This window comes from Salvelinus sp. IW2-2015, linkage group LG22 (assembly GCF_002910315.2).
Source record: "Salvelinus sp. IW2-2015 linkage group LG22, ASM291031v2, whole genome shotgun sequence".
In the NCBI taxonomy this organism is placed as follows: Eukaryota; Metazoa; Chordata; class Actinopteri; order Salmoniformes; family Salmonidae; genus Salvelinus; species Salvelinus sp. IW2-2015.
Genome location: NC_036862.1, coordinates 14,191,420 through 14,326,611, shown reverse-complemented (window position 1 = coordinate 14,326,611; position 135,192 = coordinate 14,191,420). Strand labels below are relative to the sequence as shown.

Genomic DNA, 135,192 nt, shown 5'->3' with positions numbered 1-135,192 from the left:
GTGTGGAGGGACGAGGGGTGCTGCCTTTTCTATAAGCATGAGAGATTTATGTATATATAGTGTCCTGCAGATAAGTGGACTACAACATAACTAGCCATAGAGAAACAAACACGTTCTTGAATGAAGGCTTTCTGTATAGCAATGTCTGTGTGGCAATCCTGTATGTCGTAACTGTGGTTGTCAATAGTTCCTTTGGAGGTGGGTTTGATGTGGAGGTTTCAATAATCAGTCTTACAAACACTAGCTGGAACAAGTCAGAGGAAAGAAATTCAGGTACACATATTAAACTTTTTATTTTTTCCAGGAGCAGGGTTGAAGCACAAGGATGAGGTGCGACTAGACGAAAGCATCCAGCAGGCTTTGGGACAGAAGAAACAGTCGAAAGTAGATTTTATATGTCCCCATGCAACCAAAATACCCTGTGTCCGTTGGCTGCCACTGAATGTGTGCTTTATACTCTCACACCTAGAAGAATGAACCTCTTATTTGGTGGGGGTGTGCTGCCAATCATAGGTGTCCATACTTTGGAACGAACACACAAGTCGTCAGTTAACGCTGTGTATTGTTCCACATTCGGGAACATTGGGATATATTCATTTGCAATATTTGCAAGGTAGAGATATAAGTTGTGGTGTGTCAATAAGGGATTTCTCCTTTTCAGAGAATTAACTGATTTAGTCTCACATTAAACCTAGAGGTGTTTGTTGTCTCAAGTTATTTTATCACTTTTATTTCACTCACCCTTTTATTATTATCCTTTTAACCCTTTTTTTGTGTCAGCCCATCTTTAATCTCATCCTGTCTTTGGTTGGTTTTCAGGGCTCAAGCAGTCACAGCCTGTATTCGGCTACGTTTAAGAGTCTTTCCTGGTCAGGTCATGTGGTCTGGAAAAACTGATGGCCCTACGCTTAACCTCTGCAGCCATGGTTGATGCTAGCGCTCTGCTAGCTTTCTCTGAGGAGGCCCGTGGTTGCTCTATGGTAATGCTCGCAGGCACAGTGTCTGGAAAGTGATCCACAATCTATCAGCAGGCGATCACATAGCAGGGGGGATATCAGTGCCATCTCAGGCATGTTCCAACTCCTGGGTTGGGCTGCATTCTCCCCGTTATACTATACTGTATTTTGGGTAACGTTACGATACCACAAATCAAAATAGGACCATAGTAAATATCAGAGAATCAAGGATGAAGACATTAATATAGACCGTCAGACTGCCCATCAGGAGAGTGACTCTGTTCATCTTGTGTTTTTGTAGTTGTTTTTTGTTTTCTCCAAGTTTCCCTCCCTCCATGTCACCCAAACTAGATGTAGCAGCACTATCTAGCATTCCCTGTCAACACAAATCAAAGAATATGACTCTGAGATGCAGAGTTTCCCGAACCTGAAATATCTAGGCACGTTGAAACACAAACTGCGACTCAGATTCTATTCAGATGACATAGGCCTGGTCTTGAATAAAACACAAACTTCTTCTGCTCCAAACTTTTTGACACTTTTTAAGAACAAGGCATAACACTGTCTGACTTGGCCCCCACCACCATATGCTAAAAATTATCATACAAGTTTCTCTTTGTATCCATTTTTAAACATTAAGGAGAAGAATTGAGCCTTTGTATGAGGGAGGTTGTGTGTTTATACAACAGCGCCAGCACCAGGAACAAGAGAAAGACCCCATTGCTGCCGGTGGAAAGGGGGAAAGACTCAGAGTCTGGGGGCTGGGGACTAGAGGTGGAAGAGAAGGAGAAAGGAGCCCTTTGAGTGACAGTAATTTAGGAACCTGGGCTTTTTATGATTTCCCTGCTTTAAGGAAAACATGCAGAGTTCTAGGTACAGCACTTGGGACCAAATCAAAGGGGTCTTTTTCCTCGTCAGATTTTGTGTGTGAGGGTTATACATATCCTGTCTATGTGTGTGCTTGTGCGTGCGCTCGGCGTGCGTGTGTTTACGTGCATGTGTCTGCCGATGCACGTGTGATGTGCGTGTACTCAAAGAGATTGAACACTTTGTCAAAGAGACTAGTGGAAGCATGAAAAACTCAAGACTGGGTCCTCTGGATACATCAAAATGTAAGCACATACTGTACCACAGTTCTTTGCGTCATGAGAGGTTCACACAAACTGCTTGTAAAATTGTAATAAATCTGAGTGTTTTTATCCTAGCATAATCATGTTGTGTCCCTCACTAAAGTGAAAATGTTTGACCCATGTCCAAGCACTCAGCTGCACTGAAGAATAATACTTTTCTTTCCATTATCTTGCAGACAACAGAAATGTGTCTTTTGCTCACAACCCAATTTGTATTTTGCTTACAGCTCAACATATGTAGAAGAGGAGATATGTTTTTCAAGTCCAGAATATTCATGGCTACTGACAGTGCAAATAGGATTTACAGTACACAAACCCTGTATAATCTCACAGCAGGCTGTCACCACCTCAAACGATGCCTATAAAATGTTCAAATTCCACCGGCAACAAATTATCGCGCAGGGGAACAATGTGTAACGTTCCCTTAATGGCTCCATTGATTGATTATTGTTTTCATCCACGTCGAAGCGGTGCAAGAAATGAATAGGAGCCCCCAAGACCCTCTAGCTTCGTGCACACAGTGCTCAGGGAGGCTTGAGGTTTGGAGGTTTCAAAACCACAGTGACCCTTTTTCTCCCTCCGCTTAATTTCTGGAGTTTTTCCCTCGAAACGAGACACTGGATAAATTATGTTTAGTATGAAGGCCCCCTTGTTCACTCAAAATAAGAAAGAAAGACACCCTGGTCTGGTAACAGAACTTCCAGAACTTCCAAATAAATTCCCCTGAAGCATGTACTTTTGGGCACACTAGTTGGCTGCAGTCGGACTAGTGGCTGGCGGATTTGAGATGGAGAGGACTAGTGGTGGAGAAGAGAGACGGGGAGCCTGTCTCATTTCTCCATGATGGATGAGACTATTAGCTGTCCCAAGTAAGCCCAGGTTTATCCTTACACCTCACAACCAGCGCCTTGTGGCGACACATGTGTTGATTGTGGCAGGAGAAACGAATGGAGGATGAATGCAGTGGTTCTAGAGGTTTGGACAATGCAAAATGGTTGCCTTTTATACTAAGACATATGACATATGACAAACATACCCAACTAAACAGATTCTGTATTATACTACAGTGCCTTCAGAAAGTATTCACACCACTTGACTTTTTCCACATTTTGTTGTGTTACAGCTTGAATTTAAAATTGATTATGTTTCGATTTTTTATTACATTTTTTTATTTTATTTTTTATGTTACCCCCTTTTTCTCCCCAATTTCGTGGTATCCAATTGTTAGTAATTACTATCTTGTCTCATCGCTACAACTCCCGTACGAGCTCGGGAGAGACAAAGGTCGAAAGCCATGCGTCCTCCGAAACACAACCCAACCTGGAAGCCGGCCGCACCAATGTGTCGGAGGAAACACCGTGCACCTGGCGACCTTGGTTAGCGCCCACTGCGCCCGGCCTGCCACAGGAGTCGCTGGTGCGCGATGGGACAAGGATATCCCTACCGGCCAAACCCTCCCTAACCCGGACGACGCTAGGCCAATTGTGCGTCGCCCCACGGACCTCCCGGTCGCGGCCGGCTGCGACAGAGATGTTTAGATATTTTTATCACTAGCCAACACACATACCTCATAATGTCAAAGTGGATTTGTGTTTTTCAAAATTGTTGCAAATTCATGAAAAATAAAAAGCTGAAATGTCTTGAGTCAGTAGGTATTCAACCCCTTTGTTATGGCAAGCCTGAATAAGTTCAGGAGTAACAATTTCCTTAACAAGTCACATAATAAGTTTCATGGACTCTGTGTGCAATAATTGTCACACCCTGATCTGTTTCACCTGTCTTGTGCTTGTCTCCACCCCCCACCAGGTGTCTCCCATTTGTTCCCGTTATTCCCTGTGCATTTATACTGGTGTCTTCTGTCTGTCTGTTGTCAGTCAACCAGCGTGTTTTTCCGTGCTCCTGATTTTCCTACGTTTTTCTAGTCCTCCCGGTTCTGACCCTTTGCCTGCCCTGACACTGTACCCGCCCACCTGCCTGACCATTCWGCCTGCCCTGACCTCGAGCCTGCCTGCCGCCCTGTACCTTCTGGACTCTGACCTGGTTTATGAACTTCTGCCTGTCCTCGACCTGCCTCTTGCCTGCCCCTTTTCAATAAATATCAGCGACTCAAACCATCTCCCTCRGGTGTCTGGATCTGGGTCTCGCCCTGTGTCATTATAGTAGAAACTGGCCCTGACTGACCCAGCAGACTCGGACCGGCTCCGTCACGCTATCTCCCTACAGGGAGCCACCATTGGAAAACATGAGGAGCTACTTCAGAACCTTGTGGAAGGGCTCCATTCGCTGGCGGAACGCCATGACCAGCGTTTCAAGACGTTACTGGAGCAATTCCGTGGACTATCTCACAGGCAGCATGCCACAACGGAGACCTCCCAGATGCTCAGTAATCCCCCTACCAGTGGTGGTTTTGCACAGCCTACCCCGGCTTCCGAGAACCTTGCTTACCTCCTTCGGAGCGTTATGCTGGGGATCCTGGAACCTGCAGGGCGTTTCTTTTCCCATGCTTCCTCATTTTTTACGCTAATGTCTGGAAAGGCGCTCTCCTGGGCTACGGCAGTTTGGGAGCAACAATCCGCCATTTGCCTTCATCTGGAAGATTTCATGGCAGAGGTGAGGAAGGTGTTCGATTCTTCGGTATCCGGGAGAGAGGCAGCCTGAAAACTACTTGGATTACGCCAAGACTCCTGTAGTGTGGCAGACTACGCAGTAGATTTTCGCACGCTGGCCGACGAGAGTGCCTGAAATCAGGAGTCCCTGTTCGATACCTTCCTTCATGTACTGTTGGAGGAGATAAAAGACGAGCTCGCAGCTCGGGAGTTACCTTTGGACCTCGATTCCCTCACTGCCTTAACCATTAGGATTGATGGGCGTCTACGGGAACGCAGGAGGGAGAGGAGGTCTGGTCTCGGTCACACTCGCCCATCCGCTGCTGCTTGCTCATCTCCGAAGAGGTCCAGAAGTCCCTGACGTCTGTACTTCCGAGAGGAGCCGAAGCCACTCGAGATCCCTCTGGAATCATCGGAGACAGGAGCCATTGCAAACTGGGCAGAGCTAGATTAGTGCCTAAGGAACGTTCACGTAGGCTGAGCTCCAACAATTGTCTGTATTGTGGTGCTGCGGGGCATTACATAGCCATCTACCCAGTAAAAGACCCGGCTCATCAGAAGGTACGAGTACGCTGGTGGGCCAGACTGGGAGTTTTCTTACTCCCATTACTCGTATTCCTTTTCATGTTATCCTGTTGTGGGGTGACCGGTCTAAATCTCTCCGGGTGCTCATTGACTCTGGGGCTGATGAGAGTTTTATGGACACTACTCTGGTATAGCTAGGTATCTCCACACAACTCCTCCATTCCCATGGATGCCAGAGCACTGGACGGACGCTCCATTGGCAGAGTCACACACAGCACAGTTCCCATTAACCTGCGGGTATCAGGCAATCACAGTCCAAACAGCTTCTCCTCTTTGAATATCCCCACATCCCTGTTGTTTTGGGATTTTCATGGTTCCAGAGGCACAAGCCCATTATTGACTGGACCACTGGTTCTATCCTGGGTTGGAGCCCGTTCTGCCACTCACAATGCCTTAAGGTGGCGCAGCCTCCCCCGGGACGTCCTCCTATGGGTTTTATTTGTATTTTTTATTTAACCTTTATTTAACTAGGCAAGTCAGTTAAGAACAAATTCTTATTTAAAATGACGGCCTAGGAACAGTGGGTTAACTGCCTTGTTCAGGAGCAGAGCGACATTCCTCTGCCGTTCCCGCAGAGTACCAGGACCTCCTGGAGGTTTCCAGCAAGGCTGGTGCTGCCTCCCATCCTCCACATCATCCCTACGATTGACCTCCTCCCAGGCACCACACCACCTCGAGGCCGGCTATATTCCCTGTCTGGCCCTGAGWCCAAGGCCATGGAGGAGTACATTGAGGACTCTCTGGCTGCTGGGAGCATTTGCCCTTCTCCCTCCCCTGCCGGCGCATTGTTATTCTTTATGGAAAAGAAGGTTGAGACCCTGCGTCCATGTATTCACTACCGGGGCTTCAGTGACATCACTGTTAAGAATCATTACACCCTACCACTCCTCTCCTCTGCTTTCGAACGTCTCCAGGGGGCAACCATATTTTCCAAGTTGGACCTTCAGAATGCCTACCACCTAGTTCGGATACGCGAAGGAGACAAGTGGAAGACGGCCTTCAACACTGCCAGTGGACACTATGAGTACCTGGTCATGCCATTTGTGCTCACCATCGCTCCCGCTGTTTTCCAGGCCCTGGTCGACAATGTGCTCCGTGACATGTTGAATCGTTTTGTGTTTGTCTACCTCGACGACATCCTTGTTTTCTCCCATTCTGCCCAAGAACACGTCCTTTAGCGCCTCCTGGAGAACCAGTTGTTCGTGAAAGCAGAGAAGTGCGAGTTTCACCGATCTACTATCTCCTTTCTGGGATACGTCATCGCTGAGGGGAATGTTCAGATGGATCCTGAAAAGGTGAGAGCAGTGGTGGATTGGCCCCAACCCACATCCAACCCTCATCCATCCGGACCCGTCCCATCAGTTTGTGGTTGAGGTCGACGCTTCCGACGTTGGAGTCGGGGCCGTCCTGTCCCAGCGGTCTGTCCAGGACCAAACGCTTCATCCCTGTGCCTTCCTATCCCATCGTCTCAACTCTGCGGAGAGAAACTATGATGTAGGGAATCCGGAACTTCTGACTGTCAAGATTGCSCTGGAGGAGTGGAGGCACTGGCTGTAAGGGGCGGAACACACATTTTTGGTGTGGACTGACCATAAAAATGTTGAATATCTCGGTGAAGCCGGATGCCCTCTCTCGCCAGTACAGTTCCTGCTGCCACACCCTCTGACACCATCCTTCCTACCTCATGTCTTGCGGCTTCAGTTGTCTGGGGTATTGAGACCCCGGGGGGTTCGGGCCAATCTCAGGTCCTGGAATGGGCCCATTCCTCCAGGCTTACCTGTCACCCTGGCTCCCGTCGAACCCTGGCCTTCCTCCGACAACGCTTCTGGTGGCCCACTATGGTTCCTGACGTCTCAGCCTTCGTCGCCGCATGCACGGTGTGTGCTCAGAATAAGACTCTGCAGCAAGCTCCGTCTGGCCTCCTTCAGCCACTCCCTGTTCCTCATCGCCCCTGGTCCCATGTTTCCCTGGATTTTGTCATACAGGCGTGTTTTCTAACTCAGTTGCGGGAGAGGAAGCGAACCACTCAGGGATTTCACCATGAGGCCAATGGTGACTTTAAAGCAGGAGTTTAATGGCTTTGATAGGAGAAAACTAAGTATGGATAAACAACATTGTAGTTACAACAAAATACTAACCTAATTGACAGAGTGAAAAGAAGGAAGCCTGTACAGAATAAAAATATTCCAAAACATGCATCCTGTTTGCAACAATACGCTAAAGTAATATTGCAAAAAATATTGCAAAGCAATTAACTTTTTGTCCTGAATACAAAGTGTTATGTTTGGGGCAAATCCAATGCAACACATTAGTTATCGCTGCCAAAGGTGATTCTCGCATGTATTGACTCAGGGGTCTGAATACTTATGTAAATGAGATATTTCTGTATTTCATCATTTCATTTAATTTTCTAGAAACATGTTTTCACTTGTAGGGTATTGTGTGTAGATCGGTGAGAGAGAAAAACTTGATTTAATCCATGTTGAATTCAGGCTGTAAGGGGTATGAATAACTTTCGGAATACTTTCTGAAGGCACTGTATATATTCATTAAAATAATCTATGCTGCCCATGTGCCATTCAGTCACGCACACATATGCATGTTGATACTCTTACTGTGTTACTCTGTAATATGATAGTTGATTCTCAAATAATTATCAAGGTTTAAGATATGGATTGGAAACAGCCCACTTTCCTCTGCGGGAGATGTTGGTGGCAGGTGCCCCCTACCCCCATTGATAGTGTAAGGACCTGAGAGTCTAGTCCAGTATAGAAACACGTGAGCACAATACATGGGTCCCTATGCCATTTGACTCTGTAACCAAGCCCTTCCTCATGCACATGTACATACAAACCTCCCCCTCACACAATGCGTGTGCACTCAAATACACACACACAAGCACACACACACACACAGTTTATTAATAGAACTTGCTGGTAATCCTTAAGGGGCAGAAGTGAGAGGGGGTGTGAGAAGGGGTTTCAAAGATAGATGCCGTCCCACCCGCTGCTTGTCCTCCAGCCGATCTCTCCCTCTGTCCTCTACCCCTTTACCCCCTTGCCACACTGTTGCCCTTTTCCTCCAGTTGGAGATGGTGCTAGGCCACAGTTGTCAACAACCACGAGAGATTACACTGTTGGTTACACTGATACAGTATCTTTCTCTATGCTATTGTACCTCTTCTGTAAGACTCAGGGAGACTCAGGGAGACTCTGAGGACCTTCAGGATCTGTGAGAACACTGATTGCATTGATTGCCATGGCCTAGTCCTCCAGACTTTTACACAAATAGGAAGGGAGTGGGGGCAAATTATGTAATTCAATCGCCACGTGATTGGCTTGTTGGCCTGTCTGTCAACCTTTCACTATACAGAAACTCTCAGATATAGCTGAAGTCACCTGATGTCCTTTTATCTCCCTAGACATCAAAGTGAGGATTGAAGAAGGAGTATTGGACATACACAAATAGTAGAGTGGCCTTGTTTTCCCATGTACGCTGCCAGGTTGTGATGTATAAATAGGTGGGCTGTGTCAGCGTGTGTGACCAGGGCGTTGAGGGGGGCGGCTGTGTGTGTGACATGGGGGAGGGGCTGGGGAGTTGTGGCTAGGGTCTGGGGGCTGGCGGTGCTCTCTTATGTGCTGAGAACCGAGAAGCCGCCCCGGGAAGGTGGTGACGGGTGGCCAGAAGGGCACGGATTCAGAGTATTTGGGTGTTAATTGAGCTTATTGGTCCGCTATTCACAGCCTTGACGTGACGGTGATTTAAGAGACTTGTGTGAGAGAGAGTGGGATAGAACAGGCTGTCTGATGATCGCGGCTCCTCAGAGGTGACTTGAGCACAGCAAGGCTGGGAGGGCGAAGAAACGTAGCCTCTATTTTGTTAGCGACAAGATAAGGAAAGAACTTACTTACCGTTTCATCCACTCTGATAGTACACCGAGTGTACAAAACATTAGGAACACTTGCTCATTCCATGACATAGATTGACCAGGTGAATCCAGGTGAAAGCTATGTTTCCATATTGATGTCACCTGTTAAATCACCTTCAGTCAGTGTAGATGAAGGGGTGATAGGTTAAAGGATTGTTATGCCTTGAGACAATTGAGACATGGATTGAATGGGCAAGATATTTAACTGCCTTTGAATGGGGTATAGTAGTTAGTAGGTGCCAGGTGCAGTGGTTTGAGTGTGTCAAGAACTGCAATGCTGCTGGTTTTTTAAGCCTCAACAGTTTCCCAGTGCATCAAGAATGATCCACCACCCAAAGGACATCCAGCCAACTTGACACAACTGGGAAAGGGAAAGGGGATACCTAGTCAGTTGTACAACTGAATGCATTCAACTGAAATGTGTCTTCCGCATTTAACCGAACCCCTCTGAATCAAAGAGGTGCGGGGTTTCCTTAATCGACATCCACGTCATCGGCGCCCAGGGAACAGTGGGTTAACTGACTTGCTCAGGGTTTTTACCTTGTCAGCTCGGCGTTACTGGCCCAACGCTCCTACCCACCAGGCTACCTGCCGCCCTGTGGGAAGCATTGGAGTCAACATGGCCAGCGTCCCTGTGGAATGCTTCCGACACCTTGTAGAGTCCATGCCCCCATCGAATTGAGGCTGTTCTGAGGGCAAAATGGGGTGCAACTCAATATTAGGAAGGTGTTCCTAATGTTTTGTACACTCATTGTATGTTTTACTCCTTTTCTCTAAAACTCAGATTCATTCTAAAACACAAAAGAGAGAAAGGTATTTAGAGGAGATATTAGAAACTAGAAGCTCATTTCAGATGTATTGTTTTTACTATGTCTGGGGGTTTTCCAGCAGCGCGTGACAGGTTTTGTAAAGAGGGATAGCAAATGCTAGTTTTACATTGATTTAGGAATATTGCTTATTACTTTAATAGCTACACCTGACCTTCTTGGCTACATTTCCTTCCACTCCAAATGTAGTCCTTCCACCTCAGCCTTAACACAGGAGTAGTTTACTCCTGCACTCTGACCCATAGTGAAATCTAACCAAGCCTAGCATTCACTGTAACGGAGAATGCCTGCTGAGAATTCATATTCCAGGAACGCAGAATATAACATATTCTCCAGTTATACGACCTTGGCAAACAGGCATAGTTTTTCTGTTACCCGTCCACAGAAATGGGAATAATCCAAGTTTGCGAGTTGCAACAACAAACTACCCAATATAATTTGCAAGCCCCCCATCGAAGAGTTATCTTTACACTCTTCCAAAGCCTTTCTAACCCCACTTTACCGCCTTACAACCACCCAGTCACTCAAAACAACCCCGTTCCCCTTTCACTAGGCCTGCGACCACACAGTAGTATTGCTTTCCATTGCATTTCTCCCCCAGGACCAGTGAAAGTAGACATGTGTATGCCCAGAAAGTTCAGCTTTTAAAAACAAGAGGGGAAAGGTTAACTCTCACAAATTGAGCTATTCAACATCAGGCTTCCCTTTCCTACCTCTCTTTATTACATATATCTGTCACAGACGACGCACACACACGTACACAGGCAAACACACACAAATGAATGAATGCATGGACACACACAATTAGACATGTATTGCATAACTCCGCGAACACACACACACACACAAACACACATTCTCTCTCTTCCTTTCACTTTGGACATGGTTAACGGATAGATGAGAGTCAGGGGTTGTGGATTAGAACCCCTGTTTTTAGAGAGATTATATTAAATCTCCTTTAGTTTTCTCTACAGTATCTGATATCACACGTATCTTGACATAATAATGTGGTTGGATGCTTTGTTTGGACCCTTTGAATGAATCCCTCTTAAAGGACTGAGACTCCCGTTTATTTTTGAAATCGTTCAAAAATATTTGCTTTGCTTGGCACCTCACATTCTAACCATTCTTCTGAGGAGCCTGTCTGTGCTGCCTGGGTCCCTTGARTTGGAAAAGTGCTGGGTTTTGCCTACCTCATTAAGTGCCTTGTTCCCTCCCCGCTCGATCGAGGGATATGAGAGAAGAGGACAAGGAATAGAAATCCATGCGCTCATTTTGTCTCCCTGCCACCACCAGAGCTGTAAAGAACATTATCTTTCCACATCACTGAGAGATGGAGAACACAGATGGGTTGTGATGATGAAAGAATTCATTCCTTTCAATTCTCTTACAATTCTCTTAACCAGTTAAAGAATAGCAGGACAATAACAGTCCAATACTGTTCATGAGAGTTCAAAATATTCATAGTGCAGTAGAGCGGTAGAGCGTAACAGTGGGTTCGTCACTTTTGCACTCACCCACTGCAGTAAATTAAATAACCTATTTCCTGCTACTGAAATGGTTCTGAAACTAACTGAGCGCAATGCCCAAACATTCAGTGAACACTCTACCCCACCCAAACCTACAAGGGATGGTCCCTCATTCTATACGGTGAGACTAGGGTATCAGAGCAGTAGAGGATTGGGACTGAATGAGCAAAGAGTTAATTGCACGATTAAAAAGCATTTTGCAACACCCGCAATAACATCTGCTGAATATGTGTATGTGACCAATAAAATGTGACTTGATTTGATCCGACCTCCAACCATATGCCATTGTGCTCCCTATCAAGAGCAGTATGGCTGTCCAGATGTAGATCTTTAAGGGAGAGGTGTCTCTTATTACACCCATAACAACCTCAGACAGCCAGTGTCTCTGGGAGAGTAATGTCAACCCAAGCTGTGCCAAGCTCTCCCATTGTTCTCCACAGTGTGTTTATGGCTTGGTGTCTGATATATGATAACCAATAAGTAAGAGAGTAGTAATTACAAGGCCCACATGTTGGATCATCTGATTACTGTATGTAATACAAGATGGCGGGTTTGTTTGAAGGCTAGTTACTATAAAGACATACAAAAACCTGGCAATGGCAAGCTTTGTTTTATTGCAGGTTGAGAGAAGGAGTGTGTGTGTGTGTGTGGTGTGGTGTGTGTGTGGTGTGTGTGTGTGTGTGTGTGTGTGTTGTGTGTTTGTGTGTGTGTGTGTGTGTGGTGTGTGTGTGTGTGTGTGTGTGTGTGTGTGTGTGTGTGTGTTGTGTGTGGGGTGGTTGTGTGTGTTGTGTGTGTTGTGTGTGGTGTGTGTGTGTGTGTGTGTGGAGGGAGAGTATGGATTAGAATTAACCTCAACATTTGTACTTTCTTCCAAAAGTGGGAAATCAATTCTCGGATTAGCCACCTCTCTCATGTATCCTTCCTGATAGGTCATTCCAGTCACTGTGCCTTTAATGGTTCCATTGACCTTTCAAATGGACTCACAATCTGTTACACCTTGAGAAGCTATATCTAGAGAATATATTTTTGCTAAGCCTTTTTGACTCTTAGGCCCCTCACTTTGCCTCATGGCTTTGAAACCTGGGCCTTTTAGAAGCTAACACTAATGCTAGCTCTTAAACTGACTGAAAGAACTGTGAAGATCTACTAGATTTACCAAAGCATCATGCTGACGTGGAGCAAGATAACATCTCTGTGTCTGGAATGCACTTCCTCTCTGGCTAGATGAGTATCAAGCCCCAATTTGAATTGAAGGCAAGTGGTGACAGCATATTACCAACTGCCAAATCTCATGCATCACCACATAACACTAGGGTTAGTGGTTTTATTGCCTACCTTCACCACCATTTGTCAAAAAGAAAACAGGGAAAGTTATTGGTCAACATGTCTTAAAGCCTTTCTTCTCTCTCTCTCTCTCTCTCTCTCTCTTCTCTCTCTCTCTCTCTCTCTCTCTCTCTCTCTCTCTCTCTCTCTCTCTCTCTCTCTCTCTCTCTCTCTCTCTCTCTCTCTCTCTCTCTCCTCTCTCTCCTCTCTCTCTCTCTCTCTCTCTTCTCTCTCTCTCTCCTCTCAATTCAATTCAATTTATTTTCAATCTAAGGGGCTTTATTGGCATGGTAAACAAAATATTTACATTGCCTAAGCAAGTGAAATAGATATTAAACAAAAAGTAAATAAACAAAAGAAAAATTAACAGTAAAACATTACAATTACAAAAGTTCCAAAAATAAATGAAGAGACATTTCAAATGTCATATTATGTCTATATACAGTGTTGTAATGATGTGCAAATAGTTAAAAGACAAAAGGGAAAATAAATAAACATAAATATAGGTTGTATTTACAAGGGTGTTTGTTCTTCACTGGTTGCCCTTTTTCTTGTGGCAACAGGTCACAAATCTTGCTGCTGTGATGGCACACTATGAGATTTCACCCAAATATACAGTGGGAGAACAAGTATTTGATACACTGCCGATTTTTGCAGGTTTTCCTACTTACAAAGCATGTAGAGGTCTGTAATTTTTATCATAGGTACACTTCAACTGTGAGAGACGGAATCTAAACAAAAAATCCAGAAAATCACATTGTATGATTTTTAAATAATTAATTTGCATTTTATTGCATGACATAAGTATTTGATCACCTACCAACCAGTAAGAATTCCGGCTCTCACAGACCTGTTAGGTTTTCTTTAAGAAGCCCTCCTTGTTCTCCACTCATTACCTGTATTAACTGCACCTGTTTGAACTCGTTACCTGTATAAAAGACCACCTGTCCACACACAATCAAACAGATTCCAACCTCTCCACAATGGCCAAGACCAGAGAGCTGTGTAAGGACATCAGGGATAAAATTGTAGACCTGCACAAGGCTGATGGGCTACAGGACAATAGGCAAGCAGCTTGGTGAGAAGAGAAACAACTGTTGGCGCAATTATTAGAAAATGGAAGAAGTTCAAGATGACGGTCAATCACCCTCGGTCTGGGGCTCCATGCAAGATTTCACCTCGTGGGGCATCAATGATCATGAGGAAGGTGAGGGATCAGCCCAGAAGTACACGGCAGGACCTGGTCAATGACCTGAAGAGAGCTGGGACCACAGTCTCAAAGAAAACCATTAGTAACACACTACGCCGTCATGGATTAAAATCCTGCAGCGCACGCAAGGTCCCCCTGCTTAAGCCAGTGCATGTCCAGGCCTGTCTGAAGTTGCCAATGACCATCTGGATGATCCGAGGAGGAATGGGAGAAGGTCATGTGGTCTGATGAGACAAAAATAGAGCTTTTTGGTCTAACTCCACTCGCCGTGTTTGGAGGAAGAAGAATATGAGTACAACCCCAAGAACACCATCCCAACCGTGAAGCATGGAGTGGGAAACATCATTCTTTGGGGATGCTTTTCTGCAAAGGGGACAGGACGACTGCACCGTATTGAGGGGAGGATGGATGGGCCATGTATCGCGAGACTTGGCCAACAACCTCCTTCCCTCAGTAAGAGCATTGAAGATGGTCGTGGCTGGGTCTTCCAGCATGACAACGACACGAAGCACACAGCCATGGCAACTAAGGAGTGGCTCCGTAAGAAGCATCTCAAGGTCCTGGAGGTGCCTAGCCAGCTCCAGACCTGAACCCAATAGAAAACCTTTGGAGGGAGCTGAAAGTCCGTATTGCCCAGCGACAGCCCCGAAACCTGAATGATCTGGAGAAGATCTGTAGGGAGTGGGCCAAAATCCCTGCTGCAGTGTGTGCAAACCTAGTCAAGAACTACAGGAAACGTATGATCTCTGTAATTGCAAACAAAGGTTTCTGTACCAAAAATTAAGTTCTGCTTTTCTGATGTATCAAATACTTATGTCATGCAATAAAATGCAAATTAATTACTTAAAATCATACAATGTGATTTTCTGGATTTTTGTTTTAGATTCCGTCTCTCATAGTTGAAGTGTACCTATGATAATAATTACAGACCTCTACATGCTTTGTATGTAGGAAAACCTGCAAAATCGGCAGTGTATCAAATACTTGTTCTCCCCACTGTATATGGTAGTTTGTCAAAATTGGATTTGTTTTCAAATTATTTGTGGGTCTGTGTAATCTGAGGGAAATATGTGTCTCTAATATGGTCATACGTTTGGCAGGAGGTTAGGAAATGCAGCTCAGTTTCCACCTCATTTTGTGGGCAGTGTGCACATAGCCTGTCTTATCTTGAGAGCCGGGTCTGTCTTCGGTGGCCTTTCTCAATAGCAAGGCTATGCTCACTGAGTCTGTACATAGTCAAAGATTTCCTTAATTTTGGGTCAGTCACATTGGTCCAGTATTCTGCCACTGTGTACTCTCTGTTTATGGTCAAATAGCATTCTAGTTTGCTCTGTTTGTAAATTCTTTCCAATGTGTCAAGTAATTATCTTTTTGTTTTCTCATGATTTGGTTGGGCCTAATTGTGTTCCTGTTCTGGGGTACTGTGGGGTCTGTTTGTGTTTGTGAACAGAGCCCCAGGACCGGCTCTTCTCCAGGTTTATTTGTCTGTGTGTAATGGCTTTGTTATGGAAGGTTTGGGAATTGCTTCCTTTTAGGTGGTTGTAGAATTTAACGTCTCTTCTATGGATTTTGATAATTAGCGGATATTGGCCTAATTCTGCTCTGCATGCATTATTTGATGTTTTACATTGTACACAGAGGATATTTTTGCAGAATTCTGCATGCAGAGTCTCAATTTGCTGTTTGTCCCATTTTGTGAATTCTTGGTTGGTGAGCTGACCCCAGACCTCACAACCATAAAGGCCAATCGGTTCTATAACTGATTCAAGTATCTTTAGCCAGATCCTAATTGGTATGTGAAATTGTATGTTCCTTTTGGTGGCATAGAAGGCCCTTCTTGCTTTGTCTCTCAGATCATTCACAGCTTCTCTCTCTCTCTCGCTCTCTCTCTCTCTCTCTCTCTCTCTCTCTCTCTCTCAAGTGAAATAGATAATAAACAAAAGTGAGATAAACAAAAAATGAACAGTAAACATTACACTCACAAAAAGTTCCAAAGGAATAGAGACGTTTCAAATGACATATTATGGCTATATACAGTGTTGTAACAATGAGCAAATAGTTAAAGTCACTCTCTCTCTATTGCAGTAAGAGGAGTTCAAAGCCAATCCAGGCTTAGACATTGCCTCTGATGCAGAATAAGCACTGCTGCAATTGGCCAACAATGAAAATACATTAATCCACATCTGAAATGACTCCTTGGGGAGATCTCTTTCAGTTATCTGTGACTGATTTCAGGAAACCTTTTCATAAACTCAAGTGTTGGTGAAGCTGCCTATTTCAATATTTTATGCATTTTATAGATATCTTTAATTTACCTTTGAAAGCTCAAACAGATTTAGCATCATGTGTCGGAGGTGCACCTAGTTCATGGGCCTAATGTGCACCTAGTTTTTGAACATGTCTGATATAATTACCAAGACCATGATTTATTAGGCTGTATGTCACTGTCATATTATAAACTGTTGGATCATACTGTCTCTTTGATATTTTCTGGTCACTCTTTGGCCTTTCCTAAGATAGCCTCATCAATGGGATTTTGTGCATGAGTAGAGTCAGCTATATCACATAGTGAATGAAAAGATCAAACACTTCTTTGAGATGTCAAGGGGGCAATTGTAGCCTACCATTCAGCCACTAGATGGTAACAATAGTCTTTTTCCTAGGCACAAACACTGGCCACGTAACATAATATACATCATTGTGATACTGTATGATAAATAGTGACCATTTCACTACTCACTTAAACCATTGCAAAAGCAGATGTGTAGCCTATCATAAGATGCCTTATAAACTATTTGGACAGAATGGGCCATAGCCTATTGTCATGATCACTCGGTTAAATGATAAGATTCAAGTTTATCCAAACCTCACTCACCACTTTCAAATGTCCAAATAAAGAAATGTGGATTTAATATAGTCGTGCGTGCGCTTAAAGACGCTTCTCAGGTCAGTGGTGGGCGGTGCGAGATGGAAGCGTCGCGTCATGGAAGTGCCCACCCTCGCATTGGGTAAGAGCCGCAAATAGAAGAGAAAGTTCAGTGTTCTCAAACGATGGATGGAGAGCGGTTGTCTGAGGTAGAGTGAAATATATGTACTGCTGCAAACAGCTGCACGGATTTAGCTTTAAAAATTCAAAACTAAGAAGTCCAGGATTAACACGTTCTCTAATGAACGTTATTTGAGCTCACCAGCGTTATTTTCTCATTGCATTGCAAACTTAATTTTCTAGATTGAACTCTGCCGTCTCTGCCGAGTCTTACCTTCTAAGGACATTTAAACATCTAATACCGTGGAAGCTTTATTTTTATTTTTTTATATAATAGAGTAATGTGTACCTACTGGAATTATTTTTGATAAATTTGACCTGCATTTGCGTTGTATAGCAGCAGGAAATGCATTTGTAACAACGGATTTACAACGCTTGTTTTGGCGGCTGTGCTTACAATGGTAAAATAATATGGACATATCCGCATGAATTTACATTTTTGGTCTGAACAAATACAACTTGTTCTTACACTAAACATATGACTGAAAAGAAGCATGGAGGGGTCTCCTTTGAAGATACTGATTTCTCTCTGGTGTCAGTTGGTGGTTGCTGGCTACAGTGTGGAGCTAGGAACCTACGACCTGGAACGAGGCAGACCAGCCAAATGCGAACCCATAGTAATCCCCATGTGCCAGGGCATTGGCTACAACATGACCAGAATGCCCAATTTTATGGACCATGACAACCAAAAGGAGGCTGCCATCAAGCTGAATGAGTTTGCACCTCTAGTGGAGTATGGCTGTGATGTGCACCTTCGTTTCTTCCTCTGCTCTCTCTACACCCCCATGTGCACTGATAAAGTGTCTACCTCCATCCCAGCCTGCAGGCCCATGTGTGAGCAGGCCAGGCAGAAGTGCTCACCCATTATGGAGAAGTTCCARTATGCATGGCCTGACTCGCTGGATTGCTCCAAGCTCCCGACCAGGAACGACCCCAACGCGCTGTGCATGGAGGCTCCAGAGAATGACACCAAGACAGAGATCAAGAAGGGAGAGGGCATGCTTCCTGTTCCCCCTCGGCCAAGGCAACCGGGTAGCGGTAACGGGCGCTCCACGGGCAGTCTGGGGTCCTGCGAGAACCCAGAGAAGTTCCAGTACGTGGAGAAGAGCCAGTCGTGTGCCCCCCGCTGCTCCTCGGCAGTGGACGTGTTCTGGTCCAGAAGGGACAAGGACTTTGCCTTCATCTGGATGACGGTGTGGTCAACGCTCTGTTTCGTCTCCACGTCCTTCACCGTTCTCACCTTCCTCCTGGACCCCCACCGCTTCCAGTACCCTGAACGGCCCATCATCTTCCTCTCCATGTGCTACAACATCTACTCTGTGGCCTTCATTATCCGCTCGGTGGCCGGGGCCGAGAACATCGCCTGCGACCGGGAGAATGGCGAGCTTTACATCATCCAGGAGGGGCTGGAGTCCACAGGCTGCACCATCGTCTTCCTCATCCTCTACTACTTCGGTATGGCCTCGTCCATCTGGTGGGTCATCCTTACCCTCACCTGGTTCCTGGCCGCTGGTAAGAAGTGGGGCCACGAGGCCATTGAGTCCCACAGCAACTACTTCCACATGGCCGCGTGGGGCATCCCGGCTCTGAAGACCATCATCATCCTCACCATGAGGAAGGTAGCAGGGGATGAGCTGACGGGTCTGTGCTACGTGGGCAGCATGGACTCTGGAGCGCTCACCGGCTTTGTGCTCATCCCTCTGTCCTGCTACCTGGTCATTGGCACGTCCTTCGTCCTCACCGGCTTTGTGGCGCTCTTCCACATCCGCAAGGTGATGAAAACCGAAGGCACCAACACGGAGAAGCTGGAGAAGCTGATGGTGAAAATCGGCATCTACTCCATCCTGTACACGGTGCCCGCCACCTGCGTCATRATRTGCTACWTCTACGAGAGGCTRAACATGGACTACTGGAAGTTCAMYGGMCTYGAGGMCAAGTGCGTGTCGTTCCCCGGGCGCCGGAACGAGGACTGCTCCRTGGAMGCGTCGGTGCCCACRGTGGTGGTGTTCATGCTGAAGATCTTCATGTCTRTGGTGGTGGGCATCACCAGTGGTGTGTGGGTGTGGAGCTCCAAGACCCTGCAGACCTGGCAGGGCCTGTGCAGCAGGAAGCTGGCATCAGACAGGACTAGCAGGAAGCCCTGTGGCAGCGTGAGCTGCAGCAGCACACACTGTCATTACAAAGCCCCTGCCGTGGTGCTCCACATGGCCAAGACAGACCCTTACTCAGACAGCCCCACACATGTCTGACACTGACAGACAGTACATTACCAGTATGCAGTTCATTCAATGCTCTGTCTAAACGCATGGAGCTACTGGGGTGACATTGTTGTATATGGAATAAGATTGAGAGGAATGAGAGAAGTTATAATTCAACTGTCAATTGCTGCTTTTCTGTGCATAGGGAGAAAGCACAGGCTACAGTATGGAAGTAGACACAGCTTTCCTTATTTCAGTATTGATGCATTTCAGTATTGCTCTCTATAGACACACCAGATCTGTGGACTGTATTACACAGAGATGCTCAACTGCAATGCAGAAAAGGGCTTGCATGGACATTTTAAAGGAGAGGCATTGTTGTCCCCTGAACTGGGTATAAATAACTTCATAAATATGTTTAAATGTTAAACAGTCTATTTATTGTATATATATTTATTTGAAGTTTACTTTGTTTTCTCACAAGTTTGATTGGAGTGAACATGCATCTATTAGGCTAAAGATTAAACTCTTGAGAATCAAGGAAAATAAAGTGCCTCTTATCAAGTTCTTAAGAATAATAACATGTGGTATACATTTTCAAACTGCCTTTTAATTGTATGTTCTTGGTCATGGTTTATTTACTATTATTAAGTTCAGTGTGAATACTATATATGTTTCAATATGGCTTCGCTTCATTATATTGATTGAGGAAATTATATTTAGTGGAGACTTGAGAGGGAAATGCATTGCAAAACGTATTGCATCTTACGTTCTCTTTGATAATAATTTGGTTCTATAATAAATAAATAAATAAAATTCTCACAAAATGAGAACTTTGTTAGATTATCTATGCCTATAGATATTCATGATTTGTTCATTTCATTATCCCAGGACGACCAGAATAAATCAGATGTGCTAGACTGTTGTAGGGTTCATTCTCTTTTAAGTGAAGTAGACTGTAGTAGGGTTCATTCTCTTTTGGGTGTAGTAGACTGTAGTAGAGTTCATTCTCTTTTAGGTGAAGTAGACTGTAGTAGGGTTCATTCTCTTTTGGGTGAAATAGACTGTAGTAGGGTTCATTCTCTTTTAGGTGAAGTAGACTGTAGTAGGGTTCATTCTCTTTTGGGTGAAGTAGACTGTAGTAGGGTTCCTTCTCTTTTGGGTGAAGTAGACTGTAGTAGGGTTCATTCTCTTTGGGTGAAGTAGACTGTAGTAGGGTTCATTCTTTTTTAGGTGAAGTAGACTGTAGTAGGGTTCATTCTCTTTTGGGTGAAGTAGACTGTAGTAGGGTTCATTCTCTTTTAGGCGAAGTAGACTGTAGTAAGGGTTCATTCTCTTTTGGGTGAAGTAGACTGTAGTAGGGTTCATTCTCTTTTAGGTGAAGTAGACTGTAGTAGGGTTCATTCTCTTTTGGGTGAAGTAGACTGTAGTAGGGTTCATTCTCTTTTAGGTGAAGTAGACGTAGTAGGGTTCATTCTCTTTGGGTGAATAGACTGTAGTAGGTTCATTCTCTTTTGGTGAAGTAGACTGTAGTAGGGTTCATTCTCTTTGGGTGAGTAGACTGTAGTAGGGTTCTTCTCTTTTGGGTGAAGTAGACTGTAGTAGGGTTCATTCTCTTTGGTGAGTAGACTGTAGTAGGTTCATTCTTTTTAGGTGAAGTAGACTGTAGTAGGGTTCATTCTCTTTTGGGTGAAGTAGACTGTAGTAGGGTTCATTCTCTTTTAGGTGAAGTAGACTGTAGTAGGGTTCATTCTCTTTTGGGTGAAGTAGACTGTAGTAGGGTTCATTCTCTTTTAGGTGAAGTAGACTGTAGTAGGGTTCATTCTCTTTGGGTGAAGTAGACTGTAGTAGGGTTCATTCTCTTTTGGGTGAAGTAGACTGTAGTAGGGTTCATTCTCTTTTGGTGAAGTAGACTGTAGTAGGGTCATTCTCTTTGGGTGAAGTAGACTGTAGTAGGGTTCATTCTCTTTTAGGTGAAGTAGACTGTAGTAGGGTTTCATTCTCTTTTGGTGAAGTAGACTGTAGTAGGGTTCATTCTCTTTTAGGTGAAGTAGACTGTAGTAGGGTTCATTCTCTTTTGGGTGAAGTAGACTGTAGTAGGGTTCATTCTATTTTGGGTGAAGTAGACTGTAGTAGGGTTCATTATTTTGCAAATTAAAGGTGGCCTGATTCCTATGGTAATGTCAACATGCAAAAATCAACTGTAATCCTTTGGAGCATTTTTCTTAATATACAATATAAGGATAAATACAACAGTTTATATTCCTTACTTTTGTAGCCTAATACACCCATCTCTTCTCACTACAATGTTGTATCCTCTTTGAATACATTGATCACAGGACAATAAGGCCAACATTTGTTATTTATTTTCCTGTCGACCATTTGGTCCTTAATTACCTCTCTTGCTTTGGCGCAATTTTCTACAGTGAGAATCGCTCGCCAACTGCATGGGCTGCGTATACTTTAGGCTACATCCTGGAAGCAACATCGACACACTATTCCGCAAAGAGAATTGGAGATGAATAGAGTGACAATCCATGGTAAGTAGTCTCAARGTTCGGGTCATCATCTTTAAAAGGATACTTCGGGATTTTGGCAATGAAGCCCTTTATCTACTTCCCTAGAGTCAGATGAACTCATAGATACCATTATGTCTCGGCATCCAGTATGAAGGACATTTGAGGCAGTTTTGTGAGCCAATGCTAACTAGCGTTAGCGCAATGACTGGAAGTCTATGGTATCTACTAGCATGCTAGCAGTTACCATAGACATCCAGCCATTGCGTGTGTGCTAACGCTTGTTAGAAACTTCCTTCAAACTGCAGGCAGAGACATACAAATGGTAGGCGTATCCAAGAGTTAATTTTACTCTGGGGAATTAGATACAGGGCTTCATTGCAAAAAATCCCGAAGTACCCCTTTAAAATGCGGGAGCTGTTCACAGAAAAATATATTTAATTAATGGGTTTGCTAATCCTTTCCCCGAACCACTATTGTGCCCTCTCAGTCTACTCCGCTCTGTTTGATCCCCATGCAAATACACGACACTTTGATCCAGGAGGAGGAATTTGAAGTAGGCCAACTAGATCTCAGCACTCGTCCAGCACTTTAGATCTAAATTGGGCAGAAGATTTGTATTTGACCAAAAAGTTTCACAAATTTCATACTACATCCTACATATTGGTCATTGGTTGCATGGTTTTGTCTCTGAATTTGGGACATCAAAGCCTTATTCTGGCAGCAACTGTTCAGTAGGCCTATAGATTACACACACACAATTAGGGTGTCAATGTCAATTATAAGCACACACGAATATAAGAGACCAGCTTTTTCACTGTAAGGCTTGCTGGGATGTATGGTGTTTGACAGTAAATGTAATTGTTTATTATGTTTGTGTAATTGTGTTCTGTGTCAGGCAACATATGGGGTGATGGCATGGAAAGATGTGAGGATCAGGAGTTACATTTACATCATCAGACTGCTGCTCACTTTAACYTTTAGATTTTGTCAAGCTTTGTAGACGGTTGTGTTGTTTTGGGGTTTTCATTTAACCTTTGTTAGATACCATCAACTTCAAGATTATAAAAACTTAACAACTGCATTCAAATTCAGAAGATTGTGGCATGTCAAAACTAAAGGAATTTACTCATCACAATCGTTGCAGATCAGAGTGGTATATATTGTAATGTATTAGTGTGTGTGTGTGTGTGTGTGTGTGTGTGTGTGTGTGTGTGTGTGTGTGTGTGTGTGTGTGTGTGTGTGTGTGGTATGTGTGTGTGTGTGTGTGTGTGTGGTGTGTGTGTGTGTGTGTGTGTGTGTGTGTGTGTGTGTGGTGTTGTGTGTGGTGTGTGTGTGTGTGTGTGGTGTTATGTGTGTGTGTGTGTGTGTGTGTTCGCAAATGTAAGGAGGGAGATGGGGGTTAACCTCTGTGTTTTCCTTGCTTGGCCATTATAGACATTGTCCATTGCTTAGCAGAGAGAGCTGAAGTCTGACATTGCCAACCACATTTAACTATTAAAAGTGAGTGTGAGTTTTCTTTGGAACATGTCGCTGGGACACAGTAACTGGAGTTAAATCCACATGCATCTGTTCGCGTACGGTTGAACGAGCTGCTGGCTTCCACTCTGGTTTACGCTCTGTGACATGACCCAGTGAGGTGAAACACTTGCTCTTAAAAACATCTAAGAAAGCCAGTCCCACCTGTGTTTTCTGTGATTAGAGAGGAACTGCAGTGTGCGGAGGACAAGGGTTGAGTAAGGAAATATGGAGGAACTTGATTTATTTTTGTGGCTGGACAGAGAAAACGAATCCCCAAAGACAACATACAGTGATTGCAGTAACAGGGAGCTTTTGCAAACTTTGTTGTTTATAAACCTTGTTCAATGGGGCTTGTTCCAGGATTGAATGCTGTCTGTATATTTTAGTGCCAGTAGTTTGGGAATTTTCTAGCTGTTCTGTTCTATCTCCAGAGGAAAAACTTGTTCAGACTCACAACACTACTGAACTTCTATGTAGATGGAAGGGAGGGGGAAGGGAGTATGGGGCTGGGCCCAGAATAGCTAAAACAGAGTTTGTTTGGGCTGTGTGTCCTGTGGGGCACCATACCTGTGGCCAACAGTGTAAAGCTGAATTTAAATACAAACCAGGTGGTAGAAAGTCAGTTGATGAAAAATTCAAGATTCATCCGAGGAATCAGGTAAAAAATCATCCGACGTGCCGACTGCTTCGAACTCTACTTCATATATAGAGAAAAACACACACCTCTGGTAACACCTGCCCTTCACACACACTCCTGAGGTCAGCCCTCTAGAACCTGTGCCAGCCAATCAGCACGACCATGGAAAGAATCCCCACACCCTTTTTTTAACAGAAATGCTCAATTTCAAGAGTGAGTAATCTTGGTTTTGGTCGAAAGATTTTGCTTGGCCAAGGCACTGTTTTTTTCAACCACAAGGCTCAGGGGGTTAACCTTGAGGAGGTATCCTTCTCTAACTACAGTCTGTGAGACAGAATGGACTCAGTGTCTGTCTGTCTCTGCACCTATCTGAAAAAGCTAGAGGGGACTTCAACATACTTTATCTTGTCTTTGTCTCTAGCTACTCTCTCCGGATCCCTACAGTGTATTGACTCAGACTGGAGAAGCATGACATAGGAGTCTGTATCTGGTTTGTTTTTGTGTGGGAGGAGGTTGATTTATCACACAGTGGAGTATTACATTAACTGTTTAGGCTGGGTGAATTGGATTTATTTTCGAGGTGGGTTTATTAAAAGTTAAGGGACTACTGAGCTGACATTGTCTATGTGATTGTCTGGGCGGTCGGTGTGAATAGAAATCCGGCTGTCTGGTCATGCGTCTGATTAGAGAGGTGATCGTTATGGCACTGAGGCCCCTCCCTCCTGGCCCTAAACCTGCCTACCCCTCGGGGGGTGCGGGGGAGAAAGCATCCTTCATTACCCTGCTGCTGTCCCTCCTCTGCCCTCCCCCACTCCCTCTCAGTACTATCCCTTTCCTGGGCGGTTTTGATGTGTAAATGAGTGCATTGAAAACCTGCAGGCCCCAAAGAGATGCTTTCCATGAAAATGCTTCAGTCTGAGAGCAGCAGCAGAGTTCACACAGCTCAGACCCTTCACTACCGGCCTCCTACTGGGCTCCCTGTCTGAGAGCAGCAGCAGAGTTCACACAGCTCAGACCCTTCACTACTGGCCTCCCACTGGGCTGCCAGTTCAACACCGTCTCTCTGGCTCTCTCTTACCAGCACACACACACATTCACTAACCAGCACACACACAGTTATAACTATTTAATACACATACAAAAACATAAACATTTTCAGATATACAGTACATACAACCAACAAAAACCAAGCCTAAACTTCTGATAAAGAGACTAGTGTGAAAGAATAACCTTATTATAGCCTGGGTTGAAAAAAGAGCAGAATTTGAGAGAAAGGTCCATTGCTGAAAATTGCGATAATATTTACCATGTAAATTAAATTAAATCCGAGGAAAACCCAAAGATTTAGAGCATTCATTATCTGCTGTATATTTTTCAATGCCTTGGAATTTCATAAACATTTCAGACAATCATGAGCTATTTAGTAAGCAGCAATGATGGGGCTCCTGAGTGGCGCAGCGGTCCAAGGCTCTGCATCTCAGTGCTAGAGGCATCACTACAGACCCTGGTTCGATTCTAGGCTGTATCACAACTGGCCGTGATTGGGAGTCCCATCGGACGGTGCACAATTGACCCAGCATCGTTAGGGTTTGGCTGGGCTAGGCCATCATCGTAAATAAAAATGTGTTCTTAACTGACTTGCCTAGTTAAATAAAGGATATTGAAATGAATATTGTTGTGACACAGAGCTAATATCTCTGTTATAACAGATGGTTACCCAAACCATCTATGTCTTTAAAACATGATGTTGTTTGTCCAACTACACGATAGGTATGAACAATCATAACTCATAATGTAATGTCTTTATCTCTGTTATTTGCTGGCTTGCCAGTGATGTATCATATCATGTGCCTTTTCACATCTGAAAGCCCTGATATCTTCACATTACAAGAAGCCTCAGTCTCAACCGTCATCTCTGATCCTCATCCCTGTCATCCCAACCATCAACACTTGAGACATGCATACCAATGGTACAATCACATTTGGTGTCAATATGAGAAATTGTAAGCTCTCTTCCTGTAAGCTCTTTGTACTGATCCTTACCGGATCAGTACAAAGAGCTTACAGGAACATTTACCACAGATAGCAGTTCAGTTGGATTTGGAACAGACAACTCCATTATTGTAATTAGTTGGAATTTCATATTTAAAAAAAAAAATCTGTGATCAGTAAATCAGACAGAACTCTAAACGCATCTCATCCCTTTTTCTCCTGCCTCTGGACTGGTGGATGAGTTAGAGAACAAAGGGAGGTTCCGCCTCTCTTGCTGTGTAGGCGCTAATAAGCTAACAGCATCGCCGGGATCATAATCGGCTTTGCCTTCTTCTCAGATACATTGATTTAATTTCATGTTTATTTAATTTCAGTGTTGCTTATACTCATCCTCTTTTTAGATTTAAACTCATCCTTTGATATGACCCGGGGTGCAGTGACTCTGGGTGGAGGCTAGCAATGGCAAGCATTTGTTTGAGGGTTAAAGAATAATGTTGCCCCTTTCATTGTGTTGTCGTGTTGCGCCATCGATCAGAGGCTTGGGATTATGTAGGTCAGGCATTTGAGAGAGAGAGAGCACCCCTTTGGTAGCTGCCATTTTGAATCGGTTGCTAGGCAGCACCCCTTTAATCGCCAGTACTATAGAGTCTCTTTTGAGAGGAGATAAAGAGAGTAGAAACTACAAAAGACAACAAAATCAACAACAGCAACAAAGAACACAAACCCATGCTGCATTACGACCTGCTTTATAGAAACACTGAAAGGAGAAGGGAAGTGTAAAGGCTAGGATGTGAGTCTGTCTTCACCCTGCATGCCTCTCTCCACTACCCTGCTTCGTATGTCTGCCTGCACTTTACACCTCTCTCTGTTTGTCCCCATTACTTTCAAATGCGAGAACACAACCCTGTCTGTCACACTAACAGACCCTTACCTCCTAATCCCAGGAAACAACATGACACATCGTTTCAAAATGGCAGGTGTGTGAGGCTGGCAGGTGTGTGAGGTGGGTGAAGAGGATGAGAGCTGCTTGCATCTCTGTTGGCTGGCGAGTGTGGCTGTCACACTGTTACCCTGTCCCAAAATATACTCATGTCACGCTCAGCCATCAAAAGCTCCCCACACGGGTCTGTGTTCCTCTTAGAAAGCCAGCCCAGCACAGCCTTCCTCCTCTCCCCAGGGTAAAATCTTCCAAGTTCCTCTGCCTTTGAATTCACTCCACACTTCACTCCACACTTTGATTAGATTTTTTTTTATCTCTGAGTGCTGTTTCATATTTATGCACTCCAAGGAACATTATTTCAGTCAGAGCCTTTTCAGTACCACCAGAAAAACTACCTGATAACTTAGGTCAGCAGCATACCACCCTGCATCCCACTGCTGGCTTGCTTTTGAAGCTAAGCAGGGTTGGTCCTGGATGGGAGACCAGATGCTGCTGGAAGTGGTCTTGGAGGGCCAGTAGGAGGCACCCTTTCCTCTGGTGAAATTGTTGTTGTTTTATTCCCCAGGGCAGTGATTGGGGACATTGCCCTGAGTAGGGTGCTGTCTTTTGTTTTGGATAGGACGTTAAACGGGTGTCCTGACTCTCTGTGGTCACTAAAGATCCCATGGCACTTATCGTAGGGGTGTTAACCCCGGTGTCCTGGCTAAATTCTGTACCATACTGTACCATCATGGCCACCTAATCATCCCCAGTTTACAATTGGCTGATTCATCTCCTCTCCCCTGTAACTATTCCCCAGGTCGTTGCTGTAAATGAGAATGTGTTCTCAGTCAACTTACCTGGTAAAATATGGGTAAAATAAATAAACATTATTGGCTAAGATGGCTTAGCAGTTCAGACGTCATTTCTGTTTCGTATTGTCGTGTCCTGTATATATATATATTTACACCTTTCTTCGCATATCTTTTATATATTTTATTATCCAAGAACTCAACTACAAAAGCTTTCCTGCAAAAGCTTTCCTGCAACCCGCTTCACCKATTACAAAAAAGTATTATTTACCTCAAATCTGAAAATCCACCGTGGAAGCTAGCCAGGGGCTAATTCAGAAGCTAGCCAGAAAGCTAACCAGAAGCTATCCGATAGCTAGCCAGAAGCTAATCTGTAGCTGCCCAGAAAATTTAAGTCGGACTCTGGCTGCTACGTTGGTGTCTCAGACTGCCCACGTTTTGTGGTCATCAGCTATTCCTTTAGCTCGATAATCTACCGGCACTTTTGTGCAACGCGACTCGGACCGGAGCATTCGGGACTTTTTTTTCTCTCAGTTTCCCCGGATTTCAGCCGAGGCTCTGGACATTTGCAGCTAGCTAGCTGCAAACGTGTGACTATTGTGTACGTCGATCCCGGAGCAAACTCAAATCATTCCGGAGCTAGCCAGCTGAGGAGTTCCATCAGCCATTCCTGGGTACAGTCACCTATCCGGACCCGTTTTTTTTTTTGTTTGTTGTGCTGCAGATACGGAGCCCCGCCGGGCCTTCACGACTGACTGCCGACGTTATCTGCCCGAGGAGAGTATCCAACTGGCACCTCCGTCCCGACGTTACCTGAACGCTCATCTGGGGCCCACTAACCGTTAGCTGTCTTACCGGCTGCTATCTGAATAAGTATATCGGACAATTATTATTATATATTATTTTTTTTTTTTTTTGCCCAATTTGGATTGATCCCCTCTACCACACGGAACCCCACTAACCTACCGACGGAAACGCACGAAGGTATCTACAAATAGACTTCCATACTATGCTATCTCGCTACCGATAGCCATCTACCCGGCCAGCTGTCTGGATCGCCGTGGACCCAACCAACTCTACTCACTGGACCTTATTGATCACTCGATTAAGCATGCCTCTCCTTAATGTAAATATGCCTTGTCCATTGCTGTTCTGGTTAGTGTTTATTGGCTTATTTCACTGTAGAGCCTCTAGCCCTGCTCACTATACCATATCCAACCTCACAGTTCCACCACCCACATATGCGATGACATCACCTGGTTTCAATGATGTTTCTAGAGACAATATCTCTCTCATCATCACTCAACTAGGTTTACCTCCACTGTATTCACATCTACCATACCTTTGTCTGTACATTACCTTTAAGCTATTTATCGCCCCCAGAAACTTCCTTTTACTCTTGCTCTAAAGTTCTAGACGACAATTCTCATAGCTTTTAGCCGTACCCTTATCACTCCTACCTCTCTGTCTCTCTGGTGATGTAGAGGTGAATCCAGGCCCTGCAGTACCTAGCTCCACTCCTATTCCCCAGGCGCTCTCTTTGATGACTTCTGTAACCGTATAGCCTTGGCTTCATGCATGTTAACATTAGAAGCCTCCTCCCTAAGTTTGTTTTGTTCACTGCTTTAGCACACTCTGCCAACCTGGTGTTTTAGCCGTGTCTGAATCCTGGCTTAGAAAGACCACCAAAAATTCTGACATTTTTCATCCCCAACTACAAGATTTTCAGAAAGATAGAACGGCCAAAGGGGGCGGTGTTGCAATCTATTGCAAAGATTGCCTGCAGAGTTCTGTTTTACTATCCAGTCTGTTCCCAAACAATTTGAACTTCTACTTTTAAAAATCCACCTCTCTAAAAACAAGTCTCTCACCGTTGCCGCCTGCTATAGACCACCCTCTGCCCCCAGCTGTGCTCTGGACACTATATGTGAACTGATTGCCCCCATCTATCTTCAGAGCTCGTGCTGCTAGGCGACCTAAATTTTAACATGCTTAACACCCCAGCCACCCTACAATCTAAGCTTTGATGCCCTCAATCTCACACAAATTATCAATGAACCTACCAGGTACCCCCAATTCCGTAAACACGGGTACCCTCATAGATATCTCTAACAAACTGCCCTCCAAATACACCTCTGCTGTTTCAACCAGATCTCAGCGATCACTGCCTCATTGCCTGATCCTAATGGGTCAGCGGTCAAACGACCTCCACTCATACACTGTCAAACGCTCCCTGAAACACTTCAGCGAGCAGGCCTTTCTAATCGACCTGGCCGAGGGATCCTGGAAGGATATTGATCTCATCCCTGCAGTAGAGGATGCCTGGACATTTTTTTAAATGCCTCCTCACCATCTTGAATAAGCATGCCATTCAAGAAATTTAGAACCAGGAACAGATATAGCCCTTGGTTCTCTACTGACCTGACTGCCCTTAACCAACAGAGAAAACATCCTATGGCGTTCTGCATTAGCATCGAACAGCCCCCGTGATATGCAACTTTTCAGGGAAGCTAGAAACCAGTATACACAGGCAGTTAGAAAAGCCAAGGCTAGCTTTTTCAAGCAGAAATTTGCTTCCTGCAACACAAATTCAAAAAAGTTCTGGGACACTGTAAAGTCCATGGAGAATAAGAACACCTCCTCCCAGCTTCCAACTGCTCTGAAGATAGGAAACACTGTCACCACCGACAAATCCACTATAATTGAGAATTTCAATAAGCATTTTTCTACGGCTGGCCATGCTTTCCACCTGGCTACCCCTACCCCGGACAACAGCACTGCCCTCCCCTCTGCTACTCGCCCAAGCCTTCCCCATTTCTCTTTCTCCCAAATACAGTCAGCTGATGTTCTAAAAGAGCTGCAAAATCTGGACCCTTACAAATCAGCCGGGCTAGATAATCTGGACCCTTTCTTTCTAAAACTATCTGCTGAAATGTTGCCACCCTATTACTAGCCTTTTCAACCTCTCTTTCGTGTCGTCTGAGATTCCAAAGATGGAAAGCAGCTGCGGTTATCCCCCTCTTCAAAGGGGGGGACACTCTTGACCCTAACAGCTACAGACCTATATCTATCCTACCCTGCCTTTCTAAGGTCTTCGAAAGCCAAGTCAACAAACAGATTACCGACCATTTCGAATCCCACCATACCTTCTCCGCTATGCAATCTGGTTTCCAGCTAGGTCGATGGGTGCACCTCAGCCACGCTCAAGGTCATAAACGATATCTTAACCGCCATCGATAGGAAACAATACTGTGCAGCCGTATATCATGACCTGGCCAAGGCTTTTGACTCTGTCAATCACCACATCCTCATCGGCAGACTCGACAGCCTTGGTTTCTCTAATGATTGCCTCGCCTGGTTACACAACTACTTCTCTGATCGAGTTCAGTTGTCAAATCGGAGGGTCTGTTGTCCGGGCCTCTGGCAGTCTCATGGGGGTGCCACAGGGTTCAATTCTTGGACCGACTCTCTTCTCTGTATCACTCAATGATGTCGCTCTTGCTGCTGGTGATTCTCTGATCCACCTCTACGCAGACGACACTATTTCTGTATACTTCTGGCCCTTCTTTGACACCGTGTTAACAACCCTCCAGGCGAGCTTCAATGCCATACAACTCTCCTTCCGTGGCCTCCAATTGCTCTTAATACAAGTAAAACTAAATGCATGCTCTTCAACCGATCGCTGCCTGCACCTGCCCGCCTGTCCAACATCACTACTCTGGACGGCTCTGACTAGAATATGTTGACAACTACAAATACCTAGGTGTCTGGTTAGCCTGTAACTCTCCTTCCAGACTCACATCAAACATCTCCAATCCAAAGTTAAATCTAGAATTGGCTTCCTATTCCGCAACAAGCATCCTTCACTCATGGCTGCCAAACATACCCTTGTATAAACTGACCATCTATCCAATCCTCCGCTTCGTGATGTCATTTACACAATAGTGCCCCTCAAACCCATACTACTCAATAAATTGGATGCAGTCTATCACAGTGGCATTCGGTTTTGTCACCAAAGCCCCAATATACTACCCACCACTGCGACCTGTACACTCTCGTTGGCTGGCCCTCCGTCTTCATACTCGTCGCCAAACCCACTGGTTCCAGGTCATCTAACAAGACCCTGCTAGGTAAAGTCCCCCCTTACTCAGCCTGCTGGTGTCACCATAGCAACACCTACCTGTAGCAACGCGCCTCCAGCAGGTTTTATCCTCTCTGGTCACCCCCAAAAACCCATTCTTCCTTTTGGCCTGCCTCTTCCTTCACGTTCTCTGCTGCCAATGACTGGAACGAACTACAAAAATCTCTGACACTGGAAACACTTTCTCCTCACTAGCTTTATAAGCACCAGCTGTCAGAGCAGCTCATAGATTACTGCACCTGTACATAGCCCATCTAATACTTAGCCCAAACAAACTACCTCTTTACCTACTGTATTTATTTTTATTTATTTTGCTCCATGCACCCCATTATTCTGTCTCTACTTTGCGCTTTTCTTCCACTGCAAACCAACCATTCCATAGTGTTTTTTTTAGTTTTTATTTACTTGCTGTGTTGTTTTACTTCGCCACCATGGCCTTTTTATATTTATTTATTTATACATATATTTTGTTGCCTCTCACCTCCTTATCTCACCTCACTTGCTCACATTGTATATAGACTTATTTTTTTTTTCACTGTATCATTGGACTATATGTTTTTTTACTCCACTTGTTACATATGTGTGTTGTTATGTGTCGAACTGCTTGCTTCTTTACTGGCCAGGTCGCAATTGTAAATGACGAACGTGTTCTCAATTTGCCTAACCTGGTTAAAAAGGTTAAATTACCTTGCACGCGTGACTCAGCAGTGTCGCTAACAAACCAGAAAGAAACAATGCATTGCGATATAGTGACAGATGAATGAACTGAGTGACGTACTGAAGGGTGGTGGATCACACACACAACACACAAACCACACACACACACACCACACACACACACACCACACACACCACACACAACACACACACACACACACACAACACACACACACACACACACACACACACACACACACACACCACCACCACACAACAGAGGAGTGATTTTGCCCCACTAAGCCCTGGAAGGCCTATTGTGTTCTCTGCCCATTAGGAAGCGGCTGGTAGCTTTATAGAGGGGTGTAAGGAGAGAGACCTCCCCCACCACAACAATACCAACCCCCCAATCACTCCAACCCCAAACCCCCAACACAGGGAGGGCAGAATGGGGACTGGAGAGGTGGGGGGCCTACTTAATTAAGCACAACCCAGGTGGAAAGAAGGAGGGCCAAAGGGGAGGGGGGCTGAGCGTCACCCCCCTGTACCAATCAAACCAACCAGTGGAGTATAGCTGTTCCACTAGACATGCTCTGCATTATGTTCTCTGTTCTATACCATTAAACACCCTATATAGGCCTACATCTTTTAGCCCAAAACCTCTCCTTAAACTAATCCTGAGTGTGCTCTCGGCAGATAGAAGACTTCAATCAGAAAGAAAACCATTAAGGCGTGRAACTGAGTATTAACCACCCCTGGACTCCCACCTCCTACACAGCAGAACTAAACACGGGTGATTCATWAAAAAAAAGGGCTGCAGCTGTTGTGTCCTGCAGGAGGTCAGATTCCTGTAAAAGAAAAAGGAGGGTTTTTCAAGAGGTGTGAGCAACCCTTCTAGTGTGTGTGTGTGTTTTCATAGAACAGTCAGAGGGGCTGCTGACGGCTCCATAAAGGACCCTTTGAATGGCGGAGCTCTGGCTAATGCACAGCAGATGTGCAGGAAAGAATATCCACCCCGGTTGAGTGGCCCTCCGCAGCCAGGCGACAGGAGCCCTGTCCAGGGGAGGTAGCCAGACAGCGGGCAGACACTCTGGTTCTCTGGACCCACCGCGTCTGGAGGTCTAGGCTTTATGTAGGCTTTATGCCACGTCTCCTGGCTCTGACGTCAGCGGGGGCTAGGATGGCGCCTCTTGGCCAATTAACATCCTCTCACGCCATTAGCATGGCCAGGTAACACACGATACGTTCGCCGTCTGAACTGAGTCGCTGACGCAAAGGTGACATGGCCAGGTAAGATCATCTTCTCAGACCATTCACTGAGCCAGGTAACACAGAGGGACTGTTCACTCTCACACACTCTTCATCTGTCAATAGGGCCACGTTGGCCAGGTGATCACAGGGGACACAGGTGATTCAAACACCTCTGACTAGAGTACAATAAACACCTGCTGTACTGTACAGCTACCTTCGCTTACTAAATACAAACAAAAGCTACCTTCGCTTACTAAATACAAWWWTTTTTAAAAGTTATTTTAATCCTGTGATTCATTTGATCTGGAAAAGCAGTGAAATAGGGGACAAGAAGTGAAATAGGGTACATTAGTAATACTAATACAGGTCTCACTCTTGTGAAGATATCTCTAGTAAAATGTTCAGTTACAGATCAAACCTATGGAGGATGAGGTTAGAATGGGAGGGCTATAATTCCTATTTAGCACGAGAGACGTTATTGTGCCTGGTCTGTGACCCAAGATGTCCCGCCTCGCCTGACCGATAATGAAAACAAACAACAAGGAGAGAAGTTTCACACCATCAGCACCTTCCGTGTAATACCCCCTCCCCCGTTCCTCACGGCACACAGACGTACACACACAAACTTCCTTCTCCTCATGCCCCTCTGTCCCTCCACACAAATGGGACCCAGGGGGGAACAAAGACCCAGTCTCACTGCCCGGCATCACTTTCACTTTGAATGAAAACTTAACACCCAAAATAAATTGGCCGAGTGGATCGCCACCCCACTACCCCCTCATTCCTTCCTCACAGAGAAAGTGGACCCGGCAGGCCAGATGTTTGCCTTAGTGAAGATAAATATCGAAGTGCCAGCTTTCTCTGTAAGGCAATCTGCTCGCTGTGTCGTTTGTCGGATTAACGAGGGTAAGGCAAACATGGGGATTATGTTCCTGTGGCATTTCCCGCTCTCTCTCTAGCCACTCTGTGTAAACACCCCAGGCCTCAGCCTCCCCTCCCCTCACTTCAAGTTTCAAGTTGTATTAGTTGTATGTACGGGACGTACATGGTATATAACTCTTGTGGAACCTGCTTACGTGCAGGTTCCTTCTCGACAATGCAACAACAATAATAAATAATAAAAGATAGGAATACGAATGAAGTAAATGACTCAGTAGAATGAAATAAACATTTTAGCATCAGTATAATAAAGACGGTCCAATTTAAAATCCAATATTAACACGTGTTTTGTGGAAGGGGGGTTGGGGGGCAATGTGTTTAAATTGTGCAGTATTTAGCAATCATAATATGAGTCTGGTAGCAGCAGTTGTGATGTGTGTATAGCATGAATGTATATGTGTGTGTGTGTGTTTGTCTGTGTGGGTGTGTGCATGAGTGAGTGCATGTGTGCTAAGTTGCGGAGGATCAGAGCAGGTGGTCAGTCCAGTTGAAGTGTTCAGCAGTCTGATGGCTTGTAGATAGAAACTGTCTCTGAGCTTGTTGTTATCAGACATCATGCTCTGATACCGCCTGCCCGACGGTAAGGGAGTGAACAGCTCGTGGCTGGGGTGTGAGGGGTCCTCAATGATGCTGCGGGCCTCCCTCAGGCAGTGTTTCCAGTAGATGTCCTGGATGGGTGGGAGTACGGTCCCAGTGATGTACTGGGCTGTCTTCACCACCCGCTGGAGGGCCTTGGGGTCGTGGACGGAGCATTTCCCGTACCAGGCCGTGATGCAACCGGTCAGGATGCTCTCGATGGTGCAGCAGTAGCATTTGGAGGACGCGGGGTGGCATGCTGAATTTCATCAGCCGCCTTAGGAAGTAGAGACACTGTTGTGCGCCCTTGACAAAGGCCGCGGCCCTTGCAGAGCAAGGGGAACCACTACTTCAAGGTCTCAAGAAGCAAGTGACGTCACCGATTGAAAGGCTATTAGCACGCACCACCGCTAATTAGATAGCCATTTCACATCCGTTACATATAGGCTGACACGTTGTTGTTGGTTATCAGCCTACAACCGTAGGTGTCGCCAGCAAACTTGATGGAGTTGGTGTTTTGAAAAGTCACTCAGTCGTGGGTGAACGACAGAGGCTGAGGACACACCCCTGGGGGGCCCCTGTGTTAAGAGTAAATCATGAGGATCACTTCCACCTCTGCTGTTCCCGGGCTCCTCGTGGCCGTTTGTTTTAGCAGCAGAGCGCCTGGAAGAGTGTTTGGTTGTGTTGCGTGTCACACACTGTGTGAGTGTTAGATAGTGCTGTCGGTTACACTGTGTGTGTGTGTGAGCAGGACCGCAGTTCATGAGAGTGCAGGGGGTACTGCTAATCCTCCTTCCCTTCTGTCTCCCCTCTGTTTCCCTCCCAAGGAACTATTTGTGACACTTCAAACTGAAAACACTTGTGGAATTCCTCTCACAGGCTTCACTGAGGCTTTGTCTCAGAGTGCCCTCTTTCTCAGGTATCACTCTGAAATGTCTCTCTCCTACCAACACACACACACACACACACACACACACACACACACACACAACACACACACACACACACACACACACACACACACACACACACACACACACACTTGACCTAACAAGAGAAATGCAGCCCTATCCCTGACACCCTGCAGCTGGACAACAATACTGGCCATGTTCCCTGTTGGTGCTGAAGGGCCTGGCATGGTGTAATAGAGCTAGAGGCCAACCGGTGTTGATGAGCACCTGGCCCAGTGTGGCTCTGGCCTGCAGTCTGGAGACACTAATAGGTACTTTCTGGACACATCCGCCCAGCGGTGTGTCAGCCTTAATGAGGCTCTTCTCTGGCCTGTAAACAAGAACAGATGCAGAGCAGACCAACTACACAGGAAATGTATTATTACCAGAACAAGGAAAGTCATGATGAAGTGTGACGACAGAGAAAATGAAGACTGTGGTATCGAACTTAGCTGCAGCTAGACCTGAAAAAAAACATCACTAGCCATCAAAATCATCACCGACCAACCACCTCACTGTTTCCAAAGCCTATATTGGCTGGCAGTTGATTTCAGTTCTACATCGAGCTGGCATGTAATGTTCAACACGCCACAATGGAGAACCATGTTCATCTTAACATAAAGAATAACTCTCATGAAATAACTGTTTTTTCTTTAGGTTTGGGGTGGTTGAGCATTCCTTKATTTGCAGTACAACAAATGTCTAGTGTGTGTGTGACTGACTGTGGCCTATTGGCAGCCAGCTGGTTCCTCTTAGTGCTGAGCAGTCTAATGTGCAGTGATCAGCCTAAGTCAACACCCCTGGCCGGAGAACAGGCTTAATTGATGATAGGAAAAATTGGAGCCAATATTTCTGAACTGCCTAAAGAACTGTCTCAATAGCCCCGTTTATACCTGGTTCTAACTTGCGTCCTTTGTCCTGATCTTTTCAATATTGTGATTGTGCCCACAATTTTAGACAGGTGTAGACAATCAAAAGACACATTGTGATCTGATTGTAATCATGTCCACCTCCGGAGGTAGTCAGACACACATTGTGTCTGGATATGTTACAAGTGTAGACCGATCTGGACAGAGAAACCAGTAAATCATCATTATTCCGAACTCTAAAATAATTGACAGGTGGCACCATTGACTAATTACATCAAAATGTGTCTTACAATAAATATTATTCTGAAAGAATAGCTGTGAAATAATTTACACAAAGGAAGGGACCAGGAAATCTGGTGACAATGCAGACACAGTGGACAGGATAACAGAAACATTTTAATACCATGTGTAGACACATTTCTGGAAATGTGGGTACAATTAGAATGTAGACTAGATCTGGATCAACGACCCATGTTAGCACCAGGTATAAACGGGGTTATTGAATTCTCTGGTTTTCTTTGCCCATGAAACACCGCCTGGGAAATTGGCAGGGGGAAGAGGCAGTGTGTTGGGCTAAAGCAATGTGTCCCAAACCTCCTCAAGCCATTCCACTTTGATCTACTTGAGTACCACCAACATATCTGATTCAACTGTTCAACTAATCATCCAGGATTAGTTGATTCACAGACCAAATAGGTGAAATGGCTGGGGGTACTTAACTCAAGATTAGTTTAACTCAGGAACTAAATCAGCAGACAAGTAAGATGAAGACTATGTTGAAGACTAGATGTGCTTCTCATGACACGCGTACTGTCATATGAGTGAAACACAGGGAAAAAGTTGTAGAACAGGAACCCTTTGACAAGTGAAGATACTAGTCTAAAAACGGTACTGAAATGACTGTCATTTGTTTTCACACGTTAGACAGTCTTTCAATAGCAACCTGAACTGCTATTCTAATCCTGCCAATGCAACAGCTGTAACATGTAACATGGCTGAAAAGCCTCGCCAAATGATCAAAGTGCCAGGATGTAACATGTAAAACCAGTAAACACCACAGCACCTCCAGGTCAGGAGTGGATCACTTGAACACTCCGCTCAACCTCTCAAATAGAAAGCAAAATGYATTCAGCCAGTAAGCAGTCCAAGTCTGTCTGATCTGATGTAGGCTGTTAATTATCTGTCACTTTATTCCTAGTTATATGTACATATCTACCTCAACTACCTCGTACCCCTGCACATCGACTCGGTACTGGTACCCTGTGTATATAGCCAAGTTATTGTTACTCATTGTGTATTAATATTTGTGTTATGTGTTTTACTTTTCTATTATTTCTCTATTTTCTTTCTCTCTGCATTGTTGGGAAGTGCCCGTAAATAAGTATTTCACTGTTCGTCTACACCTGTTGTTACGAAGCATACAAATAAAATTGTCTATTTCCAGATCCAGTCGCAGCAGTGCATAAATCAGTGATGTAAATGCTGGGTGAGTTTGAACTAATCTGGGATGAGGGAAGGAAGGAGGGAGGAGCGCAGAGAGCAGACTCCCATCGGGATGATCTCCCCGTCTTTCCCCAGGAGGAATCTCAGCCTCAGAACTTCTCTATTTCTGCATGCTGGAGTTTTTTTTAAACTCAGTTTTTTTATCATCAAAGGAGAGGAGGATGCACTTCTGTCGAGAAATTTGGGGTAAAGGAGTTTGGAGTAGAGGGCTGTTTCGTGAATAATGCATTAGTAATCATCTGAGCTCGCATTGAAAGGGAGAAGGGGATTTAATTGGGTGCATTGATGTTGCTGATAGAGGTCTTGGGAGTTTGTTCTGTCAGTCGTTTTCAGGTCATTTTTGTCCCTCTGTATGGTTCTGTGGCTCAGTCTGCCTTCAGTCTGCATAGTCAGGCTGTCAGGATTTTTCTTGTCTGTTGACTTTGTTCCAGAGAAAACGTTTCATCACCAGCCCTTATATGAAGATTGGTACCCACACCACAGCCACATGACATACACACAAACATACTCACAAAATCCCCTGTGGATTCACCTATGAAATATGTTTGTTTGCTGCTGCGAAATGCCCTCTGCACTGAGTAAGACCTTGGACAGAAGTTGTGGGTCAATATTTGCTGGGTCAAAGGTGACTCTGCACGTGGCGAGTGTTTGCTTGACGATGGTGATATCTGCCTCGTTAAACCTTGGTATTGTTCATTAGGCACCAAACGGAAGAAAACAGACTGAAAAAGGAAAAGACTACCTGTTCTTGACTAATAAGAAACACTAGGTTTCACTTTGTTGCAAAAAGTAATTTAATTWTTTTTTATCCATTGCGTGCCCGAATGAACATGACAAGCTGTGTAAAACTTTAGATTCCCTGATGTCTGCAGCTTGAAGCCCTGCTAGTGTGTTTCCATACTTTAGGAGGTACAGTTTGCTTTACCTTTTGCCCCGATGACATGGTGTAGTCACACTTTCAGATGGAGAACATTGTTCTGACTGTACTTTATAAAAGGGGTCATGTTGACATCCATTATCAGTTTAATAACACCCCGTGGAGTGAAACCCCAACCTACACAGTATCCCTACAGGGCAAACACCTGGTCATTAGAATGTTATGCTGAYTCTGACTAAATGTTTTCTACAGGTAGGGCCTGGAGTGACCTAACACAGGGAAAACTCTGGACTCTATTCTAGTTATATAGCCTATAATATTAGAGCCTAAAAATGTTCCCTGCCCAGGTCACATCATGGTCAACCTACCTAAAGGTAACAGAGCTGTAAGCTACAGTGTTTGTTTGCTACATCCTCTCATTGCTGGAAGAGGTCTGTAGAAGACACTGGGTTTAGAAATGAGCATGCCGTCTGTCTGAGCATACACTTCTTTTCAAAGTTTCATCTTGGCTAATTTACAAAAAAAAACTAGTGTCTTCAGGTATAGTACATTCCATCTGAGTTTGGTCAGTTTGGCTCTTCTGAGGAATCACAGGACTTGTCATCATACCAAGATGCTCAGAAGAGGTGTAGAGTGGACCCACACCCACGCCAGTGAGCAGACTCAAGTGTACACCAATTGGTCTGGCCTGACCAGACAGAGTATAGTCTCTCTAGACAGACGGGTTGCCCTAGGTCTGGGGTTTCCCGAGATTAGAGTGAATATGGCTGAAGGTATTCCATGGCTGAAACGCAGTGCACTGGATGAGGACAGAGGAACGAGCTAACCTTTGTAAGGGAGTTTCAGATCCACTGACACATCCCAAAGGATTTAGGGAGGTTGGACAACCCGTCTTGAATATAAACAGAAGCCATGATGAGCCATACCAGATACAGAATACTTGAAGCATATCAACAGTGGTCCTCATAAGCACTGGGACAGAGGTCAAATAATGTGTACTGGTTGTACACTCAAACAATTTGGATATAGTATCAATGATGAGTACAAAATGACCTTTTGTCTGGATAATTCCCTGTATGGTTAACCATTCTTGAGTCTCCAACTAGAAACTGAGGAGCTGTCACTTCCTTAACTACTCCATAGCAGCCCCTCTCCCCACCATCCCCTCCCTGCCGCAGGCCCTCTCCCTCCCTCCATGCAGCAGTGGAAAGTCTGGAGTCTGTGTGCCTCGCAAGTGACTAGGGATAATTACCTGGTGCCACCGGAGGTCCAAGAACAACACAAGTGTCTGTAATTAAAATAACGGCATGCTTCTCCGTGTGAGAGAGTGCAGGCCCAATGAGATCGGACCAGAGAGACCGACAGCAGACAGACTGCTGAAGCCCCCACGTCAGTGTTCCAGCCGTCACGACAAGGCAAAGAAACCCTACAAACTCAAGACAGTTTCACTTGACTCCACAAAAGCTTCCTTAATAGGACAGTTTTTCAGGCAAAGTTGTCCCCCCTCAGATGACTGGAAGCAGTTTTAATTCCGCATGGCATCTTCAAACTAATTTCTCCACTAAGCATACATGTACTGGGTTGTAACCATCTTTTACAATTGCATAGGACCTTTATCAACATTTCAGTCATTAAGCAGACAACTTAGAATCAGTGCATTCAACCAAGGAAGGTAAACCAACCACAAAGAATAAAGACAACAGAAATAAGCAAGACAGTAGAAAGCGATACCATTGTATGATGTTTTATTAAAAAGTAAAGAAAACATACGTCAGCCTGCGGTCCCATGGCTAACTCCTCCCCACTGGCTATTCTCTATCAGGTTTACCATTGGCAGTGATGGCTGGGGGAAATACTATAAACCTCAAAACAAAGCAAAGGGGAGATCTAAACTTCAAACCCATATCCTTTCAAAAAAATGGGGGGGGGGGGTTCTTTACTTGTGAGCCCCACACCTGTCCAACCAATCCCGACCCCAGTTGCGACTATAAATATTTATTTTTAAAGTGTAAAATACTTTTTGTTCCTCCGGAAAGAAAGAAAGTATTTACAACAGGAATTTTACTGAGGAGGGCAGTCACTTTTGCAATTCTTTAGATCTGCTCTTCCATCTAAATATTCAATGTAATTGAACAGCCAACAATTACATTTCAAATCTCAGATACAAGATTCGAGTAGTACAAAAAACAAACAAACTCAAAGCGCTTTTTAAAACTGCCCAAATGATAAGAACCAAATTAAAATCAGATCGTAGGCTTGACGATTCAATGACAGTAGTGTTAGAAAAGTACTAACATACTGCATAGAACTGCACATACAGGACAGGTCATAGTCAAGACATCTGCATTGTCTGACTACCTAACCGGTGTTCTGTAAATAGATACCACAACACCCCATCTGAGAATTACTCCAAGGACCTTAGTGCTCTCCAAGGTTCGATTATGGTACAGGGTACACACACTAGCTAGAGGGAAGTTTTTTTAAACACCTACTCCACAGTAGAATGTGCATGAGGTTGTTTAAGGAAAGGATATGAACAAGACAAGAGGTTCTCAAGGGACCATAACTTGCACTATGCTGGTTAAAAGTGCAGGAGTATAGCACCACCTGGTGCTAATGAATGGAAACATACACAATAAGGAGTTTGAAGCAATGATAATAACCTGAAGGATTTGAACCGAACAACCCGGCTCATGGTCCACGAACCCTCACACAGATCGCCTACATCGGACTAGAACCTAACCAGACCTTGTATTGATGACATGGCATAATGATGACCGCTGACAAATCTTTGAGGGAGGAAGTGGTTATCGCTCGCAAGTATTTCATACACTTCCTTTGAATCAAATTCGGCCAAAATGTGCAACAAAACAAATCATAAAAATCCCATTTCAAGTCAACAAAACACATTTCCATGCATTTAGACCATGGRTATGCTTGGATTTGTGGTTTAAACACTGGTTTAAAATAATAAATGCCTATAAATGTCAATGAGACAGTAGAGCCCTACCACAGTAGGTATATGAAAACAAAAGGCAGCCCTAGCTTTACAGGGAGAAAACTACAGGGCGGAGTTTAAGGGGAATCATCTACTGAATTTGAGGACATTCTGGAGGTGAAAGGTCGGGCAACGCGGTGGACCAGGAATGAGACACTGCAGATAAACATGTGTTGCTGCAACAAGAACAGAGTCCTCTGGAGAAAGAGGGGGTTAAAATGTACCGTTGTTTTTACAATAGGTATTTTCATTGTCAACACAGGAAACTGAATTGCATATGTAAAAACCTGGATTATCTGTATGGTTCAAATGCTTAGGCAGAATGATGGCTAGGCAGTTGGTGCGTAGCCTGAAGGAAGAACTCAGACATATACACCAAGGGCTTTGGTGCCCTCGCACGGCTGGGTTGCCCAAAGGCCAGTGTTTAGTCACGTCAAAAAGCAAAACCAGAGAATGATGACTGTACATCAACATAAATTAGGTATTTCCTGGAAACCGGTTAACATCCCATCCCTCACAGCCCAAGCCGCACAGAAGCTAAATTACAACTTTAAACCTGGGAGGATGACCAGAATGTAAGGTGTGGGGGGATAAATAAAAATTCTCAAAGAGCTCTGACAAATCCTCTCGTCTTAGATGTAAATGTCTGTTTGAAAAAAAGTCCCCAAATATTTAAATCGCATTACAAATATAAATCAGTTTCTTTTTTACTCAAAAATATTAACATAACCAAAAACACAAAAAACTCCATCTGAGAAGTTGAGTCCCATTTCCTCAGAATTGGGAGGGGTGTTCTGTTTTCATTTTAGGGGCAGAAATTTGAAAAGACAAACACAAGAAGCACCCTGGACTTCATTATGAACGTTTTTGCCGCTTGGAATGTCGGTGGCTGGCCCCGTTCTCCTCGTCACTATCCCCACCATGGCCCCCCCGCTGCCGAGTTCTCCGGTTGTCGCCCTCCTCGCCATCACTCTCTTGCTCTCGGTAGTCTCGCCGGCTGGACGTGGTCGCCGCCCGCTTGCTCTTCCTCTTCACGCTGCCCTCTTRCTCGCTCGCCTCCGCTTCCTTTCTCCTCTGCTCCACCACTGCTTTCCTGGGCCGACCCACCTTGCCTTTCCCATTCTGCATCTTCCGAATCTTGGGCGTCTCCTCTTCCTCCTCGTCCTGAGCGGTCCGACTGACTCTCTTCCGCTGGTGCCGGCGCAGGTAGCCAAGGCCGGGTAGCAGCTTGTGGAGCAGCTGGGTGAAGCTCTGCTCCGTCTTGGCCATGCAGGAGAGCACCGAGCTCCCACTCTGGTTGTACTCCTCGGCGTTGGAGAACACCAGCTTGACGTCCTCCAGGAAGTCCTGGGCGTGGCGGTACTGGCCCTCGCTGAACTTGGCCTGCATGGTCTGGAAGTCCATGGGGCTGGAGATGATGTCAAAGTAGTCCTCCGCCTCCTCTACTGACACCGGCTCTCTGGAGCGAGGAGCGAAGACGGGGAGGTTAGAGGTCAGGTCTACTGTCTCAGATCTAAATATCTTGATACTATTTCCATGGAATTCACATGGACACCTACACTGAACCTGCATCTAATCAACTGTCTGATATCTATATAGTTAGTGTCAATGTATGTTGTTACATTGAGATAGGAGTATAAGTCCAAAGTTAGTTGTGCTAGTCAAGCCATATTTGAAACACATTCAGGAGGCATTTCCCAGCTTCACAAATGTTTAACTGCATGCCAGTCTAACTTACAGAATAGTAGTGCATCAGTCTCACCTGAACGGCCAGCTGTAGCGGAATTTGACCAGTTTTTGCAGGATCTCCTCGCTCCTCTCCAGCTCCAGGGCCTGCCGACGCACCCCTGCCTTTGAGCTCTGACGCACCTGCAGCAAACCACACACACCATATTAGTGTTGGCAAGGGGTCAAGTTATCTGCATAGAAGCTGGCTTGCACCAGTGCGTGAGTCACCAAAGTCCATTTTATTTGCACTTTTTTGGTATATACAGACTTGTCCCATCGCTGGAACTCCCATGCAGACTCGGGAGAGGCGAAGGTCGAGAGCCATGCGTCCTCCGAAACACGACCCTGCCAAGCCGCACTGCTTCTTGACACACTGCTCGCTTAAACCCAGAAGCCAGCCGCACCAATGTGTCGGAGGAAACACCGTACAACTGGCGACCGTGTCAGCGTGCATGTGGCCGGCCCACCACAAGGAGTCGCTAGAGAACGATGGGACAAGGACATCCCGGCCGGCCAAACCTTCCCCTAACCCGGACGATGCTGGGCCAATTGTGCACCYCCGCATGGGTCTCCCGGTCACGAGCCGGCTGCGACACAGCCTGGAATCGAACCCGGGTCTGTATTAACGCCTTAGACCGCTGCACCACTTGGGAGGTCAGACCAGTCTTTCTAACCATGAGCCATAGGGTGTGTGTGTTCTCACCAGCTCGTCGATGTCTGCAGGACTGCTAGGGGCGGCCCTCTGTTTGCTGGGTTTACTGGGGGGAGAGTGCTTCTTAGACGCCTTACTGGACGCCTTCAATGCTTTAGAGTTCTTTGTCTTCTTCCTTGATCTCACTGGGAAACAGAAGAGTCCAGTTAAATATACACACCATCAGAAAAACATTTAAAATCAGCCATTTGTTGTACCTGTATGAACTGTAAGAATAGGGATGAAGCTATAAATCACAAGTAAAATGCTGAAAGATTCAGATTAAAAAGAAATCTTTTAATAGACATCCTAAAACAGATCTCTGGTCGACTAGGCTCATCAACAAGCCCAACTTCTCAGAGGGAGGGAGCTATGTGAAGTCAAGAGACCTCAAAATGCACTGGGCCGAATCCTCGCTCACGGTTTGGTTTGCAATGTTATGTTGCCAGATCTGCAGGGTAAAAACCGACCTGCTACGGCAGCACTATAACCACCGGTCTTCCAAACCCAATTGTGTGTGGTTACCTTACGTGCAGGCCTAAACTCACAGAGGATCACTCTGCCACATACCGTCAGCCAAGCCGGGGGTGAAAAGCCCACCAGATCAAAAAGGGGGGACGACACTCAGACAATGAAGAGGGGAGAGAATGAGCTCAGAATACTGCACCACATTCCTGTCATTCCCATCTTTCTCTGCATCCGTAAAATAGAAACGTGTACATTGTTCGGCCTGTTCAGTTCTCTCTGGTCAGGGTAGGAGAAAGTCTGGGCCCTAGTATCTATGTAAAACCCCTGCTACACGACAGGCCCTTCCCACTAAGGCCCTTGAAGACAGGGAATGTTCCTGAGTGGACAAGTTAGTTTTGACTTATTGGTAAGCGACTCCAGTGAAGATTTGGCCTTGTGTTTCAGGTTAATTAATCTCCCAGTGTCTGGTGGAAAGCAGACTGACCCAGGTTTACCGCTAGGATTTTGACTGTGATTAACTACATTGTGGGTTATCCTGAAAAACTCCAGCCCTTAACAATTACAAGCATACCCATAACATGTTGCAGCTACCAATATGCGCAAAAATATGGAGTGGTACTCAGTAATGTGTTGTATTGTATTTCCCCCAAACATAACACTTTGTATTCAGGACAAAAAGTTACTTGCTTTGCCATTTTTTGAAGTATTACTGCCCTGTTGCAAACAGGAAGCATGTTTTGGACTATTTGTATTCTGTACATGCGTCCTTTTCACTCTGTCAATTAGGTTAGTATTATTTAGTAACTACAATGTTGATACATCCTCAGTTTCTCCGATCACAGCCATTAAACTCTAACTGTTTGAAAGTCACCATTGGCCTCATGGTGAAATCCCTGAGGGGTTTCCTTCCTCTACGGCAACTGAGTTAGGAAGGACATCTGTATCTTTGTGGTAACTGGGTGTATTAATACACCATCCAAAGTGTAATTAATAACTTCACCATCCTCAAAGGGATATTCAATGTCTACCTTCTTTTTGTTTTTACCTATCTTCCAATAGGTGCCCTTCTTTGAAAGGCATCGGAAACTCTCCCTGGTCTTTGTGGTTGAAATTCACTGCTTGACATTACAGATAATTGTGTGTGTGGAGTACAGAGATGCTTTCATAAGAAAAATCCTGTTAAACACTATTATTGAACACAGAGTGAGTCCATGCAACAAAAAAAAWTACTCCTGGAGGTATTTAGGCTAGCCATAACAAAGTGCTGAACACGTGACTCAAGGCATTTTAGCTTTTCATTTGTAAAAATGTCTAAAAACATAATTCCACTTTGACATAGGGTGTTGTGTGTGTAGGCCAGTGACAAATCTAAATGTAATCAATTTTAAAATTCAGGCTGTAACCACAAAATGGAAGAAGGGGTGGGAATACTTTCTGAAGGCACTGTACATCTGTAAGGTCCCTCGGTTATGTACTGAATTTCAAGCACAGATTCAACTCATGAAAACTGGCAGTGATTGGTAAATGGTTAACAATAACAAACCAGACTTTAAAATAGCTCTTTAAGCGTGGTCAAGTTAATAATTATGCACAGGATTATGTATTAAGCCACCCAGACACATCAAAGATAGTCGTCCTTCTGAGCTGCAGGACAGGAAGAAAACTGCTCAGGGATGTCACCATGAGGCAGTAGGTGATTTTAAAACAGAGGTGGCTGAGATGGGAGAAAACTGAGGATGGATCAACAACATTGTAGTGATTACATTTCTAATATATTGTTATTTTTTGTATTTAATTTTGTATTATTATTTGCTACCATTTTAATTATTATAATTTTATTACAATGTATACATTGTTACTTTGGCAATATTGACACAATTTTCATGCCAATAAAGCAGCGTGAATTTGACGCCGAAATAATGACCTAAATGACAGAGTGAAAAGAAGAATACAAATATACATAATACAAATATTCCAAAACAGGCATCCTTTATTATCACACCAAAAGAATACACCGTTTGGCCTAAATGAAAAGCCTCATGGTTGGGGCAAATCTAACACGTCACTAAGTAACTGCCTCATTTTCAAGCATGGTGGTGGTTGCATCATGGTATGCTTGATATCTGAAAAGACTGGGGAGTTTTTCAAGATAAAAAGAAATGGAATGAGCTAAGACCAGGCAAATCCCAGAGGAAAACCTTCAGTCTGCTTTCCACCAGACAGTGGGAGAGAAATTCACCTTTCAGCAGGACAATAACCTACAACACAAGGTCAAATCTACACTGGAGTTGCTTACCAAGAAGACAGTGAATGTTCCTTAGTGGCCAAGTTACAGTTTTGACTTAAATCTACTGGCAAGACTCGCAAGACTCAGTACTGTTACATTGGGTAATGGTAAGTAAGGGTCCCTACTGGGGTCAATAATACTCACAGCTGTGGCCCACGGCCTTGTAATCATTATCCTCCTTGTCCTCTTCATCAGAGTCCTCGGATTCAGACTCCTCTTCGTCCTCAGAATCCTCCTCTTCCTCKGTGTCCTCATTGTAGTTTCTGGAACAACAAGTAGCCATCAGCATTCTGTTAAAGAGCGTTCATCCAATAGCAAAACAGGCTTTTCTTTACACGCCGTAATTTTGGAAGAACATTTGAAACTAGGGGCTGATTTGGGGGCTCATCCGTGGAGTCAAAATAATAAAACACTTGAGTATCTTCAAAGTGGCTTCTACAGTACCACCTTTAGATTGAAACAGCTTAATTGTCATGTTTGACGAAGAACCAGAATGTTTAGACACAGCTAAGTCTTTAATCCACCAGTGAGGTGTTGTGTGTTATCGTGTGAACCCTACCTTCCGCGGGAGCAGCGTCTTTGCACGGCGGGCTGGCAGGCGGGGCACAGCCACTCCCCCTGGGGGATGCGGTAGAGGGCGGGGCGCAGACAGAACAGGTGGAAGGCCTTGTTGCAGTCGTCACACAGGATGAGCTTGTCATCCTCACCTAAAGGAAGGATGGAGGAGAGAAAATCATCATCATCGCAGACTTAGTAYATAGTTTAGGCCTACACTGTCATTAACTCTATACATACATATTTAATTGTCTAAAGTCACTAAGACCAGCAAAAGTTATTCATGTAAAATATTAAATAAGGAGAAGCCTCTCTGTATGGAGTGTGCGTGCAAAACCTACAACTGAGCAAACAAACCATATCCGCGCTGCATGCCTCACAACCCAGGACCCACACCTACAAGGAGTAGGGGATGATACGGGATTGGGCCAAGAAGCTGCCATCACACATCCAAGTTAATTGGCTAGGGCCCAATTTACAATGAGACAGTTGGTCAAATCCCCAGGGATAAGAGCACACCCATTATCTCCACCAAAACAAGGATTCATCATAATCATTTATAACCTATATAATGTCTCTCATTCCCAAATATGTGTAGTTCAAGATAAGGTTACAAGCCATGTCTAACCTGAAATCACTGGGTAGGTTTCCACTACACCATCTCTGCTAATGTCAGATCAGCAACATGGATAGGAGGGAGCAGTGTGTTGTCACACAGGGCCTTGGGTATTGTACTTCTACTTATAGTAATTATATTACCTCAATACTTATACAGGGCCTTATACTGTAGTATCTTACTGCTAGTTCACCTGTAGTGTGGCTGTGTGACAGCATGTGGTACACCTGCACCTGTCTGACACTACTCTGTCCCTGCTCTGGGCTCATCCACCTGCCCTGCCTGGGACTGGGGCTAACCATGTCCCGCAGCACGAGGACAGGAGGCCTCAGCCCTGTCCCTGGAGAGAGTACAGGCTGTTATTGGAAGAGAGAATGGGTTCCAATAACGTAACTGGTTAAAATCAAGGTAATACATTTACTAGAGCAAAGATCAACACATACAGTTGAAGTCAGAAGTTTACATACACCATAGCCAAATACATAAAAATAAAATAAAAATCCTGAGTTTAAACAATTCCTGACATTTAATCCGAGTAAAAATTCCCTGTCTTAGGTCAGTTAGGATCACCACTTTATTTTAAGAATGGGATTTGTAAGAACAATAGAGAGAATGATTTATTTCAGCTTTTATTTCTTTCATCACATTCCCAGTGGGAATGAATTCCCACTGGGAACATACACTCAATTAGTATTTGGTAGCGTTGCCTTTAAATTGTTTAACTTGGGTCAAATGTTTCAGGTAGCCTTKCACAAGCTTCCCACAATAAGTTGGGTYKATTTTGGCCCATTCCTCCTGACAGAGCTGGTGTAACTGAGTCAGGTTTGTAGACCTCCTTGCTCACACACGCTTTTTCAGTTCTGCCCACAAATTTTTGGCCATGCTGTGATGCTGCCACGGCCATGCTTCACAGTTGGGATGGTGTTCTTCGGCTTGCAAGCATAACCCTTTTCCCTCCAAACATAACAATGGTCATTATGGCCAAACAGTTCTATTTTTGTTTCATCAGACCAGAGGATATTTATCCAAAAAGTATGATCATTGTCCCCATGTGCAGTTGCAAACCATAGTCTGGCTTTTTTATGGCGGTTTTGGAGCAGTGGCTTCTTCCTTGCTGAGCGGCCTTTCAGGTTATGTCGATATAGGACTCGTTTAACTGTAGATATAGATACTTGTGTACCTGTTCCCTCCAGCATCTTCACAAGGTTCTTTGCTTTTGTTCTGGGATTGATTTGAACTTTTTCGCACCAAAGTACATTCATCTCTAGGAGACAAAACGCGCCTCCTTCCTGAGCGGGGTGACGGCTGCGTGGTCCCATGGTGTTTATACTTGCGTACTATTGATTGTACAGATGAACGTGCTACCTTCAGGCGTTTGGAAATTGCTCCCAAGGATGAACCAGACTTGTGGAGGTCTACAATTTTTTTTCTGAGGTCTTAGATGATTTCTTTTGATTTTCCTATGATGTCAAGCAAAGAGGCACTGAGTTTGAAGGTAGGCCTTGAAATACATCCACAGGTACACCTCCAATTGACTCAAATGATGTCAATTAGCCTATCAGAAGCTTCTAAAGCCATGACATAATTTTCTGGAGTTTTCCAAGCTGTTTAAAAAAGGCACAGTCAACTTTTGACCCATTGGAATTGTGATACAGTGAATTATAAGTGAAATAATCTGTCTGTAAACAATTGTTGGAAAAATTACTTGTGTCATGCACAAAGTAGACGTCCTAACCGACTTGACAAAACTGTAGTTTGTAAACAAGGAATTTGTGGATGAAACACGAGTTAATGACTCCAACCTAAGTGTATGTAAACTTCTGACTTCAACTGTAGCTGATAACGTCACATAGCAACTTCACTTCAGTCATTCAAAGATTCTATACATTAGTCAATCATGTCTTTCTGCCTGTTCGAGAGGTTTGACTCGAAGGCCATGAACAGATTTGCTCATTTTTACTGCAAAGATTCCTTTAGTGCAGGGGCCAGCAAACCCCTAAAATGTTTGTTTATACTGTGGTTTGTTTTACTCAAACCACCTCGTGGGCCAGATTGACACTCCGGCTTTAGTGGAATGCAAGGTGATTTGTGGATAGCCGAAGTCTTCACAGCACCTTACTCACCTTATCATCTCCAACAGGCAGAAAATGACAGTCAAATGCTTTTATTGTAAATCAGGGTTTAACGAAACTTGGTACTGGTGTCCCCCCTGGGTGCATATTTTGTTTTTAGCCCTAGCACTACACAGCTGATTCAAATAACCAACTCATCAGCGTGCTTTGATTATTTGAATCAGCTGTGTAGTGCTAAGGCAAAAAACTTGTTTGGGGGCCCCCAGGACTGAGTTCGGGAAACGCTGGTATAGATGACTCAATACTGAGAAAGGTTTTCTTGACGAGACCTTGGGGCACGATGTGCAACCAACACCCCCCCCCCCCTTATTTTAAGTTTTTATTTACCTCTGATCGACTTGTTAAAACTAGATCCACTTTAAGGACACTATCTGTAATCGTTTCTTACTAATTGGTCCTTTCCATTGACACCATTTTAAAATACCCTCTTCAGTTTCGGACTCCCTCATACAGCTCCAGGACGTTGAGGATCACCCACCTTTCCTGCGGCACACCTTGCAGCGTGCGTTCTCTGCCGACATGTCCCACTTGATGCAGGCGTCCAGCATGCCCAGCAGCACGTGCATCCGGGAAAAGGTCTGGGCCTCGCGGATCGCCGTCTTCCATTTCTCTACTGCCGTCGCCACCTGCAGACAAATMACAACTTTTTTAATTACTTTTTTTTATTGTATTGATTTTTACAGAAAAGTGTGTTTAAGGTGCACTTCAAAACATTTATTTGACACCTGCATCACCTCGAGACCTAGTCATGAAACCTGTATTTTCAGACCKTGTAACCAAAAAACTGGTAATGGGTCTGCGAGAAAATATCTGTTTTATGCAAGTAAATTCAATAACACTACTGTTTAACACCTTCCTAGTTTGAATTGCAAACAGGCCCCATGGTTTAATCATCCCTCTCCAATTGCCGGTTACGCACTGAGATGTATAAAAGGGACTATTTAAAAAATAATATATTTTAACTGGGGAGCGTGAGTTAATTAAGAACAAATTCTTATATACAATGATGGCCTACACCGGCCAAACCCGGACGACGCAGGGCCAATTGTGCACCGCCCTACGGGACCCATAGGTCACGGCCGGTTGTGATACAGCCTGGATTCAAACTATAGTGACGCCTATAGCACTGAGATTCAGTGCCTTAGACCGCTGCCCGAGCTACTTCCAAGAAAGTGGTAAAAAAGGGGCTGTTTGAAAAGGGGTTGCCTTGTTTTAAATTACAGGTAACATACCATGTTCTGTCTAAAATAGGTATTACTCACCCTTGCCTCCTCCGCCAGCTTCTTCTCCTCATCCACCTCCTCAGTTTTCCTGCTCTCCTCACCTTCCTGCTTCTTCTTCTTCTTCTGCTTGGGAGCCATGAAGCCCTGCAGGAACTTCTTGATGACACAGGCCTGGAGGGTGATGACGCACTCCCCAAAGTCCTTTAGGTTCTCCAGGTCACGCACCTGAACACACAGAGACAGACAGGGGTCAGAGGGGAATGGTCAAGTTCAGAGGTCATACTCTGCTGGATGTGCAAGGCCCAAAGACAAATACAGGTAAATGGGCATTGAGGAAAATCTTGAAAGGTTTGTAGATACAAAATAATATGTATGGCCATTAGTTTACTCCTGCCTATATGACCTGACCAGATATGTGATCAGGATAAACTCCTGATTCCAAACATGTCAACTGATTGTATGAATAAATAGTTACCTTTCTCTCAAACTCATCCATGCTGTCGTCCATGTAGCCCAGGCCTCCCTTCTGGAGGCGCGAGGCCACCTCGATGACGTCGCTGCGCAGGTACTTAAGCAGCTCCTGGTGGCCGTCACAGCTCCTCAGCCCCGGGTTCCCCTTGCGGGTCAGGTTGATWGAGTGGAGGATGTCCTGGTACCTGTCAGCGTACAACACCCAGTCAGTCAGTCACACTAACTCACACACATATACCTGATCCATGTGACCTAACCAGGAAAAACGCTGGACCATTTGCATAAATAGGACAAGATAAAGTGTGGCGTCGCTCACAAAGCAGTCATTAGGTGAGTGAATGAATTGGTGGAGGGTCAAATCAAATTTTATTTGTCACACACATGGTTAGCAGATGTTAATGCGGGTGTAGTGAAATGCTTGTGCTTCTAGTTCCGACCATGCAGTAGTATCTAACAATTTCACAACAACTACCTTATAAACACAAGTGTAAAGGAATTAATAAGAATATGTACAAAAAAATATATGGATGAGCAATGGCCGAACGGCATAGGTAAGATGCAGTATATGGTATAGAGTACAGTACATACATATGAGTAATGTAGGGTATGTAACCATTATATAAAGTGGCATTGTTTAAAGTGGCTAGAGATACATTTATTACATCCAATTTTTTATTATTAAAGTGGCTAGAGATGAGTCAGTATGTTGGCAGCAGCCACTCAATGTTAGTGATGGCTGTTTAACAGTCTGATGGCCTTGAGATAGAAGCTGTTTTTCAGTCTCTCGGTCCCCGCTTTGATGCACCTGTACTGACCTCACCTTCTGGTTGATAGCGGGGTGAACAGGCAGTGGCTCGGTATGTAGAATATAAGGCAAATGTCTCCTCACCTGACTTGCAGCTTGGTCTTCAGCTCACTCTCTCTCACACCRTGCGCGTGGAGGCTCTCCACCAGGTCATCGAGTTCCCGTGGAGCATCACACACAAACCTTCAACACAAGCGTGGTGTAAACACATAGTATATCATAGCACAAATATAATCATCTGCTCTCTGGTGTAAGTATCGTTTAAACATTGTTATTGAACGACAAATCTGTTTAGTTATCAAGTCAACCAATGATCATCTGTCAGTGAGTTTCTTACCAGAGGTTCTGTCCCTGGTTGGGAGTGGTGGTCTCGATGCAGACGGCYGCTAGCGCCCCCTGATGGGCTCCCTCGCTTAGAGCACCATCTAGACTGCCACCGTCCTCCTCGACATCTGCAGGATCAGAAACAGAACAGGGTCGTGTTCAGTAGGCACAAAGGCAAAGAAAGTGAGGGACTCTCTGAACTTGACCAATAAGAATAGCTTATTTTTGTTTTTCCTGTTGCACTAGGTTTTCTACGGTGTGACCTAATGAATACGACCCAGGTTTAACGCTGCAACTACTACAACTAATAATATCAAGAAATTATATTATAGGTTTCACAGAAGTCGTGATTATTGTGTTATTCTCTGAATTCTTATTTCTTTCTTGACATGGTCAAATAACGCACTTTTTTTCTTCTTCCTAAGTTGCCGTACAGAAACTACAGGGCCATGAGTAATTTAGAAAAGAATGGTACTGTTATAAGCGGTCTCACTTAAAACCTCATATCAGTCGCCCTGTTTGACCTAGAGACTAAACTTTGTATGTAGGCGTCTTTTACATGCTGAATAAAAATTGCCTCAAGGGCCCATAAGTTCACTCAGGTCGATTTTCCTCCATTTTGGAAATTTGGAAGAATAAAAACTCAAATTCAGTACGTAGGCCTCTKTTAACTTCAGGGTTCATACACATTTTTGACAGATGGAATTTCATAACTTCTGCGTATTAAAAAAGTATGTGTAATGTGGTATTGACACAGAGGCTGCTCTCTGATCCCATGTAGCATCTCCTGTCGTTGTGCAAGGCACTTAACCAACCAACCAACCCCCCGTTGGTTGGTTAACAGGCTAACTAGCATCTATTGATTTGTCATGTCCCATACATTGGATGCCCAAATCAACTGGAAGTATTTACAAAACAAGTTGAAGCCACATAATCCAAAAGAAAAGCTACAGCTAATCTTTTTAACACCCTATTATTTACTGTTCGCGATTCGCAAATTATTATTTTTGATTCATCACAATTGAACCAAATCCCAACTAATACAATGGCGAAGTGAATTGTGTGTTGTAAAAAATAATGGTTTAAATTAATCAACTTTATATGGCCTTATTCACAAGCGTCGGAAAGTTTTTTGGAAAATGACGAAAACATACATGCTAACAACAGCTAAACAGTTAACTACAGGGTACAATATACATTTTTAATTGGCTACCTAGTTAGTCTGTTCTCTATCATATTTTATAGGCTATATATAGGCCTAACTGCTGCTGCAATGTCGACCATAATCTCTCTGTGAGCAACGGAGAAGTTGATGGAAAACTAAAAAAATATTCCATTACTTTTCCATGATTTTCATGACATAACCAATCCCTTAGCTTTTCTCAAACTAAGTTAAGACAGCGATTCCCAAACTAGGAGTCACCTGATATAAAAATGGGGTCCTGGGAGATTTTTCACATTGAGAGGAACCATTGACATTCACAATGGATATATTAAAAAAAAATACTTTGGTGACTTTCTATGAAAATAAAATGTGTCTCCTTGCTTACGTAACAGACATATTTGGGAAACTGAACGAACTGAAAACAAGCATGCAGGRGTTTAGGCTCCTGACTCAAAGAGAATACCCTGCCGTCTCATTTTGAGCATTAATGCCGCGTTCAAAACTCGGAAATCTCCAACTTCAGGGTGTTCAAYACAGCTGGGAACATGTAAAAAAATGAGCTCAGACTAGGAWWWWTTMTTTTGAACAGCCACCCAACTCAGAATCTCAGGCCTCTTTCTAGAACTCACACTTTCTGACCTGAAGATCACTGAAGTCATGATTTGACCATAAAACCTATGGCACCCTTTGCCAGCTCATATCTGTGTGTAGCTGGATTTAGTGCTCTTGTCTGCATTAAAACAAAACATCGATCCAGGTTGGATGTGAGCGCAGAGATGAGGTCGACCACACACCCCGACTTTGACTTAGGTTAAGAGATGGCTGAGTCATTAATAAATAAGGAAAGCAGATTTTACGTGTCCATTGAAATCCTTCGTAAATCCACTCCACAATGGCCTATCAACTTGAAACTAAGTTTGGCACTGATATCTTAAGAAATAAGGAAACTATTAACAATTCACCTTTTGACTATAACGCTAATGCTCAAAATAATCATTAAAAAAAATCTCAGGGACTACGTCAGATTTACTCAAATTTTGGTCTTTTGACTCATCACAATAGTCTAAAGAGTTTAATAAAATAAAGTTGATGTATTCAAAGATTGCCACACTATACCAGTAGATGCAAATTAGCACATATCCTGGGAGCTAAAAATACTACCAAAATCTTTTTCTCATGACCAATAGAACCAAATTACATGGTACAAGTCTTATCATAGTTTGAGAAAAACTACGGAAATGGTCAAAAGATGGCTAAGTTATTTGATGTGTCCATTTAAAACCAGTGTAAATCCACTCCACATTGGACCATCAACTTGTCATCGCTATCATGGATGTCCTTAAGATAAACCCCACTGAATTTCMTATTGACATCTAAAACAAGGAAACTATTGCAACTCATTCTTTGCATATGTAACGCTAATGCTCAAAATCTGCACTCATCTTCTCCTCATGAACCATTCGTCAGATTCACTCCAGTTTGTATTTAGACTCATGATTCCACATAAAATAGTTCCTACATGATCGAGTGCTTGTTTTGTTATTCAACTGATCTTGTGTGTCCTTTCTGTCATGTGCTCACAGCTATATATATCAATTATATTTCTTTACTCTTCTGGGACATGAGGCACTAAACATAGCTAGTGAAGAGGATAAGGTGTACTAGTACTAAGGTTTGCAGACTCTCAGCTGTGATGACAGTGTACTAACTTACCATCAGTCTCCTCTTTGGTAGCCTCCTCGTCCTCAGGCTCGACTGTAGCCTCTTCCAGGGGGAGGGTGTAACTGTAGTCAATGCTGTCGTGCACCCAGCCCTTCTCTATGTACAGGCCAGGCACAACATCAGAAAACAGCCAGTACCTAACACACAGACAAAGAGTTGGCGGGTCAATACCGATGGTAATATAAACCAACAGTGACCTGAATCAACTGTATGTGTAAAACGGTTTACATAGTTGTCGATTCCTTATATATCCAACGTCTTGGGACCGTTGAGGATGCATGCCCCAAACCAGAGCACTATGTGCATGTATCAAGAGTCAACTGTAAATAGAACACCTAAACATATTGTGAACCATTGAAGTGTGTGTGCTGACCTGTTATGGTTTCGATCAGTTCCCAGTGGGATTCTCCTCAGCACCAGTTTGGCTTTGGTGATGCCGTCCTGGAAGGCCCTCTCCGCTGCAGCCTTCTGCTTGCGGACACGCTCCTCCTCTGCCTCTTTCTCCATGCGCTCTGAGGGGAGACAAAACAGAATTTGAGCCGGCACTCATTCATAACAGAGCATTCCCATTGCATAAATCACCTAAGCAACTATGGACTCAACCATAGCCATCTTATTCTTTCTAATTGCCCCCCACAATGAAAATCGCAGAGAGGACTGTGGATCTGTCTCCGTCTGTTAATACGTTAGTCACACGAGACTTCAGACAGCATTGGCCCGATTTTAACTAAACTTGTGTTGAAGATGAGTCTTACAATAGAGATCTGGCATTTACAAAATTACAGATTGGCCAGATAATGGCGCTGTAACAGATTGAAAATGCAAACTTTGAAAGGTCAAGCCCCTCACCATTTGATCTACAATCATGACATTTGGAACATAGGTCCCTCTCCTCATAAGGAACATATTTGCCTCAGAGACTCATAAGGTCAGACATGATGAAATTTCCACCATTTTTTTTATTTTTTATAAATTCAAAAAGAGTTCCCCGCTACTCTTCTGGCACCGAATTACCAATTTGCATGAAACTTGAAATGTGGCATCTATGGACAAAGGTCTCAACGCAATATTTTCCAGACTAGTACCTAAAAACATGGCCGCTACTGACCAATAAACTTTCATGTGTGCGTGGTCTGGCACAAATGCATATAAATCCATCAAAGATATTCATATTGTAACAACATTTGGTACACATGTTGAAAACACTCAAGAAACAACATATGCAAGAACATTCATATCGACCACACGGTGGCGCTATAATGAACACATTTCTATTTCTTGATCTGTTTGACTCAATGATTCAATTTGGCACACATGCTCTGGCACAGGAGTCTAGCTAACCCACACAAACTCAAAACACCACTGGCCGAATTTTGACACAACTTGAGTGAATGATGTGTCTTGCCATAGAGACCTGGCATTTTCAAAATTACACTGATTGGCTCAAAGGGGCGCTGCATCATTCGTGGGGACGACATGTTTACTGTTGCCTACTGATAGGAGTATTTCCTCACCACGTGACATAAGGAAAACTGGCCCAGTCTAATGATCTACAACATGTCCAGCTGTCCTTACCTTTGTTCTGTCTGTCATGCTCCTCCTTTTCCTTCTTGGCCTGGATGGACATCAGCCTCCTACTCTTAACCGTACTGATCATGTCTTCCGGCTCCGCGGCCACCGACTCTGCTTTCACCTTCACCTCTTTCTTGGTGCTACCCTCTTTCTTCTTCTCCACCTTGGTGGCGGCTGACGGCGAGTCGCCACTGGCAGCCTCCTCGACTTTGACATCAGCTTGTTCCTTGCGCCGTTGCTTCTCAGCCCGCTTGCGGTCGTTGACCTCCTTGAGCGAGGCCAGCCTCTCCTTCCACAGCTCGGCCGAGCGCTGCTGCATGGAGTCCACGTGGTCCTCCACCGAGTAGGTCATGAGGATGCGGTGAGACAGTGCCACCAGCAGGCTGGCCTTCTCCGTCGACGTCAACTCAAACACCTCCACCAACTCCAGCCGCTCAAGGAACTCGCTACTTACCACCTGGTCGAAGCCTCCTAGGGTGCCCCAATCATCCCCCCCGGAGCCCTGGCCCGAGTCATCGCCGTGGGCGTCGCACGGCCGCAGGCACAGGCGCACCAGCTCAGAGACAGAGTGGAGGGTGAGGGGGATCTCCGACAGGGGCATGTCCAGCTCGCTGTAGCCCTCGGCCAGCTCGTCCTGCAGCAGGGTCTGCAGCAGCACCACCAGCACACGGTTCAGGTAGAGGAAACCTGCCTTCTCCCCGGCCAGAGCCTCCATCAAGGCCACTGCCGTCACCGGGTACTGGTCATCGGGCATTAGCAGGCCCGCGTAGCAGTTGAGGAAGTCCGCCACCATGGCCACGTCTCCGAACAGGGAGTTGGGCAGGCCCTCTGGCATGTCGACCAGCTTGAAGACAGGCAGTGCCTTGCCGCCCTCGATTTCCAGGTCCTCATAGCGGCGCTGCTGCTCACGGCGCACCTGCAGCTCCTTCTCCCGACGCTCCTTAGTCTTCTCCCGGAGCTTCTCCTTGATCTCCTCACGCTTCTTCCTCATCACGTCCCGCTTCTCCTCCTCGCTCATGGCCGCCCATTTCTTCTTGTGCTCCAGCAGCTCCCAGCGCTTCAGGACAAGATCGCAGAGCTCCTCAGGAAGCCGGCCCCGGTCCTCAGACGAGAGGGCCTTGGCCGCCTTGGATATAAGACAGGACATGGCGTTCCTCTTGTCCTCCTTGCCCTTGTGCTCCTTGTAGTAGCGCAGCAGGTGCAGGGCCATGGGGTGCAGGGGCTTGCCAAGCTTGGGGGTCCCTGGGCCGGTACTCCGGGCTCTCTTCTTGGGGCTTCCAGCGGAATGAGGGCTCTTGGCCAAGTCCAACAGAGTCATTTGCTTCATCTTGGGCTTCTTGGCGCCTCCACCCTTTTCATCCTTTTTGAATGATGCCTTCTGGCCGCTCTTGCCGGGGGTCTTTTTGCCAGTAGCAGATTTCTTGTCTCCAGGTTTTTTGCTGGATTTGGGGGAGGAGAGTACAGAAGCCCCACCCTCTCTTTTCTTGGGGGTACCGGAGTTCTTTACCTTCAGAGGCGAGCCATTCATTTTCATCTACAATATAAATGGATGCTTTATTGATTCAATCCATTGCAAGACTAAATATGCAAATTCAATTGAACATTTAACAAATCCTCTGATTCTTTAGAAAACCACTAAGCCAGCTAAAGATATGTGCAAATGAGATTACATCAGCATGTATAAAATTTGAGAAACCTGCATGTGGCCCCAGATTGTAGGGCTCAGAGGCATGCCGAGAGAATCATTTTTCTTCTCGTTCCCCGAATTCCCTCCTCCCGGGGTGTTCGAGGTCTTCAGCTTCTTACTGGGTTTGCCCTCTGTTGAGCTCAGGCTCTTGCGCTTGGCTGAGACTGGATTCTCTGTGAAAAACTAAAAGGCAAACAAAACTATTAGTCACATATTTAAAAAACAAATATTATATAAAAACAGTGCCTTCAGAAAGTATTCATACCCCTTGACTTAAGTAGCATGGACTCTGAAATAATAGTGTTGAACATTTTTTAAATGACTACCTCATCTCTGTACCCCACACACACAATCTGTAAGGTCCCTCAGTCGAGCAGTAAATTTCAAACAGATTCAACCACAAAGACCAGGGAGGGCACCTATTGGTAGATGGGTATAAAAAAAAAAAGCAGACATCGAATATCCCTTTGACCATGATGAAGTCATTAATTACACTTTTTCATGGTGTATCAATACATATCACTACGAAGATAAAGGCATCCTTCCCAACTCAGTTGTTCAAGAGGAAGGAAARCGGTCATGGATTTCTCTATGAGGCCAATCAATGGAGAACAGAGGATAGATCAATATTGTAGTTGCTCCAAAATACTAACGTAATTGACAGAGTGAAAAGGAAGCCTGTGCAAAAAATATATATATTCCAAAACATGCATCCTGTTTGCAACAAGGCACTGAAGTAACACTGCAAAAAATTTGACAAAGCAATTCACTTTTTTGTCCTGAATAGAAAGTACTGGATTTTCCCCAAACATATTACTGAGTAAGCCTCTCCATATTTGCAAGCATAGCAGCGGCTACATCATGTTATGGGTATGCTTGTAATCTTTAAGGACTGGGGAGAGTTTCAGGATAAAAATAAATAGACAGATTGGAGTTAACCACAGGCAAAATCTTTAGAGATTCAGTCTGCTTTCCACCAGACACTGGGAGATGAATTCATCTTTCAGTAGGACAATAACCTAAAACACAAGGCCAAATCTACACTGGAACTGCTCACCAAGAAGACAGGGAATGTTCCTGAGTGAACAATTTAGTTGACTTAAATCTACTTGAAAATCTATGGCAAGACCTGAATATTGTTGTCTAGCAATGATCAACAACCAATTCGACAGAGCTTGAAGAATTTACAAAATAAGAAATGGGCACAATCCAGGTGTGGAAAGCTCTTAGAGACTAACCCAGAAAGACTCTCAGCTATAGTCGCTGCCAAACGTTCTTCTACAAAGTATCGACTCAGGGGGTGTGAAAACTAATTTAAAAATGAGATATTTCTGTAATTAATTTTCAATAAATTAGCAAAAACCTCTAAAAACATGTTTTCACTGTCATTATGGGGTATTGTGTGTAGAAGGGTAAATTTTAAATACATTTTATATTTCAATTCAGGCTGTAAGAACAAAAAGTAGAATAAGTCAAGGGGTATGAATACTTTCTAAAGGCAAAGTATGACGCCGTTTTGTCTCACTGTTGTATTTTATCTACACGTCCATCACATAATCCAGAGCTCCTATATCAACAGGAGATTATGTGGAGGTTTTTGGACAAAAAATAAAGTTAAAACCCCATATAAATCTAGGTTTACCTTGTGTGGATCCAGGAGGAAGTCGCTGAATTTGCTGGGCAAGTTGAACTTCTTCACCAGTTCATCCTCCACCACCCAGGGYGCCGTCTCTCCCATCCCAAGCCGGAGTGCATAGTGGCGGATGAAGTAGCGCATGATCTCCTTGGTTGGAGGGCGCTCAGTCCGGAAGAGGCTGTCCACTGGGACATCACTGATGACCTGTTTGTGTAGCGTTAAAAAATGTATATAAATTACATACATAGACCCCAGTGTTGTGTTGATTACAGCATACAATGGAAAACATTTTAAATCTATTTGGTAACGGAAAACAAAAATGTGCATTTCGTATTCGACAAGTTTAGGTAGCCCCTTCATGTTCCAATCCCTTTTTCCCCCCATTGTGTAACCAATGAACACGACCCAGTTACATAAAACATGTGCACTTGATGGCCGGAAGTGAACCATGGACATTTTAAAGCAGTGGAGAGGACACCAACCTTATCCTCGCTGATCAGCTTCACGTCATACTTYTGTGGCAGGAACTTTGGCATCACCCATCTCTTCTTCTCCTCCTTCATAGCGGTGGGAGTTTTCCTGGGCGAGCGCCGTGCTCGGTCACCTAATGACAAACAAGCACACAGTATATTTTTTTACACGCATGTGAATTTTTGGGGATCAGGCCTGTGTGGATTCTATGCTATTTTTACATGTACAAATTTGTCCATTTGACAAATCTCTTTAATATGTAAAAACTGCAGCCTCTGAACTAGCACACATCTTAAAGCTCCATGTGCTGTATTTTAGGGATGTGTCAAAAGTGATGGTTTTTGGTTTCAATTAAGACCTAGACAACCAGTTGAGGGAAGTTGCTTTACTAATCAGTGACCTTAAATTCAATCAATCAACTAACAAGTGAGGAGTGAAAACCCGCAGTCACTCGGCCCTTAATGGAATGAGTTTGACACATGGTTTAAACTGACATGTTTTTTATTTTTTGCATTGTATTCATATATATATATATATATATATATATATATAAAAAATATTTTTCCTTTAAAACTAAGAAAGCAGTTTGTGTCTCATGGTCCGTCTCTTTCAGATAGTTAAGCATTGCACCTGTACTACCATTACTTTACCTTAATTCCACCTCGCAAAGTTTACATTACCTCCTCAAAGTATTGCCATACAAGACTTTGTTGCTGTCACTTGCCTCTCTGCCATTCCCCCCCCCCCCAACTTAACGACGATGACTTAGTGGTGGCGAGTCGACACCAAAATAATTGATTCCTTGACTGCTTGCACGTCAACCCCCATTTTCGAGCGGAATCGACTTCTAAGACTAAGCATTTTTGTAATGGAGGAGACTGATTAGTTGCCGTGCTTCCAAGAACAGTGGAGAAGTAGACCCTTGCGCTCAAACTCTTAGTTGTTGCATAAATTGACCCACTATGCGGTTTACTTTCCGCATCTACTTCATGCCGCTGAGTCTACCTTTAAAATTACACAACTTTCCCCAGGCCTTTATAGCCTATCGTRTAGTTATGGCTATAACACAGAAAATAATAGGTTTTGTGATAACTGCACAATGGTGGAAAAAGAACCAAACTGTCATACTTGAGTAAAAGTAAAGAAACCTTAATAAAATGTTTTATTTCACATAAAAGTAACCCAAATATACTTTTATTTCAAATTCCTTATATTAAGCAAACCAGATGCAACCATTTTCTTGTATTTTTAATTGAGGGGAAAGCCACGGGCATACTCCAACATTCAGACATAATTTACAAAACGAAGCATGTATGTTTAGTGAGTCCGCCAGATCAGAGGCAGTAGAGATAACCAGGGATGTTCGAATGATAAGTGCGTGAATTTGACTATATTCCTGTCCTGCTAAGCATTCAAAGTGTAACGAGTAACCTTTGGGTGTCATGGTAGATGTATGGAGTAAAAAGTACAATATTTTCTTAAGGAATGTAGTGAAGTAAAATCAGTCAAAAATATAAATAGTAAAGTACAGATAACCCCCCCAAAAAATATTTTTTACTTAAGTACCTTACACCACTGTAACTGCACTGCAATTAACATTTTGTTGGGAAAAAAACAAAAAATGGGTCGGGATTTTCCTTAACTTCAAGGATCCCAATTTAGTTTAAACGTTCACACACCTACTGTGGTGGATTTTGGTGTAGGTTACACAAAATCTAATAATTGTATTTGTTAGCACAACATGTCCCATAGGTGCTGTACTCACTGAGGCTCTCTCGCCTGCTTTCCCTAGTCTCCCTGGGGCTCTCCTCCTCTCTGGGCAGCTGTTGTTCCTTCTTCTGGTTCTCCTGGCTGGCATTCTCCTTGTCGCTGGAAGGAGAGTCGCAGGCTCCCTCTAGCTTCTTCTCTGACGTCTCCCCCTCAGCGTTCCCCTCAAGCGGGTGTATCTTCACGACCTTAACCRGCAAACTCTTTTCCTTCCCCACCTTAAAAAAACAAAATGAATAGGTGAAGGGGGCTAAAAAGCAATTTCATTTTCTATCAACATATTTTCCATTAACAGTATTTCTTCCACCTTCATTGACTACTATCTCACCACATGAAAACAAACATCCACAGCATTCGACCAAAATAAAAGAACATCACCAGAAAGTCACACTCCTCGTCTACGGCGTACTTGGTGAGGATCTCCACCCAGGCCTGGTCCACCAGCTTGTCCAGGGAGACCGTGTTGTGGTGAACCATCTCCAGGACTGGCTTCTCGAACCATAGCGGGTACTCTTCTTGAAGCCTGGAAATAAATCACTCATGTCAAACATCTCATTTATCTAACACTCAATAGAAAATGCCAGCAATAAACAGTCTTCTTACGTTAACTGATTTGGGTTTATTGGTGCACTTTCACTCGAATAATTTTGACAGATGATGGCTTAGTGTGACTATTGCTATTTCACTAATCGAGTCACCTGCTTTCCATAATTCATAAACATGCATGGAGCAGTCCAATCCAAGGAATAATTACAAATGAACATGCCTCGATGAAACACAGACTGCTAGGACCACCAATGCCTGTCCTATCTGTACACAAACACTTCTCCAACAGGGGGAGCCAATTCAAACCCTGGCTTCCCTGCCTGGTATAAATAGACATCTTTAAATACGGCTGCTGATCCTGCCTGGCCTGCCATGAGGGTGCCGGAGGAGCACAGCCTGGCTGTGGCACTGCTCTGAGGTCATTCGTGTACACACAGAACTCAAAGCTTAATGTCCTCCCACAGCGCAGCGCTCAATGCCACAGCAGCCAATCTGGACACGTATCAAATGAGAGAACCTAGACCTTGTCTATAAACAATCCCTAATCCAATCCCTTCAGATGCACACAAGTGCCTAGGYGTTGTTTCTAAACCAGGCCACACTCTTATCACTAGATTCAAGGATGACTCAATCCATACGTCCTGCAAATAGAAAGGAAGGAGGCGCGCGGGGAACATCCAATAACACAGCTGTAAATCATGTCACCTTTTTATTTTTATTTATTTTATRGTTATTTTACCAGGTAAGTTGACTGAGAACACGTTKTCATTTGCAGCAACGACCTGGGGAATAGTTACAGGGGAGAGGAGGGGGATGAATGAGCCAATTGTAAACTGGGGATTACTAGGTGACCGTGATGGTTGAGGGCCAGATTGGGAATTTTCAACTGGAGTCAGTGAGCAGTGTGTGCTACAGACGGAGCTGCACTGATCTTTTTACCCTCTGCATGTAATGATGATTTATATTTCTTTTGAAACAGAGCATTTGTTAGCGGTCGTAATGTCGCTCAAGTTAGACTTGCTTGTTACTCACAGTTCAGTGACTTCTTGCTCCTCCTCCCAGGCCTCCTTGTGTGTGAGCTGGTTGCTGCCGGTGCTCTTGCATGTCCAGATGCGTTCGGCGTATCTCTGCAGGCGCGCCTCATACTCGCTGTAGCCATTTCATCAGGATAACAACATCCACTTAGTCACTTGACTCAGTTAGCTCTACGGCATACCCAGAGAGACCCCCCATTCATAATTAATGAATCATGTTAGGAGCAATTGATCTCAATAATTAAAAGGCCGGATGCGAGGGACGTCCCACACCAAGCATACATTCTGGATCCTTTCATAACAGAGCCAAAGTGCAGGATAATCCCCAGAAACACTGTGCTCCAGCTGAAACTAAATCTGACAAGTCTTCCTCTCTGTAGGGACTAAGCAATGTGTTATATCACATCCTGATATCATTAGGACTTTGGCATCTATAACTAGATGTTAAGCAGTACAAACTTTACTTATTATATTGCACTGACTGACAAAATGCAGAGCACAAACGTTTGGGTTGATGGTGCTTTGCACTGGGATAGTAGTAGTATTAGGGTTTGTTTACAGGTGGCTCGTAATTTGCTGTTTATCAGATAAGGTTAGTGTACTGTACCTTTAGACTAGACAGACAAATGTGGGGATGTTGGCCTAGTGAGTTATGCAGCCTCAAGGAGCAATACATGTCAAACTCACGTGGGGCASCAACATACTTCTGTATCTATTGGTAGTTAGGCTAGGGGACCTCAAAACAATGCATTGAACTGCATTTTTATTACACCGCTGAGCCACCTGAACGATGCATTAGTATATCAATCGGGCATGCCTGGCGGCCATGCACCGGCTACACTTGATTGGAAATTGATTCATGTCACGAACACGTTTGCCTTTTCTTACAAGTCATATTACAACCGTTGTATTTCCAACAACTCAAACTTTACAGTTTGATCTGCAAGTCAAATCCGTCCGATTTGATCATGAGCTAGTGTCAGAACTGACGTGATATAWTCTGCTTGTTCTTCAGTCTACCCTGTAAAGTTAGCTAGCCATGCTAGTAAACGCGCCACCGAGACGGCATGACAAACTCAGAGACCGTGAGAATCACCCAAACCAGTTATGCATAGATCAGCTAGATAGAGCAATTCTCAAGTAATATTAGTAACTTTAGTAGTACTTAGTTAACGTTACGGTTTGTCTAGTTAACAGTTAACTAGTTTTAAAGAGAGCACAACTGACTACGAAATAACAGTGAGTGACTGTGGGCATATTACGATAGGGAAAACAATCCAAAAGAAGCACAACAAATTCGACATAGCTAACATTAGCTATTATTAATATTCAGAAGCTGAACAACATTTAAAACACTGACACAAAACTCGATGTTCCGATAAGTGTGCATAATGGTTTTGCTTTGACAGTCAGTTAGCTAGCTGGCGAACTGAGTCGGCTTTGCCATAATGTGAAAGGATACTCTTTGTTCCTGAAGGCCTCCTTGGTGTGTTCGATGATGTAGACCTCCTCCTCTGGGCCTGGCGGCTCGGCTAGCGGCTTAACCAGCGGGTAGGGTTTCCGGCCCAGCAGTGGTGCCATCCTGAATACGAAACGGCAGCGATGACGTCTTAAAAAATAAAACTCCTACCACAAAACTACGCAAAATATGACAATATGGCCTTAGCATGTAGTCAAGTATCCAAAAATATTCCAGGAGCATTCAACGTGTAGCATCTAGCTAGCTAACCTAGCAAGTCGGCTAAATCCTCGCAAACAATAACACAGCACTTCTTGCTAGCAGTCAAATCGCATCCTTGTTCTGTTCGCCGGTAGTTGTGTCATTGTTTATCAACACAAACTTTACAAAAACATCTGTTTAAAAATGTGCAATGATAATGGACTCTTCGGGTAGGCTATCCGGAGAAACTTCTACTAGCTTGTCCCAAAGGAGGATGGAGAGGCGAGCTGACAGGATTCTCGAACTCGCGGCAACAGCGGAGGTTCTCGTCAGGGGGTCTGGCGCGCTCTCCACTCCGGTCTCCAAAGACTAGGCCTTCTCTCATGGAGCGATTTTTTTTTTTAGACTCGCAGTGTCCGTCCTTGAAAGTTTAAGTTGTTACAATGATAGTAAAGGGTTGTAATAACTTAATTGAATATGCAAGAGATTAATTACTGGGTTGAAAAAATGGCGGGAGTTTCCGCCCGGCAAAATACTGCACAACCCCAAAACTCAGTTTCCCCAGAAGGCAAACAGCGTCGTATAGATTTATCCCACCCCTCTCTCTTTCGATTGGTCTAACAAAGAGCGATCCTATTGGCGCGTTCTAGCTATCATTTGCATATTTCCGTTAGGAAACGCCTACTCTGTGAAATGCGCGTGTGCAATAACTCAATTCGCCATTGTACTACTTATAAACAACGCATTTTTTTWAAACTTTTGCAACGGGTACATTTTACTAAACTTAGTTCACTCTGTTCGTAACAGATTTTAGTTTTTGGAACAGAAAACTGTATTGAGATCAAACGTTCAATCGGTGAGAAAATTAGCAAAATGTCGGCCAAAATCCATCTCGCTCCATGTTCTCCCATTGCCGGCGACTAGGCTTTCTCTCATCCCCATATTTGGTAGTGAGTGGAAAAGCAAACCGGATGCTTCACATTTATACATCCGGTGAAATACCTTGCTCCATTGTTCAATCTGTGACTACAAACTGGCGAGCTCTATTGTTTCCAACCTTATTTCAAAATGGTGCCCTCCTCTAGAATTAAATGTGATGAAAACCGTTTCATAGCTAGTATACTTTGATTTGTCGTTGTTGTGTCAACACATTATTTCAAATGTCAAATGACAAGTCATTTGTCACTACCCGACCTTTAACCAATGCTTATATCATGTTAGGGGTGTGGTTTAGCTACGGGGGCTGTACGAATATTAAATAATAAGGCAGTGAGTAATCTCGCTAACTCGTGTTTGGCTCTGCCCCCCCTTCTCGCATGTTCTGCCCACTATGACTAATTTGTTCCCATTGGAAACGACCGGCTGTGGTCTGTCTTAGGTTAGTTATAAAAATCTTTGTTGTAGTCCTAAAACCCGGAAATTAGTTATCTCTGGTTCGTTCAGCCACATTTTCTAAACCCAGAAGGCCACACATTGCGAGACTTCCGGGAACGTTTGCGAAGTAGACTCGGGAGACCAGACCTGGGTTTGGGGTTTGAGAACTGAATGAGAGAAGTGGACAATTCTTTCATAGTTATTCATTTTCTCGAAATCTAAAGAAACAACCTAGATGTGAGTCAATTCTTTAAGTAGCTGAACATGTTATTACTCCAATCTCCGAAAAGTGACAAACTGACACGTTTTTGTGCCTTTGAGTCGACAGTTTGCACACGCGCAGTTCGGAGCGAGACGACCGTTAGAACAGATTACGTGTTTTTTGCGCATACATTTAGCAAGCCAACGTCGCCAGGACATCGCCTACAAGCGTGATCAGGAATTTCTATTGGAGAAGCATTTCTACATATCTTCATACTAAACCATCTTTGGTTCAGCCTTCGTGTGAAAAAAATMAATGGTGAAAGAATAGGGTTTTGGAATTAACGCGAAAATAAGGTCTGAGGTTAACACAGGTTTAGGAGATCTTATACGTTTTGTTCTATGATATAACAGCAGTCAGTTAACATGAACTTTTTGAATTATGAAGTATTTATGTGATGATGTATTTTTTAGTACATAAATTCTTCAAAATTCACAAAAAGTTACGTTAGCTGATGAAGATTATCTCATAGAACAAAATGTATAAGCTCTCCTAAACCTGTCTACCAAAAACCGTACAAAAACGGCGTTCATTTTCCTTATAGGCTTTCTCCAACGAACCATGCCGTAGTTAGTGCCTACGAAAAGACACCATTACTATTTCTCTATATAAGGTCTGTGGTAAACACAGGCTTGGGAGATAGTCGTCATCAGTCACTTTTTGTGAATTTTGAAGAATTTATTTAATTTAAAAAACACGTAACGCACATAAAGGCTTCAAAACGTATAAAATCTCCTAAACCAGTGTTACCCTCAGACCTTATTTTTGTGCGTTTATTCCAAAACCCTATTATTTTGCCATTCATTTTTCCCATATGGATGCTGAACGAACCTGAGGTAGCTAATTTCCGGGTTTTAGGACTTCAAGCTGGCGAGCTCTATTGCAGCCGACTTTAAAGGCGAGTCGAGACTGACTGATCTACAAATCACCTGGCTTGCATCCTAAATAAATACTCAATATTATTTGTAGATCAGTAGTCAGTCAGTCACAATTTACACATGCTACATCATGGTCTTGATGCTCTTGAACACGGCCACTGTTAATGGAGTATGCAGATGGCACTCTAGACCTTTTGAATATTTTCTTTTATCGGGATATGTCATCAAAATAATAAATATATTATACTGTAACAGCATGTGGATAGCAGCTTCTGCCATACTGTAAAATTCCATCAGCCACTGTAAATAATGTATTTACAGTTAGTACCATAATCAGGATTTGAATAGAGTACCACCATAATACTCATAAAACCTAACGGTCAAACTTGGAAATGGTTCCAATCGATTTTCAACCATTCATTTTCCCCATGGGCGATTTTAGAAACACTTCTAATAAGGGCTGTGTTTCGTGTAGGCTAACCCTGATGTGACGCTTTGATAACTGTAAATCTCTCTCAGACAAGGTGACTTTTATCAGAGGAAGAGAGAGGCCCAACTCAGCGGAAAATCTGTCTAAGCCGGTGGTTGCTTTTTCATTGTTTTGCCCACCAAGTAAGGAGTTTTTGTATGGAGGTCAATAACAGAGTGTCGAATTAGCTCAACAACAAAAATAATGGTTATTTGCTACGTGAGATTTATTTGATCTAATAAAAGTTTTGTAATGCTTAAGTTGTTACGAGTGTACTGATATAAGTAGGACACGTGACATCCCGGGCATCTTTGAGAAAAAAAACACTTTCTATTGGAGTTGTCTCGGGATGTCTATGCATATTCTTCTTTGATTTTATCAATATATAAACCTGTAGTTAACTAACTAGCGAACTTAGATGGTGAAACTAGGTGTTCTGGATAATGTTTGTTTGTGAATGTGTGTGAGGGATGGGTAGCCTACTTCAAGTACTTATTGACTTGTAGCTGCCCTAGCTAGCAGTATTATTTTGGGCTGGCTTTTTGTGAGGTTTCAGAGATGGACTGATTGATTATCATTCTCTCTTGAGTCAACAGTGTGCCTACTTTACTACAGGAATACATTGATCTGTTTGCTGTTACCCTCTGGACAGCAGATCATTAGTATAGCTAGTAGGCATGGTTATGTAACCTTATTTAGTCATACCTGCTATGGTGGGTTTTAAATAAATTGGTATTCACATGTCTGTTTGTTTTTTGGTAAAATTACTGTCATGTTATTGATGCCAATTGCAAACCTTATTTGAACCTTTTCTATTCCAGAACCAATGTGTGTGCCTGAGTCTTATCACCTCTCAACTAGGTAATCTGTTTCAACCTGGAACACTGTGCTCCTGCTTTGGTCTGTTTCGGTCATTGCAGGAAGTCCTGAAGAGCAGGAGTGTGCGAATGGTTTTGTCCCAGCCCAGCTCTTACACCAGACTTAAATAATCATCATAACGAATCACCGCGATAGGCCTTGATTTGTAATCAGGTATAAGCTGGGCTGGAACAAAAGTGTATACTGTACACACTCCTGCTATTCATATCTGGAGCCGTCCACCTCTTTAAGTCATTATTCTGTACTATGGGTACAGCTGAACTTGTTGACTGATACCAAGGCGGCGGATGTTAAGAAGAAGGGAGAAGACTGCAGCCAAGGCAGCACTGGTCCACACCTGCCCTGTCTTGTCAGGTGAGTAGTATTGGTTGGTACTGTATGTGCTTTTAGGTTACTCTCTATGTGTAGGCTATTGTACTGGCCTGTGTGGTACAGTCTTTCATTTTTTTTGGTGGTTTGTTGCATCTTATTTCTTAGTTTATAATTTATGTTAACTTTGAATAAAATCTAAGCCACCGATTGTTAACTTCCTCCATTTTGTACTTCACCTTTATACAGTAGATGCAGACCCGAAGACATTCAAGTAGCACTTTGAGAGCAAGCATTCCAAGTCTCCAATGGTCCCAGTACTGGTTGATGTGTAGGTCTAAGTGACCACACACACTGAAATGGACCTACAGCTGGGGTAAGATTCTTCCATCATTCACACATAGACATAGTGTAAACCACCAGGTTGTTAACAAAACGCTGTCCTCAATGCTTAAATTGTATTGTGTATGGCTCAATTTGTGGAAATCCTGTGATCACTCATCGTCTTTAATGTTGTGATTCAGAGACACACGATGACCACGATTTGAATGACATTGAGGGACACTCTGAGACCCCGAGAATGACTGGACATGGGCTGGATATTTGTGACAATGATTTAAAAGGGGTGTAGAAGAACACCAGCACCCCATTTTATGTTTATTCCACAGCCAACCATTCCTCTACCTACCCCTTATTCCACATATGCCCCATGGTCCCTCAACTTCTAACATTTTGGAACTCTCCATCTTATCTCTATAAACCCACCTTACCGTCACCCATTTTCCCTATGCTGCTTCCTTAATTACATTTTTTATATATTTTTTTATATCCGAAACATACAATATAGTTGCAGTGAAGCCGCTCAACAACTACATCATACCAGTCATCCAACAGACTCCCATTCAGAGCGACTCACAGAAGCATCCAGGGTCAATGCCCTGCTCAAGGGCACGTTGACAGATTTCCCACCATGCCAAAAAACTGAACCCGAAACAATCAAGATCCCCCCCCCCCACAGTACCCCAACCAATAGCTGTCCCTCAACCATTCGAGACCCCTCCCACAGTCGTCGCCCCCCCCCCCCCGGAATAAAAATTTAAAATACAATTAATTCCATTCCCCACCCCCAAGAACCCCCCAATGCACCAACAATCAAGAGAATGAACTAAAGAGAAAAAAGAAAAAGACAGAAGAAAACAGCAAACAACAATGAAAAAAAAAAAAAGTTAAACAAAGGACATCAAGGACAACTAAAATCATAACAGCAATGCCAACTGTATATGTTTGTGTGCATGTCTGGCACTATTACATGTATGTGTGTGTTCTTGTTTGCGTTTATTTTAATGAGAGTGTGTGTATATGCATGTGTACAAACACCTGCACGGCATCAGCCTCAGGCAAACCGGCATTAGTTGCTTCCTTAACTTGTTCTTCTTCTGATTTGATAGCATCTAGACTCAGTAACACGTTTAAAAGTTTTGTGGTGTACTGTTTTTGCTACTTTTTTTCACCTGTGTAAAGCTGTCCTGTGTATTCTGGGGTTCAGACTGAATGCAGTGGTAAATTGACAGCAGCAACATTCAATTGACAAGATAGGTGTTGATATAGCTGTGTTTAGGCATGGCTTCCTTGTTTTGTTTCTCATTCTGCTGGAGTTGACCTAGTATTTTATAATAACCTACCTCACACATCCAGTTGTTTCTCCATTTGTAACTCACCCACCAAAAATCACAATATGCTGTTTTACATGTTGTGTTATTTGTGCTGGTCTAATTCCTAAAATGGAAAATCAGAAGAATCTGTGGATCTCTGATTGTAATAATAGTTCATATGGTGCTCTGCGACGTCCCAGGTTTGTAGCATTGATTAATAAATAATTTAATCTTTACTTCAAGTCGGATGTTTATACAGTATGTTATGTATGAAAGGCATACTGTATGTATGCATTGTTTACACTTTTGATTTCTTTAAAACAATGTCATTGTTGGAGTTCAGGTGTTTGACGTGATTGATGGGAGACTAGGAGCATTCCTGTCAAATAAATATGCTTAGTAATTCCTGATTATGTTTAAATTCTGCAAAAAGTTGATCTGGCTTTGAATCGGCAAGACTTAACAGAACATGTTCACAAGTTAGTTCTGAATTGCTTTAATACAGACGTGCATTCTGACACCATGAATTTAAATAGATATCTCCTCATTCATTTAGTTGGCAGAAATGATAAAGGATTAAATATAGACCTCCACTGGCTGAAGGAGAAAAGGATCTGGTAAAATAAGGGAATGTTGCTAGCATCATTTAGGTAGCTAGCTAGCTAGCTTCTTTGCAAAAAAAATAGCATAGTATTCATGGCACATTGTAAATATCGGACTGCTACTAGGATAGTATTCTGTACAAGACCAAATGCATAAATAAGACAAATATTAGTTATATATATCTAACAGTAAATTAAAATGTTCAAAATATATTTTGTTTTGGGTAGGAGCTAGCTAGCTGACAGAAAATGTGTCAGCTAGTAATGAAGTGCAGGAGCTTGTAGGGATTTGTAGTCTTGCATGATGTCTACTTTGATTCTAATTAGCATTTTCAAATCTGAGAGTAAATAGAGCGGATTATAAAATGCCCTATGGGGAAAAATGAATGGTGAAAAAAAGGTTTGGAACCATTTCCATGTTTGACTGCTAGATTTTATGGGTATTATGATGCATCCACTGTGGGGCTCTGTTGCTTGAGTGGGCTGGGTACCCCCATAACTCAAATATATTGACATTGTTGGGCCCCCCCAGAAAAAGAAAGAAACATGTTTTTTTTAATACATAATTTCCCTTTACATTTAGTATCCCTGTCTGAAGACATTGTATGCATTAGAATTTTGAAAAGTCACCTTATTCCCCTATAATCCACTTTTGGTTATATTTTGAGTGAACTATTCCTTTACATTCAATTACAAGCAATTAAATATGTCCTATGATGAAAATGTGTAGTATGACAGGGAAATTGTATTATTTACAAATAATGAAAACACTACAATCGCGTTTTTACAACAATTTATACTGAAATTAAATTATTCCTATGCAGGTATTCCCCCCCCAAAAATTATTCTTCACCTTTTCAAACAGTCCATTTAGATTTTCCAACGGGTGATGTTTTTTTCTCGCCTGAGTAGCCTCGTTTCACTGCCAAAAATAAAAATCAACCATCTAGTGTTCAGCGAAATAACAACACAATGTCAAATACAGGTAGCCTAGTCAAATAATTAACATCCAATCACATTAACCATTACACTCTCGCGGGAATTCCACTAACAGTCTGTATGTAGCCAAACATAGCTGCTGCTCATTTCGTTTGCTCGAAAATTGATTAATGGTTAAAAAAAGTAAGGCCCGCATCCATAGAGACACATACCAGCTCTACTGGTAGTACTGCTACTACCATCAGTACTGCACCTGTCGACAACACAAGTTGTTCTGCTTCCACGAGCACATCCAATGCTAGCATCAGTAATTCTACATTTGTTGTTAGCCCAGCTAGCATTGACACTGACAGTTGTGAATCTGATGCAGCCGAAGAGCTACTGCCCCCTTACCCGGGAAAGCACTGAACAACAGACGGGGACGTTGGACCCTCGAAGAAGAGCAAATATGATGAGAACTACATTGATTTGGGGTTCACTTATATTGGGAGTAGTGCCTTTCCTCAGCCACAGTGTGTTGCACATGTGAAAAAGTACTATCTCACAACTTAATGAAACCTTCACTCTTGCGCAGACATTTAGAAACAAAACAACAAAGCAACAGATACCATTAATAAAAAGGGGCTAGAAGCATCTTATAACCTACCAAGTGCCTATGACAGGCAAGCCCCATACTATTGTGGAGGACTTAATTCCTCCTGCTGCCGCGGATATGGTTGGGACAATGCTGGGGGAAAAGGCCAAAAAAACGATACAGACAATGCCTCCATCAAACAACACCGTTTCACAGTGAATTCTATGCATTACAGCTGGATGAGTCAACAGACGTGGCGGGCCTGGCACAGCTCCTGGTATATGTCTGTTACGTTTATGGGGGGTCAATTAAGGAAGACATCCTCTTCTGCAAACCACTGGAAACCAGCACAACAGGAGAGGATATTTTTAAAGTACTGGACAGCTTTGTGACATCAAATGGGCTTCGGTGGTCAAGATGTGTTGGTATCTGTACTGATGGCGCAAAAGCCATGACAGGGAGACATAGCGGAGTGGTAATGCACGTGCAAGCAGTTGCTCCCGACGCTACTTGGGTACACTGCAGCATCCACCGAGAGGCTCTTGCTGCCAAGGGAATGCCTGACAGCTTGAAAGACGTTTTGGAAACTACAGTGAAAATGGTTAACTTTGTTAAAGCAAGGCCCCTGAACTCTGAACTATTTTCTGCATTATGCAATGATATGGGCAGCGACCATGTAACGCTTTTACAACATACAGAAGTGCGCTGGTTATTAAGGGGCAAAGTATTGACACGTTTTTTTAAAATTGAGAGACGAGCTTAAAGTTTTCTTTACTGACCATAATTTTCACTTGTCTGACCGCTTGCATGATGACGAGTTTCTCACACGACTGGCCTTTCTGGGTGATGTTTTTTCTCTTGCCTGAATGATCTGAATCTAGGATTACAGGGACTCTCCGCAACTATATTCAATGTGCGGGACAAAATTGAGGCTATGATTAAGAAGTTGGAGCTCTTCTCTGTCTGCATCAACAAGGACAACACACAGGTCTTTCCATCATTGTATGATTTTTTTGTGCGCATGTAACAGTATAACTTTAAACCGTCCCCTCGCCCCGACACGGGCGCGAACCAGGGACCCTCTGCACACATCAACAACTGACACCCACAGGCGTCGTTTTATACCCATCGCTCCACAAAAGCCGCGGCCCTTGCAGAGCAAGGGGCAACACTACTAATAGGTTTCAGAGCAAGTGACGTAACTGATTGAAACACTACTAGCGCGTACCCGCTAACTAGCTAGCCATTTCACATCCGTTACACGCAGATGAACTCAAGCTTACGGACAATGTCAAATGTGATATAGCGAAGCACCTGAGTGAGTTGGGTGCGCAATTACGCAGGTACTTTCCCGAAACGGATGACACAAACAACTAGATTCGTTATACCTTTCATGCCCTGCCTCCAGTCCACTTACTGATATCTGAACAAGACAGCCTCATCAAAATTGCAACAAGCGGTTCTGTGAAAATTTTATTTAATCAGAAACTACTGCCAGATTTCTGGATTGGGCTGCACTCAAGAGTATCCTGCCTTGGCAAATTGGCTGTTAAGACACMGATGCCCTTTGCAACCACCTACCTATGTGAGAGTGAATTCTCAGCCAACTCTCTCCAATACAACCCAACATTGCAGTTTTGTGCATCCTTTCAAGCACACCCTTCTCATTAACCTGTGGTGAGTTATTCACAATTTTTGAAGAACAAATAAGGTTTTATATGTAAGATAGCTAAGTAAAGAGCAAAATTATTATTATTATTTGTGCCCTGGTCCTATAAGAGCTCTTTGTCACTTCCCACAAGCCAGGTTGTGACAAATACTCAGTCATTCTTATGTTTAATAAAATGTATCGTATAGTGTGTGTGTGGCAGGCTTACAATGATGGCAAAAAACAATATTTGAGAGTGCGCTGACCCTGGTGCTAGAGGGGGTATGCAGCTGGAGGTTGAATGTTGGAAGGGGTACGGCTCTATAAAAAGTTTAGGAACCACTGTCCTATAGTGATGAGTTACTTACTTCCCATGGATTTTAACATTCAATCAAGAATAATTCTAGCATCTCTATCAAGTGTCATGATTTTATTTAATGGACTGCTTAAAAAACCCACAGTGCTAAGTCTGAAGACGGATGGCCAGTCACGGCCCAAGCTTTCTATGTATAAATTGAGGGCCCAAGGCCATGGATTTGCAATCTGATCATTTCCATGAAAGATACGATGCAACCAAGTCAAGTGGTCATCCTATGTGGTGAAAAAACATTTTGGATAATTATTTGAGAGTGTGGGAGCCAAATGATGCAAAACACTGCAAAAAGAAAACACAATATCAACAACCATATTTTACTATGGAGCAGGGTATATTCCAGCATGTGCATCACTTTTGCAGCAGAAAATAAACACTTGAGAGCATGACCCACCTGACCATAAGAAATCATCTCTGAATTACAATACAAGCTCTTTAACTACTTTTCAACCTCGTTCACCATTCAAACTCATGCTATACCAGTCACATCTAATGCCCTATGAAAATTTAACAAGCAAGATAAGAGTATATCAAAAAGGATAGACATGACAAACAGTTGTCTAATCTTATTTGCAAAGCGAAGTACAAATGTAAAAAAATATTCCAAAAACTTCAGCCCATATTCAATCAAATCCAGTGACCGGAATGAGTTTCCCCTCATACTTCCTGTGCTGCTTGGATAAATGTATTTAACAAAACAGCGCTAACAGTGTGAAACAAAAGAAACTCAACAGAATATTTATTAAGATATGCTCAACTTCATCCCTCAGCATTAACAAACCGATTTGATTGAATAGGGGCCATAATTATTTAGATCTGTGCAATTTCTACGAATAGCATAACAAATGAGACACTTGTCTGACAGAAAATAAATATATAGTGTATATTTCAGAGCGATAGGCACTTTTTTTGAGCACAACTATGTACAGTGTAACGCATTAAACGGCTTAAAATTACTTTCAAAGCTGAGAAAGTAAAATAGTATTTTAAAAAACAACTTAAAACTTAAAATAATAACTTCAACTTTCTTTTTAAATGTATTCCATTTGTAGTGACTTGATTAACAGAAATGCATATTTTATGATAACGTATGTAGAGATAACTGCCAAAATAAAGTAAACACCTACATAAAGTGTCTTAATAGGGCGTTGGGCCGCCACGAGCCAGAACAGCTTCAATGCACCTTGGCATAGTTTCTACAAGTGTCTGGAAATTTATTGGAGGAAGGCGACACCATTCTTCCACKAAAAAAATGCATAATTTGGTGTTTTGTCATACTATGGGGGCATATCCATGAAAGCCAAAATAATGGCCATAATAATGGCCTGCCCGGCATTTTTATACATGACCCTAAGCACGATGGGATGTTAATTTCTTAATTAACTCAGGAACCACACCTGGGTGGAAACACCTGCTTTCAATATACTTTGTATCCCTCATTTACTCAAGTGTTTTCATTATTTTGGCAGTTACTCGTCAAGTGTTTTCATTATTTTGGCAGTTACTCGTATGTCCCATTTGAAGCCTTCAATAGAGTGCATGGGTTGCATGCATGTTCCGTCCAATCAACTAGTTATCTCAGTACAGATTTTTTTTCAGTGCAAATTTTCTTCAGTGGAGGGGCTCCTGATCCCTCTTCTTCCTGTTAGAAATATTGGTATTTAAATAAATTGACTATGGTGATTTCTTTCATGTTATTATTAAGAGCTGAAGCCGTTATCAATAATAAAAATTGCAGCAAAATAAAAAAGGTAATATCCTTTATTAATATAGATAACAACTAACCTCTGTGCATGGAGCTTTTACTTGGACACCAAGGGGCAAAACCAGGTCTTCCTTGATCAATGTGGGAGGCTCATCAGCAACTTCATGTGCTGGCTGGGATGGCTCTGCATATAGAGTGAAAGACTGAGTGAAACACTTAAAAGGCATTGAGATATTAACTGTAATATAGCCAATATAGTATACCTCAGTTACAAGAGTGACATAATAGCTAGGGCCCAGAGTTTTTCCTAGTCAGGTTACAGGGTCTGGAAAAGCTCCTGGCCCTACATGGGTGCACTGTGCAATGTGATGGTGTAGTATGCTAAGCCAACTGTACCGTCCACACTCTCCTGGCCCAGCATGGGTGGTTGAGCATCTTCGGCCGTGCGGAGTGTTGTGGTGTGAGGAAGAGGACTGACTGCCTCGCTGGGGTGCTGGGAGCTTGAGCTGCTGCTGTCCATTTTGGGCTGGTAGACATCAGACAGGAAACTCTGGTTGCTGCATTCATCTGCGGTGACAAGAACAGGAGCATTCTTGAACGGTTTCAGACCAATATCATTTTCAATTGAGGAGGTCAATTTAAATTCCAATTAAAAAGTATGTCAAAGTTTTTATCTGCATTTCGTTTTTAACTGCATTCAGTGAATTTCCATGGAATTGCCCCCAACCCTGTTATATAGAGTATTGCAGTTATTTAAAACCTGCTCCAAACTGCTTGTGCTTCTCAGTCAGTCAGTGCCTCACCTAGGAAATCCATGGTAGAGCTGGTGTTTTCCAACACCACATCTTTTAGACCTCGAACCTCTCCAGTTATGGATTTGCTCCGGTATATCTGAAAGAGAAAAAAAGAGAGAGAGAGTAAAATAGAGCCAGAGTGGTAAGGCTGTTCTGTACACAAACTCATTCAATTCATGAACCATAGGATGGTCTGATGCAGTCATCTATTATTAGATACCAAACCTGTTTAGTGTCTGTCACAGGCACCCACTTGAATATGCGTAGGGATGTGTCTCCCACAGTTACCCACTTCTTCTCCCTGAAAATGAAATGTAATAGAACAGAGAATAGATTTACTACATTCAGTAATAAAAAGCATGAACCAAAGATTCTGCTCATTTACTGGTGGCTATGCACAGAGCTAGGCTATGTAAATAGCCTATGTGCAAGTGCATTTGTTTGCCTAATATTCCTGAACCTCGCTGAGGGAAACTGCTCAGATGGGCAACGGATATTTTCAATGTGGGTCACAGTTATATCAGAATGCGTAACGTTGTAACATGTGGACAAGTGTAGCCATTTTGACAGACTGAACAATTCCGTTAGTCCTGCCCATAGAATTGCCGGGCTTCGGCAGCTTCGTCTCTCCATTGGCTGTTGTTTCAGTCACTCGCCAACCCTTCTAATATTTTCCGAGTGAAGTTTGTTGTGTGGCGTTGCAGATGTTTACATTTCATTTACATAATCCCCGCGGTTTTACTTACCATTTACGCACTTTTTCAATTGCTGCCAGCACCTTTTTAATGTCATCTTTAGCACGACTTCGTGTCTCCGCGCGACCTGACCGTCCGGACATCTTTAGTTGTTACTTTTTGGAGATGTCTTTTCTTGCAACTCCAATCTTGCAGTGTGCTTACTCCTCCAATATACTAATATTCTCGCGAGGTTTTAACACCCATTCCCTTTTCCTAGTGGTTGGTTTGTCTGTTTTCTTCATCCTCCCCATCATCTTTGATTCGACGTCATCACATTACCATTGACAGTAAAATAATAGGTTGTTATGATGGAAATTATGGATATCTGGATATTTTAACCCCCATAAATGACATAAATGTAATGAATCAAACTGGATATAGTGTTGATTTTACGAAGTTGGTTTATAAAGGATTTACAAAATTCACTATCAGATTGAAAGGGTTGATAATCCTTGGGTATGAGAGGAAGTGAGGGGGGTGAAGAAACTACAATAGAGAGGGAGTGATTAGATCCAATTATGCACAGCTGGAGCTCCCTCCCTGCCTACTATCAATCATATGGCCAAATATGTTATTTTATGTCTTGCAGAGGGTAGCACTGACCAATAAAAACTGATATGGCATGCATTTGTAATCTCAGTTCAATTGAGCGAACCAGTGCTTGACTTGGACTGAAATTGGTGCCAGTACTCATTTTGTGTGCCGTTACTGTTTATATTTATATGCAATAGTTTTAAGCCAATATTATATCAGAGGTGCAGGAACTGAAGCAGTAGAACATTTTAGGTGCTGGTACTCAGTTCCGGTGAGCTCCTGCCCAAGTCAAGCACTGGAGCAAACAAATATTGATTGGCAGGCTCAATCAGCAGGGTGAGATATTTTGTGTAACCTTTATGTATTCTGATCTTATAGCTGTGGCTAATTACCTCAACTAGCTATAGAAAAGACCCAGAACAGCGTAGCAGCAGAGCTAACCTGGATTCTGTGCTTGATTTAGTTTGAGTGGCACAACGGAACCAATGGAAAAATCCTCCAAACTCAATCAAACACACCTAATTTTACATTTCACCCAGGCAGATCAAATCAAATTGTATTCCTCACTTGCTTTGAAAACAACAGGTGTGAACTAACAGTGAAATGCTTACTTACAGGCCCTTCCCAACAATGCAGAGAGAAAGAAAATAGAGATATAATAGAAAAGTAAAACGCATAATAACAAAAGTAATAGTAGATGCACAATGAGAAATGATAACTTGGCTATATACAAGGGGTACCAGTACCGAGTCGATGTGCAGGGGTACGAGGTCATGGAGGTAGATAGCATATGTAGATACTGTATACATATAACTAGGAATAAAGTGACTGATAGTAAACTGTAGCAGCAGTGTATATGATGAGTCAAAAAGTTAGTGCAAAAAGGGTCAATGCAGACAGTCCAGGTAGCTATTTGGTTAAACTAACTATTTAGCAGTTTTATGGCTTGGGGGTAGAAGCTGTTCAGGGTCCTGTTGGTTCCAGACTTGGTGTATAAGTATCGCTTGCCATGCGGTAGCAGAGAGAACACTATGACTTGGGTGGCTGGAGTCTTTGACCATTTTTAGGTCCTTCCTCTGACACCGCCTGTATTGAAGCTTTGCCTGTTTGATAGTTCGTTGGAGGGCATAGCTGTATTTCTTATAAGCATCCGGGTTAGTGTCCCGCTCCTTGAATTTTTGAAAACCCAAATCTTGCAATTCTGATTCTGTTAGATATTTTTAAGATGATGGACACACACTGTTCACACACACTACTGTCAAAGTACTGTACAGAAAACCAGCCTCTTGCCAGCTATCAAATATGAGAGGGCCAGCAGAAACCATGGAAATTATCTAATTCAAGGCCCACAGGAGTGGACTGGTGACCTGCAAGCTCCTGTGACCAATATATTAACATATTATAACCATATCCATAAAAACACATATTATTAGACCATATTATAACCACCATATTATTAATTTAGTTCTGGAGATTAATTGTTTACTCTGAATCAAAAATGAATAGGCCACAGGCATTTCTATTGTGTAGGCTATTGTAGCAAAAACTCAATTAGTCACTGACTGTAGGCCTACAGTCATAACATGGACTTTTCTATATTTACATTATGGTGATAAAGTCTGTACCAACAACCCAACCGCTATCATGTGCCTTCAATCATGCGTAATTGCGCATCATATCAAAATCAATAATGGTCCCATAATATTGATGTAGATGGGCACCAGCAGAATTCTAGCCAGTCGTTGACATTTCTGGGAGGAGTCTGTGACAGTTGCATCTGGGCCATAGAGAATGATAGAGACCTCTAGTGGCCAAAATACATGTTAGCATGGGCAGCGCAATTGAGGGCTTCCACAATTTTAATGTAGTCAACTGGCTGGGACTTTCCAGTCTGGTCTCATAGACTAGACGTAACATAGTAAATGTGAATCCGGGATACTCAAATTAGTGGAACGGTTAAATAAGACAGAAGGTATAACGCAAAGATCTAGTGAACGTCTAGGAACCGAAGGTTGCGTGTACGAATCTCATCACGGACAACTTTATCTTTTTAGATAATTAGCAGCTTTGCAACTAATTATATATATTTAGCTACTTTACACCTACTCAGCATGTTAGCTAACCCTAACATTAACCATTTTACCTAACTCCTAACCTTAACCCTAACCTTAACCCCTAACTTAGCTAATGTTAGCCACAACAAATTGAAATTTGAAACATATCTTACGTTTGGCAGATTTGTAACATATTGTGTGAATTACAATTCGTAACATATCATACAAATTGTAATTTGTAACATATCATACGACATGGTTGACGGACATCCACAAATTAATACCTACCATTCAAAATGTTACATTGGCGTGTCCCGGATTTACATGTACTATGTTATGTTGACCTCTAAGTCCAGGTTGGACTTCCAACTTCATTGGCTGATCCCTTCTGGTGACACTGCTGGAGTCATATCCAACCGGGTCATCAGGAAGGTTTAGCCAATCGTGAAGAAGAAAATTGACTACTTCAAAATGGAGATAGCCTCAATGGCACTGCCCATGCTGTCACAGACGCTATAATAGCACAGATACAAAAATAAGTCCTCTATCTATCTCTATGGTTTGGGCAACTATTGCCCTAGTTCATCAGTCAAAACAGTGCAGCACATTTGCAAAAAAGCTGATTTAGACTGCATAGGGAGAAAGGTAATCAACATGAGAGCATTGGGATTATATTTTAAAATCAGTTTAGTGCAACCAGCAACCTCACTGTACATCAGGCTTAATGCTGCGTTCTTAACCAAGTGGGAAGTGGGAATTTACTACATACGACTGGGAAAAATCAGCTTGAACGGCTCTCCAATTGATCATTACTAGTGGGAAACTCGTCTATCATACTGAGCACCCATTTCTCCCACATGCTGACCTCTGACGTCAACTACTAAGAAAATGACCTTGATAACAGCATTTTGGCAGCTACATGCAAAAAACAAATAAAAAGCAATCTATTAATATGTTTTCTGAACACTATCATTTGTTTACAAGATAGCTGTAGTTTGAGTTTATGGTTTACACAGCTTGTTGGGCATGAGCGTTTCTCAACGTATTCAAAGCACATTAATTAATTTACGACTTCACAACTAGTAAATTCCCACCTCCTACTTGGTTACGAACGCAGCTTAAAAACATGACATCGTCTACAGAGSGAGACGCAGTGGACAGGCGAAATGACCTCCTGAATTTGTCGACTGCCGGAACTATTATTGTCCAATTTTATGAATAATTTGACGATATCTTTGTAGAAATATTATTTTTCAGTGGAAATTCTAAAGAGACACAATGGACCGAGTGAAGAGCTCCATGCAGCAAGTACCGAACCCAATTCCCAAAGCGCTGATTCGTCGGACCGGTGGTGCCAACAGTTTAGAACTTGAAAAGGAGAACTTTGAACGCGGTCAGGTAAAGCACTTGTTTAGTGGGAATTCTGGATTTCTTGTACAGAATTAGAAGGGACTAAGAAATGTGAAGATATTATAATAGTTATGGTGAAGCTTCGAGTTGGAACCGTCCGTTGCATTGAAGTTGGCAATGATCCGTTCAGCGTGAAAACTTGCGGACATGCCATGGTTTATCAGCTTGAGTGATTGGTGCTGCCTCGCAGGTTCGGATTTCCATGGAATTTTCMGTGAACATTGCTCATGAGCTATGCGCGAAGGTGTGTGTGTGCGCGCCAACTTGACCTAAATGAGCCAGTGTTTACAGGAATGCATTGTTTACGATGTTGGTAATACAATGTAGTACTATAATACCACCACACAACAGCAAGCCAACATCATCATCCCTTTTTCTTAGCAGCGGGTAACATATTTGATACGAATGTTTGATAGCTGTGCCTCAAATAGCTTCTACTAGATTAAAAAAAAGTATTGTCACAAAGTTGATATTGCAAAGATTATAGAGACATGACATCATTGTTGGGTCTTCAGTGCAAGATCAAAATCTGTTGAAATAGGTCAGTCCTAAGAGCACAGATTTAGTTATTTGAGAAATTCTGCCTGATAAAGAACAGAGGTCTGATTTACCATATCTCAGGAGAGGTGACGCCCACAACTTTGGAGAGAGAGAGGCAAAATGCCGTATGTGTCTGCCTGGACTATCCATAAAACCACTACCATGTATCGAACTGCAATAAAATGCCTTTTAGTGCATCCTGGACACAGCACTAGAACCAATGGCCTGAGAGATATTGTGATGGGTTCTGGAAAGTACAATCAGCCTACAAACTGGGGTGTGTGAGAGAGAGCTGGGTGGGACTATCATTGTTGCTTTTATCCAGGGAAATAAGTTTGAAGAAAGGGTGGGACTGAGCAGCGCTGTTTGTTGATGCCCTTTAAATGGGCAATCCGCAGTTAAAACAATAAGTGTTTCGGTAAAAAGCTGAGGGATGGGGCTGTAACGACTCAAATTCATAGACAGAGCGGACTGACCATCCATGATATCAACATTTTTGTTTTAATCATGTTTTGAGGCTATATAGTGTTTGTTTACATTTACTTTGTTTACAAACATTGGAGTAAGCAAGCTTATAGTTTGTGTTCTGATGGGGTAGGACAGTTAAACTAAGCTCATGAGGCATTTCTAAGTTATGTTCTACTAGAATCAATGGGTACATATCATTCATTTATAAATAAAAAATGGGATGCAGCGACTGCAGATTGCCCATTTAATGGTTTAAATGTACTTTGAATTCTATATCCCATATAGCTGACAGGCTGTTACTCAAGAGCTGTAGTCCAGAAAAACGCATGCTCATTTTTCATGCACGCTGCCGAGCAGCGTGGACAAGACACTTCCTGCTTGGCAGTCTCTTCCCAGATGGGGGGGTAGTCAAAAAGTAGGTCAAATGAATCAAGCCTTTTAAATTACCCTGCTCTGCTGGGGTTGTTTTTTATTAGCAGCAAATGCAACCTGCTTTTCCAATCTTCTACTACAACCACTGCCAAATTAGCCAATGAGCTTTTGAGCACTCATTTGCGGGACTGAAGATTGATCCAGAGAGCAGAGTTTTGCTGTCTCTTGTAGTCATAGTGTGCTGTGACATTGATTTTAGATGAAAGCCTACATTTACACATTTAGCCTATCARACCACATTCCTCTCAAAATTGCTCAAATCAGATACGATTCCTAATCTGGTTGTAGCAGTAGTTTTTGTTATGGTTGATTTTTGACGGCAGTCCTAAAGCTGTTCCGCAGCGGAGGGAAGAATCAATGAAATCTTATTTGTGCTTTAATACAGGGATTAGCCCCGAGTTAATCTGATCTGTTGTGGCTTGGATCTGCCTGAATCTGCTGGCTTTCACCACTGTCCCAAAACCACCAGTGGCTCTGCTCTAAGACCTCTGTTCAGGCACAAGAACTCTAATACAATCTAGACTGGTCCCAGATCTGTTTGTGCTGTTACACCAATGACCATAAGAGTTTTATGGTGTATAGAAATGTGCATTGACACAGAACAAGTCTCCAGAGTAGACTGATCGTGGTAAGGGTGAAGTCATGCGTCCCAGGGCTCCTATCTCGGTGATTCTTAGAGCACGAGAGTCGGGTAAACAACAAGGGTGTGTTCAGATTCAGAGTACTCACTACTTCATTTTGTCCGCAGAGTTATAAAAATACCTCGCCCAGGCCCAGATAACACATACAGCATGCATGTAATGACATGTTTAGAGACCTGAAATAAGTAGTGTCCTCTCTAATTGGAGATGGATGAATCTACAGTGTGCTTGTTTATGAAGGACTGCCATGCCTCTCTCTGGAGTCGCAGTTGTACTGCTACGTAACAGTTTCCCATCGGTCATGAAACGTAACGGCACAGTTGTTAAAAAAGACCTCAATGACCAGCTTGAGAGAAACTATTTTAGTCGTTTCAACAGTCCACCTCCACTTGAACACCGTACCACTTTAATTAACCATTTAACTTCCAGGGGAGAGCTGCTATCCAACTCTTTCTCTTCTGAAATGACAGGCCCGACTTTGCAGGTAGCCTGGCGGGTAGGAGCATTGGGCCAGTAACCGAAAGATTGCTGGATCAAATCCCAGAGCTGACATGGTAAAAATCTGTCATAACCATAGCTAAGGACTGCCTGCTACAATGACAGCGTGTCTGTCTGGATAGTGGTCTGAAATGAGAGAAACATGGCTGCGTCTGTGAGAAAGCTACTTCCGTTCAGCCTGGCACCCCACTTTAGAACCTCTCCTGGGTCTCCCAGCTCCCAGACTGGGCTTTCTATTGTGGGATACATCCTGAGAGTGACTCCACCACACAGCAATGTGGCTTACATAATTAAGTCTTAAATTTAGATCCAGATTCTTCCTGCCTGTCTCCTGCATCCCACAGCTCTCCAAGGCAGGCTGCCTCTGGATAGTCAGTACGGTTCGTTCCTTGTCATTTCAGCAAGCCATGACACCCACCATCTCAGATTGTTCTGAAATTGTTTCTGTTAGAAACAGATAAGACTAGCATTCCTGCAACATTATTTGGTTGAAATCTAATTAGATCTCTGAGAAATTAAGCTAATTGATTGCACCCAAATTGGCCATTTTAATTTATAGGATTAATATAATATTCAAAGAATCCAAAGAAATTGTCAAAAGCACCCCACGGAACGCCTAAACCCCACACCAATCAGTTCTCTATGTCTGACAAGTAGCATGGTGTGTGAAAAGGCTAATATAGGTACCATTTCTTTTTTTTTGCAAAAAAGTTAGCATTTGAAACAGTGGACAACAAAACCAACACATGGATTGCTGTCATACCTTCTCAATAGACTGCTTACAGGGTAAGGAAACCAATATGTAATTTTGGTTAACGATCCCTTTAACATTGAGCAATCACCTGGAACAGTACCATCTAGTGGCCAGAACCTGGTAATATCAGGACGTAGGATGGGACATAAACCTAACAAATTCAATGAATAATTTCACTGAACAGGGGGGGGGGAAACATCACCAAATTCACTGGGAATACATTACATAGGATGAAGAAACAATACTCTGAGCCGTAGTACCATACTACATGTCAGACATAGAGAACTGATACTATATACTTGTTGTTGGGGATTGGCATGGAGGGTCTGTGAGTGACAAGTTATTTGGATTCCTCATGTCTTACTCATTGTTAGAAAAAGGTTTGGTCCAAATCAGATGTCAGGTACTATATTTATTGAATATTATATGAATCCTATATATTAAAATTGCCAATTTAMGTGCAATCAATTAGCTTAATTTCTTTAATCAAATTATATTTTAACTAAATGATGTTGCAGGAATGCTAATCTTATCTGTTTCTAACAACAGAAACTTTCAGAACAATCTGAGATGGTGGGTGTTGAAATCCACTTGTGCTTTTTGAGAGTATGAGAGTCATTCTGACACTTTTTGAGGATGTTAACAGTTTGCTTCTTAGATGATGTACCTTAGTTTGACTAAGAGATAGCAGTGCCARAGCATGTCTCTATCTGGTAATCAATGCTGCCTACCCCACCGCCTGTGCCCCCTTTAGTGGAGCACTGTGGTGCCCTGGCAGCTGTGGAATTTGGAGGAGGATCCACGACCATGTCCCTTGGGCACAAGCAGCACAGCATGGCGGACCCAGACAAGAACTCTCTAATCTCTCTCTGTTACACATACTCTTGGTCTTCCTTTCTCTTCCTGCCTTTGTAAATTACCCCCACCCTGTGCTTGTACCCTGTCATTATAACCAGGGTGAGTTGGAGAGGGGTAGTTACACACACGCACGCACGCAAAGGGAGAGCGAAAGCGGCCCGGGCCCATTAAAACCACTGAGGCAGCAAAAACAGCAGGCACTGGCCTGTGACTTCATTGCACCGGCTGTAGATTAAAAAGTCCTGGATATGAGTGGCAGGTCAGCCATTGGAACAAAGTGCTGAAATGAGATCAAAATGGCATTAACTCTGGCTTTAATTTGGATGGATTAGATATTTTAAAACCTAAAAAAAGTTGATTGGACATTGGATGCTTAGGTTACATCATCACAAGGACCTACATTTGTATTATTGACTTTTAGTTCATCATTACAATAATACTTGTGATTTTAGATCTAACTTTCTGACTTCATAATTGGGGAAATCCATTATAGCTTAGTGGATACTGTTCACACACAGTAGTGATATATAATATATATWTTTTTTAACCTTTATTTAACTATGCCCTAATGTCTGGCCAACTGGATAGAAGGGCCTACTCAGCGATTAAATGTCGTCGTGACATACCAGTAAGTAGATTTTTGTTCTGGAGCGGTTTTGTCTCAGCTGTGTTCAAGGCCATTTATATGAACTTTGCCCACAGAATTGAGACAGAGAGGCTTTCACCCTTAACTTGGCGTGTGTGGTGTGATTGTGTGTGCTCGGCACCACCATCACTAAGGCGGAATTAATGTACGGGGACCCAGACGAAAAGAGAAACTCAGTTGTTCAAACAATCAATATTCTACAACTGACTACAATATAAACATGATACTCATAAAGGCCTAGAGTAGTGTATGTGAGAATTGCAGCCTCTCCATAGAGCCGTGCTCGATGGGTCCACCCACACCATTGGCCCACACCGTACCAGGAAGTGAAGAGACTGTGGTGAAGAGCAGGCTTTGTCTGAAGACAGTCTGTTTGTGTGTAGCGGCCAGTCTGCCAGCAGGAGAATGGGTCACATATTGATTACCGTGGACTATGCTCCTCACTTGGCCCTAGTAATAATAATAATTGTAACTTTAATTGTTAATGTGCTTTTCATGCATGACACACAATGAATTCAGAAAGAATACTTAATTTCATGTGTTCGGTACCGAATTGCTGAGGTTATTACTAAAGAATGATATGCATAGTCTAATATTGACTTGTTTGTGCATTGTCAAAGTAGTTTTTTTAGTTTGTGCATTGTCAAAGTAGTTTTTTTTAGCTATCTGAAATTATCTGAGCTGTTAAATTTTTTTGTGAAGATTCCAGACAGTGCAATAATTTCACGATTATGATATAAACCTGTCTGAGAGTAACCAGAGGAGGGCACTATTTACCTAAAATTAGTCTGATGTAAGCTAAAGTTTATAACCACATTGCCTCAGCATAGTTGAAGACTGAAAACGGCTCCTTTTTGCAGTGTCACCGTATAACTTTGATATTGACAGTGACTTAACTTCAATTATGCTACTGTAGGCTACCCTTTTCGTATAGCACATCCTATTTCAATATGGCCGATAAACCAAAGGCCTACACCAGAGAGTAATGTTATGGCCACATGTAAGTAGTACCCAAATCACAGATTATTTGTTGCACTGGTTGTGGAAAGTTACATTGTTTACCATCATGATGATTTGCAGTGTGCCCGAGCCGCGCTGGTCTGGTGTCTGACCACCGTCTCATCATGTATTTGATATATTTTCAGGATAGTATAATTTGTTACATGGTGAGGTACGAAGTTAGTTTGGGCGGGGGTTTGTGCCATCCCCATTCTGCACCTATTGTTTCACAGAGAGAGCACGCTGTTGTTTACACAAAATCCCCGGACAGATATTCAATTCTCGATGTTTAGAACCACCTGCCGTCCTGTTTAGAAATATATTTTTTAAATATTGCAATCTACAATGCTATGAAACATATTTTAAAAAAATACACGAGAGGGAGATGTTCCCGTGTGTAGCCTACTCTAGGGGTAGGTTGTCGTTTTCTAGACAGTTCTGTTCCGCTTCTCGACAGTCGGATGCTGTGGCTGGGAGCCCCCACTGTTAACTGAGCACGTAGGACCGGGAGAAGGGACACGGAAGGAAAAGAATTGGAGAGCATTTGATATCAAAACGGGACACATGTTGAGTTAACGGGTCCACTCCACCACCCTCTACCGTCTACCTCATAAGCGATTCCAGATTTCTAATTTCCCAGTTGTAGACTATTCTGTCGAAGTATTGCCATCGACCGGATTCGTCTTTGAGCTCACAGCCACCCTGCATTTTTCTGGGACTATGGATCTTAGTAAAATGGTAGGTTTCCAGATATCGATTTATTTTTCCAGTGAACATTGTTAAAAAAGGCGCAACAAATATTTGTGTTCGGGTTGAGAGTGTACTAATTTGTTACCGGGATTGTTTATTTAGGAAATTACAAGTTAGGATACTGCAGTCGGGATATATGTTCATGGTCGCTCAAAATAATTTGCTGATCATGCAACTGTATCGAGTGGTGTTTTTTAAGTTGGCCGTGTATGCTATGGATTMTTATAGGATAGTCCAGACTCCAGTCTGATGCATGTTTTAGTGTAGGCTATAACTAGTGTATTGGGCTATAGTTTGCTAATGAATTTCCCCCGACTGATCGGATGTTTCCCCCTTATTTTCTCACATTGGCCCGTTTTCTATGGTCATTAGATAACGTAAGCACGCGCACGTTTTTCACGGTGACTAGAATATCAACGAGCTATCTGACTGTAGTGTTGTTTTCTTGGAGGAAAGCGATGTCAGTCAGACTTATGGTAGCCCAGCTACTTTGCAATGCGTGTCATGGGTCAGTTAAATACTTTCTATAAGGCTACTAGAGACAGCAGCATATCTACGAAATAGGTTGGATTGCACAATACATTTCAAATATTTTACTAACCACCAGGGACATAAAATATATCGTTACAAACCATACATGATTAGTTCGGACTAATAATCCCTCTTATTGATAGACGACCATCACATTTTTGTTACATCATGAGTGTCATTGCAAATATCATGGCTGATAGTGATAGAGGCTATGCATGCTGTTTTGAATGATTGATCATGAATGGCCTACAACAGCAGATGGAGAGCATTGATTTAGTAATCTGTGAATAGGGGAATCCCCACTTGAGAAATCCCCTCAGGGTCAGTTCAACACTGGCTGGACTTGGTGTGAGAGTTCCAGAGCAGGTGCACTAGCAGGGCCAAAGCACCAAAACTGCCCTTTCAGTGCCAACATGGTGTAGTAGGCTACTCTAGCTCTGTATAGAGGGGTGGGGGAAGGGGGTCAATACCAAGCTTTGTGCTCCTCCTGAAATCTCATTGATGTGGAGGTAACCGTTGAGCACACACAACAGTTTGTTTGAGGCAAACACTGGTTGTGATGGAATACGCTCCTCCGTTGTTCTTGGAAGCAACACAGGTTGATCAAAGTCACGTTATAAATATGTTATTGGAGCGATGTTCACCGCTCTGGATCAAACAGACGAAGCCTCAAGGCTGCTCTCTGAGACAAGTTCCTCTCTCTTGGCCAGAGGAAGATAAAGGCCTGCCTGCCTGCCACCTGCCTGCCAGTGTCCTCTTAGCTCAGACTCCTCTGCTTTGGTTATTTATGTCATGCACTGAGAGACAACGATATGAAAACATCAACAGTCTTGGCAGATGCAAGAATCAAAAGCAGATATCGAATTGTTCTCAGAGGGCCCACTACTGTTGTTAAGATGAACTAAAACCTAGTCTTGTAAGAAAACATTTCTACAGTGTCATAGTGTGTCATTCAGCGGCTGATGTGCTTGCCCTTTTACAGTACTTTTATGACATCAGCACTTCTTCAGGAAGTTAGCTCCACTAGTTACACAAAGCAGATAGGAGGCCTCCCTCACAGGAGGTTGCAGAAAGCTGTCTTGTCAAAGGAGGCTCGTAAATGGACCATGGGGTTTAGGTTTTATAATACTAGCCAGGGTCCACACTCCGGCCAGTATGTCTCTTCAACCACCTGCCGTCTTCCAGCCCAAGCCCCACATGAACAAAAGCCTGCTGTCGGTGAGGTTATAGACTTTGACTAGCTCAATGCTGGCGGTTTTGAACTGATAATCCACCTGGCKGTGCTGCTGCTCCAGTTTCAACTGTTCTGCCTGCGGCTATGGAACCCTGACCTGTTCACTGGACGTGCTACCTGCCCCAGACCTGCTGTTTTCAACTCTAGAGACAGCAGGAGTGGTAGAGATACTCTCAATGATCGGCTATGAAAAGCCAACTGACATTTACTCCTGAGGTGCTGACCTGTTSCACCCTCGACAACTACTGTGATTATTATTATTTGACCATGCTGGTCATCTATGAACATTTGAACATCTTGGCCATGTTCTGTTATAATCTCCACCCGGTACAGCCAGAAGAGGACTGGCCACCCCTCAGAGCCTGGTTCCTCTCTAGGTTTCTTCCTAGGTTTTGGCCTTTCTAGGGAGTTTTTCCTAGCCACCGTGCTTCTACACCTGAATTGTTTGCTGTTTGGGGTTTTAGGCTGGGTTTCTGTACACCACTTTAAGATATCAGCTGATCTAAGAAGGGCTATATAAATACATTTGATTTGATAATGGAGTCTTAAAAGACAAGAGTCAATGAGAAGTAGGGCGACAATACAGTAGTATATACCTATTCAGTGTACAAAATATTTAGGCCTACCAGTTTGATTCTGGACAGTATATTCACAGTATTTTGTCATACTTTGGTCCTGAGTAAGGTCCTGCGTTTTTATTCTGAGCACATGACCTGACCAGGAAAAACTCTTTAAATGGGGAGGGACTATCTAAACTTGTCCAATGAGAACACTCAATTTCTGTTGCAAAACATTTTGCTACGGTGTGCCCTAATGAAGACATCCCTGGTCTAATCCATGTTGGCTCTGTTCACATAGACAGGAAGAGTGGCCATGCTGGAGGGATTGTATTTTATGTTTCCTTTCCCTACCGTGCCAGGCTCTTAGAGGTGTAGAGTGAGTGTTCCATGGGAGTGGAAATCGACGTCAGAAATGTGAGCAAATTTGTAAAATGCTCCTTTACCGAAACAAGTAACACAGAGAGCCATTTTCAGTGTGCTGACCTTTTAAAAGGGGTGGAGTTCCAACCTGAAGAAATAATATAACCTAAACCCTCTCACTTTTATGCTCTGTGGCTTTTATAACTTGTTGCTTTGAGGGACGTTAGTAATATACTTGGTTTTCAGTTTTCACATTTGCTTCCTAAAAAGGTGTGTTTTTAAGTGCATAGTATGATGACTGTTGTTTTCACACAGTCTGTCTACTGTGACGTAATGTGAAGTGAGTAACTTTTCAGGAAGTGGCTAGTAGGTGTTTTTAGTTATTTCAAAATGTCCATCTAAAGCAATCCTTGTCAGCAGGAGAGCACTATTGGTCTCAAACAGCTACAAATTGTGTGTGTGCGTGCGTGACCTTAGTTTAAAAGTTTAAAACTTTTACCCCCCTACCTATGTCCAGTTGACCATTGGGGCCACCTGGAAGATGCTGGCAAAGGAAACATTATAAAAGGGGAGCTGTGAAGTCTGTTTGGGTTGGCACCGGGTACTAGGCCTGAGGAGGAGGTGGAGGAATAGTGGAGGGGCTGGGTGCATTTTTCGACAGGCAGGAAATGGGCTGGACGGGGTGTGCCAAGACAGCAAGCCTGACTGAGCACCCCTCTCCCCCTGCTCTCTACCACCTCCCCAGACCCACTGACCCTCTCCCCACCACAGCACCTCTGTGTACAGTGGCGACGCATTCACAGGCAGCCATCCATATTTCCTGTTTTCATTCCCTCCCCCCATTCTTCCCTGTTTACCCATTCCTCTTGAGGTGGTGGGCAAGTCTTAGCAGTACCACCGCAGCAGCCTGCCGTGCATCTCCAGTCCACGGTGCCTGATAAAAGCACTGTGGGAACAGGGAATAGTTTGTGCTGCTTGGCCCCTGCTTGTGTTCTGGTGTGGTTTCAGCACTGCGTGAACAGCAGATCATCTAAAACGCTATCTATCAAGACCACTAACCAAAAAGCACTCTTCTTCCCTGTCAGACATGTAGGTCATGTAAGGATAGAAGCTCGCCAAACTCGTGAGAACCCAGGCTCCTTTAATTTAGACTATTATTTTGATTGGATTGATTGCATTAATTGATTGATTCAATCGATCCAACTTTTTGTTGCACAGGAGTAGAGGGTGCTATCTCTAAATGCAGATGTTTTTCAACCATCAACTTTATTCTGCTCTTCAACCGGTTTCCTAGAGTAGTGATAAAAATATACTGCGTTGTCGTCATAATCATCTAGTGTCCTAGTACCGATATGTCTGCAGTCAAAACCATTATTCAAATGCTTTCTTTGGGAAAATGACTCATCAATGAGAGATCGCTGCATTAATTAAACAGGCACTGACTGGGGCGGCTTTTAAGGCACCGGCTATGTCCTGCTCAGTACTAGACAAGACAGGCCATACTGAATCCCAATCCCCCTAAAGCCTGGGCACTCTTGTAGATCTGATAGGTTTAAGCAGTATGGTAATTCCTTCACCTTGTCTTCTGATAGGCTGGTTGGAGTTTTCACCATATTGCTTGCATTTATCCTTTAAGCTCAACAGTGTGCAGGCCATTAGGGTTTGTTTCTTGACAGTGTCACTGCCACACAGCCAGGCGAGGCTAGCTATCAATGGCGATAGGAGAGGCCTCTAGAGTTCTCTGTGCATTACATAGGTGGGCCCAGTCCAGACTAGTCTGTCTGTGAGGCAAGCCTCATCCTCTGTCTAATCTCCCAACCGCAACACACCACCACCACAGTCTGTTTCTCACCTCCTAATTCAATTTTTAGCAGTCATCATCTCACTTCATCGGCTGCCCATGCTGCGACGAGAGCGAGTTAATAGGCCTGTCTATGCCAGCGAGCCGCTCCAGCTTCTAGTCCCATTGGCTTGCCAGGAGTCCTGGGCAGCTGGCACTCTCTTTCAGACAGACGACAAAGTCGCTCTGTGGACTAATTGGTCGTTCCTGTGTGGGAACTGCTTGCACAAGTGCTGGGAGCCTTCCATCGTTCCTTGGATTTTTGAACGTTTTTTTTTTACGGGAAGAAATGGTGTGGGGTTTGACTGAAATGTTTTGACTTAAATGTAATGGTAGTGCTATTTTTACACTGAACAAAAATATAAACGCAACATGGAAAGTTTTGGTCCCATGTTTCATGAGCTGAAATAATATATCCCAGAAATGTGCCATTTTGTATTTCACAATTTTTTGGGCAAATTTGTTTACATCCGGTTAGTGAGGCATTTCTCCTTTGCCAAGATAATCCATCCACCTGACAGGTGTGGCATATCAAGAAGCTGATTAAACAGCATGATCATTACACAGGTGCACCTTGTGCTAGGGACAATAAAAGGTCACTCTAAAATGTGCAGTTTTGTCACACAACCCATTTGGCATGCTGACTGCATGCATGTCCACCAGAGCTGTTGCCAGATAAATGAATGTTCATGTCTCTACCATAAGCTGCCTCCAATGTCGTTTTAGAGAATTTGACAGTTTGTCCAACTGGCCTCACAACCGCAGACCCTGTATGGCGTTGTGTGGGCGAGCAGTTTGTTGATGTCAACGTTGTGAACAGTGATGGCCTTGGGGTTATGGTATGGGCAGGCATAGGCTACTAACATCAATTGCATTTTATCGATGGCAATTTGAATGCATGGAGATAACGTGACGAGATCCTGAGGCCCGTTGTCGCGCCATTCATCTGCCGCCATCACCCCATGTTTCAGCATAATGCACGGCCCCATGTTGCAAGGATCTGTACACAATCCCTGGATGCTGAAAATATATAATTTCTTCCATGGCCTGCATACTCAACGTGTATGACGGTGTGTTCCTGTTCCCGCCAATATCCAGCAACTTCGCACAGCCATTCTAAGAGGAATGGGACAACATTTCACAGGCCACAATCAACTGCCTAATCAACTTTATGCAAAGGAGATGTCGCTCTGATGCAAATGGTGGTCACACCAGATACTGACAGTTCATTTTTTTTATCCACACCCCTAGCTTTTTAAAATATATCTGTGACCAACAAATGCATGTCTGTATTCCCATTCATGTGAAATCCATACATTAGTGCCTAATTATTTTATTTCAATTGACCGATTTCCTTATGAACTCAGTAAAATCTTTGAAATTGTTGCGTTTTCTTTTTGTTCAGTAAAGAAGATGCTGAATGTGTTGAACTGTATTTGCAAGTTAAATCCAGATATGAGCTATTGTCCTTTGTCCAGACTCCTGCTGAGCTGTTTTCAATACGTCTCATCCATCCCGCAGTAGATTCTAAGACAAACAATGGTGACACTTGAAAAGGTCACACATTCACACAACAGGTGTTCCACCTGTAGCACCAGTGTCCATATCAACCCTGCATGTATGTTTAATGATCGAAGGCATGGCTAGTAGAGCTGAGCATGTTTTGTGGTTCATCCTCTGCAGGGCTACAAGCTAAGCACAGAGACATGGATGGAGTGGAATTTGAACCAGGGAGCAGTGTGTGTTGAGAGATGTTGGCCAGCTCTGCATTCCTCTCTTTATCCTTGTCCTCCTTCTCCTCTTCAGAAGGCACAGCTGTGACTTAATTAGACAGTCACCCTGTGAATCGATCTTGTCAATACAAAGCCCGTCTTTGTCACCTTGAGCTGTGAATATGCCATTTGTAATGAGGCTGAGAGAAAAAGGCAGAAACAGGATATTTTGTCTACTCTTATCATGACTCTTGCGTCCCTAGTGTGTGTATAAAGTTTTGTTGATTTGATCATTATCAGCAAGTTATTCCTCCGTGTGAGACCAACGCACTGCCTGCGCTCCCAGTGAACCACCAGTGAAGTGGACCTGTGATGATTTATCACCCTCTGCTTCCCTTCCCAGAGAGGACTCAGGACATCTGGGGGAAGTGAGATTATTCATGTCCTTTCATGTCCCTCCAGCCACTCCACTTTAGACTTCAATATCACTGTTCTTTATCGGACAACATGCTAGATGTGACACGGGTATTAATTTAAAGCAGAGATGGGCAACTGATGGCCCCACCCCCCTTTTGTAGGCCCACAGATCAATTTCTAAAAACGGAGAAAAAAGAAGTTTTAGGAATTCAGTCGGGGTCTCAACTGTTGAGAGTTAGAATAGTAGAATACACCAGGTGCAATTTCAAAATGTGGATGTGCATCAGCAGTTTTTCTCTTGTTATGTCAGTCAATGATAGTCACTCAATTAGCCCATGTCAGCCCATGTTTGATTGCTAAGTTAGTCTGGCCAGTTATCTAAACTTGTAGTAATCATGGTCAAATTATGGACCGGGGGCGGCCCCCGTTTTGATTTTGTAAGTCGCTCTCACTCAGATATCATATTAACATGACATAAGTCAGAGCAAAAATGTGTAGAATTGCAGGAAACAAGCATAACAATTGCAAAAACTTCTGACCGCCCCATGGCAAAATGTATAGAATTGCATCAAACTTGCTTTAAAACTGCCACATTTTATTTTTGTACCTTGGCAACATGTGTAGAATTGCAGGAAATTAACTCAAAAACTTTCTCTCTTCTGTGGGGGGCCGCAAAGGTTTTTTTCAAGGTAGGGGGCCCCCTAACAAAATGTAGCTTAGGGCCCCCAAAAGACTAGGTCCGGCTCTGACTGCATGTGTGGGTATGGATGTGGGTACGTAGACCCGCGAGCCACTGKMYKSCRWKTGATAAGTTCCGATTTTTTTGTGACCCCCATCAAAGTTGCCAATCCCTGATTTAAAGGCTCAGAGAAGAGTTGGAGGTGCATAGAGGGGCTGTTTTTCCTCTCAGATGGAGGCCGAGATCAAATAGGCCTGAAAGGGATACTCCAAATAGGCCTGAAAGGGATACTCCAAATAGGCCTCAAAGGGATACTCCAAATAGGCCTCAAAGGGATACTCCAAATAGGCCTCAAAGGGATACTCCAAATAGGCCTCAAGGGATACTCCAAATAGGCCTCAAAGGGATACTCCAAATAGGCCTCAAAGGGATACTCCAAATAGCTCTCAAAGGGATACTCCAAATAGGCCTATCACTAAAAGGGAAAAATAATGTGGCTCTTTACACATAAGTTAAAAGAATGTCTCCTAAATTGAGACATTGTGTGGCTGGTGGTATTTTATTGGGGCCCATTGTATGGAAGCACTAGGCTTTATGCGTGTGTGTGTGTGTGTGTGTGTGTGTGTGTGTGTGTGTGTGTGTGTGTGAGAGAGGAATCAGATGTTTACCTGATATATGGCTGATGGGGTTGTGATGTGTGTGTGTGTTTGTCCTTGGCATTTGCTCAGCCCTGTTTGTTTAAACCTCTCGACTGGAGGTAGGCTACCACCACCCCAAGTGAAGCCCACACTGTGCCAGTGTACTGAGGATTGCGTTCTTGAATATTCAGTATAAGTAGGCTACAAATATTCTCTTTGTTACTGATATATTCATATCTTTTTATAGTCGCCGTGTGTGTGTGTGTGTGTGTGTGTTCCAATGGTTCAGTTAGAGAATGGTGTTGGAAACTTCAGGGTTAGGCTTTGATTGACACATCATGGTCCACATAGACCTGGAGCCTACTGTATGTGTAACTAATTGTAATTCACTTTGGCATCTGATAATTCATATAAAAAGAGAGAATTCTGAGTGTGTGGTGTGTTTCTTCCTCGAGTGATGAGTGTGAGAACACCAATCAGTGCAATGCTTTTCTCTTTCCTCTCTCCCTCTCCTCTTCCTCCTCTGCACAGGCTGTGAGCATCAACAAGGCCATCAACACGCAGGAGGTCGCCGTCAAAGAGAAGCATGCCAGGAATATCCTCTTTGTGGAGCCGGGTGTGTCACCTGTGTGTGTGTGTGTGTGTGGCACTGTGTGTGCAGTGTCGATGTTAGTTGCACAGTGTGCATAGTGGTAGCGTGTGTGTGTGTGTTAGATAGAATCTGTTTTTCTCTGACTATAGAGAAAGGAGAGCTGTGTTTATGTTGACTCCCATGTGTTTGTGCAAGCTCTTGTTCCTTCATGACTCAGGGTTGTGTTCGTGCAAAACAAAACAATAATGGAACGTGACCCTGATGTCTGCCGGAACCAGCTTGGTGTGTGTGTGTGTGTGTGTGTGAGAAACCGAGAGACAGACGTCTGTAACGGTCTTTGTGAGATGTGTGGAGATTTTCAGCCCCTCTTGAGAGAACAATGGAAGGTGAATAGGCAAGCAAAACACCTCTCCTATGTTAACCCCCCCCCCCCCCAGCAGCGTTCGTCAGATTATGTGTGCTCTCTCTGCCATCTCCCTGTGTTTCTCCCTGGAGTCGTCTGTCTCACCCTGTATCCTGGGGACCCACCATGAGAAGGGCGCCCACACTTTCTGGGCGGCGGTCAACCGGCTACCGCTCTCCAGCAATGCGGTGCTCTGCTGGAAGTTTTGCCACGTCTTCCACAAGCTGCTGCGAGACGGCCATCCCAACGTAAGTCTGAACCCACCACTACAGCCCTGATGGGACACACACCTGTGTCGCGATCTGTAAGGCGTGCAATAGAAAACATTTTMCAGCAGAAAACAGAAATGAGCATTTATTATTGGACAAGACTAGTTAGTTCCTCCCTGTTTCACTACGTTTTCTTTTGGTCCCTAATGAACACAACCCTGAACATACTGCACGCCAGGGACATGCCCATCTCTCCATAGACTTGTGCTCAAGAAGTCTCGAATTATACAATATTCCCTGTTTATTACTCTGCTGGATTTGGTTTGAAGCCAAGCAGGGTAGGGCTAGAATGGGAGACTCTGACGCTCTGTGATCACTAAGATCCCACAACACTTATCCCAAGACTAGGGGTGTTAACCCTGGTCGCCCTGTCTTAATTCCTAATCTGGCACTCCTCATCCCCAGTTTCCAATTGGCTAATTTCAACCCCTCTCCTGTCCTCTCCCCTGCATATCCTTCCAAGGTCATTGCTGTAAATGAGAATGTGTTTTCAGTTAATTTTCCTGGTAAAATAAGGTTTAGGTCAACTAAATATAGGGGTGGTTTCCCGGAAACAGATTAAGTTTAGTCCTGGACTAAAACCGATTTTTAAATGGAGATTCTCCATTGACCATGCTTTTAAATCCAGGACTAGGCGTAATCTGTGTCCAAGAAACCGGCCCATAGGGAATGTAATTTAAGATTTGCACTTAATTCAGAATAGCCATTAGTCTGGTCCAAGATCTGTATGTGCTGCCTTGCCAAGTCGTATTGCGTTGTCATGCCAAACGCTAACAGATCTGGATACCAGGCTACATAGCCTTTACTTCTATTAATGTATCCTACTGTACAGTGAGATGACAACCACCAGTTTAGTCACAGTAGCTACTACCTCCAAGAACTAGCTTCATGCACCATGCAAATGATCAGCACCCCCATACACATTCATTCACTTCTGAGCACCCAGGCAATTMCCCAACACACTTGCCTTCTAGAACACACCCACACAATGCATACAGTACAACTTCACGTGTAGTGCTCTCTCTGTTGTATCAGTAAGATTCTGAACGTTTGGCTTGTGGTTTCAGCCTTGTCTAAATTCTCTTTCTGTCTCTGTGTGTTCAGGTGATAAAGGACTCGATGAGGAACAAGGCTGACCTGAGTGACATGAGTAGAATGTGGGTAAGGATCAGAACACAGCACTGATGGTTGGCATTACGGTCCTAAGGCCCTTCCCAACCAGACCAGGAAAAACTCTGAGCCCTAGTCATCATGTCTACCACTCTTAACCGGCAGGCTGGCACGGACACATTGGCTGCGTTGGAAATTGCATCCTATTCCCTATATACTGCACTAAGTTTGACAAGAGGCCTATGTGGGCTCTGGTCAGAAGTAGTGCACTATATAGGGTAGGGCTGACCCCAATTAGTCGACTGGTCGATTGTTTGGTCGATAGGCTGTTGGTCGACCAACGTTTTTATTTAGTCGAGCATTAGCAAATATATGTACAGTACCAGTCAAGTTTGGACATACCTACTCATTCAAGGTTTTTTAATTAAAAATAAATATTTTCTACGTTGTAGAATAATAGTGAAGACATCAAAACTATGAAATAACACATATGGAATCATGTAGTAACCAAAAAAGTGTTTAAAAAAAAATCTAAGTAGCCACCCTATAAAATATACTTTGATTTGTTGAACAGTTTTTTGGTTACTACATGATTCAATATGTGTTATTTCATAGTTTTGATGTCTTCACTACTATTCTATAATGTAACTCTATAATTCTATAGTGCACACACATTGATGCGACTCTAATGATGATTTGAAAAAAGTCGCTTGAAAGGCATGAGCTCTGCTTTGTTTTTTGCACAAGCTGTACAAAATGCATCAGTCTCTCATTCACAATTTGACAAGCACTTGATAATGCCTGAAATTTCACGGCAGCATCCCATTGTGTAGCCGTAATGCATCCTAAAACAATCCATGCCTTTTGCGGCCAGTGCTGCGCGCTCGCGCACTCCGAAGCATCTCTCACTCACATGGCTCTCCATCACGTGATTGAGTCTTTCTCACAGGCTACAAGTGAAGACAAACACATCGGGGACGCAACTGCGTGTGTRCTTATCCAATTCCGAGGTGCATATTGAAGATATTGGAAGTACTGTTAATTTACTTTTCATCAGCCAACAAGATGAGTAGYCCTAACGAACAGCAAAAGCACTAACCTATGTCAATCTACTATCCCCCATAGTACAAAAGTTGACCTATTCTGTGTGAGAAATAAATATTCKAAACATAGTCTGGGACAGTTGTGGGATGCGATAGATCCCAAGTTAATACATACAACCACTAGCATCAAARWWTTTTTTTTACACAATTTGGCTGACGCAACAGATCAGAACATTTAGCTTAAAATGTTGGTAAACTATTATATTAACACATAAGTGCAGCAATGCGCACACGGCAGTGGGCTATAAGCACAGATGTTCCATTAGCAGGAAAACACCATTATCAAAAGTGACCGCAAATGCGACTATGCATGTAATGCTTTTATTATAAAGGTGCATTCTTAAAGCTCYCGCGCTGCTTATGTATGCCAGTTAGGCTCTACACCCCTTGTAAAACAGATTAATGTGCTTAACTTATTAAAATTATTTGGCCACCTAAGTTATGATACAAACCTATGGGCTAGGCTACATGAGGTGTGTGACTATGATTCGAAAAAGTCGAGGGGAAAAAAGGCATTGTCTCTTGCCTTACGCTGGTCATAATTCACAAGTGATAATGTATCATTTACAAGTGATAGGCTAATATTGTTCCCCATCAGGCTATTCTTAATTTAATATTGTTTTTACATATACTAAATAATATATGTGTGAAATTTGTCATGCACTTATCCTGAAACAGGGGCATGGAAAAAATACATGTCATCTATGCACTTAAATAGCGAATGGAGGACCGCTTTTCCCATGTATTTTCTTTTGCTGAAATTTTTACCCCAGCCAGGTAGGCTATAGTATTAGGAAAGTTGAGGAATAAATATAGTAGGCCTAGCCTTTAGAAAGCTGATGGGATCCTCTTTTTAATAGAGGCCATAACTCTGTTTTCTTGCGCAATTGCATGGCCTATGAAAATGTTGCACAACATGAGCTCATGGGCTGTCATGAAGTGTTTGATTAGATTTTTGATCACATTTGCATTGATGCCAGAGTGATTAGAGGAACAATAGAGTGCTGAGTATCAGGCAGTTAGCAAGTTTGCTAGGCTACTTATGACCATCGGCAGCATCAGAGCTTGGAGAAGCCTTGACTAAATGGACACGTGGAATTTGACTGCCTTCATGTGTGTCAGTAATACGGTCACCGCAACAGCCCTAGACCCAAGTTAATAGTTGATATAATGTTTCAAGTTCGTTGCAGGCAGGCCATGCATAGCCAATGTGATTCATAGGATATTTATTTTCAACAGGATATTTTGCATGGTTGCATCAAGTTAAGGTTTCTTTCTTCTGGTTATCTTGATCTCTGGCTCCCTTTTTGAGTCATTTGTGTCTCATTTCATCAAACAGTGCGCTTAAAGCATCAGACAAGCTCAATGCATATGTACTGAACAAAAATATCAATGCAACATGTTTCATTTCATATAAGGAAATCAGTCATTAGGCCCTAATCGATGGATTTCACATGACTGGGCAGGGGCGCAGCCATGGGTGGGCCTGGGAGTTCATAGGCCCAGCCAATCAGAATGAGTTTTTCCCCACAAAAGGGCTTTATTACAGACAGAAATACTCCTCAGTTTCATCAGCTGTCTGGGAGGCTGGTCTCAGACGATCCCACAGGTGAAGAAGCCTGATGTGGAGGTCCTGGGCTGGCGTGATTACACGTGGTCTGTGGTTGTGAGGTCGGTTGTACGTACTGCCAAATTCTCTAAAACGATGTTGGAGGCGGCTTATGGTAGATAAATTAACATTCAATTATCTGGCAACAGCTCTGGGGGACATTCCTGCAGTCAGCATGCCAATTGCGCGCTCCCTCAACTTGAGACATCTTTGGCATTGTGTTGTGTGACAACTGCACATTTTAAAGTGGCCTGTTATTGTCCCCAGCACCTGTGTAATGGTGATGCTGTTGAATCAACTTCTTGATATGCCACACCTATCAGGTGGATGGATTATCTTGGCAAAGGAGAAATGTTCACTAACAGAGATGTAAACAAATTTGTGCAGAACATTTGAGAGAAATAAGCTTTTTGTGCGTATGGAGAAATTCATGGATCTTTTATTTCAGCTCATGGAACATGGGACCAACACTTTACATGTTGCGTTTATACTTTAGTTCAGTGTAGTTGATTTTATTAAAAAAACACATAGGGTGTGTCTATATATGGAAAAATACACGATTAACAAACTTTCGGTCCACCAATATGTTTTTTATTAGTTGGGGACAATCCTAATATAGGGAATATGGTGTGATTTTTAGAACACGCATGTCATTTACTGTACATTGACTGGGGGGTAAAATCATGATCCCCCTCATTATTTCCCCTCAACGCAATATCAGTGTGGTGCGTCCATGCCGGTCTGCTGTCAGTTAGTGTTGCCATCGCCATCTGAGTGACAAACATTCTAATAGGTGACAGTCACACAGCAATGTGGTCCTGCTAAACCTGAGTCAGACTCAACAACAAACACGCTGTTGTTATGGTATCCTAATGGTGCTACTGTGTATAGACAACATCTTTACACTCTTTTGGAGGGCTGACTGTGGACTGAAACAAATGTTTCCATCCAGTTAAAGGATTGATTTAGGACTGTTCATTTGACATATGTAAAACGTTTACATTAAATAACCACATTTCAACAAAAGAGTTGCCTCTGGGTTGCAGCAGTACAGTGGAAAAGCCAAACCGTTTACTGCCCATGCATTCAGTGAGCAGATGGACGGGGGAGCAGTAGGGGCTAATGCTGACAAGTAACCTTTTCCTGGAAGTACACTTAGTTGGGTCTCTCTTGGTATTTACTGATGGTACAAAATATACTAGGACTCTGGGAGAGTGACCTTGATGACCAGTCAGTACTGCTTCCTTCCTGTTGTGACAACACACTGAGGGCCCAAAGAAAGGGAAGTGAGAAGAAGCAATTTACTATATAGCTGGCTATTCATTTTGACACACACACATGCACACTAGTGATGCATGGGGTTGACTCATAACCCGCAGTCACCGTGGTTATATCTGCGGGCGGGTGGGTTTAGGGTCATGAAATATTGTGTGGTTGAATAAAGAGAAAACAATACCTTWAAAAAATCCATATGTATCATTCTATAGGCTACATCAAATGTTTATTTCATTATTTTAGGATATCTGGCATTAGTGCATGAGCCTAACTTTAGGGCCTGACTGTACGCAAGGGAACTGTAACCTATGGTTCAGATGGGTTCAATAGTAACTGAAATCTGGACACTGACTGTAGGTCTACAACATCTCACAGCCTTAATATGAACTCCTGCAGAATTAAGCATTACTTACAGTAAAATGATACACCAATTATAGGCAGCATTTTGACTGGGGAACAAGATTTAGATCTTTTAGCATCTTGAGAGAATGTGAATGTGCATTTAGCCCCTCTACAGACGGTATATATCTTRAAATAAAGTTGTATATAATGTGTTTAAAATCTGTTGTCTGTATTCTGTCTCTAAATGTTGTCTTTCACTAGCAGCACCATATTACCAAGTACAATTCTGAGTATGTGTAAATGTACTTGGCAAATAAAGGTGATTCTGATCAGCGTCATAAAAGCTGATTTAGTATTTCAACCACACAAATATGCATCCAAGCCGAACTGAAAACTTATCAGAAACATGTCGGGTTGTTTTCACAGCTTTCTATTTCCTTACAACCGGTCAAACTGATGTACAGAAAATCTTTCCCGTTAAAAAAATAAATATATTATTGCATTTTCTCCCCGGTCTCTAAACGTCTTTGCTCCGTGAAAGGAGCAGAGATGACAAAGAGAACTTTACCGATGTCAACTAGATTCAAACATTCATTCTATCGACTTATTACATTATTCTGGTGAGCAAGAGTTTATTTAGTCTTCTAGGCCAACATTTAATGACAGAAGAGAAGCTTAATGTATCTAATTATAGATTATAACAATTACAAGCAGAAATGTGTATAAATCAGGCAAAACAAATCCTGCACCCCCTGTCAAATCGTTTTTGCCGTCTCTGACTAGCCTACAGCGCATTTGCTTTATTAGGGGGTTAGGGTCAGGTGTGGGCCTCAAATTTTCACGTTATCACATATAGTCGGGCGGTTGCGGATGGGTTAGCAATCGCGAGCGGGTGCAAGTGAACAACAAGCTGACCTGCGTACCACTAACACACACACACACACACACACACACACACACACACACACACACACACACAGGCCTGCACTCATACAGTGCAAGACATTGCAGAAGCAGATACATTTTATTTAATGATAAAATACCTTCTGCAATGTCAGCAACTCGCGACTTCTTTGGAACTCTCCCAAGGCCCTGGAGAAGACCATGTCTATCTCACTTTGATCTGGTCGCTCTCTCAGGCCTCTGACTCCATCTGTTCCCCTTTTCCCCTCTGCCCTCAGGGTCACCTGAGTGAAGGATATGGGAAGTTGTGCAGCATCTACCTCAAACTGCTTATCACCAAGATGGAGTTCCACGTCAAAGTGAGTAGTACCTCAGCCTGTATGAACGACAGGCAGACCAGTCTCCCTTGTCTGTCTGTCTCTCTCTCTCTCTCTCTCTCTCGGTCTCTCGCCTATACACTTCTCTAAGGATATTCCTCACACAGAAACACTTTTCTAAAACTAATCAGTAGTTAATAGATAGCTAAGCTCAGTGAAATACTGCAGGCAGCAGACTTGGTGTTGCTCTGGGGGTTTTAGTCATTGTTCCTGGAGATGGAGATGCCTACTGAAGTGAAAAAAACGAGGTTAAATCTCAATTGTATTTCCTTGAATCCTCACGTCCTCTCTCCTTGTCTCCTTCTCAAAGCACATTGGAGCAGAAGATCTGAGGTTCCTCCCCTCGACTCTTCTCCTCCGATACGTTTTGAGAAGGACGCAAGGAGAGATGAGACGTGGGAGCAAGAAAATACAATTGAGATTCAGCCCGTTCTGATATGACTCGTTCTTCTCTCTCCTCCCAGAATCCCCGTTTTCCCGGCAACCTTCAGATGTCAAACAGGCAGCTTGACGAGGCGGGAGAGAACGACGTCAACAACTTGTGAGTGTCGCTTGCCTTTGTTGTTTTCACCAAACCACAGAGGGCTGGATCTATAATGATACATATTCTAATATATCCCCAATGTTCCCTTTTAATTATTATTACAAGTGTTGAAATTGACAAGAAAATGCAGAATGTATTGGTTATTGCCTTCTATTAGATACTCTATAGCATATGACTCTTGTTATATGTAGACAAACCAACTCTGGTTCATTGCTACATAGGTCTTACAGCCTCTGTATGTTTGATGTGTAGGCTACTCCTCCACTTTGTACATGCTGTGAACACTCCAATCCAACCCCTCTGTGCGTTTGTGTGTGTGTCCTCTCACTACAGCTTCCAGTTGACAGTAGAGATGTTCGACTACCTGGAGTGTGAGCTCAACCTATTCCTTGGTGGTAAGCTATTCCTGTCTCTCTCTCTCTTTCTCTCTCTCTCTCTCTCTCTCTCCATCTCTCCTCTGCAACCACGCTTATCTAAAGATGTTGTGACATAACATGGCCCTCAGTGTTCACACACAACCATCTGGTTCTAGCTTTTATATGTCAGGGTCATGTTCATCCGCACAGTCAACGGAAAAAGTTTTGCAACAGAAAACAAACATGAGTGTTTCTTATTGGACAAATCCAGGTAGTCCCTTTCTGTTCTTGTCCATTCTCTTCCATTTGGTGTCTAATGAACATAACTCTGGTTTTGGCTTCACAGGTTACGTCCCAATATCCACACTAGCATACCACTTAGAATGTGTGCCCAATAAATTGCTTAATTGAAAGTAGTAAACTAGTATGAACATTAAAACAGAGCTATACAGTACTCTCCTGTCTCTCGGCCACTATAAGCTCTTCACAAAGTAAAACACACACCTTCCATCTATCTCAACATGAGTGCCCTTCTTCCTCCATTTCCTCCAACACTCAGTAGGACTAATTTCTACCCTGTCTCCTCCTCTCATCCATCATACACACACACACACTTTGCCTCCCATCAGGAGAGATGTTTTGCGGGCTAAAGCATCACGTCACCCAGGAGCTGAGAGGCGTGTGTGTCTGGGTTTGGCTGCACAGGAAACCACACCTCTGTGTGGAGGGAACGACTGGGTCTGTAGGGACTGGCATCAGAACGGGAGGGAGGGAGTGCAAAGGCGATGGAGCGACTGAAAGAGAGCTGTAATGAGAGAGGAAGAAAGAGATACTGTTGGAGTACATATTCATTGGTTGATTCAGTCTAGAACAGRGGTTCCTAACCACCTGCGTGCACAAACAGTGTGTGCCTTTTTTGTGTGTGTGACAGTCACTAGTGTTTGTATGTGTGTGAGAGAGTAATAGAGCGAGATGATTACAGATATGTTTGTGTGTCCTCCCTTGCAGTGTTCAGCTCCCTGGACATGTCACGGTCTGTGTCGGTGACAGCGGCGGGCCAGTGTCGCCTGGCTCCCCTGATCCAGGTCATCCTGGACAGCAGCCACCTGTACGACTACACCGTCAAGCTGCTCTTCAAGCTGCACTCCTGTGAGTCCAACACACACGCCCCCCGCTGGACAAATGGCAGAGTGACAGCCTGAATACCTCATACTTGACTACTAATCTAGGGCCAACAGTTTTTCCTGTGACCGTCCCAGAAAACCTGTGGCTATTCCAAGGGCACATCATTCACATACTTTTCCTGGTCATATCATGGGGTTAGGAAATGGCTAAAACCTTAGTACACACGCACTGTAGTACACACACATTTTCAGTAGTTACACACACACACACACACACACACACAGTCACACACATTCCAAAACTCTGATCTGTTTGTTTGTCTGTTCCAGGCCTTCCTGCTGACACACTCCAGGGCCACAGAGACCGCTTCCAGGAGCAGTTCAAGAAGTGAGTTCACGCACAAGTCATGGATAGTGTCCCAAATAGCACCCTATTCCCTATATGGTGCACTAGTTTTGACCAGGGCGCATAGTGCTCTATCGCCTGCAGTGCTGAAGGTGTGATGATGAAGGCGGAGTGTTTCATCAGTGTGTGTGTTGTCTCTGCTAGGCTGAAGAGTCTGTTCTACCGCTCCAGTAACCTGCAGTACTTCAAGAGGCTCATTCAGATCCCACAGTTACCCGAGGTAAGGCCTGGAGTCCTCCTGAACTAGCCTGTAGATTAGACAGGACCTCTGCTGTGTATTATCAAGTAAATACTGTATCATTCACACARGCTCACACCCATGCACATGCACGTCGTCTCCCATTTTCTCTGTTGCCCTTGCTTCCTCTTGAGGAATTTGGGCCCAGGTTGCTGTTCAGCTACTTGGGTTAAGTGCTATACAAATACAATTTGATTAATTGTGTGTGTGTGTCTCTGTCCCTCTCTCTCTCTCCGCTGTCAGAACCCACCTAACTTCCTGCGGGCGTCGGCGTTGTCGGAGCACATCAGTCCGGTGGTAGTCATCCCGGCTGAGTCGTCCTCCCCCGAGACYGAACACATGGTGGACCTGGTGGATACCGACGTCCCCGTCCAGCCGGTAGCGCATCGGAACATGTCCCATTACTGCTTTCTTATAGGGCGCCGTTTGTAACATGCCATATTGTGTGTGAAAGATGAATTTTGTGCGCTCGGTGACTCAAACTTATCCCATTCCTGTGGCATGTAATATTTATATATATATATKTWRTTRTTTTTTTTTWCAGAATATGGCATGTTACAAACGGTGCCACTTCTGTGCTCAGTCTTAGTTGTACAATATCTGTGTCTGTCAACTTAACCTAATGAAACCTAAAGCCTATAGAACGACTGGCTGGCTGGCTGGCTGACTGTCTGTCTTGCTGTGTTGGTTCCGACTAGGTTGCTGTGGTAGAGCCCAGGTTCGACGACCTCTTTGGCACGTCCGCCGCCACGGACCCCTTCAATTTCAACAATCAGAACGGGATGCGCAAGGATGACAAGTAAGAAAGACAACAGAACCAAACTGGCTGCACTCTGGATGACCGAATTTMACATTTGTAGGATATCCTTTGTCTGTATAGATTGGTCTGAACTGTGTGACAAACTGAAAGCCCTGCAGCTGAGGTATGGCCTGGGCACACCGTACCAAAACGTTTTGCAACAGAAAATACGCTTTTATCATTGGCCACGTCCAGTTAGTCCTTTTTCTATTTTGGCCCGTTTTCTACTGTTTCTTTGCCTAATGAACACGACCTTGTCCTGTCCTGTTTCCATTAGGGACCGCCTGATCGAGCAGCTGACACGGGAGATCCAGGCCCTCAGGGAGGAACTGGAGTCTTTCAGATTGGAGGTGAGGAGGGGGGAGGAGGTTTAATGAGGCACTTGAGCCACTACAGAGCCAGTTCTCCATAATGCCTGAACTTCTGAGGCAGTGTGTTTACACACTGTTGAACCATAACATTCTGTCRCTCCTCTCMCTTTCCATCTCTCGCTCTGCCTCTTTCTCTCAGAGTGGGCGTCTGTGCCAGGCGCTGCGCGGGCGGGTCAATGAGCTGGAGGCGGAGCTAGCAGAGCAGAGCCACCTGAGGATGCAGGCGTTGGGAGAGAGCGAGTTCCTGAGGGCGGAGCTTGACGACCTGCGCCGGGTCAAAGAGGACACGGAGAAAGAGCAGCGAAGCCTCACCGAGATCGAGAGTGAGTCCAGAAACAACCCGGGCACATCTGCACAACTCCACCTTCTAGCAGTTACCCACTACCATCCGACACTCCAGTACCAATCTATACCACTTGACATGTGTTTTGTTAGTTTACGTGTGTTCAGCCCTCTGACTGTTGTGACAGTAACAGCGCTGTCTGTCCGTGTGTCTCAGGGAAAGCGGTGGCCAACGAGCAGCGCTACGTCAAGCTGAAGGAGAAGTACACAGAGCTGGTGCAGAGTCACGCTGACCTGCTGAGGAAGGTAGGCCCATCCAGACCCCTTACGATCAAAGAACCTCAACCCTCAGACTCATGGTGCAGGCTGACTCCTACCCCTCTCAGCCAGTGCCCTTTTGCTCCCTCTCCCTTGGCCCGAACCCTTGTTTGCAGATCTGAAGGGTCTGGATAAGTATGAACAGTGTAGTGGTGGAGATTTCACCATATTGCTTCCAACTTAGCAATCTGCAAACATCAGAGGTGTTTGGGCCAAGGGAGAGGGGCCAGGAGTAGGGTGTGAACAGGGACCCCCTATCCATTCTGTACTACAACATTTCTATGGAGAATACACTTCTAGCAGCAATGCTCACACGTTTCCTCCAGATTTCTTGTTTGTAATTCTAAAAGCTCTTCCCTCCCCTAAAACGTCTTGTGTTTTTCTGTTTGTGGCTTTAGAATGCGGAGGTGACTCGTCAGATGACGGTGGCGCGYGCGGCTCAGGACGAGGTGGACAGCGTGAGGAGAGAGATGCAGGAGAAGGTCAAGGCTGCCCAGGAGGCCGCGGAGAGACGGGTGAGGGCAAGGCACACACTGTCCTGAAATACTGTATCGCCCTCTGTTTTCTCTCTCTCTCAACCGTTTCTCTCTATCTCTTTTCCCCCTCTCTCTCTCTCGCTTTCATGGACACAGATGACTTCAAATGTAATATACTTAACTTCTTTATACTACACTACATTTAAATCTTCTCTCTCTATCTCGTTGTGTAACTGAGATGCCTTGCTGTACATGTAGGGATGGAGACCTAGCAGATGACATCTCTCTCCCCCCACATCGCTCTCTGTTCCCTCTCCCCCTCCTTTCTCCATCTCTCCCGCCTCTGTCCCCCTTCAGGAGCAGGAACAGGTGGAGCAGCTGCAGGAGCTGCAGAGGGAGCTGATCTCCAGCAGGGCGGAGCTAGACACCCTGAAAAGCACCATGGCCTCGTCCCAACAGGTGGCCAACTCTCTAGCCAAAAACACTCACCCAACAGTACAGTCCTCTCCACTCTACTCCACTTGACCTCACCCTGACACCTTCACATRGTCTTTACTCTGTCTTCTATCTTTACATTCCCCAACTCCATGTTACTCTTCTGCCCATCTGTGTGTGTGTGTGGAGAGGGGGTTGTGTGGAGCGTGATCCCGACAGTGTGTAGGCCTACCACTCTTCACTCCTGTCAACCCTATTTCTGAATCAACACACTCACTTCTCTCTCGCCCTACCCCCTTCTTTTCTCATTCTCCCTCACACAACCACTCCCTCCTGTCCTCACACACATACTCTGTCACACATTTCACTTACAAACTCTTTCTTCCCGCTTCTCATTCACATTCCTGTTCGCATGCTCAGGAGGGTGCCCACAAACAGGTGAGGGAGAGTAGAAGAATGGCAGTTGTCATATCCATATCTCATAGCACTTAGGGCGTAGTCACCATTAAAAAGGTGGTATTAGGAGTGTATAGTGTGTGAGCCTTGTTGTTAATTTCAGCAGATAAACACAGGGATAGGTACGATCCTAAAATACTGTATGTGTATCATACTGTTTCTTCTCTTCCCCCCCACTCAAATCAAAGTTAATTTGTCACGTGCGCCGAATACAACAGGTGTAGACCTTATAGTGAAATGCTTACTTACAGGCCCTAACCAACAGTGCAATTTTTAAGTAAAAAATAGGCATTGGGTGAACGAAGTAAAGAAATAAAAACAACAGTAAAAGACTATATACAGTAGCGAGGCTATAACAGTAGCGAGGCTATATACAGGCACCGGTTAGTCAGGCTGATTGAGGTAGTATGTACATGTAGGTATGGTTAAAGTGACTATGCATATATGATAAACAGAGAGCAGCAGTAGCGTAAAAGAGGGGGCGGGTYGTGGGTGGGACACAATGCAGATAGTCCGGGTAGCCAATGTGCGGGGGCACCGGTTAGTCGGGCTAATTGAGGTAGTATGTACATGAATGTATAGTTAAAGTGACTATGCATACATGATAAACAGAGAGTAGCAGCAGCGTAAAAGGGTCTGGGGGGCGGGAGAAAATGCAAATAGTCCGGGTAGCCATTTGATTACCTATTCAGGAGTCTTATGACTTGGGGGTAGAAGCTGTTAAGGAGCCTTTTGGTCCAAGACTTGGCGCTCCGGTACCGCTTGCCATGAGGTAGCAGAGAGAACAGTCTATGACTGGGGTGGCTGGGATCTTTGACAATTGCCAATTCACTCACTTTCCTTCTCTCTGTCTCTCAATCTCAGTCGAGTGAGGAGCTCAGTTCGCAGCTCTCGACTGTGGAATCTGAGAAGGTGGCGCTAGCGGGATCCTTGTTGAAGAAAGAGGAGGAGATTGCAGGCCTGGGGGAGGAGCTAGAGCGTGTTCAGAGCAGCCTGGCCAGTGAGAGGGAAAGTGGAGTGAAGACTGCCGAGGCCCTACAGAACCAACTCAATGAGAAGGTGTGTTTCAGGGGAGGTAGCTGTTTGTGTGCGTGTGCGCCAATGTTTCAGCCTGTCAGTGAGCGTGTGTGATATCTGATTCTCTCACTGACCCTGTGTGGATAGGAGAGCAGGGAGCAGGCCCTGGAGAGCCAGCTGGTGGCAGCCCGCTGGTCCACCCTACAGGGGGCTGTGGAGGAGGCAGAGAGGATAGTCCAGGACTCACTGGCCCAGCTTGACGACCCAGCACACATCAGCTGCACCAGCTCTGCAGGTCAGCCCCTAACCCTCTCCAACCTCTGTCTTATGCACACCTGACTCCAGCTTTGTTCCTGTCTGTCCGTCCGACCGTCTGAGATGATGCTACATTGTGAAACCCGTGCTGTGTGTGTGTGTGATGTAGGATGATGTCCCCTCATAGTGGTGTGTTTGTATGATGGAAGATGCCTCCCCCTCACTGTGTACCCTCGTTGTGTGTAGACTACCTGGCGTCCAGGTGTCAGGCATCTCTGGACTGTATGGACAGACTTCACTCTGCCAGAGACGGCTACCTGGCAGACAACACAGGTCAGACGCAGATCTTCTCTCTCATTCCCTTAGTCAGCATTGTGCCATCACACACGCAATCTACTTTCAGGCACCTATTGAAGCCGTCGTCGTTCTTGTGTAGCAGGTCAAAAGGTAGCCACCGACGGTCTCTGTGCAGTTTGACAGTAATTAACTCGGCAACATTAACGGGAAGGACATGTGTATATATATACAGTACCAGTCAAAAGTTTGGACACACCTACTCATTCAAGGGTTTTTCTTTATTTTTACTATTTTCTACAACAGTAATAGTGAAGACATCAAAACTATGAAATAACACATATGGAATCATGTAGTAACCAAAACAGTGTTAAACAAATCAAATATATGTTAGATTCTTCAAAGTAGCTACCCTTTGCCTTGATGACAGCTATGCACACTCTTGGCATTCTCTCAACCAGCTTCATGAGGTAGTCACCTGGAATGCATTTCAATTAACAGGTGTGCCGTGTTAAAAGTTAATTTGTGGAATTTCTTTCCTTAATGCGTTTGAGCCAATCAGTTGTGTTGTGACAAGGTAGAGTTGGTATACAGAAGATAGCCCTATTTGGTATAAGACCAAGTCCATATTATGGCAAGAACAGCTCAAATAAGCAAGGAGAAATGACAGTCCATCTTTAAGATATGAAGGTCAGTCAATTCGGAAAATTTGAATGTTTCTTCAAGTGTAGTCGCAAACACCATCAAGCGCTATTATGAAACTGGCTCTCATGAGGGCCGCCACAGGAAAGGAAGACCCAGAGTTACCTCTGCTGCAGAGGATAAGTTCATTAGAGTTACCAGCCTCAGAAATTGCAGCCCAAATAAATGCTTCACAGAGTTCAAGTAACAGACACATCTCAACATCAACTGTCAGGAGGAGACTGCGTGAATCAGGCCTTCTTGGTTGAATTGCTGCAAAGAAACCACTACTGAAGGACACCAATAATAAGAGACTTGCTTGGGCCAAGAAACATGAGCAATGGACATTAGACTGGTGGAAATCTGTCCGTTGGTCTGATGGAACCAAAAATCTCAAATTTGGACTCAACTGACGTGACTTTGTGAGACGCAGAGTAGGTGAACGGATGACCTCCGCATGTGTGGTTCCCACCGTGAAGCATGGAGGATGAGGTGTGGGGGTGCTTTGCTGGTGACACTGTCAGTGATTTATTTAGAATTCAAGGCACAATTAACCAGCATGGTTACCACAGCATTCTGCAGTGATATGCCATCCCATCTGGTTTGTGCTTAGTGGGACAATCATTGCTGGTTGAGAGAATGCCATGCAACGGTCGTCGGAGGAAGAAGGATCGGACCAAAGCGCAGCGTGGTAAGTGTTCATGATTATTTATTTAAACTGAACACTTGAGACAAAATGGAACAACACGAAACCGTTCTGTCTGGTGCAGACACAAAACAGAAAACAACTACCCACAAAACACAGGTGGGAAAAAGCTGCCTAAGTATGATTCTCAATCAGAGACAACGATAGACAGCTGCCTCTGATTGAGAACCACACCKGGCCAAACACAAAGAAATACAAAACATAGAAAATGAACATAGAATCCCCACCCAAATCACACCCTGACCAAACCAAAATAGAGACATAAAAAGCTCTCTACGGTCAGGGCGTGACATGTCAAGAGTGTGCAAAGCTGTCATCAAGGCAAAGGGTGGCTACTTTGAAGAGTCTAAAATATATTTTTATTTGTTTAACACTTTTTTTGTGACTACATGATTCCATATGTGTTATTTCATAGTTTTGATGTCTTCACTATTATTCTAAAATAGTAAAAATAAAGAAAAATCCTGTAATGAGTAGGTGTGTCCAAACTTTTGACTGGTGCTGTGGTAAAATGCTTATTTATATTCAAATACAGTGTTTTTCAGCATTACAGCCTTCAAGTACTTCATATAAAAGTAGCATATCCTGTTGATTTGTATATAGACTTTATATCAGTTTGACCTTTGACCCTTGGTTCTCCAGGTGTGTCGGAGCTGGTGCGGGCAGTGACCCATCTTGCCCACCTGGTGGGCGACACCATTGTTCAGGGCAGTGCCACCTCTCACATGGTGCCAGTGGAGCAAGCGGACGGTGAGTGTGAGCTGTCCCTGTGTCTTCTCAACTGAAATGTGCACTCACACATCCAGGACAGGAATGCTCCATGATTTTAAATAAAGTTTGATTTGATCCATGTCTTATAAAAACCACTACGTCCCTATATACATCTGTTAGAGAAGTACTGATAATGCGCAGACAGGCAACGATAGCCTGGTTCCCTACCTGGTTCCCTACAGATTAAGGACCAGGATAGCAGTTAGCCACCCAGTTCCTCTAAGTCTCCGTACTGTGTGTGCATCTCTGACCGTCCTCTCTGTCCCCCCTCTCTTTCCACAGCGTTGTCAGACAGTGTGAAGGCGTGTGGGGCTGAAGCCCTGGCCCTGCTGGGTCAGATGAAGGAGCAGGAAAGCCTGGCTACGGCAGACAGCGCAACGTTGAGGGCAGCTCTGGATGGCATCCTGGCCACCGCAGAGGTCAGTCCAGTCTTTATGGTCATACAAGTTTTGTTGTTATTGCTTTATTCTTAAGAGTAAATGTGAGTGCATAGTACAGTTTAGGTGCAAATTACAGTCATTTGATTTCATGAAAACATGAGATTATTACGCAATTACTAGCGAGTTAAAGGGAGGAGGAGGTTACTTACGTTGATACTGATGAAAACCTCAGTCAGGCTGCAGGGACGGAGGGATTCATGTATAAACTAGAATAGGCTACATGTCCAGTTGATCTTAAAGTGAACTACAGAAAGTAAACAATAAGGTTGTCATTAAACACTTGGCATCTCATCAGAAGAATCACAATTGAAAAAGAACAGTCAAACAATCATAATTTGACTACATGTTCAAAAGATTTCTTAGCAATCTGTACTATACCTACTGGCAAGGATATCAATCTGCTTTCAGCCCTGGTTTCTAGCAACATAACCTGCCGCTCGCAAAAAAGCTGCGATATCTCTCTGTCTGCCTCTCTCTCTCAAGAGGCCGACACTGATCTTGTAGGTATTTGCCTGGTCGTAGAATTCGTCTCCCCGGATGGCTGTCGGTTGGTCCTGCGTAATGTACATGTCTTCCACAACGAGCCGGTCATAGGGGATCTTAACAATGATCCGATCCATGTTCTTCTCGGGAGTAAAGGGTTGTCTGTTATCATAAACAACATCATTTGGCAGGCTGCTAGCACCGGGGTTGCTTATTGTATTGAGGTTGCCCACCGCAAAGTAGAGTCGTGTGGTCAAATTAATTGCTGGGAGTAGCCTCTCGGTGTTCCCAAAGGAATGGAAGCCATATTCCAGCCGGCGTTGAAACCAACAGAAATGGCGTCTGTGCGGGCATGGATGGTCAGCTGTTGAACGAACCAGTAGAGCAGCTTGAGACCGTGACGTGGATAGTTGTGGCTAAACTCTATGGTTCTCAGTTCATTGATTGATTGGAATTCTCTGATGATGGCTGAAGATACTTGGAGCAGGGACAGCAACAGGAGGACAGAGCAGACCAGGCCTTTTCTGTCCATGGTGAATGTTGGTGTAGCTAGAATCTTAGCTGGAGGATGCTGGAATCTGGATGATCAGGAGTACAAATCTCGTCTCCAACTCACCATTTTATAGAAGAATTTTGGTATGTCACAACAGTACTTACTCAATCAGTTACTGTTATTGAGATGAGGAGCAAACTCTGCTATTCTGCTGAAACTGCTGATCCCGTTTATTGTCTTGGTAATAATGAGGGTGGGGTTGTTTTCTTTCCCGTAAGTGTAAGTTCCAGAAAATGTTAGGTCCAGGGTTCTAGTGCTGCCGTACCGCACCGGAGCAAAACTCCTCAGAATTGGGGTTGTTTAATAAAGTTTAGATCAAAGGTTAATAAATGTTTTGGCAAGATCACTTAATGATTAATTAGTATTCTACACAACAGACCCAATTTAATAGCATAGTTTAACGTTAGTGTTAGACCAAAAACAACATGTCATTTCTTATTACATTTTAGGATGATTTTACTGAATGGTTGTGTTAATTGAAACAAAATACAGCTACATTACATAACCAAAAGTATGTGGACACCTGCTCGTCCAACAGCTCATTTCAACATCATGGGCATTAATATGGAGTTGGTCTCTCCTTTGCCACTATAACAGCCTCCACTCTTCTGGGAAGGCTTTCCACTAGATGTTGGAACATTGCTGCGGGACTTGCTTTCATTCAGCCGTGAGCATTAGTGAGGTCGGGCACTGATGTTGGACAATTAAGCCTGGCTCGCAGTAGGCGTTCCAATTCATCCCAAAGGTGTTTGATGGGGTTGAGGTCAGGGCTCTGTGCAGGCCAGTCAAGTTCTTCCACCCCGATCTCGACAAATAATTTCTGTATGGACCTCGCATTGTGCATGGGTGCATTGTCATGCTGAAACAGGGAAGGGCCTTCCCAAAACTGTTGCCTCAAACTTGGAAGCGCAGAATCTTCTAGAATGTCATTGTATGCTGTAGGGTTAAGATTTCCCTTTACTGGAACTAAGGGGCCTAGGCCGTACCATGAAAAACAGCCCCAGACCAGTATTCCTCCTCCACCAAACTTTACAGGTGGCACTATGCATTGGGGCAGGTAGCGTTGAGGTTTACACCACTCCAGCCGACGCTTGGCATTGCACATGGTGATCTTGGGCTTGTGTGCGGCTGCTTGGCCATGGAAACGAACAGTTATTGTGCTGATGTTGCTTCCAGAGGCAGTTTGGAACTCAGTAGTGAGTGTTGCAAACGAGGACATATGATTTCTACGTGCTATGGGCTTCGGCACTCGATGGTCCCGTTCTGTGAGCTTGTGTGGCCTACCACTTTGTGGCTGAGCCGTTGTTACTCCTAGAAGTTTACACTTCACAATAACAGCACTTACAGTTGACCGGGGCAGCTCTAGCAGGGCAAACATTTGACGAGTTTTGAAAGTCACTGAGCTTTTCAGTAATGCCATTCTACTGCCAATGTGTCTATAGCGATTGCGTGGCTATGTGCTCGATTTTTATACACCTGTCCGCAATGGGTGTGACTAAAATAGCCGAATCCACTAATTTGAATGGGTTTCAACATACTTTTGTATGTATAGTGTATGCTGTAGTACGTTAACACAATCTGCTCGTATATTTGCTCAAAGTAGAAGATCGAAATTCACATTCCCATGAAACTGATTGAGATCAAATGGTTGGCATGCAGATGCAGCTTGGGTGTTTCACTGATAAAACCAGAGGAATTATCATTCACAATTGACAGTATGTATTTGAGCCAATATGTGTTGGTATAGGCAGATGATGCATTTCTGCCTATTTTAAAATGGTATTATTCAATGGTCTACGTCCGTACAAACTTTGATTGAGAAACAGTGACGTCATACATTTATTTTGCAATGCGGCACCTAGAAAAATGTTACTACGCCACTGGTTAGGTCGCAGCATTTGTTGGGGACTGGCGTCCACCACTGTTTGTTTGTTTGTTTGTTTGTTTTATGGCTTAGCCATGGGCTCTCGCTTGCCATGTCACTTGGAAGTTTTATGATTTAATGCTTTATAAGAAGAATTAGTGCTGACCTGCCATGGTTGTGAAATTCTCTGACATGGTTGTGACATAGGTCTACTAAATTTAGTGGAAGTCCACACCCTGCAATCATTCTGAGAACCTCAACGTCTTCATAATGCCTATTTGTGCACATTTAAACCAGGGGATGTCATCATGATAAGATGAGTCTCAGTGCTTCTTATTCTTTCAACAAAGTATGTGACCCGTGGAGGGGAAATCACAACACTAGAATTTGACCTTCAGGCAAAGGTCAGCTCCCCCACACTTTTTCTCTCGCCGTCTCTCTGGTCTGTAGAAACTGCGTCCTCGGGGTCTGGAGCTGCAGCAGGGGGAGCTGGGAGATCTGGTGGAGCAGGAAATGGCTGCCACATCAGCCGCCGTGGAGTCAGCAGCCGCCAGGATAGAGGTAACCAGCTCAATTTGTGTGTGTGTGTCACCATCATCACCAAGGAGGATCCAGACAAAAACAAAAGTGTGTGTGTGTGTGTGTGTGAAAAGAACCCTCTGGTTTCATTTTACAGTAGTATCAACCAAAAGGTGTCTAATTTCCTCTATTTGTTCTATTACATTGACAGGATATGCTCAACAAGTCGCGTGCAGTCGACACAGGGGTTAAGATGGAGGTCAACGAGAGGTGAGTCTCCTGGACATGTCCAGTAAGAAAAGCATTTTTTTTTTTTGTCCCCTTTTAAAACGTTTCCATGGCGTGCCCTAATGAACACGACCCTGGCTTTGAGAATCACATAACTTTCAAATGAGTGAAACGTTTCAGATCAAGATGTGGAGCTGCCGAACGAATGTGTCCTCTATCGCCCCCCATAGGATCCTGGCCTCCTGTACAGACCTGATGCAGGCCATCAAAGAGCTCGTTCTGTCTTCCAAAGATCTGCAAAGGGACATCGTGGATAGTGGCAGGGTGAGAAACAGAAACCTATCATATGTGCATCATAATGTATAATAATATAATATACGGACGGAGTGGCTGACTTGCCGGGGCTATTGATGCAGAGATTTATGCGCATGTGCTTTATTTTTTAAATGTAGCTGGTGCCCTCTTTGCTGCCTATATAGCTTCTGCTCAGTGCGCCCACTGCTGCTTCACCCTCATTGACATGGAGGGGGAAACTTCAGTGTTCCTAATGTTTTGCGCACTCAGTGTATATTCCAATATAATATATTCGTTCCACCAGGGGGCAGCATCCATGAAGGAGTTCTATGTCAAGAACTCTCGCTGGACTGAAGGCCTGATCTCAGCCTCCAAAGCCGTGGGCTGGGGTGCCACAGTCATGGTGTAAGTAGTATCACACTTTTTCTTCTAACGTAACCTTGTATTACTGCACCGGAGCCCTGTTACAGCAGTGTTGTTACTACTCCACAACACCATGGTATTCTGGAATACACTCATTTAGGCCAGAGGTTTTCCCTGACTACATGACTCCAGCCCCTACTGTATAGCCTATAACCGTTGAAATAGTAGCATGATGTACTAGATTACCCATAATGCTCTGCGTAATGTTTCCCATAGAGATGCAGCAGACCTTGTGGTGCAGGGTAAGGGCAAGTACGAGGAGCTGATGGTGTGTTCGCATGAGATTGCAGCCAGCACTGCACAGCTGGTGGCTGCATCCAAGGTGAGACGGTACTTCTTGTGTAATGATATCAATCAATCAAATGTATTTATAAAGCCCTTTTTACATCAGCCGATATCACAAAGTGCTGTACAGAAACCCAGCCTAAAACCCCAAACAGCAAGTAATGCAGATGTTAGAAGCACAGTGGCTAGGAAAAACTCCCTAGAAAGGCCATAACCTAGGAAGAAACCTAGAGAGGAACCAGGCTCTGAGGGGTGGCCAGCCCTCTTCTGGCTGTGCCGGGTGGAGATTATAACAGAACATGGCCAAGATGTTCAAACGTTCATAGATGACCAGCAGGGTCAGATAATAATAATCACAGTGGTTGTAGAGGGTGCAACAGGACAGCACCTCAGTAGTAAATGTCAGTTGGCTTTTCATAGCCGATCATTCAGCTTTAGAGACAGCAGGTGCGGTAGAGAGAGAGTCTAAAACAGCAGGGCCGGGACAAGGTAGCACGTCCAGTGAACAGGTCAGGGTTCCATAGCCGCAGGCAGAACAGTTGAAACTGGAGCAGCAGCATGACCAGGTGGACTGGGGACAGCAAGGTGTCATCAGGCCAGGTAGTCCTGAGGCATGGTCCTAGGGCTCAGGTCCTCCGAGAAAGAGAGAGAATTAGAGGGAGCATACTTAAATTCACACAGGACACCGGATAAGACAGGAGAAATACTCCAGATATAACAGACTGACCCTAGCTCCCTGACACAAACTATTGCAGCATAAATACTGGAGGCTGAGACAGGAGGGGTCGGGAGACACTGTGGCCCTGTCCGACGATACCCCCGGACAGGGCCAAACAGGCAGGATAAAACCCCACCCACTTTACCATGTGGTAACTGAAACTGTGCATGTGTGCGTGAGACACTCACTCACAACCGGATGTACATATGCCAACCTACATCTCTCTCATCACTTGGTGTGTCAACCATATCTCTACATGTGTTTAAGACACACCCATGACCCATTCATGTTGGTAACCCAGCCACTCTCTGGTCTGTTGGGCAGGTGAAGGCAGACAAAGACAACGCCAACCTGGGCCGCCTGAAGCTGGCATCCAAAGGGGTCACACAGGCCACCGCCGGAGTTGTAGCCTCCACCAAGTCCGGGAAGTCCCAGATCGAGGAAAAAGGTGAGTGGATTAACATTAGTGTGGCCATGGATTTACAGTGAGAGATCAACATGACATGTATTGTGACTGAATGCTGAATTTCTTTCTCTCTCTCTCTCTCTCTCCCTCCTTTCCCCCCCTCTCTCTCTCCTATGACTGTGTGCTTCAGACACCATGGATTTCTCCAGTATGACCCTCACTCAGATCAAGAGGCAGGAGATGGACTCACAGGTAAGAGCAATGTGGGGTGGCTGAGTGTGTGTGTGTTACAGGTCTAAGTAAACTGTGTTTTTGTGTGTGTTGTCAGGTTTCGGTTCTAGAGCTGGAGACAAAGCTGCAAAAGGAGCGAGAGCGTCTAGGAGAGCTAAGGAAGAAGCACTACGAGCTGGCCGGGGTGGCCGAGGGCTGGGGGGAGGAGGATGAAGGTGCGTATGTGTGTCTCAACATGATTACTCAGAGGCACTATGGCAGAAATAGCGGTTGTGTGATTTATTTTTGGCCTTTTGGTTGTGTTGAAGCCCAGTCTAATATCCCTCTACTCTCCTCACAGGTACAGGTTGAGGTCTGTTCCCCACCACTCCTTCAACCACAAGACTGACTTCTCTCTCGCTCTGCCTCTTGCCCCATTTATACACTCTTCAGTCTTTCTCTTCCTATTTATTTTTTATTTTTATGAAAGCCAAATAAAAAGGTGCTTTTTTAAAAATGCTCCTCTAGCTCCCGGTGGCTTCCAATGGGACAGTGATGAGGAGGGAAAGTGACGGGGGATGGATTGACTACCTCCCTGGCCCCTCCCCCTCGACTGTTGAGGAATAGCACACCTGCTGATGGATCCTTTGTCTTCTACCAACGGTTCGTTTTGTCCCAGTGGGAGCACCACTAGTGTGTGTGTGGAGCGACCCACCACGAGCACAAGTTCTTCACAACCAGACATCCTACAATGCATTGCACAAGGGCCAATCCCTCATCAGAGGGAGACTTGACTGATTGTCAGTTAGACCCCACCCCTTGCCCACCCAATGTCTCATCAGTGCAACGAAAACAGGCGCGTGTGTTTTTCTCCCACTAAACAGTTGTTGCGTTGTTATTCTAAGTCGTAGAGTTGTTGCCCTCGCCAGTTTTCTTTTCTCCTGGGTCCTCTTTTTCCTCTCACTGTGAGCTTTTACCTCTCTAACCCAAACCCCGTCTGAGCTATACGCCCACCGAGATACAGACTTTTGCCTTTTCGCCTCCTGGTTTAAAGACCATGATGACTGTTGTTGTTATTATTATTATTAGAGTTGACTGTTTATACACCCAGCTACCCTYATGATACACTAGAAATAGATCTGGCCCTGAAGTGAGCTCTGTCTGTTGAAATGAATGGGGTTTAGGTTCTCTAAGGACACTAGTGTGGTGTGTCTGACCAGCCAGAGAGGACTGCTGCTGAAGTTGAAGTGGTGTGTGATGCTCTGGGGCTGCTTTGAACCCCTGGTTGTGTTCATTAGGCACACCACGGAAGAAAACGGAGTGAATCTAAAAGGTACTACCTGAACGTGTCCAATAAGAAACACTTTTTTGTTTTCCTTTGCAAAACTGTATCCTACGCCGTGTCCTATTGAACACGACCCTGATCATGCCGGACCGTTGATTGGCTGTGTGGCTCTGAGCTTCCTGGTCTCTGTAACGTAGCTGGAAAATGGACTTCCATAAGCTGCTGTCTGATAATTTACAATTTTTTCCCCAGGGTCTCCCCCTCATTGATTTGAAAGGAATGGACTTAAGAAAGATGGTGTAAGAAATATGGTGGAGTGAGCAAGTAATAAGCAGAAAGGCAGGGAATTGGAATGCAGCCCTACACACCCACACTGCTGGGTTCTTATCAGCTTCACCAGACGACGTAGCTGTAAAGCCTAGACAGAGAAACCGACAACTTCCGTCACCATCTGTCTACAATAGCAATAACACCTGGGCCGTGTTCATTAGGCACCAAACGGAAGAAAACTGAAACAGGGAGGGTATACCTAGACCTGTCCAATAAGTAACATTGCCACAAGAGGGCAGTGTTCCACAGCAGAGCTACTACATTACAGAGACTCGTCATGAATTCTCCTCCACCTCTCTCTTGCCAGTGGACACTAGTGCTCTTCAATCTGGCTTTATGAAAAGAAATGGGAACATCGTATGTTGTCGAGTACACAATGAGTTAGGTTAGTAGGGGGTCATCCAGTATTTGTTTTCCTTTTGAAATACTTTAGCTGCTCTTGAGCTTGCCTGGCGCAATGGAACCAATGAAATAGTCCCAAATGTGCTTCAAACACGCCCATCTGGCACTCCAGTCAGGCTCAATGAAAAGCAATGCAATTCAAAAATGTATGAATCCTATTTGGACCCAGATCTGGTTTAATCATAGCATACTTTCTCTGTGTGTGATGCTCTTTGAGTTTGTCTTCCTGTGTGTCTTAATTCCCTTTGAGTTTTTAATATTCTGCTCTGCTTTTGGCTGTTTTATATAAAAAGTTGTGACACTGGGTATTTAATGARGATTTAGCGGTGTACTTCCGTCACTACTTCCTGGTTATTAACCTCTCACCCTTTGGTTTGTGTCTGTAGTCCAACCAGCTCAGCCAGCCTTTCAAACTGCCGCTCACTGTAGTCGATGAGAAAAACAGTACTCAAAATAACATTTGAAATAATGTCTTTTTATGATATACTAAAAACTATGTATGTGGGTTTGTTTTCTTTTTTCAGTTTTTAAAATAAATATTTCAACTCATTAATATGACCAAAGCTTGTTTGTTTAGTTATTTTGCTCACTTCAATGAGGACTGGTCAAGCTGCTGCAATTTTTTCAATTCAAGCTGCTGCAAGTCCTTGAAATGTTCATGAATATTTAATTAGTTCATGTTTAATTCATGAACCCTTAAGTGATTAGGAAAATGTATCATTCAAATGATTAAGTGAGAGACTCGTAGGCTATTTCCAGATAGCGTCCTACGAGAGGAATGGGGCGGGTTATCTCATCATGTACTCTTTCTAAGGATTCTATGAGATGTAATGCGCTGGGGAAAATGGGGATAATTATTATGACCCTTTTAATCATTGTGATTGATACAGGAGCTGTAGGATGGATATCTGTCTCTGTACTGTTAGGTACTGTCTAGCGTGGATTAATGTCTAACATTTAATAGTTGTTTAAATGTAGGAAGATTACCAAAATTCCTTCTGTGTGAGTTGTACAGTAATACTGTTATATAAGTGTGATTAGTTGTGGCCGGAACATTGTGTTGTTCAATCTCAAGACAATGGGACTAAAGGTAGATGGCGCGAGAGGGGGTAGTAGTCATATTAACCCACTATTTACCAGTGTTGTGGAAAAATGTCTCCCTCTTCTCAATAATAAGGTTTCTACTATGTGAGGGAGCCCACAATACCACAAAACAATTACATTGTGTCAAACCATGTCTTTCATATCACTCAATCTATTCAGCACAGTATTGAATAGTAGTATTTACACAGTTCCATTCCTACCATTGTTACTGCTATACTGTAGTATACACAATAAGATTACGTCATGCCTGGACTGGAGAAAGAACATAACCTATTTCAATGTTCAGCTAGAGCCTTTGTGGAGAGTATTGATMTGATTTATTGCATGGAAAACAAAGTTGTGGTCCATTTAACTCTCTCCAATTGATCTGAGAGTAGACTAATGCACCAATATCCCGCTGTCTTTTCCACTCATTAAAGAAAGACCTGTTTACAAATACAGAGAGTCGTACCTGATTAAAGTCAATTCCTTGACGTCTGTATAGGACATTGCTGTCAACATCAATGCCCAAGTAAGTACACTGTTGGTTAAAGTTATGTACAGCCGTTTAGCTTTTGTCTTTTGCATTCTTTGAACACTGCTCCTTATTGTAACACAAGGCTTCTGTGGGGTTGCCTGTTATGTAGAACAGGGAATCGTGTCTGCTCTATTCATTATGTTTCTGTCTGCAACATTCTGAACGTTTCACATCATGAAATAGACCCCAGTATCCAGCGTAATGATCAGTCTATCCTAATCTGATAGCCCTTCATTATAAACTCAGCAAAAAAATAAACGTCCTCTCACTGTCAACTGCGTTTATTTTCAGCGAACTTAACATGTGTAAATATTTGTATGAACATAAGATTCAACAACTGAGACATAAACTGAACAAGTTCCACAGACATGTGACTAACATAAATGGAATCATGTTTACCTGAACAAAGGGGGGTCAAAATCAAAWGTAACAGTCAGTATCTGGTGTGGCCACCAGCTGCATTAAGTACTGCAGTGCATCTCCTCCTCATGGACTGCACAAGATTTGCCATTTCTTGCTGTGAGATGTTACCCCACTCTCCCACCAAGGCACCTGCAAGTTCCCGGACATTTCTGGAGGGAATGGCCCTAGCTCTCACCCGCCGATCCAACAGGTCCCAGATGTGCTCAAGTGGATTGAGATCCGGGCTCTTCGCTGGCCATGGCAGAACACTGACATTCCTGTCTTGCAGGAAATCACCCACAGAATGAGCACTATGGCTGGAGGCATTGTCATGCTGGAGGGTCATGTCAGGATGAGCCTGCAGGAAGGGTACCACATGAGGGAGGAGGATGTCTTCCCTGTAACGCACAGCGTTGAGATTGCCTGCAATGACAACAAGCTCAGTCCGATGATGCTGTGACACACCGCCCCAGACCATGACGGACCCTCCACCTCCAAATCGATCCCGCTCCAGAGTACAGACCTCGGTGTAATGCTCATTCCTTCGATGATAAACGCGAATCCGACCATCACCCCTGGTGAGACAAAACCGCAACTCGTCAGTGAAGAGCATTTTTTGCCAGTCCTGTCTGGTCCAGCGACGGTGGGTTTGTGCCCATAGGCGACCTTGTGCCCATAGGTTGTTGCCGGTGATGTCTGGTGAGGACGTGTCTTTCAACAGGCCTACAAGCCCTCAGTCCAGCCTCTCTCAGCCTATTGCGGACAGTCTGAGCACTGATGGAGGGATTGTGCGTTCCTGGTGTAACTCCAGCAATTGTTGTTGCCATCCTGTACCTGTCCTGCAGGTGTGATGTTCGGATGTACCGATCCTGTGCAGYTGTTGATACACGTGGTCTGCCACTGCGAGGACGATCAGCTGTCCATCCTGTCTCCCTGTAGCGCTGTCTTAGGCATCTCACAGTATGGACATTGCAATTTATTMCCCTGGCCACATCAGCAGTCCTCATGCCTCCTTGCAGCATGCCTAAGGCACATTCACGCAGATGAGCAGGGACCCTGGGCATCTTTCTTTTGGTGTTTTTTGGAGTCAGTAGAAAAGCCTCTTTAGTGTCCTAAGTTTTCATAACTGTGACCTTAATTGCCTACCGTCTGTAAGCTGTTAGTGTCTTAACGACCGTTCCACAGGTGCATGTTCATTCATTGTTTATGGTTCATTGAACAAGCATGGGAAATAGTGTTTAAACCCTTTACAATGAAGATCTGTGAAGTTATTTGGATTTTTACGAATTATCTTTGAAAGACTTGTCCTGAAAAAGGGARGTTTCTTTTTTTGCTTTGTTTATTTTCTTGGTAGACTGCATGGCAAGGAAGTCCTACAGTATCTCAATCTGGATATCACTGCAATTCCATAGAACCCTCAGCCCCCTTCAGTCCTGGAGGGAAGACCTAATTCTACATGTGTATATGAGTCCCTTTCACACGCTCGCACATACAATCTAAAAATATACATTTTCAAAGTGGAAATTGAGCGTGAATCAGTCTGTATAATCTGAGATAAATGTGGAAGTTACAGCAAACTCTAATCTAGAGGGATTAGACCCTACATTAACTCCTGGACCTGTTTTCAATCTGCCACACACACTTCTATACTGCATACACAGACAGCCGTACAGTACCAGTGAATCCCACCATTTGTTGCTAATCGAACACAACAGAGTTGTGTTCATTAGGGTACGCAACGGAAAGCATTTTTCAACAGAATGCAAAGGCAAACGTTTCTCATTTAGTCCCTCCCTGTTTCTGTCCATTTTCTCCGATTTGGTGCCAGGAGAGCATGCTGGTTTATTTATTTCAGTCTTCATTGTGAACAGGTGTCAGGCCCTACATGTTGTCCTCTCTCTGTGGGTGTTTCTGAGCAACTAGAGGTAAACATTCCTTCCCCCCTATGCTGTACTGTACTGTTGGCCTGAGCTATGGGTGATCTGTGTTGGGGTCTCTTCCTAACTGAGACCAGACCTGAGCACCCGGCGAAGACATCTGACCACACACACACACACCACAGTGTCTGTATTCCTTTTCTTTCTTTTTTTACATTAACCAGAGTTTACCCAATGTATTAATTTATTTCCAATTGTTCATTATCAATGTCCTGTACAACAATGTGGAGGATGCTGTTTGCTCGGCTGTTGTTTGGCTGATTTGTGTTGTAGGCTTTTGCCGTGTTGTGTCCTCTCTAATCCATTACAAGCAGGGAGGGGAGGAGTGATTCCATGGCTCCAAGTGAGGCTGAGCTATTTTTAGTTCCCTGCGGTTGGTTGGGAGCTGAGCAGGCACTAGGCTCCATCAGGTCCCCTGGCAGAGAGCAGCCTCTCTCTCCCTATACTCCGATGACTGAGGTTCTCGTCATGAGGCCTGGATGGACCCCACCCCCACATCCCAAACAAACACATCCATTCAGYCACACTACAGCCCCCCGGTTGCTCTCATCACAGATGTTAATCTTGACAGGGTTGTTTTTTTTATTCAGCTGAAGTAAACAAGGTCTGGGTCCTTTACATTGTCATTTTATTTATCGGATAGTGACTGTGGTTCTGATGCATAGTACTTTGGATATAGGAGGGAAAACAATATATTCCACTGAGGGAAAAATGGACAATAACAGTAGAACGATGCCCATAACAGCATGTGCAGATTCACAATATGAGATGGATTCTAACGAACCATCACATGCTAGGTCATTTATAGAATGCGTGTGATCTGTTATCAGTCGGGTAGGTTTTTTTTTTTGACCACATGACCTGACCAGGAAAAAGTCTTGGGTCTACCCAGATCACAAGACTTTAGTGTGGAGTTGACCTTTTCATCTACTTGGAGCCAGGAGGAGCTATAGTCTTTGTGTGCCTTTACAGGGTTAAAGCTCTAAAAAGGAGCCCTTATTGTTAAGGACTCTTAATGTGAAGCCAGGCCATGTGAATGTAATCACTGTTCAATGTTTGTGTGAATAAGGGTGTCAGCCATAGGAACAATAAACTATGATGAAACCCAGCCTGCCTCACTGGAGGCCTTTGCTTACATTGTTTTCGCTTGCCTTGCACGTTGAACACCAGTCATTATGCTAACACTAGTAAGCGTTAGAGGCAGTTTCGCAAGCTAACTTCCTTCATACTGGACACAGACATAGAAATGGTATTCACAAGTTCATCTGACTGGGGACGTAGATAAAGGGCATCAATGCCAAAATCCCGAAGTATCTCTTTAAGAGACTGATACAGACATGTGGTTACTGGACAATAAAATAAAGAGCTTTCTTTTTCTCGGTCTCTCCTCTAAGGGCTGTGGTTCTTGAAAGCAAACAAACAAAACGGCAAATGATACTGCTTTCTCAGGGGCGATGATGTTTCACCAACACAGACTGAGACAGAGTGCCTCCTGTTCATTGGACAGCTTTTAGAGGTTAGCCGAGTCCCCGGTGACCTTATGGTGAGACATCACACCAATATACCCTTAAACAGCTAGGAAAGCAGTGTTGCTGTTCCTTTTTATAAACTCCCAATAAAGAACATACATCTTTAAGAACAGGGGGAAAGTTCCCAGCTATAGTCACAGTTCACAGGCATAGGAGCGTTTGAGTGTTGTTTCTCAATCTGTTCACAGAAAGATGATTTGACGCTTGTGGGTTTGTCAAGAAGCCTTGTATGGCTAAAAGACACAAGCAAGMCCATGAATTAAGTAGGAGTGTAAACTGCATTCATTGTGTTCTCTTCTTTCCCTGCTATAGACAGTCTGTGTGGGTTGGTTGGTTTCTGTCCACAGGCCGGGGCAGGGAAACAGTAGGAGCAGAGAAATGTCAAGAAGTGAGTCCTAACTCGCCCTCTGGGTCGGCCGAGGTCTGTTCATTAGAAAGCTGATGGGAGGATCGGGGGAGGTGATGATCACACAATGATATGAATGAACAAGTCCAATCATTCATTCAACCTCTTTAGGTGTGTGCATCCTCTTTCTGTAATCAGGTGGTACAGTATGTGTAGTAGGCAACACAGTACCTTCACGACGGCTCTGTGAGAGACGGTATGGCTCACATACTTTCATAACAGTTTTGGGGCAATAGTTGAATGCAGCCACAGGTTAAACTGAYGCACTTGGGAGAAGCAAATGCTTTCTTTCTTACTTTATTCGTAGTACAGAGTAACTGTTTCACAACGCCATATTCATGGCCCGTTGGTCTGAGACTGGGAGTAAAGGCCAGGTCCAGACAGACAGACAGACGGTGCACGACACCAGAACCTACCAATGTGCCACAGCTCCACAAAATAGAGCATGTGCGGTTGCTAAGAGAACTGGCCAAATACACAGCAACATCTGCTGCAATGATCTAAGAGGGAGGTGGACTGTCCATGCAGCAGAGCCCCCTTTCAGCCTGGCACCAAGCATCCACTGGAAACCTCTCCACTTGGGAGAGGGGTTGAAGGGGAAGGAGAACGAGCGAATGATAGGAAAGCGAGAGAGAGGCGAGGGAGAAGATAGTGAAAGAAGAAGAGGGAGACGGGAGGGAGGAAAAGCATAGGGATAGATAAGAGAGATGCAGAAAACAGACAAATTGCAGGTGTGACATCAGCCCACACACTCTCCTGAAATCTGTTTCCCTCCCAACGAAAACAGCATGGGTTTCGAGCTAAAATAATGATCACATTTGTTTTTGATGATGCTAGAAGTGGTGATGTATAATCAGTCCTCAAGAGCTGCTATAGATAAGGTGAAGCTGCCATTTTGTTTTTCCACTATTTATATGTATGTACAGTGCTTTCGAAAATTATTCAGACCCCTTGACTTTTTCCACAGTTTGTTACAGCCATTCAAAAATGTATTAAATAAATGTTTTCCTCATCAATCTACACGCAATACCCGATAATGACAAAGCGAAAACAGGTTAGAAATTTTTGCATATGTATTACAAAAAAACAGATACCTTATTTCCATAAATATTCAGACCCTTTGGTATGAGATTCGAATTTGAGCTCAGGTGCATCCTGTTTCCATTAATCATCCTTGAGATGTTTCTACAACTTGACTGGAATCCACCTGTGGTAAATTCAATTGATTGGACATGATTTGGAAAGGCACACATCTGTCTATATAAGGTCCCACAGTTGACAGTGCATGTCAGAGCAAAAACCAAGCCCTGATGTCAAAGGAATTGTCAATAGAGCTCAGAGACAGGATTGTGTTGAGGCACAGATCTGGGGAAGGTTATCAAAACATTTCTGCAGCATTAAAGGTCCCCAAGAACAAAGTGGCCTCCATCATTCTTAAATGAAAGAAGAATGGAATCACCAAACTTAGAGCTGGCTGCCCAGCCAAACTGAGCAATCGGGGGAGAAGGGCCTTGGTCAGGGAGGTGACCAAGAACCCGATGGTCACTGACAGAGTTCCTCTGTGGAGATGGGAGAACCTTCCAGAAGGACAACCATCTCTGCAGCACTCCACCAATCAGGCTTTTATGGTAGAGTGGCCAGACGGAAGCCACTCCTCAGTAAAAGGCACAAGACAGCCGGCTTGGAGTTTGCCAAAAGGCACCTAAACGATTCTCAGACAATGAGAAACTAAATTCTCCAAGATTGAACTCTTTGGCCTGAATGCCAAGCGTCACGTCTGAAGGAAACCTGGCACCATCCCTACAGTGAAGCATGGTGGTGGCAGCATCATTCTGTTGGGATGTTTTTCAGCGGCAGGGACTGGAAGACTTGTCAAGATCGAGGGAAAGATGAACGGAGCAAAGTACAGAGAGATCCTTGATGAAAACTTGCTCCAGAGCGCTCAGGACCTCAGACTGGGGTGACAGTTCACCTTCCAACAGGACAACGACCCTAAGCACACAGCCAAGACAACGCAGGAGTGGCTTCGGGACAAGTCTCTGAATGTCCTTGAGTAGCCCAGCCAGACTTGAACCCAGTCAAACATCTCTGGAGAGACCTGAAAATAGCCGTGCAGCGACACTCCCCATCCAACCTGATAGAGGATCTGCAGAGAAGAATGGGAGAAACTCCACAAATACAGGTGTGCCAAGCTTGTAGCGTCATACCCAAGAAGACTCGATGTTGTAGTCGCTGCCAAAGGTGCTTCAACAATGTACTGAGTAAAGGGTCTGAATACTTATGTAAATGTGATATCAGTTTTATTTTTTTTATAAATTAGCAAAAATTTTAACTTTTTTTTTTGCCTTGTTATTATGGGGAATTGTGTGTAGATTGATGAGGGGGGTAAAAATAATTGTATCCATATTAGCATATGTATACAAGATGTAGGCTATTGCAAATGGCTGTATATATAGATCTCGTCTGTCTTCAGCCTACGTCACTATCATATTCCGTTCTATACAGAAGAACATTGACCCTGATAATTGATACATTATGGTGTTGTATATRCAAGACCAACATAGCACACAGAACACATCCAATACAGGTACCAAGGTGATGCTTTAATTGACCAAGTTCCAATAATATTGTCACTCCTATCTCCTCCTTTACAAAAGACACTAAAATTGAAACATTTTCAAAGAGTAAAAAAGTAGTAAATATTGTTCAACCAACGAGGGATATACCAGAGAAAGCATGGCAAGAATCCAAATCATATTCATAATCATGACGATCATATATAAGAGACATTACATATTACTATTTACATTTAGTAACACAGAGATTGACATAAATTATAATATATGTATATTTTAAGATCTGTCATTTACAAAAATCATAATGCATTATATCACAGAAAGGCTATCCATAACAATTCTCAACCCCATGTTTTGCAACACTTTGACCCAAGCAAAAAAAATGTATCTTGTGTTTGGTCAATTTATTGTAGATGGGTGTGTTCTTTGGTTGTGCTAGGGATTTCTACAGCCTCTGATTGGAATTCTGGAATGCCAGTCAGTTACCGTGGATACCAGGGAGATTAGTTTGATTAGTTGTGTTGCTTAGTTGGCTTCTGTTTAGAGAAATCCACACGTCTACTGTACAGCTTTGCTGTTCAGTGTTTTAAGTGAGGGCCAGGTAGTAAGTTAGAGTGTGTGTAACAATCTATGAACTGCTATGATCATCCCAGACTGAAAGAAAGCTTCAGAACGTCAAGCTTGCAGAACTTCATAAGAGCATCTCCTAAAGGCCTCCACATCCCAACTGCTTTCAGTTACCATACCAGGCCAAAACACTAGAACCAAATCTCCAAGCCTGTTCAAGTCAGAGTTTCAAAAGTCAAAGATGTTTAACTCTATAGTTCAAATTTAATCCAAAGTGGTGATGGTAGATGTATCTTAACTTACATCAGACACAATACATGAAGTATCCAAACATCACAAGACATGATTTCAGGCATCTACGGATGATGGAGAAAGCCAAGCACTGACTGATCAGATACTTCTCAGAGTTTAGACGTATCCTTGAATCCTTTCACACTCCCTATCATCCTGACTCTCACAACAAAAACTGCTGCCGGTAAGACCTGGAGTGGATCACACGGCTGTGCAACCAGCTGTACCTACAACCCCACAACCAGGGTGGAATAGAATCCAGAATCAGGACCTGCCCTCTCCCTGACCCGCCTCCCCTCAACCCTTCCCCCGCCCAGCCCCCACAGTCCTCAGTGCCAAACCTTAACACCAGGCCTCTTCACTGTCCCAGCTGGCACGGCCTTGGGTGGATCAGATCAGCTGGATTTGGGGATAATCATCTTAGGCCATCTCATTCACATACAGACGAGAGCTCCCATCAGCTGTTTAACCCAAGGCTACTGACCCTGCCAGGGCCTGGTCTCTCCTCACACTGCAGGTCAACCAGCCCTAACATAGATAGTAACACAACAACACTGGCCTTGGCCTGGCTCTCTATCTAAAGAGCTACCCATCAGGCTGGGATGTTGGTCTGGGACATGCATGGCTGTTTGTGTGTGTGTGGTGTGGGTGGTGTGTGTGTGTGTGTGTGTGTGTGTGTCTGTGTGTGTGTGTGTGTGTGTGTGTGTGTGTGTGTGTGTGTGTGTGGGTGGTGTGATGTGTGTGTTGTGGTGTGGTGTGTGTCTGCTTATGTGTGTATGTATGCACGTGTGTGTGTGTGTTTGCTTGCCATTGTGTTCTGGTGTGGTGTCCATTCCATCCCAATGACATCCTCTCCAGTCCAGACACACACAGAGCCCAGAGGGGTCAGCCAGAGCTGCTACTACAGCCTCACACACACACACACACTCCCTACTACTCCTACCCTGGAGGCTGCTGGTGTGTCATCAGGAGGGGAGGACAGAGGTTCCATGGTAAATCAAAGTCACACACTCACCCACAACACTCACCTCCTCCCTCCCATCCACCCCCATTCAACCCCAAACCGAGTCACGGATGACGCTTCGTCTTTCCAGGTCCGCAGCCT

The 135,192-nt window shown here is 43.8% G+C and overlaps 5 protein-coding genes, 1 long non-coding RNA gene and 1 other non-coding gene across 10 annotated transcripts in view; 4 read left to right on the top strand and 3 right to left on the bottom strand.

The window, feature by feature from the left end:
* Positions 1 to 17,132: 17,132 nt before the first annotated feature.
* LOC111949345 (frizzled-9-like) lies at positions 17,133 to 20,184 on the top strand. Its single transcript, XM_023966440.2, has one exon. It carries the CDS (start codon positions 17,635 to 17,637, stop codon positions 19,387 to 19,389), a length of 1,755 nt encoding a protein of 584 aa, XP_023822208.1. The 5' UTR covers positions 17,133 to 17,634; the 3' UTR covers positions 19,390 to 20,184.
* A 21,042-nt stretch (positions 20,185 to 41,226) lies between these two features.
* Positions 41,227 to 67,660, bottom strand: LOC111949338 (tyrosine-protein kinase BAZ1B). Of its 2 annotated transcripts, XM_023966428.2 has the most exons (21): positions 67,174 to 67,660; positions 66,859 to 67,022; positions 65,395 to 65,511; positions 64,195 to 64,339; positions 63,815 to 64,034; positions 62,061 to 62,182; positions 61,585 to 61,782; positions 59,952 to 60,125; positions 58,259 to 59,789; positions 57,057 to 57,195; positions 56,675 to 56,820; positions 53,810 to 53,924; positions 53,557 to 53,655; positions 52,672 to 52,852; positions 52,236 to 52,421; positions 51,452 to 51,599; positions 48,230 to 48,377; positions 47,815 to 47,933; positions 44,928 to 45,061; positions 44,259 to 44,365; positions 41,227 to 43,955 (listed from the first exon to the last, which is right to left on the bottom strand). In XM_023966428.2, the coding sequence occupies exons 2-21, from the start codon at positions 66,975 to 66,977 to the stop codon at positions 43,352 to 43,354; spliced, it is 4,752 nt and encodes a 1,583-aa protein (XP_023822196.1). In that variant the 5' UTR covers positions 66,978 to 67,022; positions 67,174 to 67,660; the 3' UTR covers positions 41,227 to 43,351. The 2 variants fall into 2 exon arrangements, with proteins under 2 accessions (XP_023822196.1, XP_023822195.1); XM_023966427.2 differs by having other exon boundaries at positions 66,859 to 67,659.
* Positions 67,661 to 68,549: 889 nt separating this feature from the next.
* LOC111949353 (uncharacterized) lies at positions 68,550 to 73,115 on the top strand. Of its 2 annotated transcripts, XR_011473845.1 has the most exons (4): positions 68,550 to 68,667; positions 71,175 to 71,272; positions 71,477 to 71,603; positions 71,752 to 73,115. It is a non-coding gene; the product is annotated as an uncharacterized lncRNA (long non-coding RNA). The 2 variants fall into 2 exon arrangements; XR_002875349.2 differs by having other exon boundaries at positions 68,550 to 71,272.
* A 4,203-nt stretch (positions 73,116 to 77,318) lies between these two features.
* Positions 77,319 to 80,440, bottom strand: LOC111949349 (B-cell CLL/lymphoma 7 protein family member B-B). 2 transcript variants are annotated; one of them, XM_023966443.2, is made up of 6 exons: positions 80,261 to 80,440; positions 79,740 to 79,815; positions 79,524 to 79,611; positions 79,117 to 79,287; positions 78,801 to 78,904; positions 77,319 to 78,657 (listed from the first exon to the last, which is right to left on the bottom strand). In XM_023966443.2, exons 1-6 carry the CDS (start codon positions 80,350 to 80,352, stop codon positions 78,589 to 78,591), a joined length of 600 nt encoding a protein of 199 aa, XP_023822211.1. In that variant the 5' UTR covers positions 80,353 to 80,440; the 3' UTR covers positions 77,319 to 78,588. The 2 variants fall into 2 exon arrangements, with proteins under 2 accessions (XP_023822211.1, XP_070290161.1); XM_070434060.1 differs by having other exon boundaries at positions 77,319 to 78,653; positions 78,794 to 78,904; positions 80,261 to 80,439.
* Positions 80,441 to 83,963: 3,523 nt separating this feature from the next.
* Positions 83,964 to 125,321, top strand: LOC111949341 (huntingtin-interacting protein 1). Its single transcript, XM_023966433.2, has 31 exons — positions 83,964 to 84,237; positions 99,338 to 99,401; positions 99,907 to 100,049; positions 101,175 to 101,231; positions 106,691 to 106,771; positions 107,254 to 107,330; positions 107,667 to 107,728; positions 108,698 to 108,838; positions 109,144 to 109,201; positions 109,364 to 109,439; positions 109,701 to 109,835; positions 110,156 to 110,256; positions 110,534 to 110,606; positions 110,767 to 110,950; positions 111,127 to 111,215; positions 111,626 to 111,742; positions 112,061 to 112,162; positions 113,459 to 113,653; positions 113,759 to 113,906; positions 114,113 to 114,199; positions 116,190 to 116,297; positions 116,601 to 116,737; positions 120,109 to 120,219; positions 120,389 to 120,447; positions 120,636 to 120,729; positions 121,004 to 121,104; positions 121,339 to 121,444; positions 122,450 to 122,573; positions 122,722 to 122,783; positions 122,860 to 122,977; positions 123,103 to 125,321. The coding sequence occupies exons 1-31, from the start codon at positions 84,118 to 84,120 to the stop codon at positions 123,111 to 123,113; spliced, it is 3,141 nt and encodes a 1,046-aa protein (XP_023822201.1). The 5' UTR covers positions 83,964 to 84,117; the 3' UTR covers positions 123,114 to 125,321.
* On the top strand, positions 114,266 to 114,381 carry LOC111949984 (small nucleolar RNA SNORA16B/SNORA16A family). The gene has a single exon (XR_002875431.1). It is a non-coding gene; the product is annotated as a small nucleolar RNA SNORA16B/SNORA16A family (small nucleolar RNA).
* Positions 125,322 to 134,931: 9,610 nt separating the features above from the next.
* LOC111949350 (protein yippee-like 2) overlaps positions 134,932 to 135,192 on the bottom strand; it is a 24,140-nt gene continuing 23,879 nt past the window's right edge. Inside the window, exon 5 of the mRNA XM_070434061.1 lies at positions 134,932 to 135,192. This exon is cut by the window's right edge and continues 77 nt beyond it. Within this exon, the coding sequence (XP_070290162.1) occupies positions 135,156 to 135,192 (37 nt within the window). The 3' untranslated portion in view covers positions 134,932 to 135,155.

What these genes read in the sequence shown, in the direction of transcription:
- LOC111949349 (XM_023966443.2), bottom strand. Translation starts at nt 80,352, where the DNA reads ATGTCCGGACGGTCAGGTCGCGCGGAGACACGAAGTCGTGCTAAAGAT. An exon ending in CTCTACCATGGATTTCCTAG is followed by an intron (nt 79,288 to 79,523) that starts GTGAGGCACTGA and finishes TTGTCACCGCAG; the next exon opens with ATGAATGCAGCAACCAGAGT. An exon ending in TAAAAGCTCCATGCACAGAG is followed by an intron (nt 78,658 to 78,800) that starts GTTAGTTGTTAT and finishes TATTTCTAACAG; the next exon opens with GAAGAAGAGGGATCAGGAGC.